Source organism: Sander lucioperca, chromosome 4 (genome assembly GCF_008315115.2).
Source record: "Sander lucioperca isolate FBNREF2018 chromosome 4, SLUC_FBN_1.2, whole genome shotgun sequence".
Classification (NCBI taxonomy): domain Eukaryota; kingdom Metazoa; phylum Chordata; class Actinopteri; order Perciformes; family Percidae; genus Sander; species Sander lucioperca.
The window spans coordinates 19,185,915-19,324,298 of NC_050176.1; the positions used below are offsets into that span (position 1 = coordinate 19,185,915).

Consider the following 138,384-nt stretch of genomic DNA (forward strand, 5'->3'; position numbering starts at 1 on the left):
CATAAGAATCTTGCCTACATCCAGTCTGCGAAGCAGCTCAATCCCCGTCAAGCCAGGTGGGCACTATTTTTCGGTAGATTCAATTTTTCCCTGTCCTACCGTCCTGGGTCCCGCAACGTCAAGCCTGACGCCCTGTCTCGTGTTCATTCTGCTGTTGATACTGGTAGTAACCCTGAAACCATCTTGCCTCCTACCTGCAGTATTGCTGCCATTACATGTGACATCGAAGGGATTGTTAGACAGGCTCAACATCTACAAGCTGACCCTGGGAGCGGCCCTCCTAACCGGTTGTTTGTCCCTGAGTCTGTTCGCTCCCAGGTACTTCAATGGGCTCACTCGTCTCCCCTTACCTGTCACCCTGGAGTTACTCGGACCCTTGACTTTTTGAGACGGAAGTTCTGGTGGCCCAGGATGGAGGCGGACACCCGAGCCTTCATTGCTGCTTGTACGGTATGTGCACGAAGTAAGAACTCCACCCAGGCCAGCGCTGGTCATCTACGACCCCTGCCTATACCTAGCCGTCCCTGGTCCCACATTGCTTTGGATTTTGTCACTGGACTTCCCCCCTCGTCTGGAAAGACTGTCATTCTGACTGTAATTGATCGTTTTTCTAAGTTTGCTCATTTTTTGGCCCTACCTAAACTGCCCACTGCCAGAGAAACTGCTGATATTTTGGTTAAATATGTGTTCCGCTCTCATGGTCTACCCACTGATATTGTCTCTGACAGGGGTCCCCAGTTTATCTCCCAGGTATGGAAAGCTTTCTGTAAAGCTTTGGGCATCACATCCAGCCTGTCCTCTGGATATCACCCCCAGACCAACGGGCTAGCCGAGAGAGCGAACCAGGAGATGGAGACAGCTCTCCGCTGTGTCACAGGGTCCAACCCTGGGTCATGGAGCTCCATGCTCCCCTGGGTGGAATATGCTCATAACACCTTGACTAACGCTTCCTCTGGTTTGTCTCCCTTTCTGTGTGCTCTGGGTTATCAACCTCCCCTGTTCCCTTCCCAAGAGAGGGAACTGGCGGTACCCTCGGTGCAGTCCCACATGCGCCGCTGCTTCAAGGTCTGGAGGAAGGCCAGGGTAGCTCTGTCCCGAGCTTCGTCGTACATGCAGAGGCAAGCCAACCGTCACCGGTCCCAGGCTCCCGGTTACTCTCCTGGGCAAGAGGTATGGCTTAAGTCACGTGATCTTCCATTAAAAGTGGAATCTAAGAAGATGGCGCCGCGTTTTATAGGACCGTTTAAGATACTGTCTATTGTTAACCCATGTGCGGTTAAACTACAGCTTCCTGCCTCTCTACGGGTTCATTCCACTTTTCATGTGTCCCAGATTAAGCCTGTGTCTATTAGCCCTCTGTGCCCGCCCTCTCGTCCCCCTCCTCCGCCCAGGGTCGTGGATGGGGGTCCTGTCTACACTGTCCGGCAACTTCTGGATGTTCGCCGCAGAGGCCGTGGTTTCCAGTACCTGGTGGATTGGGAGGGTTATGGTCCTGAGGAACGTTCCTGGGTTCCCAGGAGCTTCATTGTGGATCCTGCTCTGGTCCGTGACTTTCATCGGTTGCATCCTGATAAACCCTGTCGGCCGCCGGGTGGCGCCCGTAGAGGGGGGGGTACTGTTAGGCCTACTGCTGCTAGGTAGCTCTCTCTCTGCTCTTCCCCTTCCCTCTGTCTGTTCTTTATTGCAGGAGTGAAGTCTGGTGTGCGGGAGTCAGGGTTCCAGCTGCAGCTCATTCACCATAATCACCTCAGCCTTAAATACCGGGTCAACCTTGCCACTCATCGTCAGATCATAGCCAAGATTTCCACGTTAGTCTCGCTGCTGACTCAAACCTGCTTGTTTGCCTTTCGTGTTTTTGGCCTGTTCAATTTATATCTTCTCCTGTGCTACAGCTATTCGGAACCCGACTCCTGCCTCCGCTTCACTCCTGCCACCATCATCCTGCTTTCCACTACTGGGCGTCATTTGGATTCACCACGGACACTCGGACAGTACGGTACCACTCCTGCTCAGAACTCTGGAACTGTTTCCCACTCTGTAGACCTGGACCTGCTCTTCCCCTATTGTTGGAGACCTGAACAATTTAACTTTATAATAAACCTGTTAAACCTTCTCTGGCTCAGTGTTATGGTCTGCATTTGGGTTCAATTCAGTTTTAACCATGGTCCCACTTTGTCAAAAAAAATTAATTATAACTATCTCGTGGCCTCAAGATAGTAACTCGTGGCCTCAAGATAGCTATCTCGTGGCCTCAAGATAGTAACTCGTGGCCTCAAGATAAGTGTATATAAAAGGAGAATGCACAATGGAGCAGCTTTTCTCCCCAAAGCAGAGAGTGCATCAAGACATTTAAAGGAATATAAATAATAATAGAAGTTGGTAAATAAACAAGTATATACATGTAAAAAGTATAAATATAGGCTATAAAATATGAAGAAGAATTATAAAGAACTATGGATATGCAGTCTCACGGTAGTTCGTGTAAATGTCACGTTATTTTCTCGGGGAAAGGACGCCGGGAGACGGCTGGGAAATGGCCGAAAAATGATGCTCGGTAAGGTGGGAGGCGGCCGCAAGGCGGCCTGCTGGGGACGTGCCACAATAACGGGATGGCGGACGTTGGGTTTGGAGAAACATAACGGGGAAAGGGCGCCTTACGCGCCGGGAGATGGCCGCGGGGGACCCGCCACAATAACGGGATGGCGGAGGTTGGGTTTGGAGAAACATAACGGGGAAAGGGCGCCTTACGCGCCGGGAGACGGCCGCGGGGGACCCGCCACAATAACGGGATGGCGGAGGTTGGGTTTGGAGAAACATAACGGGGAAAGGGCGCCTTACGCGCCGGGAGACGGCCGTGGGGGACCCAACACAATAACGGGATGGCGGAGGTTGGGTTTTAGGAGAAACTCTCTGCACTCTCTGCTTTGGGGAGAAAAGCTGCTCCATTGTGCATTCTCCTTTTATATACACTTATCTTGAGGCCACGAGATACGTATCTCGAGGCCACGAGTTACTATCTTGAGGCCACGACATAGTTATAATTATTTTTTTTACAAAGTGGGACCATGGGTATGCCTTGGATAGGTACCTATCCATTGGAAGCTGTTCTTGAACCATTTGTTCTACATTATTTTTTTTTACAAAGTGGGACCATGGGTATGCCTTGGATAGGTACCAGTGTTGGGAGTAGCGCGTTACAAAAGTAACGCAATTACAGTAATGTATTCCTTTTTGCTGTAACGCAGTAATATAACGCATTACTAATTAAATTCCGGTAATATTATACTCGTTACAATCTCAGTAACGCGAGTTACAACGCATTTTAACGCAACATTTAGTGGTGCATTGTTTTTTTTAAGAATTCACCAACACCGCGACACATTTCTTCACAGGAAAAAAAAAAAAGCCGTATTATTTCCTGTCGCTGTATTCGATGGTTGAGATGACTGCAGAGACAGATACATTTGCGAGATGGATATTATTTTCAGGAGTTATTACGCTGCATTGAAGTGAGCTGTCCTGTTTCTGTTCCCGTGGTCAGAACCAGAACCAGAGACGGTACGGACAGCATGTATGTCCCAACAGGTGATGGTCCGTCAGCGGCTGACAGATATAAACATGTCGGGAATTAATGTTGAGGCTTGCTACACGTAAATATCATTGCATTTTATCAGCCGTGGAGAGTAACTATGCCTGTAGTGGAATGGCTTCGAATGACGACCAAAAACGCTTGTCTTTTACTGTGACCATTTACTGTTCAATATGTTGCAGTTTTACACACAAAAAAGTGAACAACTTGAGTCTGACGGACATGTTGCTTCTCAGTAAGCTAGCCAGAGTAGGCTACACAACAGACAACTTCCGTGTAGCATAATTCAAAATAAAAGCACTTCCTGTGACTATTCGCAGTAAAACTAAATTACTGTTAAATAAGGTTGTGTAGGCTACCTTTTCACAAATCAGCTGTAAATCAAGTACTGTAAATAATGTTAATAGTGAGTATTAATCACACTATAATTGAACATTTCCTTTATAAACAACAAACAACAAACTAAACAACATGAATTTCTTATTGAAGTGCTATAAACAAACATTTTACAACAATGCCGTACTTTTAATTGAGTATTTTCATTTTCTCCTACTTGCCTATTATACGTTTTACTTATCTATTTTTTATAGATTTAGTTACTTTGCATATTTATATTAATTATACAAAATATGAATAATCTATGATGTATTAAAGTGGATAAATAGGAGACTTTATTGATCCGGTGGTGAAATTCACAAGCTAGCTGCCAAATCAAACTTCCCCTGTTATTTTGGTGAAAGTAACTCAAGAGTAATGCAAAAGTAGTGTAACGCATTACAATTCAGAGACAGTAATATTGTAATATAACTAATTACTCTCAAATGACAGTAACTAGTAATCTATAATGTATTACATTTTGGAAGTAACTTGCCCAACACTGATAGGTACAGAGTACCTATCCAAGGCATACCCATAGTAAATTGGAAGCTGTTCTTGAACCATTTGTTCTACATGCATGTCTATGGTTTCTTTTGAAAGGTAACACTCTGAGCCTTCTTTTCCAACAGTTAGAATTACTGTAAGTGCTATTGGCTTTGAGTAATAGAAGTTTGAATATACTGGAAAATATTTTTTTTATGTCCGCCTGAATTCTTTTTTATAGAAAAATGCCTGTAGATGACTATTGCTGGGACCTATTAGCCTGAAAACACAATGGGGCTATAGCAAGACGTCTCACATAGTCCCAGTTGAAATTTCATATCAATATCTCATAAAATGAATATTTTACACCCGTTTTTGTATGGGTATATGTCTAGGTGTTTACGAAAATGGACATTTTGGTGACCCTAAAAAGGACCCTTGGTAACGATGGTCACATACCTAGACTAAAAAGACTGCTACCCATGAACACTTGACATTACAGTCATCATTCAGGGCTCTATTGAAAGGTTACATTAAGAGGTATCCTATCTAATATCCAGAATCACTATCAGTATTTCTGACACAGAGTAACAGAAGCATAAACAATAAATTGCAGTTTTGTAACTTTGTGTATAAAAAAAGTCAAAACAAGTGGTAAGGTGGAAAAGTAGTGTATAAAAGGTAACACATTATTTACAGCTATTAACATATCTAAATACACATAGTTACAATTATGTATGTACAGGTTTTCTGCTACATGCGACAAAGCACAAAGAACGTTTGAAGACCCAAAAAGGACCCTTTGGTAAAAAAGGGTAAAAAATGTCAAATAAGTGCTATGGTGAAAAAGTAGTGCAAAAAAAGCATTACTATATAACTATTTACACATCTAAATCCACATATATTTACAGGTTATTGGCAACATGCCAGACATTGTAAAAATCACAAAGGACATTTGAAGACCCATAAAGGAACTGTTGGTAAAAATGGTCAACAAAGTAAAACAAGTGCTATGCTGAAAAAGTATTGCAGGTACTATATAACTTTTTACCAGTCATTACCTGTCTCAGTATAGCCATCTAGCGGTAGGGGGTTTAAACACAACATTAATGTGAACCACTGTCTGACATGAATATTTTTGCAAGTAAACTACAAATGGGAAAAAAAAAAAAATCAATATTGCATTTTTGAAAATCGATACAGTATTGCTAAATTAAACAATTTTTTTCTTACACCCCTACATCCTCCACAGTGCTGTGGAGGGTTAAATTGTTTGACAATAGGAATAAGTTGGAGCAATGAGCTAGGGTCCAGTTTTGAATTTAATGGAAAGAGTGCTGATTTTGTTAAGTTTTATAACAGGACAGGGAACTGAATTCTGCAAAAGTGGCTTTGGCCATTTAAGGCCTACTACTGTACTTTAAAGTTTTGAACTGTTGTACAATGTTCACAGAATACAGTGACTTGGTCTCAAGTGAGTTAGATGTTTATTGAGAATACTCAGGGTTGGCTTATTCATAGTGTGAATTCAGGACACACTTGTATCCTTTATAAAAATGTATTTTTATATAAATATTTATTTTGTCATATTTTGCACTAGGGATGGGCATGATTACTCGACGATCGATAATTGATTATTAAGAATTTCGTCGATCACGTTAATTTGTCATTGATTAAACTAATGCCGGTTGCGTTGCGTAGTGTGAGTCTTGAAGCAATGAACTGAATTTCATAGTGTGGCAGCAATTAAACACTTTACCACTCGGGGGCAATATTTGACTCCATACTCAGTTACCTGGCTGCGAGTTAATGTATGGATTTCAAAAGTAATCAAGAGTACACGGCTAAGTGTGTCGTGGGACCATTTTGATTCAAAAAAACGACTTAGTTCACTGCAAACACTGAGATGCCGTGTATAAGTACAACACGGACACGACTCAAATGATGTAGCCTACCACTAAACAAAGTGTATCCGAGCCTGTTAATGTCGGTGGCGGCCGCGGTGCATCCTGCTCTCAGTCTCAACCTAGCATAAACTCGGCGTTAGCACGGAGGAGCTGCGATGCACAACGAGCAGAGAAAGTTACCCAAGGGACCTGCAAGTTCATTGACATGGATATTAGAACCAGCATATCACATTCCGTCACGACATACCATCAGCAGACTGGTAGAAACTCACTACGAAGAACGGAATAAGGTTCCCCGGGTTGGCCAAGTTAGCGCGGAGGTACCTGTGCATCCCGGCAACGCGGCTGTTTTCGGCAGCTGGACTGACGGTCACCAGGTAGCGGTCGCGTCTGACCCCAGATCATGTCAACATGCTTATCTTTCACAACAAAAATCAGTAGACTGGTGCAGAAGTTGTATCTGAGTTAGCCTACTGGTTATTTTGTTATTAGGCTGTGTCCGTGCCTTGGATAGTTTTGAGTTACATTTTGACAAAACCTGTCAGATCTAGTATTAATATGTTTTTGTTAAGTTATTATTTATTTATGATTCTTTTTATTTATTATTTTGGAACAAACGACGGTCTCTGTTTAAGAACGCCGGCACGCAGCTGCAGGTTCTGCTGCTTCCGAGCACCGCACCGCAGCTCATATATCTATAATCTATATCTATATCTATAACCTCCAGTTTAACTGCCACAAGTTGTTCTTCTTGTAATTAAGATCTCATCGAGGAACAACACGCTGTATTTTTGTATTTTCATTGCATTTTTAACTTATAAAAAGTTAAATAAATAATTAATTTTAATATCAAAATGTTAATGATTAATCGATCGTCGATCGTTAATTCTCCCGACGATCGACTAAGAAAATTTAATCGAATGCCCATCCCTATTTTGCACTCAGGTAAAGGTGCCCAATATCTGTGATTTCTGAAAATAAATCACAAAAGTAAAAAAGAAAATGCGTTTTGGAAAATAGTTCTTTATTTGATTATCATAAAAATGTGTTTTCTATACAGAGAGATCGACATCGGTAAATATCGGTATCGGCCATAACAGCAATATTAATATCGGTTATCGGTATCGGTCACAATTTTCACATCGGTGCATCACTAGACAAAAATAATCGTTAGGGACAGGCCCCTATCAGCATACAACAATATGACATGAGTGGAGTTATTAAAAGTGACGGGGGGTGATAGATACTAGTAGCCCTGTCGGCAATAGCGAGATATGGTTAAATTGGTTTATATTAGGGCTGTCAAAATTGTCCAAAAATGGCGTTTGAATATTCCTTAAAATAATAATAATAATTTGAATATCTTCTCTGTACACCTCGAGCTGAGAGCCTCTGACTGCCTTCAGATCTGCTCACGGTCTGTTACCGTAGCTTCTTGCAGATCAATGTGCAGGTACACACCTGTCCTGCGCTCTGGTCCTACACGGTGAGCCCTCAGCAACTTCATCTTCACGTCAGCAAGAGTAGGGAATGATTCAGGGAGTGTTTTTGGCAGAAAGTGCTTCTGTTTGCAGCTCACCAGAGTCCCACAACCTCAGCAGGCGTCATGGTGATTTATAGAAAGAGTCGTTACGCTAAACTACACAGGATTGATCGTAAGTCTCAGGGACAAGGTGGAGTTATGAGGGAAAGATAATCATACACACACACACATAAACACACACACATGCATCATCACTGTGAAGGCAATATGATATCTGAGCTGAGGGAAGGCGTCCAGAATGAATTTCAGTAAACACTTCTTTTTACTGGATGTAAAAGTGGTATGTTTGTGGCGCAGAGGACAGAATCAAATGCAAAAAAAAAACAACCGGAGGGATTTTTGCAGTTCCTAGAACATAACGTTCCTAGAACCCTTTTTTTCTCGTGTTCCGACTGGACAATTTGGGGATTTTTAAGTCCCTCTGGCCACAGTTCCTGTAACTCTTTCAGCTCCTACTCCAGGGCAGGGTCTTTTCTCTTTTCCCTTTTCAGCATATGAACCTAGGTCAACGAGGGTCGGGTTTCCGGTACAGACAGACCAACAATGGGACAATTTTAACAATTTTCACCATCTTATTCATCACTAATTTCACTTCTGACAACGTTTTAGGCGAGAAATTAACTGTTTAGATTTCGAATATAGGCAGTCTTGTGAAAATTGATGCTGAATTGACAATTTGCTTCAAAGTTTTCGGAGTTGAGAAGCTCCATGAAGTGAGGCGACAGCCAGCAGGCGCCTACCCAGCCGCTGGAAAAAACGGTTTTGGCAGAGAGTAATTAGTAGATCTGTTTAGAAGTGGATTTTTCCTATACGTTCCTGTAACTACTTGGTCGGAAAGTGGCTAATAACAAAAGGTCAGTTCCTATGGCCACTTGGCCAGTAAGAATGCAAATGGAAAACCGGTTTTGGGGGAGAGTAGTTAGTAGAACTGTTTAGAAGTGGACTGTTCCTATAACTACGTTCCTGTAACTACTTGTTCGGAAAGAGGCTAAATATTGGTTGACGAAATAACAGAAACACCTGATCATGTAACAAAATCCAAATCTTGAAGCTTATGTTTGTATGAATATTTGTGATGTTTTTGATTTGTGTTGATTTGATTCAGGGCTGCAGTCAGGATTCAAAATATACTGAGGTCATGGATCCTCCACCCCACCTGCCCCAGAGAGAACGTTTTCTAGACAGCCCCAGTTTAAAGCGATCCTATGTAACCTTTCCTGAACAGCGGTAACTGTGGCAACAAGTGGTTATTAAGGGATGTCAAATGCAAATATGCAGTTTAACAGTATATAACTGGGAAAAAAAAGTCACTGACTCAGTAGTATCCGTTACACAGCAACACCTTAAAAGGTACTCTGTGGAGTTTTTGACCTCTTGTAGTGTTAATCTCTTTTGGTGAGTAGGGCCGGCCACACACTGGCTGCGTGGCGTGAGTGTGTCAGCTGCGTGGCGTGTCCGTTTATATTTAACATGAAGTATACTACTGCTTGCGTGCAGTAAATCAATGGGAAACATACATGTGTACAGACAAGGCTAGCAGCAGCAGCGCCGCATCAGACACATTTCTGGTGTGTAAAGACAGAAAAATCCACGCAGCCGCCACGCAACTGACACGCAACAGAAACGCCACGCTCACGCGACGCAGCCAGTGTGTGGCCGGCCTAACACTACATTTAAATATAACATGTTTGTTTACAAGAAAACTCCACAGGGCACCTTACTTTAAGTTTGCGAACATGAACTAGCATTAGCCACCATAAGCTACTGGTCATACCAGACCAAGTAAGGCTGTAGAAGCGAAACCTGCGAGTGTCGAGTTAAGCAAGGGTGCGGTTATTACTTATAAATTCAACTATTAATTTGTAGGAGGAAGAATGTGTTATTTCTTTATTTCAAAATGTACATTATCTAGCTTTAAGGTCCATTTACATGCTTGTTCAGGAGCTTTCGACCATATCACACTTCCTCATCAGCAGAAAAAAAACAAAGGGGAAAAAAGGGGACATTTTTACTTTTCAATCACATTTTCTCCATAATGCCAGAAATAAAATCCTGTTTTTTTATTAATTTACTTTTGTCTTGGACAAGTAGTCAAATTTAAATATATTATAAAAAATGAATGGAATCTGCCCATAAAATATCCACCATTTGTTTGTGTGTAATTGTTGAATGAAAACTTCCCTCAGGCTGGTAAGAAATTTCCCAGAAAAAAAAAAATCCAGAAGACGTGCCTTCACTGTCCTCAAAGGTGGCTGCAGCTTTGATTGGATTGTAATAATGAAAGCGATCCTATTATTGTGTCCACCCCCTATGCATTTGGGATTACCGGTCACACAAACTGCACACTGTCACACAAAAACTGCCCCTCGTTGACATTCCCATGAGCCCCTGGGGCCTCATGTATACAGTTGCTGGGGGCTCTGGCAGCCCATTAGCTTCACTCCAGCACAATGAGAGTCACGTGACAAAGAGACTCTGTAGCCTCTCCTCTCTGGCTCCTCTGACATTGGGATTTATCCGTTGTAGCCATGCGCCCCTCAGATTGTTCTACCCGCGGGGGAATACACACTGAAGCTGCACTGCTCCACTTTGTTTCCGGATGGGAGAAAGAGCTGATGTTTGCAATCATTTTTCCAACCCTTTTACCCACCTAGCAGTGTCAGACAACCGCTGCAACCGATTGTGCATGTGTGTGTGTGTGTGTGTGTGTGTGTGTGTGTGTGTGTGTGTGTGTGTGTGTGTGTGTGTGTGTGTGTGTGTGTGTGTTTGTCGGTTGGGTCGGTTTATGTGTGTCTTTTTCTGTGCTTTGGAGTGTGAAGGTTAGAAAAGTGAGTGAGCCAAAGCAACAAGGATGTTGCGTTTGTAGATCTCTGACTGTGACGGAATTCCTTGACCAAATGAAAAACAGAGCTCTGTAGCATTTGCATGAATGAATCAGTGCCTTGTTATACATTATACATGAGGGGAGAATTAAGGGTTTGGGATGTGACTCAGTGTGTCAGCTGACTTTGCTGTAAGGTCAAGTTGCAACGTGCAAAACCTGCATTTATATTTTATGCCAGGAGAATATTACGTTTTCAGTTCAGTCTGCTTGTCCCTCTAGTCATCCATTTATTTATTTATTTGTTTATGACTTTCATTTTCCTTCCTCCTTTCCCCCAGAGAAAGAAAAAAACAAGAAGCACAGGCAGCGAGAAGAAGAGCTGATCCTGAAGATTCATAAACTGGTGCAGAAGAGGGATTTCCTGGTCGACGATGCTGAGGTGGAGAGATTAAGGTAGAGCGCTCCCACACAAGCACAGTCAATATCCGGGATCTGCGGGAGACGACTGATTGTTTACTCAGACATTATTGGGTTGAATCGCATCCACTGTTTGTTTCTTCACTTGATAGATATAGGATGGTCGAGGAACAGCGGGAAAGAGATCCATTAGATTAAATGTGAGCATCTGCCTGCTGTGTCTGTGTGTGTGTGTGTGTGTGTGTGTGTGTGTGTGTGTGTGTGTGTGACCGATTTTCTACTCCCTCCTCTGCTCCCACTGATAACCCACAGAGTGTGACAGAGATAACTTTCAGATAGACGTGATATTAAATAATGTAAAATCACAGGCTGGTTTTAGAACACTGGATGAGCAAAGTATTTCGGAGCAACTTCAAAGGTAATTTTTAAAAGTGGACTAGAGCTGGGCAATATATCGATATTATATCGATATCGTGATATGAGACTAGATATCGTCTTAGATTTTGGATATCGTAACATGGCAAAAGTGTTGTCTTTTCCTGATTTTAAAGGCTGCATTACAGTAAAGTGATGTCATTTTCTGAACTTACCAGACTGTTGTAACTGTTCTATTATTTGCCTTTACCCACTTAGTCATTATATCCACATTACTGATGATTATTTATCAAAAATCTCATTGTGTAAATATTTTGTGAAAGCACCAATAGTCAACACTACAATATCGTTGTGGTATCGAGTTATTTGGTCAAAAATATCGTGATATTTGATTTTCTCCATATCACCCAGCCCTAAAGTGGACTATCAAATATATCTATTATTCTATATTTTTATACAAAATAATACATCTTTTACATCTTGTGTTGTAAAAAATAAAAAATAAATAAAAAAAGATCAAGAAAATACCTACCAAATGGCTACCAAAAACACAGGTGTTACTAATAATATTAACGATGGCTCCACTCTATGAGTCATGACAGTCAGTCAGCATGAACAATTCCAGGATCCTGAAACCTGAACAGCTAAATGGTATTCAGCCAGCATTCGTTTTAGTACTTACACCTGTGCTTTTCCCACTGTGACATGCCAAAAAGACCCATAAAGAGGCACAAACTGCAGTTCAGGTAGCTTACTGTACATAAAGCTATTCAGTGACTTAAAACCCCGTTGTAGTGATTGCATTGTATTCAAACAGCCGACTGTGTGACTGTACCTTAACCCCAGGGAGCGAGAGGAGGACAAGGAGATGGCTGAGTACCTCAGACTGAAGCTGATGCCTCTGGAGAAGAAGCTCAAAGTCACACAAAGTGAGTGAAGAAAAAATGCACAAACACAAAGGCCCTCATTTATCGACCTAACGTAGAAACCAGCGCAGATATGAGCGCAGAAATCATCTTACGACAGGCTTCACGTGTGATTCATGAAACGTTCGTATCACACCAATCAGAGCGTTAACAATGGTCGTACATTGATAAATGCAGCGGCTGGAAACGATCGTAATTTAAATATCACGCCCCAATATATTCTCGGTTTTGAGGCCTCGCCCCTACAATTTACGACATGGCGAGACGTAAACCGGCTGAGAAGCGGCACTTTTCAGAGGTGGAGATTGAAACCCTGATATCTCAGGTTCATTTGCACTAACGTGTGTACTATTTGGCAGCCTGACAGCTGGTATTAAAGGCTGTAGATCAGGGGTGGCGAACCTGTGGCTCTTGAGCCATATGCGGCTCTTTGCCTGCTCCTTTGAGGCTCTTACTGTGTGGCTGGGGGCTGTGTTATTGGTGGATTTTTTTTTTTTTTTTACTTTTTGAAACATTTCAGATAAGTACAAAAAAAATGGAATGCACTTGCCAATACATTTGCCAATTATTTTAAAATAAAAAATAATGCAGCAGAGTTTTGAGGACAAATTCTGCAACCCGAGGAAAAAAAAGCTGCCACAGATCACCTTCCTCATTAACCCTTTCACTGCTGAATCAGATTGTTTGAAAGCCCCTCTAGTGACAAACGAGTGAAAGAGTCAACCGAGTTCTAGCAAGACCTGAAAAGGATTGTGGATAACAAAGACTGTAAGATTTCCCACTGAGTCAGTCTAAGTAAGAAAACAAAACTATGAAAACTGCTATGTATTATGACTGTCATCAGATCTGGAAGTCACTGTTGCTGTTGTAGTGTGGACGTGCATGTGTTGTGTGGCTTTTTGCTATGGTGCGGGTTTTTTTGTGGCTCTTTATGCTGAACTGGTTGGCCACCCCTGCTGTAGAAAGAATGGGGAATGGAAAGAGATCACTGATGCAGTGAACAGTGTTGCCTAGTAAATCGGACTCCAGCTGAAGTTTATTTAATGTACATCCTTGACATATGTATGCTATTGTCCTAATAGTAATAGGCTATACAAGCTTATATTGCACTCTCTTAGGCCTACATGGTGTACCTATATTTAAATAAACACACAGTAGCGGAGTTTATGCAGTGTCTTTTATTTTTCTCGTGTCTTTTTCATGAGTCAGAGCCAGGCAACAGCTGTGAGGCAGAGCGCGTCATGGACACTGCTCTCTGGGCATCGGGTCATCTGGCTCCATCACTACATTTATGGCACCCTGTTTTCCTGCGCGATGTTGTGCAGAACCCCACGGGCTAAAACTATGTTGCAGACTTTTTCTGCCGTGTTTGGGTGATATCGCTGATGCAAGACAGAGCCATCTGACCTTAATCAATCCGATGGAGCGCTCCACCGTGGCCCGTGCGCGTACGTGTGCACTGTTACTGGCGCATAGAGGTCCTCTATACGAGCCAGATCTGCTATAGTGATCAACTGATGACTTCTCCTTCTCCTGTTAAACTGATTATATGCTGCACCGCTCACTTTCAAATTGATAAATGCCTTGCTTTGCGTAGGAATCGGCGTACGCCCATCCTACGCCTGTTTTAGGTCGTACGCACGTTTCATAAATGAGGGCCAAAGTGAGAGAGGGGCAGGGGTATTGTTGACTTTCACATCCACTGTGTGATGATCTCCTTTACCTCTTTTTTTTTCTTTTTTAAATGGCAAGATCCTCCAAAGCTCAAGAGACAAATCCCAGAGCCGCCTCCCAACAAACCATCCATCACCAAGTCAGGAGTGGCCATCATTAAGGATTGCTGTGGGGCCACCCAGTGTGCCGTCATGTAACTGACACAGACCTCTTTAGACCTCAGACCCCCCGTTGAAAACAACACACCCACATTACATTGACACGCCATGCATCACTTCCTGTGACTCAGAGAACCTCGGTTAACTGCGTTTTGCCCTCGTAGCTGTTCAGGAATCCGGTTAGTAATTGAATCAATAGAGATAAAGTTTCAGCGACATAGTTTGAGTCCAGAGTTTGGGAGCTGATCCCTAATCAATGCTTGAGGGTAACCTCACAATAGGCTTCTGTTAAGTGTCCACAGTGTGTATGAAGTAAAGGGAAAGGGAATTGTAAATACAAATCTGATAAATGTCTTCAATTTGGATTAGAACGGGTCATTCCATCATGTAAAATTCCTTTAAGATGACAATATGGTCTATGATCAGGGTCGATAAACAGTGGAAGCATTTACAGAACTACAAGCACAATGTCAACAGAGTGAAGTATTAATGCTGGGGTTCTCCATCTGACAGGAAAAAAAAACCCATCCGCTATCGTCCCGACATGTTTGACAACAGGTATTTATTCTTCCATTTTAACCCTTTAACATCAACCAGTGAACCTTTTTCACTTTCCAGAGACCCCCAATCTCTGCGTTTTTAATCATTGTTCCCAAAGGGGCGAACACATGCAGCTCAGACAAACAGTATGGCTGCCAGTTAAGTCACATCCATTCTTACTCCATGCATTGGCTCGTACAGCAGTTTCATTTATAATCTGTGATCCAGTAATATCTGCTGTACTGGATTTTTAAGCTTTGGCAGAGGCAAAAAAATAAAATCACAAATTCACTGATGGTCATTGAAAGTTAACACAAACTCCACTGCAACGTTGCTACAAAGTCGGGTCGGTATTAGGTGTCCAAACGTTTGCATTTCACATAAATGCGAACATATGACTCACTTTTGTAGCAGTGTTTGCACTGGTTCACAACCCTCTCATTATTTTTGGTTAACCCCTGTATATGCAAACATAGTGGGGTGGTTTTTTTATTTTTTAAATTTTTTTAAACATTGTCCACTCATGTCCCCGAGTCACATCACTGGTCATACTAACGTCATCTCAGCTATCAGCTACTGGGAAATATTGACTGTGGTAGTATGAAATCATTCGTAGTTATTATGGCTATTGCTGACAAACAACTTGCATCCTCTGAATTTAATCTTGCATTTTTATGATAAACACCAGGAAATGAATAGATGGTGTATGTTTGAGTGTATTTTAGGACATTAGTGACTCCTGTCAAGCAAAAGTGTTGCTCTGTCACTTTACCTTCTTTATTCTGATAACGTGGTGTTCTGTAGTAGTAGTGGATTTATGAAGGTCCTTATGTTGAATATTGAACAAATATGCAGAAAATAAGATGAAACTATACCTGTACATACATGTTTAAATAAAGAGCATCTTTCAAGAACACACTGGGTGATATTGACTTATTTCAATCTTCCAAAACACTGCAAAAACATTGAGACGGAGGCAGAATTGATGCTTGTGAAATTTAATAACAGAAATCTTTTTTTTTTTGGTCCCTTCAACAACATTAAACTGTAACAGCAACTTCTGGTGCGGCGATGCATTAAAACGGTGTGACAGAGAGAGGGGGAGGGGGAGGTGAACACATAAGTGACTAAGTTGTAAACAAAAAATAAATCACAGTTTAATTAAAAGGACATTATTGAGTTAATTAAACCTTTTCTTTAACTGTAGAACCGTTGTGCAACATGAAACTGAATAAGCAAGATGAGGTCATGCTACAGTTAAACAGAAAGAGGTAGAGACACAAAAACAAGTTTCAACCCCCCCAGTTCACTACCGAATTTCACATTATTTCATGAACCAAAACTATGCAAAAGTGCATATTTTGACCGGTACAATAGCTTCTCACTGATGTAACCAAAACAGAGAGAGAAATATAGAGTAAAATATAGTCACGAGTTAGTTGCCACTGCAGTACTCTGAGGGAGAGCTAGGTTTTGCTCAAAGGAAAAGGTTATCCATCCTTACTGCCAAAGTTAAATCTAGATATTTCATCTGAGCATTTTTTAGCCCATTTTTAAATTAACTATTTTGAGGTGCTCATTCCTTAATCAAAGAGGTGTCCAGACAGTCAGTAAAACATTGCAGGAGAGACCTGAACCCTAACAGCCCTAATTAAAAACATTTTGATTGCCATTCAGACAGATTTTGGAGAGTTGGCAGGTGGAATCTCTCAGCCTCAAAGGCTTTTCATACCAAGACAAAACCAAGTCTGACAAAGAAAAAAAGTATCAACACTGGCTAAAGAGGTAAACACTGAAACTGATTAAATGGGCTTTTACCCATTCTTTGAACCTTTTCCCTGAAAACAAACAACCCTTAGACTTCAGCAGCGCCTCGGTCGTGCTTAACTTCCCGGCAGCCGACATTATTTGATGGCATTTCAGCAGCCAGCAATCCTGCAAACATTTGAGACAGAAGAAAACGGAGAAACCAACACACATCAGTAAGTAAAAACTCCTCTATGTAAGATGTGAGGGATGGGGAGATACGATGGCGATTCCTTTGGCACCGTGGCAAATACAAGCCATTGTAAAAGCCCGGCAGATTCCAGAGAGCCGCAGAGGGTCCTCTGTGTGTACGTCACAGTCTGTGCAGGAGGCTGCCCAGAGCCCCCATGGTGCTCCACAAACAGCCTACCCCCCCCCCCTCCCCCCGACACATCTCTTTCCCCTAAAAACTCAATCGCCTGGTCATTAAAAATCAAAAACTCAGGAGTGCTTACTGCTCCCCTCGAACGCTTCAAAACTCAGGCATTGGACATCACTACAGACACGGTGCTTACGAGCAACAAGGTTAACTCTAAAAACCCTGAGCATTTAATGTGGCAACTGCAAGGGTGACGCCAACTCTAAGACCCCTAAAACATGGTGGAAATAAAAGACCGACCTTAAAGAATGTCTGTTCCTGTCTGCTCCTCCTGGGCTTACACCATGCATAAACTCATTTATGCACACCATGCATATTTCACACCACCTACTCCAGTGTAAACCACACAGACAAAACACAGCTAAAAGAACACAACACACTGGCTGCTGGTGAAAGCCGAACAATTAAAGTACGGTATATCTTAGTTCCTGCTGCCTGAGCACACATCTGCCAAGAGTGTTAAAGAGCCACCCCTTTCAGGCCTTCATTAGTGGCCCTGGAGAGACGAGCCAAAATCTTTGCAATAAATTAAGTCAAAGTACAACAAGAATAAAAAATTCCTGAGAGCAGTGCTTGTCGCAACATCAATCAAAAGTTTGCCATTGATGCTTTAACTGTTCAAAGACCGTTAGCTTCCGTTAACAAAGCCACGATATGAAAAGTTAACACTAATATTAAGTCCCACCATTAAATTGCCATCAAATACACCACACATTTAGGCCAAACTCTTCCACGGACTACTAAATACTGTGCATAATATAAAAGGAACTGAAAATACTGTCCTGAGGCTACTAAACAGAGACAAAAGACAAGACTATACTTAAAAGAGAAGCTACCTCTTTAGAAATCCTAGTACTTTACCCATGAGAAGACAAAGAATCAAACAGGCTGGTGCTTAGCGGCCAGTTTGGTTGACGTGTCTATGGTTACCTACAAAGCAAATTTCCCCAAAATTTGAAAAGGAGCGTAGAAATGATTGAATGTAATAAATTAAATGCTCGGTTTTCAGGGATACAGCAAGGATGTATACGTTTAGGTTTCTCAATATTTACATCTCTATAAATCTTCTGTTATTTGGCAGTTGTATAATCTGAGAATGTGGGTAACTACATTTTAACACAGAAAACTTAAGTTACTCGTCCCTAGCATTTCTCCCATTACCCAATACATGTATACAGTGACAACTAACTCATCTTTAGACTCTGCATTCATTGTAAGCCAGCGAGTGCTCTTTGACACAACGTGGCTCTGAACTGAAGATGCACAGAAATATAACTTAACTTCTATGGAGATGAAATCAAACACACATTACAGTAGATGAATTTAGCAATTCAATTCAAAGAATTGCAGAAAATCTGCAAGAAGAAAATCACAGCTTGGTGAACATCGGAAGAACACACCGATTGTGAAATAAGCAAACAAAATGGCCGATGAGTGATCAAGAAGAAAAGCAACAGCCTGTTAAGGATGTAGAGGGGACAACGCCAATGCTTCTCTGGGGGTCACTTCTGTGTAGTGTGTTCAGTGTAGCCGCTCAACTCTTGTATTTAGAGTTACACTATGTGTGAACTAGTATTGCTTTGTGTGCGTGTATGTGTGGAAAGGGATCAGAGACCTGCTGTGAATGAGAAGTTGGCAGCTAGCTTAATTCTGCTGCGTGTGGCTCTTCTGCTGGGACTGTCCATGGACAAGGGGGTCTTCATGTCAGAGGGGGGCGGAGGCTTGGGGACTGCAGAGTCGTCTGTGCCGCCAGTTGGCCCAGGTGGATCAGGTGTGCTGTCAGCAACCGCTACAGCATCAGGTTCGTCACTCACTGAAATCACACACACAAGTACAGACTGAGCTTACACCTAATGAAAGACAGGAACGGTGTAAATGTAAGTGTGATGTACTCATTAAAATGTATTTTTGTTCTCCCTTGCTTTGCCCAATACTGTGTAATGTTTTGCTTTTATTTTTTTTAATTTTTTTTAAATCAGTCTGTGCCAAGGTCACATAATCCTCCAATTTTATACTGTAAATGTCTGTTACAAATAAAACTTTTAATTAAGCATCTAAACAGCCTCCAAATAGGTCATAGACCGGCTGACTGGTTTAACGCACACATAATCTCACCCCTCCCATTCCAAGTGTGTAGTAGGACCAATGGCAGGGCCAGTTTTGCCTCAACCCTCACCCGCAAAGCTCAGTACTGGAACCGACCCATTTCACGCAATTATCTCCAAGCCTAATCCAGACCCGGTCCATTAATTTAAGTCCTGGGACCCCGACACCCATGACCTTGTTGATGTCATGCAAAGATGACATCAAGAAGGTCACAAGATAACCGATTATGCAGTAATCATTTGTCCACATATCCAGTAAGTACATAACTGCCCTGTTGCTTTCAGACAGCTGCATCCTCAGCGCTGAAATTGTGTTTTGTTGATTGTCCTCTGCATATTTTGTCAGTCCGCGTGATACAGAAGCTGCTCAACGTCCACGCGGCCAGCTCAGGCACCGATGCCAATCAAGCCCTTGAGAATAATGCGCAGCATCATCATCATCATCATCATCTTCGTAATGCACGCATCATTTTCATTTCTGAAATCTCCAGATAAAACAAATATTGTTGTTCTCACCCACTGCCTGCCTGCATCATGTTCATTTTTATCTGTGCCTGTGAATTTATAGAAATATAATTTTTACCCATTACACAACTTTTTCACCGGTACCTGACCCAGTGCAGGACTCTAGAACCAGTGTCTGGTTTGTCCGTTCTGGGCAGTTCTAGTCCGTTCTAGTAACAGGGCAGCGCAACACGGCAGTCTGCGTGGAAGACGACCCACTCCCTATGTAGATATGAAGGGCTCATTGTAAGCTAATGAAAAACACTGATTGTTAGTTTTAGGGGATTTTACACTAATGAAAACAGTTATACATTTACATTTCTGCCAAAAGATCCCCGTAAATACAACAAATCTGGAAAATTGAAACTGACCCGTTGGAATTTTCTCCTCAAAGTGAATCAGGTCCGTCTCCTGGAGGGGAACAGGGTGGAGCTGAGGTGACGGTAGGCAGGATGGTACAGGACCACACAGTAGGTCTACTGCTGATGTCAGACACAGCAGCTCCGATTCTACCGCTGCATCGCCACCTAGCAGGTAAAAGAACATCTTCATTTCTCTTTTATCTGAGAAAGACTGAGCCATCTTTAGAAACATGCGTTCATTTTAAGTCAAAACAGTTCCAAGAGTTTTTTTATAATTTGAATAACTTCACTTTATTTATTTTTTTATTAACAAACAGCAGTCAATATAAATACTTGTGTGACCTATGTTACCTGGACTCTGGGTTCCAGATGTTGCGTTGCTAATCGGGCTGTCTCTCGGGCTCTCCGTGTTCTCTTCTGGCTGGGGGCTGTTGGGGATTGAAGGGCTTGCCCTTGCTAAACAAAACACAAACACCACCCCCCCCCCCATGTTATACAGCTTCCATACATTGTTGTAGGTGCCATCTCATGAAATTACTTCCCAAGTATTCCTAGGGAGCATCCAGAGATTAGACCATTGTCATAGAATCACTTCAGCCTGCAGCCATTATTTACAGTCTGTGTATATACACCAATGATTGCAACTGATGAAGCATGCTATGCCATCACCTTCACCTTTCATATCGTTCTTCAAAACGATAATCCTCTTGTGACCGTGCCCTTTGATCCAGACCACCTGATGACATGTCACAAAACAAAACTAAATATGCAGATGATGCAGTGTTATGTTAAAACTATGGGTTGTCCAGGACCTATACAAACAAATGAGAAAATTGATAACGATCTCTGAAAAGAATCAAGTATAAGATTCAAGTAACACTGGCAGATCTCACACTTCTAATGTATCTATGGACAGTTGATATGGACAATGACATTCTACTACAGTAAAAGTACCTAATTAAGTTAATTCCCACCTGTGGAATGGCGCTGAGCAGCTCATCAGTGCTGGTGTATCCGTAGGAACGTGGTTCAAGGCTGCAGCCTGTAAATTTGTTATAAGCCCCCTGGAACTCAGTCAGGAAGATCTGGTTGTAATGGTAGGTGTGGAGCAGGCCACGTACGTTACGGGCAAACTGGTAAAGCCTGGTCAGCCTCACCCACTCCTCATTGACACCATTGGCAGTGTTGCCAGCTTTGTTGTTGTCATCACTTTCTTCACTGTACAACTGTGAAAGAAGATGGCACACAAGTCAGTTCTGCCTCTGTGTAAACTATTCAATAAAAATGGAGACAGTGAGTAGAGAGTAAAAAAAAAACCTGACTGTAGGACAGGAAAATGTAGAAAGCTTGAAGGAGTTTTAAGAAGATAAAAAGACACACCTCCACAAGGTAGGGCAGGCTCTTGAGTAACTCGCTGAGGGACAGGAACCCATATTCACATGGGTTGAGAGGGGCTCCATGGACAGTCAGGTAATGCTGGCTCAGCTCATCCACTTTGAAACCCCTGGTGACGTGCTCCTCCTCTTGGGACATGAGCAGAGCCAGTAGCTGGGAGGTCAGTGAGCGCAAAGACTTCCTATTGATCAACTGCACTTCCCGACCCCCCGAGCCATCCACCACCTTGAAATTGAAAGAAAGCGGCTGCTTGTTTACTGGTATTTTTACTAGTGATTTTGAAGAAAATTGTCTTACCAAGTGAGGACAGTGCTATGATTAGTCACCATCAACAGCGAAGTAAAGTGTCTGTAAGTTGCTCTATGTCACTCATAAGAAAACAGTTTCCAGGATGTCAGTTGATTTAAACTAGGGCTGTCAAATGAAAAATTTTTCTTAATCGTGATTAATCGTTGAATTTCTATAGTTAATCGCGATTAACCGCATATTTTATCACATGATTAAAATTCTATTATTTTGCATTTCAGAACTGTTTTTAAGTACATATTAACAATGGAAAGCAATTCTTACCAGTGTATCTTGATTGGGAATCAAATTAATGCAAAGAAAGTTACTTTATGAACTTGATTTTAAGATTATTATTTGTTTATTATATATTTAATCTAGTCACATTTTGAATCTAGAGTCAATATTAGGGTTGGGTATTGTTTGGTTTGGATACCGGTGCTAAAGCGGTACTTTTTAAACGGTACCGGTGCCTTAACTGATACTTTTTAAGAAAGTTAAAAAAAGAAGGGTACTAAACAGTTGGTGACATTAAAGAATGGCTTGTTTATTGCTAAGGCCATATCATCAAAATTAAATGTTTAATAATAATGTAATCACTATAACAATAACTTATTTCACTAGTAAATAGTAATAGTAATAGCTGTTGAATGACAAAAACAACCACCAGATGGGAAAAGGGCATGTAACAACAACTTTCAATGCACCACGAAGCTGTAAATTACCAGTTTCATTGAACGCACTGTCTGTGTTTTTCCGACAGCTGCAGATTGTTACATCCCGGTGTTCAATCCTCTACAGTGAAATACAGACAAACTTTACACCGTTTATCGTTAGCTGTCAGCACTGTAACCGTGTTTAATCCAGCTACTAGCTAGCAGTAGGCTAACGTTAGCTGCTGTTGAGTGTAGTGTTAACTAGCGTCACGTGCAGCGATGTTGCCTGCAACTGTCTGTTTCAGAGCATCAGAGAGAAGTGCAGGCATATCAGTGGCACCAGAATGAGGCACCGAAATCCGCGTTGCTATTCCTGCAGCAGCAGGATGCGTTACGAGGAAGAACGGCAAAATAGTAGCCTGTTAGTAAACATATATAATAATAAATGAATAAATGGCGGCATGCGATTAAAAAAAAAAAATTAACGTATTATGCTCGGCCCTTAATCGCATTGCGATTAACGCGTTAATGCTGACAGCCCTAATTTAAACCCTAAATAATTTGTGATTATATGTGTGACCTGCAGCTCAATTATATGTTGATCATCAACTATAATCTACTGTGCTATAGTAAGACTTTCGTTTCTCTTTTTGGCTTTTATTCCTGGAACCAAAGAATAGCTGTGACATTGTTGTCTGGCAATTCTACAGGGTTCATACGCATTTTAATCAATACTTTTCCATGACTTTTTCGGCAAATTTCCATGACTATGTATTCCTGAAAATCTCAGTCGACATTATACAATAAGAATAAAAATCTGTGTTAAAGTTTACCCTCAGAGGTTTAACAATAAAATGAATTACAATTTATGTGGTTCATAGCGGGATTCGTAATATCGCGCCCCGAATAGAACGCTGAGGTTAGGACGACTATTATTATGCTGCGTTTCCAAAACTTTCTGGGTCTTTTTATGTTTCCAAAACCTTTCCAGGCCGGGAATTTGCATTTTTTAAATTCCATAACTTTTCCAGGTTTTTTCAAAACGTATGAACCCTGATTCTATGTCAAATTGTGGAAAAGTTTCCAAATGCAGAGTACTTCTCCTCAATGTGCATCGTCTTTAATAGATGGACAGGCTCATTAATCAGCTAGTTAGACTTGGCAAAGGAGCTGTAGAGTTGAGCGGCGCAATACAAGGAATATTTGTTTTACTGGATGCCAGATGAGACACATATCCCAAAAGCAGAGAATAGAATTTATAATGACACAAAGGCTCTTGTGACAACAAAAAGGATATCAACTCTATATGAAGTAGGGGTGACACGATTCTCCAAATTTACGATTAGACTTCTAAAACTTTTTTCAGCACTGACAGCTAGGCCAGTTAGACTTTCAAGTCTTGATTCATAAAGAACAGATAATTGGTTTTAAGCCCCGACAACTGTCATTTACATTTTGAAATTATTCTTTAAAAAGATAAGCTACATGGTGATATATTTGATATAACATCTTGTTGTTGTTTTTTTGTAATGGTCCACACCAAGGCCAAATGGGTCAAATTTAAATAATGCATTTAAAATGTAATAACAAAACTTATTTCAACAGTCAACTGGGAACAAACCGTTAAACACAAAAACTAAAAAGGATGAGCCACTAGATGGCAGAAAGGTACTTTACAACAACTTGAATTTCCTTACCTGCAAAAAGCCACCAGATCCTGGTGCTGTTATTGTAAAGTACCTTTCTGCCATCAAGTAGGCAGGGGTGGATACTAGGAAAATTGCCGATTCTGCTTTGATCGATTTAGCATTGAAACACAACTAATACTTAGGTGTCTTTACCTTGACAACATGGCAGAGTTTGGCCAGCAGAGCCGGCAGGGAGCTGGCATCATAGCCCTGCAGGCGTAGACCATAACCAAAGGTCTTGCTGTATTCTGTGAGCAGCTGGCAGACAGGAAGACTGGAGTTTTTCTGAGCCCGAAGCAGCTTGACCAGCTGAGCGGCCAGCGCCTTGATACGCTCCACTTCTGTCAGAGTCAGCACTTTCTCCTCACCACACTCCAACACCTGAAGAAAGGTACAGCAGGTAAACAAGTGTTCAGGTAGAGACAAAGGAAGAGCAAGCATGTATGCTTGATCAAAAGGTGGACTCAATAACCCAGTTCAATCCAAGCACATGACATACTGTATGGGTATAGCCAAGAAGAGCCAGATCTGACCCAGAAGGTATTCTGTGTAAATGACAGTAGGAGGAGTAAATACCATGGGCGCTGCCTAATGACGATCAGGTAGTAGCAGGTCATTTTGAATTAGCAGTTCAAAGAAGCAAATGGAAATGTATAACTGAGATACTTAGTAACCGTCACTGTCTTAAGATAATATCCTGATCATTGCTAGGATTTCTCTTGGCTGCACAACACAGAAGGACCATCATTGCACACCAGAAATACACTTTGATTCCTCCTAGTTGAGGGTTGGAGTACCAAGGACCACAAGTCTTCCTAACTCACCATCAGTATGTTGGGGATTGCCTCGAAGAGCTCCATGAGCTTGGTGAAGCCGTAGTAGCTGAGTTTGCACTGACGACCGAAGTGATGGTGGTAGGTGGGTATGAACTTACTGAAGGCCATTCGGCAGTGAGGCTGGTGACGAAGAAGGTCCACCACCTCCTTCCCAAACTGCCTAGTGCGCTCCATTTCCTCCACAGTACGCTCTGTGGGCAAATAAAGAGAGAATTCAGGGAAACTGCATCAATGACATTGTATGACATTCTAATTAGCAGTTTCTTCAGAGATTTGGAAACATCACTACACACGACTTCCAAATTCATCTTTTTATTAACGAGTTTAAACGGACCTCTCTTGGGAACTGAGATGACGGTGTCTGTGTCCTGATGTGTAATAGTGATGGTGGTGTCAGGGATCTCTGTCAGCAGGTCCATCAAGTCACATATGCCATAATCGATTACCCTCCAGTCTCTGGAGAAGCACCTGTAAGAATACATTACAAACATTCACGACACGGATGATATCCATACTTACATTTAACACTTTTCTCCGACTGTTAGGGGAATAAGGGGACTTCACAGACAAACCCACAGGCAAATTCTTAGCATTTATCTGGCAATGTAGAGACATCATATACTGCTCCAAGCAATGCTGACTGACCAATGGTACGCCTGCATGAAGTCCTTGATCGCCACTTGTTTGCTGGCTTGAAATTTAAGCAGTTTGAGCAGGTCTTGGGTGAAGCGCTTCACTTGAGCACGATGAGTCAGGGTCAGTAAACGCTTGGTACCCATACCCAAGATCTGTAGGTAAAGAAAGTTAGAATAAAAACACAATATGTAAAATACAAACAAAAAGTACAAGATCCTCGTTGACGTCAATACCTGCAGAACATGTGGCACGGCCTCCAGAAGCTCCAGCAGCTTGGAGTAGCCATAGTCAGAGACACGGCACTGCTTGGCAAAGTGATGGTGGTATGATGGTATGAACTTGTTCATTGGCATGATGCAAGAAGGCTGACTCTTCAACAGGTCAATAATCTCTCGGCTGAATTGGATGAGCTGTGGGTTGCCAACCGGACTCTTGCAGCGCTGAATCCACGTTTCTGCATGTAAAAGGTTGTATTATTTTTATCTGGCTGGTAACGACAGCACTATGTAGGTACAGCAATGCAGGAAGCTCAACAACCGCCATCAAAAAGGTTGAGATTTTGAATGTTCCTACCAGAGTTTGGTGCTGGTGGTTTGTTGTGGATCCACTTGATGACTTTGAAGCCATTCTGAGCTGTGACTATTGTGATACTGGGAACACATGTAATGAGATGCTCCAGAGGAATACCACCCTCCAGTGTCTCGTTGCCCAGCTGCAGGGGGCTGAATTTCGCTGCATAGCAGTCTGTAAAACTAAATGGAAAACATTCTACATTATTGACTTCATAATGTATGAAAACATGCTCGATTTGATAAAAAAAAAAAAAAAGTTAATACATGAACTAAAGAGCTGGTTTTCACCTGAGTAATGGAAGAGTCCCCTCATGTGACTGCAACAGACTGTGGACCTCAGATGCTAAGGCGCTCAGAGACATCACAACAAAAGGTATTTTATAGGAGTCAGGGTCAAAGTCAGCCTCACTGAAAAAGAAGATATAGAAGAGATAGATAGGACACACAATCAGTGATGGAAACAGTGGGGACAGTCAGCTGACGTACAATTCAGAGATCTGTGCTTGTGAGAATTAAAGTTGATGAAGACAGGTCAAGGTGCTCCAGAGGTGGCCAACAATACATGCCTACTATTAAACTTATGATGAAAAAAAACTGGGTTGATACCAGGTTTTAATACATAAATCAAATTGTTTTAAAAAAAAAAAAATTATCACAACAAAGCAAGTTTCATTAGAAGGTCAAATCAGTGCGTATTATTACATATTTTCATGATATAAGCATTTAATCAAAATTGTATATACACTACGGGCAAAAATTAACCTGAAGTCCTGCTGTGTGTAGTGCTCTCTGCAAACAGGTTCATGGTACTCCAGCTCCTCAAACACTACGGGGCTGCCGCTAGCAGAAGAGGAGCCCTCCTGGGACTGGGAAGATCCCAGTGGACTCTGACGTATTTGGCTGCTGGGCAGTAGGCACACAAGTCTTGAGCCTCCCTGTTCCCGCACTGCCACCACCTCTGATAGCCTGTACAGATCCCCAACAACAAGTTTACGCGAATATCTGGAGAGAGAGAAAAAAAGGAGCATATAGTTTTGCGGCAAGTACTTTGAAATGCATATATTATCATTTTGGAATTGCTATACTCCCAAGTACAAAAATATGTATAAGTAAGTTGATCACGTTTGAAAGCCATGAGTTGAGACCAAGCCACTTACTTCTTCTCATAGATCTCTGTAAACTTGAAGAGGGGAAGGCAATTTGCGGGCGCATCCTGAAGAATGCTGATGATCTCTGTGCTGTATAATGAAAAAAGCTGACATTTACCACCACAATCCAAACCAAAACAGTTCAAGAAAATATGTATCCGTATAATATTATCGGAAAGTTCCATGAACCCCCAACTCAACGACGCTTGACTGTACCTGAGCATGACAAGGGATTTGCTGCTACCACCAGTGATCAGAGACACCTGAATGCGCTTGCCTCCGATCTTATAGCGGTGCAGGCCACTGACAGCACTTATGGCCTGCTGCAGGGACAACATCTGGATTGTGGCCTTCAACTGATAGTCAGTGTGGGGGCTAAGCTCCACAGCTTTCACCTAGACAAAACAAGACACACAAGGAGATGTTTTGAGACGAGTGAATCTCGCTTCAAGTAGAAATCGGCAAGCAAACATTCCACCTTAAGAGACCGTTATTTTGGACTTATGTTGACGTTAAAGTGCTCATATTATGTTCATTTTCAGGTTCATAATTGTATTTAGTAGGTGTGAATCTTCACTGATCTCCCGATTATTATACGATTATCATGTCAGCGATTCGATATCTCGATGAGTCAAATACATTTTTCTATTAAAGCCATATAGGGTATTTAATTCATAGCTTTTCAAGCTTCAAAAACAAAACATTCTGCAGTGCTCTAATACTAAATAAATTGGATACATAAAACTACAGCACTGAGCACATGGCACTTCCTGAATGTGCAAAACATAACAGAATATGTAAACAGAAAGGTTGTTAGGCCCACATTAAATTGTAAACATAAATAATCGATTATGGCCCGGCCGATTATTGATGCAGCATCGCCCATGTCCACGATTCGATGAATCGATTATTTGATTAATTATAACACCTCTAGTATTTAGAGGTTATATCAGAATAGGTTTACATGGTTTAATTTTCAAAAAACACCATCTTTTTGTTGTACTGCACATTGCTGCAGCTCCTCTTTTCACCCTGTGTGTTGAGCTCTCTGTTTTAGCTACAGAGTGAGGCATCACACTTTCCATTTTTGTTGGGAGTCGCACATGCACAGTAGCTAAGTAAGGACTACTAGCCAGTCAGAAGCAGAGTATGAGGGCGTGCCATGCTAGCATCTAGGCGAGCATTATAACGTATGTTACAAAGTGATGCACGTTTGTCTCTGAAGTAAAGGCTGGACTACAAAAGAGCTGTTTGGAGCAGTTTGTGAACAGTGTTTTCTGTTGGAGATGGTAAGTCCCTTTGGGGTGGACTTTGGGCTTTTTCACTTCGTAAACCTATAAAGTGCACAAAAAAAGATATATAACACAATAAAGGAAAGGGAAAAAGCCAAAAAGCATAACATGAGCATTTTAAGAGGATACAGGTGTATTTGATCAATACATTTATCAGCACAATAACGTAACTGGGGTAGGCCTTACCCGCCCATAACGAGAGAAGGTGTCATGCAGTGTCTGCTGCAGATCCTTGCGGGACATTCTGTAGTCCAGATTGGCCACCTGGACCTCTGCCCCATCTGAGAAAGGCTCAGGAGGACCTTCCGGACACATGCTACGAGGGGCAGCCAGAAGGGGCGAGGACCGGCTGGACAGGCAGGGCGACACACTCCTGTTAGAGAGACGGGGAAAGACAACTTTAAAATAATAACTAACATAACATTTAATGTTATGACATTCTGGAGAATTTGTATGCATCATGAGCAGTATGTCACCTCCGTAATGCTATAGGTTAACTTATCAAATATTGACTTAAAAACCCAATATGTCACCTGGATGACCAGGAGCCCTGGGACAGGATGAGGGGACTGAAGCTCCTGTGCAGGTTCAACTTGCTGAAAGCTGAGGGAATGCTAATCTGGAACTCCCCTGAGCTCTTGTCCCCTTGTTCTACAGGGGATTCAGTCACACTGCGAGGGTAGGAGCCATCTCGTCTACATGGAAAGATGGAAAAAAGGAGACACATGTAAGGGCAACATCCTTTGCAGTGCAAGGCTTATAAATGTTTGTTTTCTTTTTGTTATTTAAGGAAAAGGATACAATTCTAGCAAACATATATGAACATATAAAATATATGGTGCTTGATTGTCTAGAAAATAAAACCAGAGATATATTGCCCCCACTAGCAGATATTTTAGAATAACGCTAGCACTTGAACACCTTTGGGAAAAACAGTTATCAAGGAGCTTTCATCTCGTTATTAAATGACATTCTTCTCAGTCTAATATCCCTTTTCCCTGTGTGTACCTCCTTCTGTACATAGATTCTCCAGTAAGGCCAGGCTTGGACAGCTGCTCCAGGGCTCCTGTCTCACCATTACTGTGAGGGGAAGAGGAAGCAGCACGGCCTTTCTCCAGGTGGTGGAAGCCCATTCTGGTCTTGCCCTCCAAACTACCCAGTTCCTGGATCAGACAGAGAGCAAATGTCAATACTGTAGATGTTGACTGGGTGGATACTGTTGATGTGTTCATGTAGATGTGTGCGTGTGTGTGTCTCAAGCTCAATGGAAAAAGTCAAGGAATGTCATAAACTGATTTCTGAAGTTGAACTACGGATGTGCACATAAAATGAACTAGCTTGACTCTAAAACACAGCAGTATTCACCAGCTGAATATTAGAATTTATTCAGGGAATCTTAGCCATGTAGATGATTTTGTAATTGACAAATACGTTGGACCCATAGTACACAGCTAATGATACAGCCATGAGAATGTGCTTTACATTTTTGATCATCATGAACCAGACCTATGATAAAAAGGTCACTACAGTTCTCCCATAGTGCCGTTTGGGTTATTAGACATTTGGACCTCTAAATTTCTCTTTACTGTCCCAACTCTGACAAAACTTGAAATGACCATCCCTAGTTGAAGTCTATACAGTAATCCATTCATGTGTCACTTTTCTCTTGTCTTCCACACTGGTCTGGTGGTTACAATCAAGAAAAAAAGACAAGCCAGTCATTCTAGCCACCAGGGGTCAGTTTTATCAGAGTGGAAAACTGCATGGGCCAAACCAAATGAATAGAGGCATGGCGCAGACTTTGGACAAAACACAAACATTGGCTACTCACATGAAGCAGTATATCAGCACTGATATACTGGACAAACAGTCAGAAAAAAAAACACAAAAGCTATAGGCTAATTCATGCATTAGTATGATGAATGACCAACGAACATGCAGGACAGGGGATACATGAAGCACTAACAACAACAACAACAACTAATACATGATAGCACAGGCAGGCAAATGAAGCTTAGCGAGCAGCTTAAAGCGGTTAGTCAAAGCAGCAATTAGAGGGACACTGGGGAAGGTGATTTACATAGCAGCCCAGACAAGGATAGAGGGCAACGGAGGTTAAGGGGAAGCAGGCACCGGCGAGTCTGCTGACCTGATGGGGCTTGGCTGGAGCACCACCGGGAGGCCCACTGCACCCTCTCCTGGGGCTGTAGGGCCTTTCGGGCACTGGGCCAGGGGCGTGGCACGGGCGGGTTGCTCGCCGTTGCCTCCTGGGTGACCTGGGCTTCTCCAGTTGCAGAAAGGAGGAGGATATGGATGGGGGAGAGCCGAACATTGAATCCTGGCTTTGATATGTGTGGGGCAGAGTCTGAGGCAAGTGATGGGACCGAGACTGAAGCTCAAGCTCAGGACTTGCATCGTCTCTGGGCCGTGGGGAGAAGGAAAGGCTGATTTGGTGGCCAAACACATCCTCATTCTCCATTCGCTTGCGGGCACGCGCAGCCGCCTCAGTGCTGCCAAAACGGAGGACTGCTGTGCCCTGGGCCATGCCCAGCACCTTGCCACCACAGTTGTCTGACAGGCGGCGCAGCCTGAGCTTCACAGCGTTCCGCAGGCTCTTGTCACAGTTGACAGGGAGGTTGTGCACATAGAGGAGGTTGAAACTGGGCTGAGGGAAGGAAGAGACAGCGCGCCTGTCTGGTTTGTATAATTTACACTTTAAAAAAATAAAGCAGTGGTCTTCCTTGTAGTTGAAAAACAATTTGAAGAATGGCTGTGAGTGGTATAGATTAGAAAAATATTATATAATATATATATCAAGACCCCTGAAAGAAAATTGCGTAAGTAAATAATTGTGACGATGATCTAATTTACATTGCAACTGCCTCTCTGCCCTCTTGGCAACCACAATTTCCTTGGTAACTTTTGCCAGCACCGACTTACCTCATTTAATACAGAGTAGATCAACAAAGTATTTTTTAAGTCCTAAAGAAGCATTTGTGAGGCCTACCTGTGCTTTGACAAGCATACGTGGTGGCAGATCAGCTGTGATCTCCTGGAAGGCCACATGGCGGTGGGCGTGCTGCAGTAGGGCTGAAGATGTATGGCTGCCATGGACCAGGATTACCTGGAAACCATGGCGATGGCGCAGGTCACTCAGCTCACTTGCAAAGTTCACATCCGCTATTAAAAATGAATAGATAACACGTGTTAGCCCTTGTGGAATCAAGGCTGTAGTTGATTATAGTGAATCTGAGCTGAACTCACAGGATACTAATACAACAGTCGCAGGTGCAGTGTGGGTCTCAGCAAAGCGTCGTAGGCTCTGGCGAAGCTTGTCATCTGCAGCATTCTTGGCTGTGGCGTTGATATGTGCAACAGTGACCTGATGAAGCAAAATTATGTATAGATAGCTTTAGTTTGTTTCCTATGTTGCTCAATTTTCTATGGCTGTCTTTTTTGGGGAATTACTTTGACATGTTCATGTCATTTTATGGAGGTTAATGTGGAAATACCTTTAACAATAACATGAAAGAGGCTATTTCATTGTATTTTTCTGAAGGCTCCATTGTGCAGTATCTGATTTGATTTAAATAGTATGAGAATGCCTCATGAAAGCTTAGTCTATCATTCAAGGTAAGTATAAGCCCTGTATTAATGGTACATTTACTCCCCGTTTTATCCCGACACGACCAACTCTCCTCATCATAAAACTGTAGCTCAATGGTATTCATTTAGGGTGTAAATGTCACTCATTTGTAATAGCGTAACCTTGAAAATGAAATGTGTTGGTACCTGGCAGTTGTTGAGCTCTTGGATGACAGCTTTACTCTCCTTGCTGATATCACAGACGCAAATGAACTCTGCCTCACGGTGGCCCTGAAAGAAATGGCTGCGAATACGCTGGACCACAGCTCCAGCAGAGCGACCGCTGGGCACGCTGCAGTTCTCAATGTCCCAGAAGACACCCACCGGAGGGATGTTCTCAGAACCACCATTCTCTGGCGAACCTAGCAGACAGTTAGCAAACAATCATTCTAAAACAGCTTTAAAGCATCTTAACAGCTTGATCTTAATCGTTGTATTGTTGTTGCAGTCAATTTGAATGAAAGAACATGTCCTATCCACTTCACTCAAATTCCAAAGAGGTTGCTATTTCAAAACAGTCCAATCAAGACCAATCGGACATAAAATTCCAATGACGGTATATATGCAGGAATTCAGTATTGTATAATAAGAGTCCACTAACCATACTTCTGGCTGGTCTTGCCAAGGCTGGCCGATGGCATGAGCATCATGCCATCAGAGGAGGTGCCACAGCCATTACAAATGGGGATAGGGATAGGAGCAGTCTGGGGAATAGGAACATTGGGCCACACCTTGTCCGACTCTGACGCCAGACCATTCGTGGGCTGCAAATAGGTACAAATCAATACAACTGTCAGGGAAAACCCAAATAAAACAGACAACAGCAAGCAATACTATACTAAATTGTGCAATTTTATAAACAATAAAAAAAAAAAAAAAAAAAAAAAAAAAAAAAAATCAGTCTGAGGTCACCCGTGCATATAAAATAAAATTACCTAGAGGGATCTCCATGGCACACACATACAAAAGACCAGAGTGATTGAAGTGAACTCGACCAACCTTCAACAGGCAATCCTGGCAGTAGTGTGCTCCCTTCACACAAACCGTGCGTTCTACATTTAGGTGCAAAGGATTAGAGCAGAATTGTGCTGAGGTGGTTGTAGTGGTGATAGTGGTGGTGGTTGGGTGATCACCAAGTGTGCTTCTCTGGGATCTTCTGGCTGATGGGCAGCAGTCCACACCACAGGTGTAGAAGCCAGAAGGGGCAAGGCAAGAGCCATGCAAGGGAGCAGGTAAAGAGGAAACACAGGGGAGGGAGGAAGCCAGAGGTGCCGAGGGAGGAAACAGGCTGGGTTGCCTGTATGGAAGAGGTACAGCTGGGTAGGTGTGGAGAAGCCCTGAGCAGCAGGAGAGGTAGGGGTGTGATGAAACAGGCTGAGAGGTAGCAACAGAAGAGGGCAGCTGGGGTTTGCTACCAATAGTGGGCAAAGGACCAAGAACTTCACCTCCACTTCCACAGCTCATGTGATGTTTATACTGATGAACAGATGAGGCTACAGAGCAGGCTACAGAGCAAGGGCCAGACCTACTAATACTGCTGCTGCTGATGGGTGCTCCCAGAGAGCCTGGGGCCATATAGAGTGAGACAACACCAGCGATGCTGCTACTGCTACCAACAACACCTCCACTACCCAATAACCCGTAGCCATCTGTGCTGCAATAGTCACAGTGCGTGTAAATGCTTACTTTGGGGCTAGTCCCCTCTTGTTGCTGCTGTGGTGGTGGCTGTTGTTGTTGGTGGGAGTCGTGTGTAAGCTGAGGAGGAGGCAAGCAGGGAGGAGGCATAGGGAGAGTGGCCAGAGAGAAGGGCTGGGATGATTGGGAAGAGGAAGTATGGAGTGGAGGAGGAGGAGGAGGAGGGACATCTTTCAGTTCCAACACGGCCTTTCTGCTGTCCATGTAATTGTTCTGGAACATAAAAGCACCAGCAGATTAGTTCACATTAAGCAACAATGTTTTGTGGATTATTATTTATTATGATCACTTGCTAACTATATGCAAAAGGAATACATTTCATCTAAATAACCTGAATTAGTGTGCAATGGTATTAACAGCACCCTTAAAGCAGGATATAACTGCACGGTTACTGACCAGTATCCATCTAGAAATTGCAGGAACAGACAGACTTGTCTGGGGGTGTTAGCGCTTTTGTCTCTTTTCCTGCTTCCAACGTTAGCTACATGATTGCTGGATATACACTACTAAGCAGAGGCAGAATATAAAGTAATCTCATAGATTATCCCTTCACAGCGCTGTGCAATGCGAGAAAATCTCAGAGCTGAACCGGGGAGACACAGCACTTTTCAGACTCACCCCGGGTTAATTAAGTATACTGCTAACTAATAACCCCGCGTATCAAATCTCCTACTTCACCGTTAACTGTCAAGCCACTAAACCTGTATGTAAATTAACACCTCTGCTGAAATGTTAAATTTGTTGACGATCATACGACACGAGACTCTCTGCAACGTTCTCTGTCAGGTAAATCAGTAAGTTAGTATAGGGTATACAGGGGAGTTGCACATGAAGTGGTTTGGGGTCCTTCTGTAATTTTGGGGTACAATTTGGTTTTGATGAATTCTACAAGCAGCAATACCACAGGCCAAGCAATTGGCCCATTCAAAAAAGGCACATTTTCAACGGGCACTGCACTAGTTTAACAAATTTCACATGGCTTGTCATGGCTAATAGAAAAAAGTATTGTAATATCTCTACCAACACTTAAAAGCGGTCAGATTTAACATCATACTTGCGGCCTCATATGCCACCCACACCGTTTAACTATGTTATCATGCATGTGAAGAGTGCAGAAAGCACCATTTTTAAAGACTCCGTGTTCAGCTTACAAATCATTTGGTAGCTCCAATGTAAAGTACAGTCACTGAGGTTCAGAATTTACCCTTTTCACTGCATTCCTGTTACTTTTAGATAGACAGTGTTATCTGAAGCATAATGATAAGTACATTTTTCAATGCTTTGTCACTGGTTGAGTTACAAATGCTGCAAGAGAGTTGCAATTCATTTTAAGGTAACGTAGATGTTAAATGTGAGATAAATTCCCTATGATTGTGGCCCAGACTGCTGCTGTGATAATGGGCCCGAATTGTCCTTTTAATTAAGAGTAATGCAAATTGTTTCAACTTCCTTCACTCTCCCCTACATGCCTGTGTACCGATACCTGAACTGTACACATATGAATACCTACTTTATCGGTGTGATGTGCGGAGGTTGTCTCATTGGTGGGGAAGCAGTCTTTAAGTTTCCATAGCAGGGTTGAGGCCTCTGTTTTTGGGTGACTAAGCCATGGGAAGGGTCTAGAGCTGCATATGGCTCTCTCCTTTTCCAGTCCATCCATTATACAACCCGGAGAGGACTTTCACCATACTTCATCTCTCTTCTCTCTCATGCTTTCCTGTGAAGAGAAAATGAAAGTTTAAAGTGCACACTAAAACCTTAGTGTTAAAGTCCTTACCGACTTATTTATGATAGCACAGGTCTGTTCGTGCATTTGACGCCACACATCTTGTTAACGACAGTTTAAAATCAAGAAAGGGGACATGTCTGTATATAACGTTTAACTCTGTTACACACTTATGGACGGTTTATCTGAAACTAAATAACGCAACCGTTGCGTTTCCCCAAAGCGAATCGTGTAGCTAAACCAACCGACGTTAAATTAGCGAGCTTTACAAGCTAGCTCACGTCAACGCCGTTTCTTTGAGTGTATTGACTGTTGTTTACGGTGGAATCAGCTAGCTAGACTGCTAGCTACCGTTAAATGTTTGCCTGGAGCTAGCATTGGACTCAAGCTAACAACAGGAACAATTTGTTAGCTTGTTTAACAGACACATAACGTTAGCTGTTCCCGCCCACATGCTACCGTTCATTGTCTTAACAATGTCAATCAATATTATTTGGTAACTTCATGGCGAGAAATGTCCTAATAGTTTGTTACTTAGATACCTGAGAAAACCGTCTTTCACATCCTCCTCAAAGGACTGTTGTTCCTCCGACCTGTCTTCAAACACCCGCACCTTTTTGTAACCTACTTTGGCCATAAAGCACGCACAGCTGTCGCAAATGTTGTTGTTATATCTGGCGATCAATACATGTGATTGTGATAATACACCGGGACTGGCACTTACAATTGTACGTCTAAGATACTTTTTTTGTTTAATTTAGCCCTAGTTGTAAGTCTAAACAAACATTTTTTTTTTTTTTTATTTTAAAATTTTAATTTAAATCTTGAAATAATTATTTTTGGGTGCATACATTTGGTACATTAAATTGGCAGTTTATATTGGGCAACAAAATGTGGAAGTAATAGAAGATCATGCATTTTATCAATAATGTAGCTATGCCAATATGTTTATTTAGCCTATAGACATATATTCCTAGAATATGATAAAACTGATTATTGGACCTTTCCTAGTATTTCATGTAGGCCTATTAAGTGAAGATGGACACTTACATTTACTTAAGTGTGTACTTCTCAGTCACTTTACTGAACGAGATTTAATTAAATCTATTGCATGTCATCATGTCTTGCATTTCTTTTGAAAAATAAAAATTAATAAAACCTCATGGTTGTAAAAAGTAGCATCACTTTTAGCCCCCAAATAAACAGTCTTGGGATTGAATAATTGCCTTCCCTTTTTCTGAACTGGATTTTTTGCCATTCCTTATTAAGTGATTATAGTAGTATTAATTTAAGTGAAGAGTAAGGACATTTACTCAAGTACTGTACTTAAATACAGTTTTGAGTATTTCCAATTAATGTTAGCTTATCGAATTCACTGCATTTCAGAGGGGAAAAAAAGAGGGACATTTTTTTTCTCTACTACATTTATTTGACAGCTATTGTTACTATACTTTACATATTGAGATTTGTTTACACAGAACATATGCATAAACGTAAAAAATAAGATTTTTCTTGTAGATTAAACCACCCACCAATGTCATTTAAAATCCTGTAGTAGCCTACTCTGAAGGGAGCCATTCTGCATACTTAAAGGTACTCATTATGCAGATAATTTAATTACTAAATTCCTTATAGACAAAGTCACTCAAAATTAAAGGCTATCATATAATTGTCTATAATTTAAGCAATAGTGTCCCACCATGGATGAGAGCAATGTAGCCTGGCAGGTACACTTTACGGCACAGTTGCGCCCTCTAGCGGCTGGCAGGCAGTCGGACAGCCCCTGTTGCCTCTGATGTCTCTGGGGCACAGTAACGGGACAGCAGGTTCAACCGTCTGCCCTAGTTGTATATGGAGATGGGTTAACAATAGCTGCTCAGTGTTTGATATAATATTCACATTTCTACACTGCGGGTGTTTTTTTTTTAAAAATTGATTCTAACCCCAGACGCAGTTAGTTTTTGGCTAATTGAATAGAGACTTGACTCTTCGGTCAATTAGACTACACCGGCTTTTTGTTCCAGGCTGTCATGGCGATTGCTCACGTAGCCACCGAGTACGTTTTTTCCGACTTTTTGTTGAAGGACCCCACGGAGGCCAAATACAAAGGGGTGCGTCTGGAGCTGGCGGTGGATAAAATAGTCACGTTTCTAGCGGTGGGACTGCCTTTGTTTCTCATCTCCCTCGCTTTTGCTCAAGAGGTGTCAGTTGGTGAGTTGTTGCATTTGTGAGCATCCTGTCAGAAGAAGCCTTCATCATCTAAGGTTATATTGCTTTCAATTCGTCATGTAGAATAATGCAGACAGTCTATCCAGTCGATGGAGATATCCTGGTGGAGCTTATAGTCTCTCACTCTGCCACACTGCTGTAGCACGTTTGTTTGAATTAACCAGATTTACAGGCAGTGGTGGATGAAGCTATGTGATATATGTATGTAGGGGGTTATATTCAGTAAATGCCCAGAAAAAGAGAGGTGTGAATACTGGAGAAGGTGTGGTTAAGTCTCCACCCTTCTGCTTATCTCACGCATAGACAGTGAGGCAGGCATACACTGCTGCTGATGATGCTAATGATGATGATGATGATGATGAAAACCTGGCACATAGGGTTGGCAGTTTATAAGTTGGTGCCTTATGGACTTGAGTTACTGTAAAGAGCTCACACAAATCAACAGAAGGTGATCTGCTTCTGTCTTTAGTGTAAACACAAACATATCTACAGCTCCATCAGCAGTTTAACAAATCAAAGTAATCTTCTTAGGTTATAATGCTGTTATAAACTACAGCCAGCCAGCACCAGATACTCAGACCTGATGAGTCTATTACACTGCAAGCATTGAGAGCACTTTAATTGTACTACTATGACTGAAAGACACAATTATTACGGGCAGCTGTTGTTATTACATATAGTGCTGAGAAAATGAATGCATAATGTAGCAGAAACCCCACATTGATTTTATCTATTAAATCCATACGACCACAAAGGGTGAGATGCAGAGAGAGAATGGACTTTTCAACATTAGACAAAATAGATGTAGATGTAGGCTTTTTTTTTTTTTTACATTGTAAAAGTGGCTGGAAATATATGTTGCATATGTGATGTGTCGAATAATTGAGCATTTGGTGTTGGACATTTTCACTTTTTCCATGCAAAACTTGTAAAAGTTAGGGAGCAGTTGACAGAATTAGCTGTCCTACCATTATGTGAAAGCCCAGTGCTTCATGCTCCAACCAAACACGTTGGCTTACTTTATATAACTGGTACTTATAGTACTTAATATATTAATTATGACTGATACTATCATTAATATAACTGGTACTTGGCAGACATGTCATAGATGGAAAAAAGAAAAAGAGAATACTGTAGTGAGAATGTGTGGCTTAGCAGTTTAAAGCACCATTCTGTTATATTAATGACAGCCTCTATGCTGCCAAAATATTACTGTCTGTTGACTATCTGGGTCGTTTGTTACTTGTACATGCCTGATTGAACTTTCCACTCACCATATAGAGGATGGCATAATTATTGACACAAAGTATGCTGAGAACAACCCACCAACAAATTAGGCCATGAGTGCAGAGGAGGGAGGGCTGACAATTGTTGTAGTGTTTGTTTATTTGCTAAATCACCAAAATGCATGACTATGTCTTCACTTTCCTCACTCAGGTACCCAGATCAGCTGCTTTGCTCCCACAAACTTCTCTTGGAAACAGGCGGCATATGTGGACTCATTTTGTTGGGCAGCAGTACAGCAACAAGGTGACAGCTCGCCGCTATGGCTGCACAAGGTACAGACGTCTCCTCAACATGCACTGCCAGTGACAATCATCACTGTTGACAGTGTGATGGTGTGGGTATTGGAATGTTTTCTATATTCTTCATACTGTTAAGTCATTACCAGTATTATTTAATCAAGGTATGGCCAAGCATATGTCCATAAATATACTAAATGAAGGCATCCAAAGTTCTGGGAAATTGCTGTTTTTCTTTTAAATGATCAGGAACTGCTTGTTATGTTTTTCATTTTATTAGCACCTTGACCAATAATACAGGCTTAAAACTGACACATTTCTCATACAGTTTAAAAAAGATAAATGCATACTTTCCAATGGTAACATATTACTAATAATGTCTTCAAAAAGTCTTCTTTTTCTAATGCAGTTTCATTTTTCTTCTGTTGTCTCCCTTTCTATGATTCCCTCAGTTCTTCCCATACATCCTGCTCTTACTGGCCATCCTCATGTATATCCCGGCCCTGTTCTGGCGTTTCACTGCAGCTCCCCACCTCTCCTCTGACCTAAACTTCATCATGGAGGAGCTGGACCGCTTTTATAATCGTGCCATCAGACTGGCCAAGAATTTAGCATCCTTAGATAGCAAAGGTGCATCTGAGGACACCCAGAGGTAAACACCTTGTTATTACTCACTGCTATGGCAATATGTGTACTCTTTAGCAGAAGATGTGATAATAACATACATTTGTTTTAAACATTTTTGCTTTCATTTCCAAAGAGTGTTGCAATGTTGAAATTGTTGGTCCACAAGGGAAAGACCTATGGCAGACCACATGTGTAAAAAAGTAATATGGGCCATCCTTTGATCACTAACTGCTAGGAAAAATTGGCAGGGTATAGTTTAAACCAGCAATACTTGATTTTTTGGCCACTTAGGGGAAACTCATCAACCTGTAAATATAACAGTGACATATTATTACCATATGAAGTTGTTATAGCTAACGTGTTAGCAAACAGTTGGCTATTGACACATCCAGCAGATATGAAGCGACAGTGGCATTCATTTGGAGTTGTGTTTCTGGCCATTTGACAACTATTAATCTCCTTCTAACTCTGTTTTGGTCTCCACCAACTCCTAAAAGAATCTGGCTAGCAGCTAAAGTGATAATCCTCAGTGGCTTTGTCTCTTTTCACATTAACTTAGTCATTTCACCTATTGTTTATATAAAAATATTAATTAGTGCAGCTTTAAAGTAACTATGTATACATAGAAAACAAGACATATATAACAGTTTTTACTGGTAATGCCAAATCTTTCTACAAAATCAGAATAATTTGAAAGATGCTATAATAACATCATAATAATTTGGAATATTGTTAGATCACTAAGGCCAGAGAATGTCAGTCTTATAAAATTTCATGAAAAAGCATTTCTGTTGTGTTGGTAGACATAAATGATATCAGATGGAGTTTATAGTAAAAGGGCATTGAATAAGCATAAAGGAATGTTTTTGTAAGGGGTAAGGAAGAAACAAAAAGGCTGTTTTCTAGTTATATTTCCTTCAGAATATCCTGTTGGCGTAGGGAACTGTATTTCTTGAAAACTGTTTAGGTATATACCATGGCATTTAGCATTTATCTAAGGTCATTTTAGGGTAAATGTATTTTTTCTGCTGCAGTGCTTTGGATCTGACTGAGGGTTGCTTCAAATACCCTTTAGTGGAGCAGTATCTGAAGACCAAGCGCTTCTCTCACGGCCTTGTGGTCAAGTACCTATTATGTCGGGGCCTGATTCTGCTGATCCTCCTGCTGGCCTGCATCTACCTAGGCTACTACATCCGACTGGCCTCTCTCACTGACGAGTTTCCCTGTGACCTGCGTACAGGGGTGCTGAAGAACAACAGCATGGTGCCGTCTGCTGTGCAGTGTAAGCTCGTGGCAGTGGGTGTCTTCAGGCTGCTCAGCTACATCAACTTGGGGGTGTATGTGCTCCTTGCTCCACTGGTAGTGTACGCTGCTCTTGGACCAGCTCGCCAGAGCTCCAGTTTCCTCCGGCCTTATGAGCTGCTGCCAGGGTTTGGTGCTTTGGGCGTGGTCACGCCCTTCTACAACGACCTGAGTATCTACCTGTTGTTCCTGCAGGAGAATCTGAGCGAACTCAAATCATTTAAGTGTCTGCAGGTAGGTCCCAGCACAGATACGGTAGGTCTAATACCGTTTCAGGCAGTTGAGAAGAAGTGCTTTCTGTAGGCTTTCTGTAGTGAATTGTGTTTTTTTGTACTTTATACATCTATTACACGCAGAAAAAAAAGTATATAACACACCAAAAGACGGTAAAACCCCCAAAAAGCATATATTGCATATATGTCACCTGTGTTTGCAGTTGCTTCTGCTTTGGAAAATAAGTCACTTGTCTTATTTACAGGTGCTTGAGTTGTTGCAAGAGGCTGGTGATGAGGGGTTTGACACCATGTGCCTGCTGCAAACTCTGGGTCAGGTGAAGACTGATGTGTTAGACAGTAAGAAGACGTGCTCACGCAAGAACAACAAAGAAACTAATAAAGCCGAGGAATGATTCCTCTGAGGTAAGAATGAATGTTTAGTCTTCCAACAGAGGCTGTGAAGTGAACTGACGATGTGGTGGATTTAGCCTTGAATGTGTTTTATCGTCCTTCAGATGTTTCTGAATAACTGGCCTGAAGCGGATAAGCCCTGCTGTGATGGAAAAGAAGAACTGTGAGAAAATCCTGTGCACTTACATATATCTGAATTTCTAGTAGTGTATTGACTGACAGCAGCGTTACCCAAATCAGAGAAGAGCTATTAACACAGTCTGTAGTTTGGCCAACAGACATTGTACCTCTCAGATGTCTTATTTTTAGTAAATGTGAATACTCCAAGGACAAGTGTCTCAGGTCTGGGGCAATCTGCTGCTGATCCTGACCTTGTTTTTTTCTGAAATGAAATTCCTATGTATCTTTTTCTATGCTACTTTTCTCAGGATTTTAAATGCCTTCCAATCATAATATTTAATATAAGCCATGTTCCTTGGACTGAAATCTATACATTCATTTTCCAGTTGCAAGAGCCCACTTCCTGCCCTTTATGTTAGAATGAGAGATGTTTCTGAACACAGGGTTTAGATGTATTTATAGTTGAGGCGAGGTAATAAGAAGATGTAGTGATTAATGAAAGTTAAACATCAATTGTTAGGTATTATAAGAACCACTGGAGCAGCATTGTCTGACTGTAAATCACGTGACTATTTTAGCCTAAATGTGCTGTTAACAACAGGTGGTGTACTGTATGTGCATGTTGTAAGTAAACAAAAAAAAGCTGAAAGATGAATAAATATGTGTTAGGGGAATAAAATGTCAATATCAATTGTTGTCAGAGGTAAAGCCTTTCAGGCTTCCTCTTATATAATTAAATAATGTTTTCAATTATATAATTATGTACCAAGTGCAAGTGAAATAAATTCCATTTCACTGCCCCATGTCAAATATACTGATTTCCTGAATACTTGATCAGAAAACTAAAAACATTTGTACATTACAATATAATGCAAATAACTGCCCTGCAATAAATATGATACATAAAAAGTAATTGTTTGTGTATTGATCTTAGTCTATGGTGCATTGAGGCTTTACTTAGAAACGACATACAAAATGAGTCTAAAAGTGAGTGAAAAACTTCCACAATCTTGCATGAAAACATCAGATGACTTACATTCATTGCTTCTTTGTTGTTATTGCACCATTGTAAGTCAACAGGGGGAGGTAGGGGGACCACTTTGCCAGCTCAGTATCTGAGGCTCCGCCTTCCACCGCTACAAGTTCGTTGAATAAATATGATTGGATAATATGTCCACAACGTCATATATATTGTCCAATGGCTTTCGAGAACCGAAGCTTGGTTTATATTTGGTTGGTGAGTTGAGCACCGTCTTAACGTAATGAGAGATTAACGTTAGTTTGTGCAATCACATTACTGTCTGTTACTTAACTTAGTCTTACCTCGAAATACATTCCCTTAGCTATAGCATGTTTTAATCGTTCCCTTATATGCGGGTGAGTCTGCCTGGTTTCTGTTTTTCACTGTGTTGGGATAAGACATTCTGGCTAGCTATTAGTCGCTTAGCTAGCCATATTAGCTTAGCCATCGTATATGCACTTTCCAACACCGTTGTTTGCTTTAAAAAGTAGCTAACACGTTCACTTCCCATCTTTACTTTTTCGTACTTAATAGAAGTTAATGTAAAAACATATTCTGGTAGTTTTTACTTGTCCCAGCCCAAGATGCGTAGCGCTGTAGACTAAAGCTAGCGAACATTGTTAGCATAAGCTAACCTTTAACAGTTGTGTTGTTTGAATGGTAAGGATGTCTGTGCTCTAATGGCAGATACAGACAGTATTAGAAGCTGTACTATGTTTTACTTTACAGTTAGGTCCCCCATGCCCCATTATCCTGATACGAAGAAGCAGACATGGTAGAGCCAGCAACACATAAGTTTGCATCCCTACAAGAGGAGCTGGGCTTCTGGAAGGAGCAGGCAGAGGCACATCAGCGAAGGTAACATTAATAGACAGTAACATTAGGAAAACACTACTCCTTAGAGATTATTTAATAGCTAGCTTATATAATGATCATGCGTTATATCTATACACGTTATACAACATGGCAAGTGAGTTATGTTTAATAGTAAACTAGTGTTTTGTCATCAGGGCTGATGAGGCTCAGGAGGAGCTGCAGGAGTTCCAGCAGATGAGCCGAGACTATGAAGCAGAACTGGAAACCGAGCTGAAGCAATGTGAGGGTCGAAACAAAGAGCTGCTTATAGACAACAATCGACTCCGTATGGAACTGGAAAGCATAAAGGTAGAGCACCTTTATTATAAATAGGCCATGGCCCCTACAGAGCTGCACGAGCTCTGGTGCTCCAGTTAGTGACAGTGATAAAGAGAAAAACAGAGACGCACCCACAGACAGCCTGTGGAGATAGGTCTGGCAATATCGTTGCCACCGAGTTGCTGCCTAGCTGCAGCTGACTGCTATTTTTGTCCAGTGTTCCATGGGGAAGAGAACATTAATGAGGGATTTGAATTCAGGATTGTTCTAAAAACCCCGGATGAAAATACACATCTCACAACTCTTATTAAATATATGCTGGCAGCTGCATTGATTAGTCTGTCTTGACACTGCAAAGCGGGCATAACCATTGTCTGTTATTTGATGTCTGTGTGCTGTTTGCAGGAGAAATTTGAGGCTCAGCATTCTGATGCTTTTAGGCACATCTCAACCCTGGAGGATGATCTGGCACAAACCACGGCAGTGAGAGATCACCTGCAGAAATACATCAGAGAGCTAGAGCAGTCCAATGACGACCTGGAGAGGACCAAAAGGTCAGTGTCTAAGTATAAGAGGGCAAATGTCATCTCACCAATGGGCATGTTCATCAAGTGACAAAGTAATTGCCTAACTCTGTCTTTATTACACATACATGCACAACGTTAATCTGTGGAACACAAAGCCAATATGCACAATAAGTCCAGTGTTAACTTTGATTGCTTGTCCCAGGGCTACCATCATGTCTCTGGAGGACTTTGAGCAGCGGATGAACCATGTCATTGAGAGGAATGCCTTTCTTGAAAGCGAGTTGGACGAGAAAGAGAACCTGCTTGAGTCTGTTCAGAGGCTGAAGGATGAAGCCAGAGGTACACACTCACACTCTCACACACTCACACTCTCACTGCAGCTTCTCAAGTTTACAAGAACCACATATTTCTCTACAAACTAAGACTTATGCCTAACTCAGTGAATGTTGATAGATGGATTAAATCTACAAATCCTGTGTATTTATGTCCTGTCTATTCTTCCGGTTTATACTGTATCTGATGTAATGTGTAGTTGTATTCTAATATGCATTTGTACTCACAAACCTCATTTAAGGGCTGCACATTTTTGTTTTCTTTTTTTTCATGTTTGCACTTGTATAATAAATAGTTTTTTCCACTCCTTCCAGACTGCCACTGTTTTCCATTTATTTTACAGTGGAATGAAAATGAACTTGCATACACTTGAAACTTGCTAAAGGGTGGTAATCCATCACAGTTCACATTACATGCTGATTAGAAATATGGACCAGTGCAGAATTTGCATGTCGGCATTCAGCTGACCATTGGCGGTACTGAAGTGAATCTTTAGCAGTACACTTGATCTCTGTCTATGCTAATCTGTGGTGTTGCCTTGGTGTTACAGGAGATAACACAGGTGGTGGAAATGCACTTTTGAGTTTCCATTAAGTATGCACTTGCTGTCATGACTTCATGGATTACCTATTTTAGGTAGTTTCAAGTTTCTGCAATTTCATTTTTGTACTTAAGCTGACCCGCAGTATGGCTGCTTGTCCTGTTTTGTGTCAGACCTTCGTCAGGAGCTGGCTGTACGTCAGAAGGAAAGACGGCCGTCCATCAGCCTCGGCAAAGACACAGATCGAGCAGATCTGCCATGCCCCTCAGCTGGTAACCCACCCATCCCCGTCACACCCTCCAAACCTATCAGCTCATTTGCAACGCCCCCTGCTTCCAGTATCCGACGGGGTAAATAGAAAAAACTTTTCTCACAGTATTAAGTACAGTGCAAGTGAATATACCAACTTCGTGTTAGCATATTATGTGTTCGCCTGCTCATATGTGGTCTGTTTTAGGTGACGGCCTAACTGGGACTCCGCTTACAACATCTGCTAGAATATCGGCACTCAACATTGTAGGGGAGCTGCTGAGAAAAGTTGGAGTAAGAGATTTACACAATAAAACCACTACAGTACCCAGTGAATACAAGCTGCACAGAACTGTGTTATCACTGAACAGAATCACTACAAGTAAGACCTGACTGACTATTTTTTTCTCTTCTTCATATTCCTGCCAGAATCTGGAGTCAAAGTTGGCGTCGTGTCGAGACTTTGTGTACGACACGTCTGTCAGCAGACCAGCACTTGCGCCGGGCCCTGGTAGTCCTTCTGGTTTAGAAAGAGGCCCTGAGGTCCAAGCTAGCAGCATGAGCCCCCCTCCTCAGTACGACAGGTGAGGAAAACAACAGCTGCACAGTTTAAAGTGCAACGACTGGAAATAATTGTTCTTGTGGTTCTTTCAGTTATTACATGGAAGTCCGTTTTTTTTTTTCCCGGTTAAGGAGTATCTACTTAAACATGTGCTGCACTGTTGTTGATTTCATGATGTAAACTACAAAATCAGCTTTGTCTCGAATTATTATAATTTTGTCTGTAAAGACAACAAATATTGGGAATAAGAAGTGTTTCCTTAGTTTTATCTGAGGTTTGCTCATGAGTGTATGTGCTTGCAGTTTAGTGAAGCGGTTAGAGTTTGGACCAGCTCCTCCAAGAGGCGTCTCCCAGGGTGCCCAGTCTCCGCAGGCAGGGGTCAAGATTCTGCTATGAGAGAGAGAGAGAGAAGGGGAAGCCTCCTTCCTCCTTCAATAACCTGACACCAACCCCCTTGTCCCCCTCTCCATCCTTCATAAACTACAGCACTGGGACTTTGAACTGAGCTGTTTTCCCTTGTCGCCACGTGCCCTGCTGAACTATTTTGAACAAGAAAGCCACTCTCCTTGCTCCATTCCCTTACATAATCAGTGCATGGGCTTCTGCTGCCTCAGGCTAGTATCACACCATATCTATGATAAGGAAGCAGCGCCACAGCTTGTGTAAAATCAAGGAACGGAGAACCTACTGCTCACACTATATCTTCTGCTGTATCTTTGACACTGTGGTGGGTAGCATCTAAAAAAAAGATCCCTCTGTGTCTACTGATTTGCTCTCCGTGGTGAATCAAAAGGGGCTGTCGAAACATTACTGCTCCCAGAAAACATGTTTAGGGTGGTTGTTGCACTTGTCAATTGATCATGAATGAGGGATCCGAATGAGAGCCAGTGGTATTAATAACATCCGCTGGATATGATCCCCGATAAAGGAACCAAGAACCTGGAGTGTTATTTATAAAAAGGTTGGATCGTACAAATATTGTTTATGACCATGTCCAAACCAAAGCTTTGATAAATGAAAAACTAATCAAAGAGAAAAGTAATGGGTTAGGTTTTTTTTTTTTTTTTTTCTCTCTCCTTGAATCTGATTTTAAAAAAAAAAAAAAAAAACATGGTAAAATTTAGTTAACAAAAACAAGCCTGTTTTTGTTTTTCATTCTTTAAACTACGGGCTCGAATAATGTAGCACTGAACAACACTGGCATTAATAAACGTCTGTTGCGGAGGGAGCTAGATGTTGACGGGTAAAAAGATGGTTTAATATGATTTTCCCAAGCAGAGCCCTGAATATTTGTTGTCTAGTAGAGACTCAATATTTTCCACCGCTACAAAACCCGTTACGGTCGCTGCCAGGAACTGGTATCAGCATTTTAGCCTTCGCTGCCTTCATCACTGTTATTACCTCTTCAGTTTGTAGGCCTTTGCTTTGCTGTGATCGTTCAAATAAAGGAAGTGGGTTGTCTACTCCTTGTGCTTCCAGGTGTCTAGGAATTGGATGATGTCACTTCCCTTCAGGCTAGTTTAATGTCACATGGTATTCAGTTTGACCCAGAATTCTTTCTATCACGTCCTTCCTGCCATTGCACAAACTTTTTTTGCTGACTCTGATTTGTTTTCTTTATTGCAAGGTCTATGAATGTGAAGTATAGGAATAGTTTTTCTGCCTCAGAGATGAGATGTTCAATTGTCATGCTGCAGATTTATGATCTAGCGGTACCAATAATTTTTATACTGATTTAAAGAGTGACTGTAGGAGATGGATCGGCACATGTTCACTACTGAATGTATAGATATAATTCCCTAATAGGTGTGAGACCTTGTGTCTGCCATCAAGAGTTATATGGTGGGCGATTGAGGAAAAATACCAAGCAATAATAGATTTTAACAGGTCAAAGATAAGCACAGTTCATAGTATATTTGTGTAGGTAGATAGAGCCTATATTGAATACCCTTTACCTGCCTTTTAGTAAGAGATATTGTAAATGAGGGAAAAAAAAGTAATTTAATGTAACATTTTTGCTTTTCCCTGAAATGTTTCTGGTTAATCTGGAGCTGTCACTACTGCCATCCAGCAGCTCATCAAGCAAATCTGACAGTACATACATATCTAAATATCATGGTCATCACTGTGTTTTGCAATGTAGCCTATGTGTAGAGTTAACTTGTGGTTAATACATATGAGAACAGGATTCCCTGCTCCCGTTTGCTGTTTAACTAACATGAGCTAACTGTAATTGTAATCCATGACCACTGTGTACTGGGTGTTTGTTTGTATACAGCACCCCTGCAACTGCTTCTGTATTTGGACTTTTAAACTGTACGTGCCTGAGGTACTATACCTAACTTTTATCCTGTTGGTTTGCAGTTGTTTTTCTATTGAACTGAACAGATGAGAAAAATGTTCTGATGATCTTTGAAGTTACTGACCAAGACTGAAACATTAAAAGGAGAAAATCAATGTTTTTTTCTTCTTCTTTATTTCTTGTGCAGGTGGTTCAACAGTTAATAGATATGATTGGTGTCCTGTAAACATCAGTTGATTACATATAACATGATCAAATGAGAATGAGTTGGTTTAGGGTGATCGGGGCTTATTGAACATGTACAGTAAATCAGGACTGAAGGGGGGGAAAAAAAGTTAAGATGCCAAATACTGAAATCTGGCTCATGATTTTATAGTTAAGGCAACCCTAAACCTTGTCCGACCTAAAACCTAAAAAGTAATCTAAACCTAAATTGGGCACAAGAAAGGTGCAAATAATATAAAACGGTGACTTTAGAAAATGTTTAACAGCTAAATATTTGTTCTCTGGGGTACAAACAGCAGCACTGACTGGATGCAGACAAAGTATAGAAATATCTTTCCACATATCCAATCCACTTCAGTGCTGCTCTGAAACACTTAACAGCAGTCACAGGCAACAGGACGACAGTCGCTGGTAATAGTTACAGATCCATAGATTTACATGACGTCTCTGCATTAAGTTGTGGTGACTTATTGTGGAGACCCGAGGCTTTGCTGGCAGCTTAGCGTGGTAATTAGAGGCACCTATGTTTGTGTAGAAAACCTTGCAAAGGAAGGAATCAGTCATTCAGTGCACTACAAAACAGTGTAACTTAAAAAATAAAAGGAACAGCAAATCACACATCAGCAGAGCCACCAAAACAACTCCTCTAGTTAATGTCAAGTCCTTCTGATTATTGTGTCAAGAAAAGGTGCTCTGAAACAAGACAATAGATCAGTACACTATTTGAAGTTGGAGAAAATATATATGTTGAAGTGATATGGAAGAACTTGATAGCATAACAGGCTTGGAAGTTATTCTCTGTTAAAGTGGCAGACTGTGCCCTGGTAGGTAATTCTGATTGACGTCCTCACTCTGCAGACTTGGTTCCGTTGAAGTCGCTTTGGGAGTCGGCCTCCTCCTCTGAGGCATCCTCGACCACCCTTCGGCCTCCGCCCATACGCCGAGTTGTGCTGCCAAAAGAGGGCTCATTTCCACGCCTAAAATGCCACAGAGGTAGACACGAGACAGAGATACAAACACAAAAACATACCCCCAGAGTGAGAGAAGTGTTTATGTGACAGTTTCCAAGCTGGTTAAGGTTTGTTTGAAACCAGTCGGGGTGCTGATGAAACACAGAAATGTAGGTTGTGCTTTGGTTACAGGGTAAGCACGCTGGTTATTTTTTTTTGTAACTCATTTGACTCCTGGCTCAGGAAAATGAGTTTGGTTTATGGCAATTAAACCAAGCACTGAGAAAAACATGGCCCCCAGTTAAGAATTGTTGTCATGGAAAGCTCCCCTTCTAGCCTAATATTTTAGTTTTTCTAAGGAAATTATGGTAGCTGATGAACCATATTTCTCTCAGTTAGGCTCAATGAAAGAAATGATAGCATTAAGAGTGTGCATGGGGGAATGAAAAGTTATGGTAAGTTAATAAGAAATGGTGACGATGGCGTAACTATTAGGTGCAGAGGTACCTGCTGTGTTACTCCTTGGGTTCAGGGTTGCCTCTGGAATAGAGATGAACACCATTGCTTTGCTTTTGCTCAGTAAGGCCACTAAACTAAACTCTAAATTCTACTAAAATTTGAATGCCTTAAATGTGTTTAGAACGATTTAAAGACAACAGTAGTGACAATGTGCTCTTTAGCACTTAAATGTAGCTGACCTGAAAACAGATAACTATTTGAGTCATACACAGACATATAAACAAACAGAAAAAAACTCTGCCAATTAAAGAAGAAAGAATGACAGACTCTGTCACTTTGTCCTACCTGAGTTTGCTCTTGAGAGTGTTGATCTCGCGGCTCATGGCGTCGCTGGCCTCGGTGGCTTCATCCAGCTCCCGCTGCAGCTTCCTGCGGGCAGCTGTAGCGCGCTGAGACTCCTCCTCCGACTCCTCTAGCTGCCGCTTCAGCTGCTTCATGCGGGTATTTGACTTTTCCGCCTGGTGAGCCAACAGAGGGAACATACAAACTTGGTACTCTTTTGATAGGCCATCCCAACTAACCATCCCTGTGCACTGGACTCCAAATATCCATCCACTCACAAATATGGACACACAAAACTGTACAGACTTGTGTTTAAGCATGTTAAGTGATCGTACCTGGTCTTTGTACTGCTCTGCCTGTTTCCTTTCGTCTTCCACCTGAATCACCAGGTCCTTGAGCTTCTTGTCCTTCTGGCGTATACTCTTCGCAGATGCCTGCTTCTCCCTGAGAGAGGACAAAGGAGTTCAGAGAGGAACACGAGTATAACTGAAATAAATGTAGATAAACTGCCTCAGGTGAAAAATATAAACGATAACTGTTATAATGGAACTGGAAAGCATTGTTTGTTCAAAGTGAACCATGAATATTCAAGTGTGTTTAGGACACAATAATCATCTCAGTTTAATGGATATGTCCTTTGGCCATGGTGTTATGTCATGAGTGTAATGAAAACCAATTAATAAAACAATTTCATCAGACATAATCTTGGCTCCCTCTCTGTCCCTGACCTGTTCTCCTGCTCCAGCTGCTCCTCCAGCATTGCCACTTTAGCCTCCAAGGCCGAGATGGAGGACTTGAACTTGGACTTGACCTGGTTTTCCATCTCCTGGAGCTTGGCCTTCAGTTCCTTATTCTGGCGCTCCATCTGCTGCCGAGCGCTTTCGTTCTTCTGGGAGGTGGTGCGCTCCGTCTGCAGCTCGCTGTTCAGCTGATCCGTCTGTGGAGGGAATGCATGCAAAGAGAAGGATGAGACTTCTGCATCTTTTTGAGCCCTTTAATGACTCAAGTAGCTGCTGCTGTCTGGCCACCTGCTGTGTGCTCTTCCTCAGCCTGTCGTTGAGGATCTCCATATTGCTCTGCTCTTCCTCCAGCTCCTCCTCTAGCTGGGAGATCTTAGCCTCCAGACGACGTTTCTCATCTGCCAAGGCTGACCTGCACACAAGGAGCGCAGCAGAAAACATATGTAACCATCACTTGTCTTCTGTGTTCATTCCACAGACAAAGCAACAGAGTGAAATCTCCACCCACTTTCCAGAGGAGTTGCTGGCCAGCTCGTCAGACAGCTCGTCTCTTTCGGCCTCCGCCTGCTTCCGTGCCCTTTCAGCTGCAGCCAGATCCTAGGAACATATTACAGATGACTTCTATATTTCAAGCCTCTGCCCTCAAACAATTTGCTGCCTTGTTTGGAATCTAATGTGTTACCTCCTGTAGCTGCATGAGCTCAGCCTCCAGACCCTTGGCCTTCTTCTCACTCTCCTTTGCGGTAGTCAGCACCTCCTCTCTGGCAGCGCGGGCGTCATCCAACTCCCTCTGGTAGTCCTTCATCTGGGCCTGGTGGGAGGAAGAGAAACAGCAATAAGATGAGAGCAATAAGATGAGCATCATAATGTGATTTATTTACCAGGTATTATTACAGTACAGTACTAGCCAGAGCGTTAATGCAATGCTCTATGTAAACATCACAATTTTTTTTTATTACATATATTATTTGAATTACTGTCTTTTTTAATGTTTTTTTGTGAGGTTATAATGTATTTTCATAATATTGTCCTGTGTGTTATTTGTATTATTTACCTGTATTAAATTAAATTTTAAAAAAATTCTCCAAATATTTCTCCTGTTGCATATTCTTTGGTTGTATTATTCCCATGTAAAAATGTAATTCTTATTCCAGCTTTAACCAGTTTGATGTACAGTAGTTACTACATATTTCCGACCAGAGCATTTAAACACAAAATAATCACATATTCACAAAAAGAGGAAAATGATAAATCTGTGCATCTAAAATCAGATTCAATAAAATCCTTAATCAAATTGCACAGTGTTAGACAACCTGCTGCTGCATTTCATCCATCCTTTCACTCTCACCTGGAGCTTGCGGAGCTGTTTGATGGCCTCATCCCGTCCCTTACTGGTCGTCTCGATCTGTCCCTCCATATCTTTCATGTCTGTCTCCAACTTCTTCTTGGCTGCTGCCGCCAGGGCCCTCTGCTTACGTTCATCCTCCAACTCTGTCTCCAACTCGCGGACCTGCAGTCAGAATGCATCGTTGCTTAGACTACTGATGCAGCCGCTGTGACATTCCTTGATGGTGGATCAGATCACATACTTTCATTTGGAGGACAAGATATTTTTCTCTACCTGCTTGACAAGCTGTCTCTTCTTTTCCTCTCCCATCTCATCTCGTCCCTGGATGTCCCTCTCGAACTGGGCCTTCAGGGCCTGCATGTTGACCTCCAGACGCAGCTTGGCATCCTCAGCTGCCTGCAGCTCGTCCTCCAGCTCCTCCAGCTGGGTCTTCATCTCTTCCACCTGGGCCTCCAGACCGCGTTTGGACTTCTCCAGCTCGTGGACCTGCCATCAATACATAGCTAAATTAACTACTATATTAAGGTGTAAATAGCATCAAGAAATGAGACCAGTCAAACCACGGGGCTGTCAGCCTAAAGATTTCACATTCAGTGATTGAGTGATGAGCACTAACGTTTTTCCCCACATCATCCTTGGAACTGATCAGGTCCTCCATCTCCATCCTCAGGGCCTTGTTGGCTCTCTCCAGCTCCTCTCTTGAACCCTGGGCCTCTTCCAGAGCTCTGGCCAGGGACAGAGCCTTGGTCTCCTTCTCTCTGGCCTCAGCTTCAGCTCGGTCTCTCTCATCAGCATATTTACTGGAGATACTCTTCTCCTCAGCCAGCATCTAGAGACCAGAGAAGACGGAAACCATCGATAATGTTCTACAGTGTAATGCTAAAGTAATGTAATTAATAGTGCCGCAGATTACTTTTTTAGGTAACAGTAGTCATAGTCATGTGAGTAGTATTGTTCCAGCAGTTATCTTAGTGTTACTGGTTTTATGATTTAACTGACCTGGTCAAACTTCTTCTGCTTCTTCTCCAGGTTGGACACATTCTGTCTCTGGTTGTCCAGGTCCATCAGCGTGTCCTCCAGTTCCTGCTGCAGACGGTTTTTGGTCTTCTCCAACTTGTCAAACGCAGAGGCCTTCTCCTCAAACTGGGTGTTCGCTGCCTCCAAGTCTCTCTGCAGACGCTTCTTACCTTCTTCCAGCAGCTCGATGTTTCCAGTCATTTCGTCTAGCTTCTTCTTTGAATCTGACAACTGTGGAGGGAAGAAGGCTGTGTTAAGGCACAAATTAAGACAATACAGTCTACCTCTTGTTTTGAGGGTTTGTTCATCCTCCAGTGTCCACACTAACCTCTTAAGACCTCCCACTTGCATCTCGCGTACAGTAAAACAACAGTGAAATCTCTAATTAATGTCTAACTTATTTTCTTTGCATGGTATTTTCTTTAGGATTTCACCTCCGAATTATAGATGAACCTGTGAATTAGCGACCCCTTGTTTGAACTCTGACCTGGATGTTGAGGGTGGACACGTGTCTCTCTATATTCCTCTTGGCCTCCATCTCCTCTTCAAGCTGCTCCTGCAAACTATTCTTGTCGTCTTCCGCTTGCCGCAGCTTTGTGGAGAACTGCAGTTTCTGACGTGTCTCCTCAGCCAGCAGTTCCTGTAGCAGCACACCAAGTCAAATATCAATGCTTTAATTGTGACCTATTGTCAGTAAGCATTATGTAGTGTATTTAATTGTCACAGTAAAGGCAACATGTAGATGTTGTTTCAGCTCAAACACTTCTGCTAAAAGTCCTGTTACCTGTGAGTCTTGCAGTTGGGAGGTAAGGCTGCAAACATCTTTGCTCAGTTTGATGTTCTTACCCTCTGCTTCATTCAGTAGGTTTGTCACACTCTCCAGTTCAACCTGTATGAAGACAAAGATGAGGTTTCTGGGACTTTACTTTTCAGCATATCAGTGTGGTAGCTTTTAAAAATGCACACTTTTTTATGTACAGTACTGATATAACTAGTGAAAGTCATTTACAGTGATCTTAGAGCAGCGCTCTCCCAGCTCGGCCTTCTGCTTCTCGCTGTCGGTGAAGCGTGACTGCAGATCTGTCACCTGACCTTCCAACTTCTTCCTCTTGTTCTCCCCATCTTGTTTGGCCTGGGTGAGCGAGCGCACCTCCATGGTTAGTTCCGATGTCTCTTTCTCCAGAGCTTGTTTAGCCTTGTCCAGGTTTGATTTCACCTGAGCAGAAGGGAGAAAATACAAGATCAATAACCTGTGTATTGTGTGTATATATATATATATATATATCAACATATATAAACAAGCTAAATGACACCTGACAAATGATGCAGGCCTACCCGTTTGGACTGCTCCAGCTGCTCTGTGAGCTCCTCCACAACCTGGGTGTTTTTCTGTCTCATCTCCTGTATCTGGGCCTCATGGGTCCGGTTCTCGTCATCGATGGCTTTCTTCAGCAGGTTCACCTCCTGCTCACGTTTGGCCCTGGATGGATGGATCATGCAGATGTTTGTTTATTTTACTAATATGAGCTATCACTTATGTCTTACACCTCTATTGTACCAAGCATTCTAAGAACAAGGCAATATTTAGATTCTTGCAGTGTTGGTCATCTATGTATTGTGCCTTACCCACACATTCTTAATGTGTAATAACTTTATATTGTTATATTTGTATATGTCAGTGTTGGTATGGCCAACCTTAGTTCCTGCTGTGTGGCAGTGGTGTCCAAGGTGTCCTCTAGCTCAGACTTGAGGGCCTCCAGCTCCTCCCCGAGGTCCCGTTTGATCTTCTCTGCTTTGTTTCTAGCCGCCCGCTCAGAGTCCAGGTCCTCTTGCAGGTCGGAGATGTGTCCCTCCAGCTCTCTGATCTTCTTCAGAGCGTTGTTCTTCTGAGCTGTCTCATCTTCTAACCTGAGAGGAAGAAGAGTGCATCGAGGGGGATATATGTAAGCATGATCGAAATGAAGCCTCTATGAAGTTAAAAGTTGATGTGGTATTAACGAGGGGCTACTCTGCCTCAGTCAGATGTATTGAGTTAATGGGCTTTGAAGATTTAGGTATATTGAAGATACGATCTGTAAATGGGTACTTCTCAGGACTTTACCTGGCCAAGGCGTTCTGTAACTCCTCCTCCTTTTTTGCGAGCTGGGCTTTGAGGTCAGCGATCTGGGCAAGCAGGTCGGCTATCTGCTCTTGCATGTCATTTGACTCTGCTTCCAACTTACGCTTAGCCTTATCCAGCTCCTGTCGACTCTTCTCTTCCTTTTTCAAGCGTACTATAAGTACAGCAGAGAGATAACAATAAGCAAAAATGTTTTTGTTGGCTCCGGTTGTGACATAATGGTTTTGAGGGTATTAATGCATGCCAATCCATAACAGATGATTACCCTCTAGTTCAGAGATCATGGACTCATGTTTATTTTTGAGCTTGGTGAGATTCTTTGACTTCTCCTCTTCCTCTGCCAGGTTGGAACTAAAGTCAGCAATCCTCTCCTCCATCAGCTTCCTCTCCTACGAAACACAGAGTAGGTTATCTATTTGCAGAAATCCACTTTCTCCTTTTGATGCGGTAACTCTATTAATGTGACTGACCGATACGAGGGTCTCTGATGAATGCTGTTTGTCCATACATACCTTCAGCAGCTTGTTGTTCTGGTCCTCCATCACTAAGATGTCGTCTTCCAGCTTTTTTACCTTCCCCTCACAGGTAACCTTCTCCAGCTGCAGCTTTTGACGGGCATCTTCCTCCTCCTCCAAATGTTCTTCCAATTCCTACAAAAAGTAATAGTAATACTCCAGCTTCAGTTTCTGCTGCTATTTCCTCACATTATCACATACATAGCTGAGCATGAAGCTCCTCATCTATACAACAGCTACAGAAAACAACTTATGAACAAGAAACAGATGTGTATACCTGCATCTGCTGTTGCATCTTCTTCTTATCCACTAACAGCGCCTGAGCACGTTCTTCCTCTTCATCCAGTCTCGCCTCCATCTCATGGAGGATCTCCTCCAACTCCTGCTTCTTCGCCGCCAGACGAACCCTCATCTCCTCAGCCTCGGCATACAGCTCTGTCTCAGCTTGAAGCTGCTCCTGCAGGGCGTTCCTCTCCTCCAAAACCTGAGGCAGACAGACCAGATAAAATGGGGTTTATTGTCAGTAGATTCCAAGCAGACCTTTACCGGGAGCTTATTCTAATTGGCTTGGTTTCACTCATGTATAAATGTAAACACTGAAAAAGTACATACAATTTGTATTTGACATATGGCTGTGACATATCCAGTGACAGCAAAAGAAAGTTTAGAGATGTGTTTGTGTCATTGGTGCAGATTTCATCCTTTACCGATGTATGCTTCAATGAGATTTCCTTCAGCTCAGATTCAAACTTTAAAGCAACTTCTTTGGCTCTCGTCAGCTCTTCCTCCTTCACACTCATCTCCTCCTCCTGTCGAGTCACTTGCAGCAGAGGCTTGACCTGTGGTTCAGAAAGATGGGCATCGTCACATTTAAAAAAGGGGAATGTAAGGCTAAGTTTGTAATTTACAAAAGTGCATGAAGAATTCATTCTACCACTTTATTAAAATTAAAATAGTTGTACTGTGATTGTGTTGCATTACAATGCAGAATGATGAACTGACCTTTGTGAAGAGTCTCCACCACTGCCAGTTCCTTAGTTTGAGGTAGGCAGCACAGTTCCTCTGGATCACTTTCATGGCTGTGAGTTGCTGTTGCCTCTTGGCAAATGCCCTTTAAAAATACATCAGTGAAACCAATATATCATGTATATTATAAAGCAACATGTTTCTAATTTACAGCGAAATACTACAAAAACGTTATGAAAGCCTCTTTCTACTGTTAATTAAAAAGTGCCTAAATACTGTCGAAAAGATAAAATATTATAAGATATACCTAACTTGTGAACAGCGTAACACAGACAGAACAATTTATTAGAGGGTGAAGTATGTGAGGGGAGGCTTGTGTATTCATACTTTCTGGCCAGGAAGCCTCTAGCCTGGGACTGGAAAGCGATGATGACCACAGTGATCTTCAGATCCCTCTCCTCCTCCAGCTGGGCCAGCACTCCTGTGCGGAAGAAGATCTTACTCTGTCCAATCCTGTACAGGTTGGGGTCCAAGTCCAGATGCTTGATCTACACAGACAGGAGATCAGTAAGAAAAAGGAGGCTCACACAAGGTATGAAACTTTCTGAATGAATGTAAATTTCAATAGATGGGAATTTTGATCTTATGTTTTTACCATGAGGCAGCAGGCTTGTTTGCCATCCATGAAACCTTTGGGGATAGCGTTAGCAGCCAGGATCTCATAACTATGAGACAGGAAAGAGACGATGAAAGAGAAATTCTATGTATGGCGAGAAAGGTTTACAGAAATATAATAAAGTCTTGTAACACTTGATAAGTCTGTGAGTCTCCTCGGATCCAACTAACCGCTGGCGGAACTCCTGGAAGACGATTCTGTTGGGAAATCCTTGTCGGCAGATTCTGATCCCCTCCAACACACCGTTACACCTCAGCTGCTCCAGGACCAGGTGAGCGTCCAGCTTCCCAGCCTGAGGAGAATAGGATTTTAATCTTATTACATTGGGTTTTATAAATGAAATACACATATACCACTCAATACTAAATGGTTACTGCATTATGTGGATATTTGTTTTTTTATGTTATACACTGTAGATGTAAAATAAACACAAATATCAGTTGGATTGTGCCATGAAGCAATAGAAGAAAGGGCTGGATTTTTATTTATTTTTATTTTAAAATATACATCCATATCTGAACTTGTTATCCTTTAGGGTTACAGGGAGCCAGAAAGTGCACCATGGACATATCACCAATCTACCACAGAGGCCAACACATTCAGACAGGTGACAGCTGCCCTCCTCTTCAACAATATGACTTGGCAAACAGACTTTTTCCTCACTGTGTAAAATAGACTGCATGCTTTGCAATAAGTTACTAGTGATATTGTCATTGTACTTTTCATTACCCTCTTCTCGTGGTTAGGAATGATGCATCTGACGAAGTTGGGCTGGGTGTTGTGCAGTGTGGTCATAAGTTTGGCCAGAGACTCCTTGTACAGCTGTCCCACCGTGCGGAACATTCCCTTCTTGGTCTTTGAGGCACTCGGCATGGAGCTGTCTGTCATTTTGGCTATTGTGTCAAGACCCACCACTCTGTCCGCTGAAATAGACAACACATCATTATGTTAATGTGAAAAATGGTTCAAGCGTGCTGGATTTAATAGGTTTGGTTTGTAATTTAAGCCTCTATGTGTATAATATCCGTGCAAATGTTTCAACTGAATGAGAGAATCCAGATTTAAGTACAGCTGCAGTGTTAATTATCCAAAATCCGAATTCATCAGTATCACTGCACTGAAATCTTTAATTCTTTAATTTAGTATGTTAACATGCTATACTGTATATATCTATAAGTCAACAGTTTTGATTGGTAAGCTATGTTTGGCTAAAAGCAGCAAAGCCAGACATCTCACCATCTTTCCACAGGTCTTGCACAAACTGGCTGGAGGAGTTGTTGAGCAGCGCTGTGACGTTGTCATTTAGAGGGTCCATGTTCTTTGTCAACCAGGCTGTGGCGTTATAGTCCACCTGAAACATGTTTTGTTTTTTTTTGGTTTTTTTTACAACATACCAGAAAGCATCAAAGCAAAATTGTTTTCAATCATGTTACCCAAATTATAACTCAACAACAGAGTATGAGAAATGTATGCCCTCTACAGGGGGCAACCATATCATGCTTTTATCGTATTATACACCTCCCCCATACTCACCCTCCCAGCATAATGGAAAAGAGAAAACTCTGTCTTGTCTTTGAGCTGTTTAGGTTTGGCAAATTTCACATGGTTCCCTTGTGTGTTCATGAGTTTCTCCACAAAGGAGACATCTGTGGCTTTGGGGAACCAGCACTCTTCGTCCAGCAGGGCCAGGACGCCTGGAGGGTTGTTCTGCAGACAATATGCAGTGATTAGGATTAAGTTTGATGAATATTTCAATTAAAAAACATCATATTAAATCACAAAATATCTGCGCCAGACAGGAGAATGAGATGAATTAAGTGGATTTAAATAACAGCGTGCTTTTATTGTCTCAAGGCCACTCACCGGCCTCTCGATGAGCTCAATGCAGGGCTGCAGGTCGAGGCCGAAGTCAATGAAGTTCCACTCGATGCCCTCCCTCTGGTACTCCTCCTGCTCCAGGATGAACATGGTGTGGTTGAAGAGCTGCTGCAGCTTCTCATTGGTGTAGTTGATGCACAGCTGCTCAAAGGAGTTGTCCTGCAACAACCAAAAAATGGGACTGAAGAAACATATAATACATGAAAATGTCTGTGTGTTTTTATAAGCTACACAACAGCTCATTTGTTCCATGTCCATACCTCAAAGATCTCAAAGCCGGCGATGTCGAGGATTCCCAGGAAGGAGGCTCCCTGGCGTTTGGTCTTGTCCAGGGCCTTGTTGACTCGGCCCAGGATCCAGCGGAACAGTCGCTCAAACACAGCTTTAGCCAGGGCTTCAACAGCAAAGTCAGCCTAACAAATACACATAAAGAGAAAATATCCATATGACAGGGTTGGGAAGTGATCATTAAATGTGGTATTTGTTTTATTGCTCGTTTGGTTCTTATGGCACTTATGTTCACTCCCTGTAGTACCTGCTCTTTGGTCTGTGCCTTCTGCACCACCTCTCTGCCCACTTTGATTCGAGGGGTGAGGATGGCACGGGTAAAGTCTGTCACATTGATGCCCTGCAGGTGACATACCTTCTGGGCCGCTAAAGAAGAAATATGTAGGTACACTTAACACAATAATGCTTTTTTTGTACTGTTATTTTCTTTCACTGCTGTAAATAAAAATAACTTCATGTGAATTTTATACTGTAGTTTGTGAAATTGGTAAAAGTTGATACCACATGATAACACGTTTCTAATAGAGAAAAGTTGTTGTGTCTGACCTGTGTTGTCTGGCATAGTGGCCTGCTCCTGATTCCTCTCTTTCTTGAACTCAATGTTTCCCAGCTGCATGACTGTGGAGCACACCTTCAAGATATCTGAAACATGGAAACATGACAGTTAGCATCAAAGAGAAACAGCAGTGGCACCTCCAAACAGTCTATCCTACTCTTGCCAAGTTAAGATCAGAGTTATCGCTGATACCGGTTCTCTCCTCTTCGGTGAGGCCCATGATGCTCATGGCCTCCATGGTCTCTTCATACATCTCATCGTCTGATGAGCCGGGAAGCTGAACGTGACCCGAACTCAGGAAGCGGTAATTACTGAAGGGCTCCAGAAGAAGCTCCTCTGAAAAAAAAAACACACACACACAACGTTAAGCAGTTTGTGAATGACTAATTAACCTTCTGTGAATTTGACAGTGATGATGTACCTCATTTGGCCAATTAATCTGCAGTAACTGTTCAGCAGGATGTAATATTACTGAGTTTATGGAACATAGAAAAGCAGTATGTTTTGACTCACCACGCAGTTTGCCCTGGGCACCAGCAATCATGTAGTAGAAGATGTGAAAAGCTCTTTCTGTCTTTGCTTGTCTGATACAACGAGACTTCTCCAGCAGGTCTGAGAGTTTCAGCTGTTAAAGAATAAATTCGGCACTGTGGAGAGTTTAGCAAATAAACCTGTGTTTAGCCCCGATGTTAGGAACCGTGTAATGCCATTTTTTTGTCTAATAATAGAATAATACGATAAAAAAGACAGATATCGAATAATAATCTAAATTTAAATGTGTTATGTTAACAACTTTGAATAACATATCTAAATTACATATCTTAAAACACATTTTACAAGGGCCTTAGATAGTATTGTAAATGTCAAACAAAATTTCAGTAAGTAAAGTTGAAGAAAATGTTTAGAAGCAAATATAAATCACATCTTGGATTAGAAGTAATACTGAATGATCCTAAATGTGAGATAGCCTTCTTAAGACATTTGAATTGAACAAATGTGCATTTGCCCTAACAAAATCTGTTTTCCCAGAGCAAGAAAAACAGACAGGATACAAGTCTCAATGTTGGCTCCAACGATGTAGCCGGTCACATCAAAGTTAATACGGATGAATTTACCCTGTGAGTGAGATAAGAAAGGAAGACGTTACAGGATGAAATGCTGTGATTGACAAAACATGCTCTAAAGAATTACATCAGAAACAAAACATAAAAACTGCTTCTGAAAATAGCAAACTCACAAATCGGGACGAGTTGTCATTTTTGATGGTCTTGGCATTTCCGAAGGCCTCCAGGATGGGATTGGCCTGCAGGAGCTGCTTCTCCAGCTCCCCCTAGTGACAACAGTGGTATACAGAAACATCACTATTATACACTGATTGGTTGCTGGAGGTGGGGTGTAGTAGGTGGTGATTGGTGGGGATGAAATGGTTCAGGGTGGATATGGGTTGGGGAAGGATTATCAGAGTATTATCACTGATGTGTTAATGACAAGATGAAGGACTTGATTGGCTCAAAAAATAACTCAACTCCTTAGCGATCAATGAAATTGCTGTAAATCTGTAAGTAGCTGTAATATGCAGCGATGTACAGTAGTGAAGTAGAACTACTTCACTACTGTACTTAAGTATTAAAAGGCTGTATCTGTACTCTACTGGAGTATTATTTTTTTTTCTCCTACTTCCACTTTTACTTCAGTACATATTTTCGATGATTTTAATACTTTTACTCCGATACATTTTTTATATGCTGCATCGTTACTCGTTACAATTATAAAAATGTTACGAATCATTCCAAACCCACATTATCACTGCCAGAGCGGTAGATGGCTCTGTCACCAGGTTTGATGAAGCTGGCTCATCATTGAGCGAATCAAGTGATCAAGCTGTCTTATAAGTCTTTGTTAGTTTGTTTCAAGATGGAAGAACCAGAAACACCACCTTCAACTTCAAGTGATTGTGGCGGTGAGGATGAGGAAGGAGACCACCCCTGTTCCTACTTAGAGTCCATGTTTTCATTTGTCAGAGTGAAAGACAATTCATATAGAATAAAGTGCCTACTCTGCCTCCTGAAATATTGTGAAATAATGGCCTTCAAAAATTCACCGTCGAATTTGAAGAAACACATCAAGGTAAGTTACAAATATAATACACAAATGGCACACCAGCTTGAGCTTTCAGTAAGCGCTAACTAGCTACCCACGGTTCATGACATGCTGCGGTGTTGTATATTCATGTCCTTGTACTGCTGCTACAGCCACAGGAATTGTGAGTGTCCTTTAGGCTAAACATTTGAAATTATATAAACAATATGATATTCAAACTTTTGACTGCTTTCTTTAATAACTACATAACACAATACTTGTACTTTTACTTTCAGTACTTGAGTAGTCAATTTTAAAATAAACTACTTGCAATACTTAAGTACAAAAAATGTTGAATACTTGAGTACTTCCACTTAAGTGTGGTGCTTAAAGATCACTTCAACTTCTACTCAAGTCACTTTTTTGATAGAGCACTTGTACTTTTACTCAAGTCTGGGTGTCTAGTACTTTATACATGTCTGGTAATATGACAATATAATTCCACACGAATCCTCTTTGACTTTATTCAGTACATTCTGTTACACAGAGACATGGCCTAAACACATCTCCATCAGTTTTGAGAGAAAGGGTTAAAATGAGTAGAAGCTGCTGTTGCTGATGTGGAAACAGAGAGAGAGATGGAAGAGTGAGATATGATGGGTCAGACCAGGCATCTGAATAATGTTAACATTACAAAACCTTTGATGAATCCTGCCAAAGTATTTGCATTCAATGTGTCAAAAAACTAAAATGCTTCGTATTCACAAACAGCCTTCTGGAGATGCGATTTGCTTCCAGCGTGACTGCAGAGCCTGCGGACTGGTGTGTTGGGCTGGGTGATGGTCAGTAAATGAGGCAGTCACCCCGTCACTCTGCATCCAGCTAATCCACCTGATCAAAGGGGTCCGTGTCGGCCTAGCATCCAGGTCAGGTGCTGTAGATCTCTACCTTAAATATTCTCGCTTAAAAACACCCCTTCAGCTACCCTGTAAATGAGCTAAAGCCATGAAGAGGAGAGGAGCATGACTTGTGTTAATATTGTGATGAAAAAATGGCGACGGTGAGATGAGAACAATGAAGCTTAATGATGACCATGTTCAGACCTTTGCTAACTTCACTGAGTTTGATTCTGAGTTCTTACACTAGATGGTACATTTAAAAACAAGGCAGTCATTTCTCAAAAAAGTAGAGTCAATAAAAGTCAATCTTTTTTAAATGTTTAAGGAAAAACAGGAAAGATACAGACCAGCTGAAGAGGTGCAGTTCAGAGTTGGCAGAGCAGAGAGGAGGGTCTTGTTCATTTAAGTCACTGGAGAAAAGAAAGGAACGAAAAGAGAAATAGAGCAAAGCAAGATGGCAAGAAAGCAAAAGAGAGCTGATGGGAAGGATTGTTCTTAAGACAGTGTTTAAATAAAACGCTCAAGCACATAGCTAAGAGCAGTTGGCTGAGTCAAAATAGTGCCTGAGGAAGAGAAAAGGTGAGAGCAGAGAAAAGAGATAGACCCAACGCTATTTCTGTTTGCGCTTGGTCGCTAGGTCGCTAGGTTGCTAGGAGTCTTAAAGTCCTACTGAGGACAGCGTACTGTACAGCGTTTCCTCTGGGGCAGAGACACTGAGGCTGAGTGGGGTCAGTGGCGAAAGGAAAACATTACTTTGTCCCACAAATGAATCCTTCCGATACCCACATCAACGCCAGAGCAACACCACAAACCATCAATGTCTAGCCAGGAGCCTTGGACGCCATCTTACTCTTCCTGAACAACCAACGGCGCACCGCAGGTCAAATGGCAGGTGAGAGGACAAGGAGGAGGGGAGGGAACGGAGAGGAAGGGTGGGGAAGTCGGTGCTTAATAGATCAGAACAGGACATGCTCACACTGTGCTCGTTGATCTGTGAGAGACCCTGTCACTGCCAGGGAGGCTCCAATCTCATCTCCACTGGCAGTGAAAGGGTGCTCATAAGAAAATGGATGACACAAAATTCACCATGATGAACCAGTTCAGGAGTACGAAACACTACACGTCCTTCACTGAACATTCGGCAGATTTGAAAAGTGACTGCGAGACAGTACTATGATTATGGTCATGCAGTCTAAATCAACTGTTGTCGGGTAAGATACAGAAATGACGAATGTTAGGGTAAACACCTTCTAACTCAAGAACAGTAAGATTTGGGATCTTGACCCTTGGTGTAATAACAATCCATACAAACAGACAACAATAGTTTTGGGTAACTCAGTGACACTTTCTTCATGCACTTTTCTACCCTAAAGAAGGAACACACACAAACAATACACACAAAACACACTCCAGGCATTCCCCTTTACTCACGTAGGCAAACTGTGATCCTGATTGTTGCTATTTGGAGGAAATGGCGATATACAGGATTAAACTGGACAGTTTCCTACATGTTGAAGAGTGAGGGAACTGGCTGACAGATCCTAAATTTTAGTACAACATGATCTCTTTTCACACAGATACTTACAGCACTGCTGTCCTTCTTGCCTTTATGTGAGGAGGCCACGACAGCCAGATATTGGATGACCTTCTTGGTGTTCTCCGTCTTCCCAGCACCAGACTCTCCACTAGAGAGAAAAAAGTGAGGAGGGGATTAAAAGATGCAGAGGGGAGATAGTGAGAGGGAATGAGAGAGAATTAGAAGATAAGCAGCACTGACAGGTACTCTTTTCACAGTTCAATAACCCAGTTTAATTGAATGGAAATCATGTGCGGCAGAGATAACCGCATGTCTGAGTCTGACTCAAAGCATAATGTTATTGTTCAGACTGCCTACTACACACTGATCCCTGTGTGCCCAGATCCTTACCAACTATCACGTTCATATCCATACCGATTTAATGAAAATTGTTTTTATTTTTTTTAAACTAACTCTTTTCACTTATTTTAGAGCTTTAAAGAAATAGTTCCTACCAAGGGGAAAAACAGCAAGCCTGGCTGTTTTTTAAAGAATATTTCTCTTGGCATTTCTGCCTTTATTTGATAGCAAACAGTGTAGAGATAGATAGGAATCTTGGCGAGGGAGAGGGGTGTATGATGTGCAACAAAAGTGGTATGCAGCTTTAACTGTCAGGCTAAAGCCAGGGGCTAGGTTTCCAGTCTTTATGTTAAGCAAAGCTATCAGGCTGCTCTTCTCATCTAACTCTCTGCAAGAAAGTGAATAAGTGTATCTCACAAAATGCTGATTTATTCCTTGAAAATGGAATGGCTGCTCGTAAGCAGCACCGAACTAATGGCCTGAAAAATTCATGACAACAAAATCAGTGTATATATAGCTTTAAGAAACCTCTTATTTACAACAATTGACAGTTATATGATGGATACCCTCAAACTAGTCAGAAACCTAACAGTTAAAATGTACTATGTTGTAAAAGACATGTTATAACTTGAACCTTTTCAAACAGAAGCAATAACACATTCTTTCCAGAAAATGATCCAGGATACTTAGAAAGACCAAGTTGAATGATACCAGAGCCACCAGCCAGCAGTCCAACAAACAGACACATCCTGAGCCATGGGGCCATAAAAGGCATGAGATGCTCCCTGTGTTAGGGCTTGGCAGCCCTTAGGAGAATCCAATTACTCTGTCCTGTTCAGGTTTGGTAAGGATATACGACATCCAGCCTCCTAATGTAGGCAGCTGTTAGTACAGAATAAATTGTGATGGGAGTTTTTCCTCCAGATGGTCTATCAAACTGCACCTCCAGCTTACCATCAGTACAGGTTTCACTGACAATCATTTGATTATTTGAAAGGATTGAATGGATTACATCATACTTCAACAGAGGTACCATATTTCTAATATTGAGATGTGTTATTATGATTTTGTAAAATTTCAGCTTTTCCACTTGTAAAATATTGAATATTTAAAGAATGAATAAAAAAAAATGAAAAGATGAGGAGCGTTCTATGGTTAACTGTCTACAACTCTTGAGTGTGCAACCTGTGACGGGATCTGCAGAGGCAATACTTTATGTTAAAGGGTTACACACAAGTTTGAGAACAATAGTTGTAGACAGCACAAACACTTATCCTCTCAGACTTCTGAGGATAGGAAATCCCCACAGTGTAGCTACATTAAGGGGAGCCCTCCATTATTGATATGATGCATTCAAGCCATCAGCAGGGTCAGAAAAGGCACACACAGACACACACACACACACACACACACACACACACACACACACACACACACACACACACACACACACACACACACACACACACACACACACACACACACACACACACACACACACACACACACACACACACACTGAATGAATTTTAGGCCAAGGAAATTGGTGACCCTGCTCAGATGAAATGTCAACATCTCAAGAATGGATTTAGCAGGCTCTCAGCTATTTCCCATGACAAATTCTTGCTCCTAGTGTTAAGGAATCTGAGGAATACAATCTCTGCTAGAATTTCCAGAATACACACTGTATGCATGATACATTAAGGAGTTAAAATAGTTTCAAGGAACAAATTGAGTTCACACGTACGCAGCAAACTTCTCAGAAATCTTATCAGATAATTAAGTCTTTAGGAGAAGGTTGTTATAACAGTTTGAAAGTGTATGTTGCTGTTACAATGCCAAAAATGTGCCCTACTCTGCATTTCTTACATTATTTCCCACCTATAATGTACAATGATCATTATAACAGCATTTTCGCCATCTTAACCACCCTGCATTTCTGATCGTCTTGATCTGAGAAAGTGTTGAATTGTCCCTATCAATACAGAAGCAAGTCGTCCTTAAAAGAAAAGTCCCTAAAATTAAATGTACACAGGTCTCCCATGACAACATATTAACAAATACTTCATGCTAGGCTTGTATGATGGATTGTTGTAAAAAAACAATATTGAGAAAGAACATACAGTGTGATTAAACACATGTGTAAACACACATGCAGGAGAAGAATGCCATACGTGACATTCCATGTATCGGACCAGAAACATTTTTCCCATATATGGCTCCTGAGGCCTGCTGAGGCTAAGACCAGCTGTAGCTCAAACTGAAATCTTGAAGTGACTGTTTGGACCTGACTAATGTTCCACAGAGAAGGCAGAGTTTGTATTTCAGCTTTATTGTATCATATCACTTCCAGTATATCACTTTACAACTGTTTAAAATAGTGCTTCATGTTAGTTTTCTCACGTAAGCATAACCATGTTCATGTTCACCAGAACTGTAAACAATGATAGTCCTTCCTTGCACACAGACAGGGATAAATACTACCAAACTTTTCCAAAGTTTCCCTCTGATAAAGAAAGCTTGATAGTTGAGGAAATGGGTTGATGAGATCAAAGAATTTGCAGCATCCTGGCATCTATAAATTTAGAGTAGAGAGAGCCTAGAGGGGGCAGAGCCCTTCCTTTCATTTCCTTTAATGGGACCTCTGGATGCTGAGCAGCAAAGGTGCTACTGTTTACTCAAAACTAATCCGGGAAATACAGCAATTTGTATGTTAACCTGTACCAGCTACTAATCAGTCAATTAAAATGACTCAAGAACACAATACACTGTAAGTCCATTAAGGGTTCACTATCTCTACTTATTTGATTTAGTCCATAAAAGCCGTCCCTCTCCTTCTGATGACGTAAGCATGCAGTACATTTTTAGTGGAAGTGGACAGAGATAAACATAGAACGCAAGCCAGTGGGATGTACAGTATGTGAGAGTGGAAAGTTAGTTCTTAGAGATCAACCTAAGTGGCAATAGTTCCTAGAAAAAGTAGGGAATACACAAATTCATGACCTGGGCACACATTTATACAAAATGCAAAGCCTATTAGGCCACTAAAACAGGGAAAGGAAAAACAAACTAATTGGTTAATTAACTTTTTTTCCTATGAATTGAAAGTCAAATTTAGGCCAATCCAAAGATTAAGGTTGTTTGTCCCTGAATGTCCGATGGATGTCAAAGTTCTCAATAATTATTTGAAAAAATAAACAAACAAAAAGGAGCCCAAACATTTGCAAAGCTAATCTGGTTCTCCCATCAGCACGCAGGGCAAACATCCTGACCGAGGGTCTGAGAGGAGAGCGAGGCCACAGCCCTCCGGGACGCATTAACGCTCTTCCAGTTTGGCTCCATTTGAATAAAACACAATTCACTGAAACATTATCTAGCAAACTAAATCAGTCTGCATCCAGCCAACAACATCTTCAAAAATATCAGTTATATTATGAATGACTTCTTGCTGGTTGAGACCAGAGAGCTAGCTCATTTGTTTAACTCTGTGTTTACACAAGCATTATGTTAATTTTTCTTCCACATATACACACAGATACACAAGCAGCCTTTCTTCTAGCATCTATGTGACGTCTAGGAAAAAGTTTAAGGAAAGACGACAAAGTTGAGTTTGGAGGTGACAGATTTTTACTTACGTGCAGAGAATGGACTGGTCCTCACGATCTGTAGAGACAAAGAAAGTTTATAGTGTTAGACAAGTTTCATGACAATTCATTCACAAATATACAGTAAGTGTCCAGATCACTTCTAAAGGCATATGTCATTTTTTTTACTATGTACAAGCATGAGGACTGTTCTCTTCTTCCAGTATGTTTGGCCCGAGGATATTTTTACAGTCATGCACAATAGCTCAGTAAACTATCACATGTGAAACCACAAGCCTTTCTCCAGGAATAAAGATCAATCTAGTGTTAAACTTAAGACACTGGCTGGGACTCAGTTCAAGGCTTAAAGGAGGCTGTGTAATTTGCGAAGGCTCCCCGTGCCTAAAGAAACATGTAACTCTCACAAATACTTAGATTTTTAACCATGAAAATCAATTCTGAATGTGCTGAACATTAAGTCATTATACCGTCTCCAAAAATACTCCTAGGAGAAATACAGTCCATGTAAGGCTATTCTGTAACTGTATCCTTCGATACAAACCACTCCTGTGGGAGTACAGGGAGTACTGCTGAGAGAAAAGATAACTTTGCTGGCAGTAATCGACATGAAACATATTAGTAAATGACACCTGAGAGCTTTACTGCACAAATGATCCGATGTGGTAAAAAGACACAATACAGAGCATTCGCCAACAATTCCGCATCTTTATACAGTGAAGAGCATCATTCATGTGCAGCGTCATTATTTTCATACTGTGATTTATCACTGTGTATTACAGTGCACAGCATGCCCTGAACTGTAAACTAGCACAGATGCTGTTTCTCCGTTTTGACTCGACTTTGGCTGCTGTTCAATGGTTCCATTCCTTACACACGCATGCACGCACGCACTCACGCACGCACTCACGCATGCATGCACAAAATGCAGCCTGCACTTCCTAATTAAGGCAGATAGAGAGAGAGAGAGAGAGAGAGAGAGAGAGAGAGAGAGAGAGAGAAAGCGAGAGAGGGAGAGGTGGCCAGAGTTGTGAGCTTTTGAAAAACATCCAAAAACAACCTCAGTCCTGGCGAGAGACTCAAGGAGTAGAGACATTGCAAAAATATTAAGAATATTTTTGTGACAATGATTTGTTTAGGTTAAGTAAAACTTCAAATCTGACTTCATGAGAGTGTCAATGTCTTCGCACCTGTCTGTCAAACACAAATACACTGGGAGCACAGAGGAGCAGCACATCAGTCATCTGCTGCAGTGAAACATTTAAGGGGACAGCAAACTCCCTGCGAGAATTTCACATTTTTATCTCCTGGACATCAAAGACCGAGGCACAATTTCGGAAGAATGGGATCTCAGCCAAGATTGCAAGAAGAAAGCTTATGCGAGTTATCTGGATTTGCTGTAGTTATGCACCACTTCCACATTAACATGGGGACTGCTCAGACTATAGCACTCAGTGTAGACATCCTGCATCATTATTCACTACTTCATGGGTAATCCCACTAATACATAAACAATAACAACTCCCTGCCAGCCACAGTGTTTTTTAAATAAAGGCTCAAAAAGGATTCATAGATGTGTTGATTTAGTCTTAACCTTTTGATCGTTGAGGATTCTTCTGTGCAAAGGCTTATTAAAAGCATTTATACTAAGACCATCCTGAGGCTTTACAGTTCTTACATTCTACTATTCTTCCGTATACTCAAAAGCAAGCTTCCCTGTTAAAAACAGTTTGGATTCAATATTAAGCTCCTAAAGATTCAAACTTATTTTTATTGATTATCATAATATGAGACCAAGACATCCAAATTTGCAGCTAATTATTCTTCAAAACCTGGCAAAAGAGTGACAGTAACTGAGCACATCTGAGTCCTCAGACAGTACCTTCTGCCTGTGACTATGATTGAAAACAAGAGGGAATTTTTCAGGTATCCCAGGCTTTAAAATAACTTGTCTAAAGAGGTTAGGTTAAAATATCAGGCATATATAAATTCACATCTTAATTTTAATCTTAAGTTATGTTTAAAGAATGACTTTTCTGTGATAGTTTTTTTATAAAGTGTTTATAACCTCATTTTATTGTTTTCCTTTATCTTTTCTTTTGCATTTATTAACTGACAATGTACATTTTAAAACTGAATGGGTGGTCCACGATCTGAAACACCAATTGTCATTTCATATATCATGAGCCGAAGCAAACATCTGATTTGTTAAGTCTGAAATAAATGCAGCAAATCAAAACACACTCTTTTTCATGTGCACATGGTTTTCTGAGTGGTAGAAAGTGTGGGATTCTCCCATAGTCTGAAACTGGTCTGGTCAGTTGCAGCTTTATGGATTCTTCTGCAGGGATGAGCTGAAGAAGTGTAATCCAAACACCCACACAAACACCAATCAATCCTCCCCCTTCTTGTTTACTTGTGACATTGTGTTTACACACTTTAGCTAAATGTTATAATTTCCTGTGTGGAACTCGTACACATATCAGTGACCGTTGCATTCTTAAAGTAAGAGAATGCATTAAGCATTAATCCACAAGATCAAAGATCCAAAACAGATTTAGGATATTTATAATGACAATGCCAAAAGAATTTAGCAATTTGAACCCAATCGTAAAATTCAATCTGGTATGATGATGGTAGTGGTGCATAGTTACGAAAAAGGACAAGTTTGTGAATGGGCAACACAGAGTTTTATAATGAACAAGTATAAATGTTACACACTGGGGCTTTAAAGTATATCTAGCCACAGATTAGAGCTGGATATTGTTGCAGCTGTGTTTCTTAGGCTTCTTCTTTTTACACAATCACTCATTTCTAGGAACTTCCAAACTAATTTTAGCACCATTTAATCAATTCCCTTAAAATACAGAGACATTAAGTTAAAGAGACCACCTAAGAAATAGAACTTGAAGCTTAAAAGTTAGTTTTCACACTGTAACTGAATGCACTTGCTTAGCTTCTGTCTGTTGTAGCTAAAATGCTTGACGTCAGTAGTGCAACAATATATACCAATGTATTAGATTGATGATCAGTGTAGAGTGCATATTAATGTATTTTTCTCAAACTGGTAACGTACATTCAAAATGCTAATGGAAACTGGGCTGTCTGTATCATGAAGTTATATTGATACAGTATATTGAAAAATACTGCTTTTTTCCTGGGTCAAATCCTCCATGTCATCCTGACTGAGTGACTAAGTGAGCAGTTATATGAGTTTCTCTCTTTGCAGCCTTGCTTGAATGGTATGGTTTTGGAAGATTCCAGATAATCCCACTTTCTTTGGAGCTCCACAAACAATTATCTCCTGACTTTACTGTAAGTCCTGTCCAAACATCCTGTTTCATTGGGAAACTCATCAAACCAAAGCAGAAAAGTATGATCTCAAACCCATTCAATGGGGACTTTACACTCTCCTTTTTCACACAAGAAGAAAAACCTCAGTATTCACACTGACCAAAAGAGAGAGACAAATACAGTTAGATTTGAGTGAGGAAGGGGGAGGCTGCTGAAACAGGAAATGTTTACTGCCCTCCACCCATCTCTCAATCCAGATGTCAACTCCTCTGAGAGAACATCCTCACGTCAACATGAAGTCCAGTGGGCACGACCCCCTGGAATCACAAGAAACAGATTCTATGGGAAACCAGCTGCTCTAAAATCTGCAGGAAGACCAAGAGCCATTTACTGTAAGCACGACACTGCCAAGGCCACCTATCGTCACCTCTACAAGACACTGACTCTCAAATAGGCCATAAAATACCCATTTAGACTAGATTATTTTTTTCTCCATCTGTAACCAACTTACTTTGAAATGAACTTACAGCAGATAGGTGGAGCTATGAGGTTGCTTTTGGACTGTGCACAATGATAAACACAGTTCTGCATTTAAAACTATCAGCCTGACAGCGTTGGCCTGTTTGTGGTTTTTATTAACAGCTTGGTCAACATGACAGAGCTAAATGCTGCCAGCTGTCATCGCTCAGACAAAACTAGACTTTTGACAGGTCAGCTGATACCACAGCTCACCCACACTATGCTCTACCAGCAACACTTCAATTTGACAGAAAACATATGAGGCCAGCAGCTTGCAAGTGCTAACAGTTTGCTTGGTTATGTGTGAGAGCTGTCAATGAGTTACACCAGCTCTTATAGTGCTTTGTCATGCATGCATTTCATTTGATCAGTTTAAGTTATTGGATGATGCAGCCAATAACAGGAAGTACTTGGAGAAAGTAACTCTGGACAGGTTATAAGCTCATCACAACGCTTATACAGCTGAAAACACATAACTCTGGGGATTATTTTATGTTTCCAGTTTAGGTGATTTGCATGTTTATGCAATGTGGGAGTAACATACATTACAAACACTGGGATAACAAGAAAACTGCAAAAAAATAAAGGACCAGAAGGTAGATATCCCAAAGAGATAGGAGCAATGGAAACATCCTACCTTGCATCATGTTCCTGTAGGCATTATCAGCGATGGAGTAGATATGAGGGGGGACTTCATGTCGTTTCTTCCCTTTGTACATGTCAATGATCTTCTCTGAGTAAATGGGCAGCATTTTATAGGGGTTCACCACCACGCAGAACAGGCCGGAGTACGTCTAAAAGAAAGAACCACAAGGAAAATTAGTATGTGTGACAACTGTTTGTACACATTTGTTCTTGTATTTCTATAATTGTGAGGACTTTAACAAAAAGCACTAATAATAAAAATTTAAATACTGTAAGAATCCACGAACATGACGACATTTGGCTGTGCCTCAAGGCTTATTTAGGGTCAGTATTTGCATAAACATTTGGCTTAATATTAGGTTTTGGTTGAAATTAGGATAAAAGGGAATCAATAAATTCATCAGAAAATCCTCAAAGATATATAGATACAAACATCTGTGTGTAGTTACACATTGTTAGGGTGTGAGTGAATGATTGTGGGAGGATTCACATGTTTTTACTGTATACTTACATAAATAAGGCCAGAGAAGTACCGCTCGCGGATGTTGTGCAACACGGAGGCTTCGTTCAGGCAGGTGAGCTCAGCCATGTCCTCCACCTTGCTGAACTTGGGCGGGTTCATCTTCTGGATGTCATCCTTGTTGACTGTCACCTTCTTGCCATTGTCAGCCAGCACCACCAGCACCTCGTCGCCGTGCTCCTCCTTGATACTGGCCGCCTCAAAGCCATGTTTCTCCGATGGGATCCACACCAGCTTCTTGGCCGCCCAGTCAGCCTGAGCCATGGGGCTGTTCAGGAAGTCTTTGTCAACAAAGAGGAACTTCTCGTCCTCGGTTGGGGCCTTTGTGGACATCTTGGAGTGAGGTGGAGGACCAACTGTTGGAGTGAAGCAATAAATTAGACGTTAGATAAGAGTGAAACGGAAGACGGAAGAGAGGTGGAAAGTGAGTAAGTATTGGAAGGAAGGAAGTAACTAACGTAGGAAAGAACACAGGCAAGAGGGAACAAAGCAAACAGGAAGGAAAAAGATGACGAATGAGGCTTCAACACAACACTAAGATTTTACAGGACATCTTATTGCAGTGATGCATTAATTATAATTACAGAATTTTAGTGAAACATTTCACAACTCAAACTTTATAATACGCATCATAGATAAATACAAACCCTTCAGCTAGTATTCTTTTTTTCTCTCTGGGTTAAAAGACAACTGTTTGTGCACATGGTTAACTCTACACTGCAGTAAGCGATGAGTCTCTTGGTATGGGAGACATGCTACTAAGTAACTTCCTGCCTGTGATTGTAACTCAAACGGATAACATGTTTCATCCATCGGGGAGTTCCAGAGTTCAGTCACTCTCACAGACCTCCACCCCCTCTCGTCCCTACACTTTCACATATGCCACAAGGGAGACACACAAACAACTCTCCTCCCCAATTTAAATAGAAAGATTGAGGCTGGGAAATTGATTTGAATTAACTTGGTAACAAAGACCAGTACATTTTCTCAGCAGCTTTATCTGAAATATCCCTGAAACGTTAATGCTCACTGGCATTTACTCATACTCAATCATTAATTCAGTGCTTAATTGACAACATCCCATGTTTTCCGTGTCTTTACCCCTCCATCTCTCTCTCTCTTTCCCTGTCTCTCTGCTGGGAGTTTTCAGTCTTGTGCTGTGATGACCATATATGGGCCCCTTCTCTGGAACAGGACTCTTTTTTTTTTCTGCGGACCTAAACAGCAAGGCAAGTGAACTCCCAAACAAAGCCCATATAGGGAATAGTATGTCTCTTACTGGCCTTGTCGTTTACTTCAAAATGATAACAACGAGGCAGAAAGCCTGAGGGGGGGCTGGGGCTTTAACAATCATGCTTCATATGGGCCCCTAGCGGCATTCATTTTTAAATGCAACAGGCGGTGGCTAAATTATGAACAAGTGTCTGGGAGAGGTACCCGCAGTGAAAATTTAGTAAGAAAATATAAGTAAGAAATACAGCTTGGTTGCAAATATTTCAAGTATATCACCATGTTTCCTTCACTATACTGTTTATCCGAATCTGCGATTAAATACAATTGGTCCAGTGAGTCTAATACTATATTTAAACAATATTATGATCTGAGCTACTGAGTAGAAAACTTAGTGGTACCTGGATTACAGACAATGAGTCACTCATGTCCACAGGCTGTTATTTCACCCCCTCTCCAACCCTCTGTACATTGAGACTGGCACACAATTTAATTGAGTGGGAACTATGTAAAAAAAAAACAGTGAGCCTCCTGAGAAAGCCTATAAATGTACCCCAGGGACCAGCCAAACCAAATCACACAGAAACTACTAAAAGATATAGCATAAACATTAACTGGAAACACAGACAGACATTTCCTATCTGTCAAAAACTGCAGAGCAGGTGGATAAGTCCAGTGAGCTGAGAAAACAAGGAAGAGACCAGCTAATGCTTTGACGATCATCTATTTCTGCAGATAAAAGTAAACAGACTTTTCCTGACACTCCCACTGTGCTAAAGTATGTGCAACCAATCAAAGCCTTCCTCCTAAAGCCCTTTAACTTTCCTCACCACTGTGGCTTAATACCTTTGTAAAGTCTCCTCTCTTTCACTCTCTCTTTTGCTCTCTCTGTTGTGTCAACACAGCTTTGTACTCAGCCAGTGTCTTGAAGACATCTTTCTGAAGTTCAGGTGGATACAGACTGACTGTAAAGTATGACAAGGGCTCACCGCCATCACAAGGCTTTGGTTGTCACCATTAGAGATGTTCCGATACGATACTGCCTAAAATGCTGGTATCGGTATCGGGAAGTACTGGAGTTTATGCACCGATCCGATACCATGTAATAATGCCGTAAAGAAAATCTACGTTAAAGTAGTTTATTTATGTTCTTTTTCTGTTATAACTGACTGCCAAACTGCATAATAAAAGAAAGTTCTGTGGCATTCATGTTTCACAAAGAGTTTAACCTGAGCCAGACTGACAACAAAGATAGAAATAATATCACATCCATACAGGGATAGTAGTATACAGTTGTTAAAACATATATGACATAAATGTTATAAAATATATGACACACTGGTATCGGATCAGTACTCGGTATCGGCCGATATGCAAGTTCAGGTATCAGAATCGGTATCGGGAAGCAAAAAATGGTATCGGGCCATCTCTAGTCACCATATGCATAATTTGCCATGAGACTAAACTACTCATACTCCATTATAGCTAATGTGTTCACAGTAATAAATTACTAAAAAGTTCATATCAATTTAACTCACAACAACACAAGAACTTTAACACACAATCTCACTGACCTACTTAGTTCAGAGCAAACCATCAACTCAAAGCATTATCACATTTCTGTTGAGATTAGCTAAATCTTTACTGTCATTAGATTTTGGCCAAGATTTTTTTAAATGATTAAACACATCACACCAAGGCTGAGAAGAAAAAAAACTAATACAAATCTTAATTTTTTAATCTCTATTTAAAATGACAATAAACAAGTGGAAATGTCACCCAGGAGACTATGTGACCTATTTCTATTTGTGGGTGAAAGAGAGTGACCTGCAGGGCCTGTGAATAATTGTACTCATATCCTCTCTTGGCTGTTTCACAAACACTCTTCCTGTTATCATCTTCCTAATAATGCCTGTGTATGATGATTAGGATTACAGCAGGAAAATAATTAAATCATAAAGCGACTGAAGAACTGTCCATTTAAATACAAATATTGCAACCAAATAAACTGTCAACACATAACTTCCTGCTCTTTCCGAGATGCATTGAAATGATAAGTGCAAAATGTTAAGTCATAGGTTACAGCACACACATTCCTTGTCTTCATGTTGGCACACTGTGCACATCTGTGCCTGAAACAGCTTATCATGTGCAACCCTGGAAGTCTGCTTTCTAGGTAGTAGAAGTCCTTGTCAGTGAGGGTAATGCTTGTGTTTCTTTGAGCTGATGAACATTTCATATGTAGACTGTCAAAGGTAGTTGAATGTGCATATCACTGAACAAGTCATCAATGTGCATAATTATAGAGAAAACCAACTAACATTAAATGAAACCAGACTATCATTAAATGTTAAATAAACTCCAAAACCATCACTGATAGGTTTCATTGGTGGCGTGTGAAAACTGTCAGGAGGACTTAGTTCTCACTATAGTGTCTGCATCTTCAGCCACAACAGTTTCCACAGTTTGACTGACAGGCAGCTTTATACAACCATATTTGGAAAACATGAAACTCCATGGTTAGCGTCGTGCCAATTACATTTAGACTTAACTTCCCTTTACTTCCTCCTTATTGTATACTGCAGCCTGCTGTTATGAATGCTGCATGATTATTACAGTACAAACAGTCCACCGTCTAATACATTTGATTAAATACACAAATGTAGCTCTGTCCGAATGAAAAGTATTAATATCTCAATGCATAATGTAGGCTACTGTAGACCTGAGCACATGTCTGGGAGACAAATGGTCTAATTTTCTTCAATGAGTAAGTTAGCTTCAAAGAAGTGATGCAAATTGCAAACGAAGACAATTGTCAAAAACATTTAACTAAGCTAATAAGCTAAAGCTAATCATTTTCTAAATACCGTTTTATACCAGTATAGGAATGGTAAATTCCTATTAAATAAAGTTTTCTACCACCATGTTCAGAGTTTTAATTTTTCATTTGAACACATACAGGAAACACCCCCGCACCTTCTTCCTAAAACGAAGTTGAAGTTAACTTAAGCAAGTTGTGAGAGGGATGACAAGTGCACTACCACAGCATCAACACTCATAAAACGACACTCTACAGAAAATGATATACTTACATAATGTGAAAAAATGTGTGTTCAGGGGAGCTTTGGGTTTGGATAGTAAGGGTCTGGAGCAGCCGGCGTTGACGAGGTACTCCAAAAACGAACAGTCCAAATGACCCCCGTCAAATTAAGAGCCTTACCATTTAAACTGCGCACTGTAGCGCGAGGGTGGGGCTGCACGAGCTGAACCTCCTCCTCCAGCATCGTCCAGCGACAGGCAGCATCCACTAGCGGGGCAGGAGGCAGAGGACATGCGCACTGCGGACACCGGCAGCTTTGACGAGTCACAGTAAGGGATGATGTGAATGAGGAGGTGCTGAATGGAGTGGAGAGTCATGCTGCTGGTAAAATGTTGATACAAATTACAAAGTCAATATAACTAATATGTTTTAAAAAATGTTTAAACATTTGAAATGATTTCTTCTTACTGCTCTAAGTAAACTTGCACTTGCACAAGGACATTATGTTTGACTGTGTGTTTATATGTAAGGTATTCACACTTTATTTTCCATTTAATTCTACTGTACTACATCTTCTAGCTAAAGTTTTACTTTCCAGATTGCGATTTGGCTTGCAAAGTGTATCATAAACTACGACATTTAAATTAAATGAGCACTCAATTAATAAAACATATGGTAATATAGCCTACCACAGCAGGGTTCACTGTGCTGTCTAATGGGTACTTTTGGTACTTTAAGTACATTTAGCTGATAATACTTTTGTACTTTAACTTTTTAAACGTATACTTTTACTTGTAATTAGTTATAGTGGGAGAACCACAGGTGTTACTAATAACATTAACGATGGCTCAGTTCTTTTCAAGTGGCAGTGAGCCATGACAGTGTATTTACACCTGTGTATTTACTACTGTCTTCTTGAAAAAAGCCTAATGAGTATTTTCTTTCCTCATAGATGGGGTTGTTCATTTTACCCTGTTGAGTTGAAAGTTTTGTAACCCTTAAGGAACTGTGTGAATCACGGCGCATACTGTATTTTAGGTTTTAGCATCTATAGTCCTTTTTGCTGTGCTCAGAATCATACAATACAGGTTAAAAAAATGCATCACAATCATATACTGGAGACACAGCAACTAAAACACAGTGGCCGCAAGTTCCTCTCCCACACGCTGGAGGGTTTATAGGTTATGCAATCTGCTCCATGCACTCCTCATAAGGCAAGCTGTCCCCAGCACAGGAACCCCCCTTTACTGTAACCGCTCCAGAGAGATTCCCCCCCTAGACATAACTCAGAATTCACAAGATGACTGTGTGTGTACATCCCACACGTCTTCTATCGCAACGCACATCGCATTCCACTATCACAAACAGTCCAACCCCCCTCCATCCCTCTCCTGCTGCATCCCTCCTGTTTCCAGTGTCTTTCCAATGGAACTTCCTATATAAGGACACCGATCTATTTGCTCTAATAAATCAAGCTGCAGGTTGATAGCCGGGACATGTTTTGTGCCAGAGACGCACAGCACTGTGCTGGTGTGTGTGTGTGTGTGTGTGTGTGTGTGTGTGTGTGAGAAACCTGATGACAGACCAAAGAAGCAACATGGAGGAGGACCTCTGGGCTCCCCCTGGCCAACATCAAGGAGGTGGGGTGGCGTCAACGAAAGAGAAATGATGGTCAAAAACCTCAGGGAAAGACAGGGTGAGAGACAAGGCAGAGGGAGGGATGAAGAACGAGATGAGGAGGAGAAGGAGGAGGAGAAACAAAGCTACAGATACACTGAACAGAGAGGGTGCAGTGTGTGCCATATAAGGACATTGGGGTCTGCATGGAATCTCGGCAGCTTTCTGTGTTACTTTCAAAGTCTAGCACAGGCAAGCACCCCGAGCCCCAGTGACTAAATATGGTCCAGCAGCAACAGCATTGTTCAAACAAACAAAGTTGTTTCTTTACCTGTAAATTAGCTGTGACACACAAATGGTTTATGGCTTCCAAAATAAAGTACACCAAGGCAACAAGGGAACATGCTTTCAGAACCAGTATAGATTTTTTTTGTCGTAGAATGAAAGATGTTTAAGTATAAAAGATGCAATTTCAGTTTCCTGCTCTTGATCTGATTAAATACAGACTGTCAGATGATTTTTTGCATTGCAGTAAAGTGCTTTGCTCTCTAATCCCAACAGGTATATCACAGGACCATTATGACTGCTGTATATTTCTCTTTAATGTGATGTACGGCGATCACTGTGCGAAGGAAGAACAGGAATCTAAAAAAAACCTTGAAGGGTTCAAGTGGAAGTATGGGGGCACTGTGTGCTGACTAAATGAGTCTGTCCTAAACTTTGGCCAGAACATTTTCCTCCCCCAGTTGTCTGAGACGGAGAATAATCTAATAAAAATAGTAAAGTGTCAAAAGTGAGTCGACAGTGACATAAAAAGGAGCTGAGGCGGTGGGAGTGAACATGGATAAATAGTTTGGGAGAAGGATGGTTAAATCAATAGTAGTCAGTGAATAAAAAAATACAGTAGCTATACTGAATACACCAGTGGTTCTCAAACTTTTTTCAATAATGTAGCCCCTTTGAAATATTTTTTAGCCAAGTACCCCCTGACGAGCGCAAAGCACTTTTTGTAGAAAAAAAGGCTATATAAAGAGGTACACTGGAATGACCTAAATACAATCTTAATCGTATATGTTATATTAAAATATGATGCAACTTACTTGATGCAAGTAAATTTACACAACAAATGACTGAAGTTGCATGAATCACGTTCTCGCAGTTAACAGCGTATATGTGGGGACAGTCACATGTAGGCTACGCATTAGAATTCAACAACATTAACTCTAATGCAGAGACATATACAATTTCAAATTTGTTTATTAGGATAAACCCCTTGAGATGTAGGCCTATCATCTCATTTTCGAGGGGGTCCCAACATATAACACAATAATTACATAACAACAGAGAAGTGAAAAATCTAAACAAAACAAAAACAAACAACACCACCTGCATATGTTCATCAATACATTACAACCACCAAAAGGCCAAGATGGCCATTAATAAGTAAATAAGTAAACAGTAGAGTATGAGTGAATTTCTAACTACAGTCAAATATAAACATTAGGTATGGACAGTAGATATAAGGATTGCATGCATCTTTAATAACAGAGGCAGTTTATCTTAAAGTGAGCAGACAGGGCATGCTTAAACAAACCAAGTAAAGAAATTGATCTTATTTCCACAGATAGATTATTCCAATCTGCTGGAGCCTTAAACTTAAAAATACATAAACACTTAAACACACATGCACACATAAATACTAAAACATATAGTATGTTTAATGTTTTTCTTCACTTTCATGTCCTTAGATGGCCATCTATTGGAGAGAAAATATGTTTATGGATATGTTTGACACTCGTGGAATGCAATTGCTTTCTAATTTGAGCCCAGGAGCAAACATCAGTTCCCTCTGCTGCAGTCTAAAGACCACTACATTCAATACTATTTATACAGCTGTCTCTTTTACACACAACTAATTTATACAGTGCAAGAGAAATATTACCTCTTAGAGGGCAGGCTGCCAATCGAACAATCATGTGCCATTGTTCAACTTCCTCCATTTATATAGCCATTTTCAAGAGAACACTCATATCTGACTGGTGCCAATAAACTAGGCGCCTCAGGGCCACAGCCTTTAAGGGCAAATAATGTTTGCTCCAAGGAAGCAATGTAAAATGTCAAATGTCCCAGATGAGGCTCACCGTGACTCTATTTTCAGCATGCATAGGCACGCAACAACACATTATGGTTTCTAATGGGACTGAGAAGGGACATTAGGACATTGTATACATACAGTTAGGTGTACATTACATGATGTTGCACTGGCTGTGCTGATGGTAAATGGTTACATTTCATCTTTACAGGTACTCGCTCCATCAGAGGCACGGGTGAATTCAGCAAAATACACTGTGTGCTGCACATTACAACCTCATTCTTTCAATGAGCTAATTTGAGAGCTATGACCTCATCTATCAAAGTCTCTACAATCAAGAATAAGAGATGCAGATATGGTAGAGGAGACAGGATAAGTCAACTTCTAAAACCTAAAAATTATTTAGACATAGGTTATGTTCAACTAATGCGTCAGTAATAAAGCTGAGAAATAAATGGCTGGCCAATCAGTTACAGAAACTCAGGGCTTTAAGTCGTGTGAGATAAGAACGTCAAGATCCCTTAAATGGTGAGAGAGGAAGTGAGATGGAGAGAGTATTGGCTTGTTGCAGTAGATGTTTATGTGTCCAGCACGGAGAACTATGGTAGTTGTTCTTTGTATGTCTTGTTTCTTTATTGTATATGTATTTTTGTTGATGTATCTTTTATGAGTTGCTGAAATCAAAAGGAAGGACAAGGACCCTCTTTCCTTTTCGGAACAGTTCATATCACTTTAGTGTCGCTAACATTGCTGTTATGGAGGTCATAAAAACTTCACATCCCGGGTTCATAAGCTGCAGACAACACAGCAAGAAGTGAACAAGCAGGAGAGTTGCCACATAAAAATATCTGGCCAATGCCCCATTTCATTTAGCATAAAACGTGGATTATCAGCTATATGAGACCAAGATAAAACATCTTATTAATCAAGAGGTATCTAACTAGTACAGACAAACAGGGGTCAAGAATAGCAATGGGGCAGGGGCAACATGCGTGGGCTTGGCTGCACAAACCAACACAATGAGTGTCAAAATGTTAAGACAATCACAGGAAAGTAACTGAATGTGACTGTGGCAACCTTTCAGGTGCAGGTTATTCAGCACTATTTAAACTGTACTGTGATGATCTGCATTGCATAAAGCAAATGTTCAAAAGTACCAACTGTACTTGCAAATACAGTTCTGATTACAAACAATACACTTTCAAGTAAAATAAAGTTAACTCCTCATATATTTATACAGTTGAACAGACGTAAGTAGTAAGATCATTTTAACCACGGTATTAAGAGTACCCTGTTTTTATGCACAATGCCACATTCTAGATGTCTTCACCAAGTCACAACCAACAAAGTGTCACTCCTCAACCCTCTGTCAATAGCAGTCTTCAGCCGTTTCTTTGGTGAGGCTGCCACCATGTGGTAGCCAATAAAATAGCATTGTCACACGTTATTGATTCAATGACGTGAATACATAAATATAAACATTTATTTTTGAACAACTAAAAGACAATATAAAAGTATCAAACATATGTAAATTAAAATAGAGCAAGGACATCAAGGAATGTTATTTTAACATTTTGCCTGAATTAATGAGAGAACGAGCAATATGGATTAATGCAAGCAGTACCAACCGACTGATACTAAACCCATTGTAAAGTCAGATATTTAAACCTAAACAAAAAAGGCCATCTGGTATCATTGGCAACTTACAGAATAAAGCAATAGAAATGACTTGTGCATTCGTATCAGTAGTAATTCATATAGTCCATGCTGTAATGCCTGTGAACATTTAGTTGAAAACGCAGTAAAAACTATAGAAGGTTATTAGGTCACTTAAATCTCCCCAAAAAGTGTGTAAAGGCATCTTTTCAGTCCATCCTGTACCATTACTTGAGTGCATCAACTTTTAGGCATCAGGTCCAGATACTGTGTTGCTGGCAGTTGTACCAGCTGGCAGAGAGGCACCCCGCAGAAACACCTTTCCACCACTATCACTGCTGTTCACAAAGTGGCACACCAAGCCATAGAGCAGAGGTCTGCAAAGTAAAATGTGGAAAAAAAATGTAATTAAAATGTCTTTTAAGCAAAAGCTGAGTGAGAGAAAATGGGTTGGCTGATAAGGTCCTGGGCCAGAATCAAACCCAGGTCAATATGGTTACATTGGTACACACTATCATATTTTTCCAAAGCAGTAGTGGAGACAAGCTGAAATGATTGAAAATCTCTAGGTAGTTTAATATGGAGCTATGAAGACTGTGATGATTCAGAGAGCTTATGAAATGATTATCCTGTAAGTAACTGACCAAACTCCCAGAGAGTTTAGTAAATCTTTGAACAATGTGTTGGACAGCAGACTGTACTGCACTTACACAGACTTGGAGCTTGTATCCTCTGTGACTTTCAGCTCATTTGCCAGGAACTGTCTGTCCAAGGGAACTTCAGGTTGGCCTGACTCTGAGAAAACAAACACAGCTGAGTTTAGTAGTGCACTTTACTCTCCAATAGTGAGAGTGAGTTAAGTTTCAAAAACAGCAGCTGGAATCATAAATCATACTAAGAGTGTACTGTATTGTCTTTAAGTATAATACTCTATCTTTTGCATGAACACATGTCTCTACTTTAAACAACTTATTGTTTTTACTCCTTGACTATAAAGTGCTCAGCTCATATGCCCTTCTAAAAACACTTCCCCCAAAAAAACGCAATATTTTCGACACATAGGCTACCAGGTGAGTTTTATCTCTTCACCCACCTGCTGTCAGGACTGACGCAGTGTATCTGTACTTGTTGAACTCCAGGTACTCCCGGATGAGCTCGTTGATCAGCAGGTTTTCGTGGGACAGCGGCGGACGAGGTTCACGTTGGTCATCCAGGGCGCTGAATACCTCTGCCCGGATACGAGCCTTCAGCTGGCCCATCACACCACGGGACTCCAGGGTTTCCCTTACGGCTAAAATATTCAGGTTTTATTGTATTATTGGATTAATACGTAGTCAGGTATTAGATTAGGTGTGTTAAATGACAGTCAGTAAAAATGACTAGGAGCTTGGTTGCGTTCTGGTAGGTTAATATCTAGCTACAGTATTCAGCTAGATTACCGTAAACGTTTGGGGCGGTTCTTATTATATTTGCCTTACTCCACTCATTAATTTGCTATTTTAATGTTCTCCACTAGTTATTGCCGAAAGTAAATACCTCTTCAAATATGACTCAATATCGTATCCGAATCATTAGGAACCACTCTTCATTTCGGAATAACGTTAACGTAAATGTAACGTTACTTTATGTACAACCATCTTGGGCTAAAAGTAACCTAACGTTAACTTAATAGTTAGCTAGCTAGCTACCGCTAACCTCGCTAGCTGGCTGCAGTCCACTAAACTGGCGAGCAGTGTTGTTAAATCCACAAAAAAATAGAATTATGTGGCATATAAGTTGTATTTATGAAGGCCGAATTGAAATGTAGATTTTTAGCATTAGATACAACCTCGGGTCACTATAAGGCGTCAACTTGGTGACAACTAGGTTCACTTAGCTATCACAATTGTCGGATTTTTGAATGGAGACCCATACAAACGAGGGCGTCGTGTTGTTGTGGTTAAGCTAAAGTAAACTTAGCTAACTAACGTTAGAGTTACCAGCAATTTAACTAACGTGTGCAGTATAATGGTCCGTCGATTATATATTCCAGTTTGATTTAGGAATGGCATAAGTGGACTAAATTACGAAAGATAGTGAGCACTTACCACACTTCAGTTCAGTGATGGTCGCCATTGCAACAAATGTAAACAAACGACTGCCTGTCTGCCACAGTTCAACTCTACTCTACTCTACTCTACTCTACTTCTACCAGAGAATACTACCATAGACTTCTGCCATCTAGTGACGGAAGTGTGTAACTACAACTAACTGGTTGATCAGACCCCAAACCAAACATCACATCTTCACATTCCTTATCATGCATATTCCTAGGTCAATGTAATGTGTATTATTATTTAAAAATGTACGTCCCTTAAAAATGATCGTCAATACTGTTTTTTTTTTTTTTTTATTGTTTATGATTATTAGAAGACAATCAAGCTGAATGTATGTGGATTCAGAGTCAATCACTCGCATCCCTGTTTAAATGCATGAAAATATGGTCATTCATAATTTTTATTTAAACGTGTTTTTAAAGCACTGGAAGCATTTGAGTTAACAAGCTTGTCCTCACACTCATTTACAAAGACATGATTTCAAGCATGACCATATTGTAGATTCAAATACATTTTATTATTCAGCATGATCTATGGAACAAGACAGTACATTAACAGTAAAAGTGAAAAAAAATGAACAAGCTTGTTATAAAAAAAGTATAAATATCATACAATCCTCAGAATCTTAAGGACACTTAATACATTTTGTCATACGACATAAATAAACTATAGGGTTTCTCTTACAATATATTGTCTAAACCAGTAAGACAAAAACAGTAAATGGCTCTTCTCTTTGAAAAGTTCATAGAGTTCTTTCTTTGAAGAGAGTAAAGGGCAATGTGGACTATTTACAGTCTGTCATGTCAGCACCATAAGAACAATCCTGATTTTATTCTTCTCTGCATATGGCCTGAGTTGTGTGGTGGAGGCCGAGACACAATCACACAGAGATATATCACCATTGTTTTGAAGAGGCATTCTCTTCATTCATGGTGGTTTTCACTACCAGCGTCAGGTTAAATCGGACCAGCAAGGTCTCTATTGACTTTTTTTATGTGTTTACTTTGACAGAAATAAACAACAGCCGCAACATAGTTGGACGATTGCTAATGTCTTGGCTCACTTCAATGTTTTCCTTTTTTCCCCTGACGTATAAAACTCCACATTGGCTGCTTCTAGCTCAGATTTTGAAGGCAGTGAAAACCTCACTTCTCCTGCATTTGCCAGGGTGAACCTTTTGAAGGTTAGTGTGTCAGAGTATTTCCTGTCCCAGTTTCTGGGACAAGGAGACAAAATAAACTTCTTCTTTACAATTACAAAATTGCCTCTTTTTTGGTATACAAGGCTAAAAAAGTAAGTAAACATCAACATTTAAGCCTGAGACAACATGAAAAAATATATCATGTGCTTTATAACACTTACAAAAACTACAAAAATAATATAGCCTCCCATTCAAAAAGAGAATGAAAATCCTTAAGATCTGTGATACTCTTGGCTTTATCCTTTCCTCGGAATAAACTGACTCCACTACTCTATATACAATATTAATAGTTTGGATGGAGACTCAACAATCCACTGTAGCTTTCCTTTGAATGTTCATCATCTGAGGTTAACAATGTCTTTAAGACAGCATGTCTGTGTGTGATAAAAAAACCAACAAATAGGGACTGCGTCAGCAGCTGCTCTTGGGATTCATTGACAATGCCCTCATGGAGAGGCGCTTTGAGCTGCCACAAAGGAATGGCCCAATTTAACGTGTGCTGGAGAGCCACACAAGTAAGGTGCCACATCTATACAGCTGGACACCAGCTCCATGCTACGAAGCCCAATGAAGACCTAGATCAGCCCAGATTCCCGGCACATTCGGTAGAACTGTCCCCGCTGTGCGATGAGGTTGGCTGGAGAGTCCATCTCAGAAATGTGGCCTCTGTCCATGACGATCACTCTGTGAAGCAGAAAAAAAGGAGGAAGACAGGCTTTAGATCCAGCATTTTTTCTTACACCTGATCTAACATATATGTGTGTGGAAAAAGGCTGTCGATTTTGAGGTGTCCAGGCCTATAACTGGGCAAGTGATTAACGTTTGATTAAATGTGGTTAGGTGATTGTAGGGTTGCAACTAAGACTAATACTTCTTTACAAAATAATAGAATTTGTACTAATTGTTTTGTCTATAAAATGCCAAACATAAAGACAAATGCTCATTCCAGGTTCCCAGAGTCAAAGTAATGCCTTTCCATGGCTTATTTTGTCTGACCGACAGTAAAACAGTCCAAAGGTATTTAGGTTACAGTGGTATGAAACAGATAAAAGCAGCAAATCCTGTAACTGTAACCACCAAATATTTAGTATTTTACTTGATAAATTACTTAAATGTATAATTGATAATCCAAATGATCATTAATCCGTTTTGTCAGTCCACTTAATAACACCAAATATTGACTACTACGACTGTAATGCACCTTGTGTAGTCCATGATAGTGTTCAGGCGGTGAGCGACGGTCAGGACGGTGCAGTCTTCAAACTGTGTGCGGATTGTTGACTGGATGAGTGTGTCTGTCTCCAGATCCACAGCAGCTGTCGCCTCATCCAAAACCAGGATCTTGGTTTTCCTTAGCAAGGCCCTGGCCAGGCACACTAGCTGGCGCTGACCCAGACTACACAGACAGGAGAGGGGTAGAATCACATATATTAGATTTTATCTGAAGCTTTGTGATGATATCCCTATGATAATATATTGATGACTGACTAAGCAAAACAAATGGATACTTGTTTTGCTATCTACATTGCAATCAGTCCTATCTGTATACCTGAGGTTTTCTCCTCCCTCTGAGCATTCATGGTTGAGTTTATCAGGCAGATTAGAGATAAAGTTTTTGAGGTGAGCGAGCTCCAGTGATCTCCACACCTCCTCATCTGTGTAGGTGTCAAAGGGGTCGAGATTCATCCGGAGGGAGCCTGAGAACAGCACAGGGTCCTGGCAGAGAGGATAGCAGATGTTATTCATCACCGAACGGTCCAAAGTGGTAAGAGTATTATTACAGTTTAGAATGGCTTATTGAATACGGATTGTAGCTATTGCAAACAGTTTATATGATGAAAGCCAGGCCTCAGCTTCTGTTATTACTACTTTCACACCTGAGGAATGATAGTAATGCGTGATCTGAGGTCATGGAGTCCAATGTCGGCGATGTTGACTCCATCTATAAAGATCTTTCCCTTTGCTGCCTCTAAGATCCTGAAGATTCCCAGGGCAAGTGAAGACTTCCCCGCTCCTGTCCGACCCACAATTCCAACCTAGGGAAAAAAAGTTTTTTTGTCAGGATTTAAGTAGGACATAAATTCTGCAATTCAAGCGATTTCAGTCATCCAGGATTAAAACTGTTTTAAATTGCAAGCTGTTTTTATCATACAAGATGACTCACCCTCTCTCTTTCATGAATTTGCAAGGTAATGCCCTTTAGAGCCAACTCAAGGCCTTTACGGTACTGCAGCCCATAGTCTTGGAACTCGATAGTACCTCTCTGGGGCCAGGCCAGGGGCAAGGAGCTGCCTTCAATACTCCAACTCGCCTGAATTGGAGAACAAGAAAGTGTGAGTAGAGATAAAAAAAAAAAGCCTTCTTATTGTACAGTGTTGGATTAAATGTCCTGAGCAGTGATTTGTTTATGTGTATGTGCGGCGGGAACGCTGACCTCTTTAGCAGTTTCAGCATACTCATTGACTCTCTCCACAGACACAATGTTGTTTTCCACATCAGTCCAGGATCTTACAATCCAACTCAAGATTCCAGTCACCTGCAATATCCAACGCAATGAGGTTTACTTTGACTCATTTTCTTTCCTGCACTGAAAATGCATTTGCTGATTTAGCAAAGCAATGCATTTATATTCCACTGTTTCCAGTTTGACCTGTAATTGCCACATGCAGCATGCAACTGGAGTGAAGTCCCACAATACTGTGCGTTGTATGAAATTAGCTGTCTTTGTAAGTTTGGTATTGGCACAAGTCCAGAACTACTGTGTGAGAATGTGTGGCTGTGGGCAGAGCCTCTTACCTGTAGGGAGTGTGACACAGCCAAACCAACTATGCCTGGGCTCAGGGTGCCTTTTCCCATCACAGAGAGAATGGCAGCAGCTAAGACCACACCATTACCAACAAACTCCAGATTGACTGCCAGCCACCTGTGGATGTGACATTGATTTAGCTGTGGGCAGGCAAGAACCAAAATGTGTCCTCTTTACTTAAGCCAGAAGTCATTTTTATGTAACCACGTAACATAAAGCAACCAGAGCAACTCTTGGTGCTATGAATCACCACCATCCCTCCTGAACTATAACTGAGCAAAATGGATGTATAAATGAAATGAAAGCATATTATAATCACATATTATCTCACCGGGTGGCCACAAATCGGGGGAAGTAGGAGGTCTGATTGAAGTCGACCCTCTCATTAGCCTGCAGAATGAACCTGGACTGCTCGCCAAAGGCCCGGATGACGCTGGCGCCCTGCACCGTCTCGTTGAAGTGGGTGTAGATGGGCGAGCGGCTCACAGCTTCCAGCCTCCGCAGCTGACAGGATGTGGCGACATAGAAGCTCTGTAGCCCACAGTGGAAAAGTAAAACACCGGCTTTAATGAGTGAAATCAGGAGGGAGCGCTGAGGGCTTTTCCCATAATTCATAGTGAATGTGTGTAACATCTACAGTATGTCAGCACATGGGTAACAAAATACAAGTGAATGGCAAAATCAGCAGGGTTGGTTTTGGAGCCCGGAGCTTTCCAATAACACACCATAACGGGACCCAGCTTTTGCTGAGCCACCTTGAACACAAAACTCTCAAAGACAAAATAAAGATCAAAGTCATTGGTGGTGAGTTGAAACATTGGGGTATGTACCTGGACAAAGGCGTAAAGGAAAGCGAGAGGCAGGAGCACCACGGCTGCAAAGGGCGTCGCCATCAGCACAATGATGCAAACCTCCATGAGTTTAAAGACGTAGTTTAGCATCATCTTCAAGCCGTCGGGGACCATGCAGTCGATGGCATCGATCTCTTTGGCAAAGCGGTTGAGTAGGTTGCCGCTGGGCGTGCACTCAAAGAAAGACATCGGAGAGCGCAGCACGTTGATCAGCAGGTCCGTGTGCAATTTGCGAGAGGCGATGATGCCGCAGATGGAAATGGCAACAGTCGTACCAAAGATGGCGATACCTGAAGAGAAGGGGAAAGATGTTGGATCAAATCAAAGTCGAACATTAACCAAACAATGTTGTCTGTTCATTTGTAGAGTTTGAGCCACCAGAAAACATAAAACTAACTAACTGACCTTGCACAAAGCCCAGTGCTCCAAACACGGTCAGTTTCAGGTCTGTATCGCTCTGGGTGCCGTTAACAATTGGATCATCAGCCCACACACTCAGCCAGTAGTTATAGGCCAATGAGGCGCCCTGCTGAAAAGCATACAGGAAGACGATGGGAATGATGATGGCCAAGCCGATGGTCTTGAAGTACTTCTTGTACATCGCCAACGCCACCTGTTGTAGAACAACACAAAATGTAGCAGTCAATCTCAAGGAATTCGATAACTTGGTTTGTATCAGCAATTTTATGTTTTATGGTCATTAAACCTGCAATAACTGATTTTTGGGCCACTGATGCCCAATTTCACACCATTAGAGTTGAGGGAAAAACTATTTTCACTTACCCTTCCAGTGCGGGCCTTGTCAGCCTCAGTTAGCTTGCCCAAGTCCTCTGGTACCTGTTCCTGGTCTGTTTCAGACACAGGCTCCATATTCTGCAGGTTGGTATTCGTGGTGTCACCCCTGGAGGATATGGAAAGGCCAGAGGTCAGTTTCGTAAAAAAGATGCTTGGGATGCCAAACATATTTATGAGTTTGTTTACATACCCAATGAGCTGCTCCTGTGACAGGTCTCTGGAGAATGGCATGAAGTCGACCATGCTGAGACGAGCATTGGACCTCCTGGAACCAGCTACAAGAAAAGGATTTGTTTTTGGTTTTTAATTGTGATTATTCATTCGTTTGTTACATATTAGTCCTCCCTTCTGCACGCACTGAAGTTTATTTGTATGGTACATTTTTTAAGTGAATGTTTCTTACCTCTCTGTATGGCGCTCTCTTTTCGCTCTGTGCTGGCGAAGGTGTGAATGAAGTCAGCAAAGGCGCCATGGCGGCTGAGGAGCTCCTGGTAGGAGCCGCTCTCTGTGATTTCTCCATCTCCCAGAACAAGGATGAGGTCAGCCTGTGGCAGGAAGCTCATCCCATGGGTCACTAGGATGCGGGTCTTTATAGCAAGCCGCAGAAAGTCAGAAAAATAGTATGTAAGCACAATCCAATACTAAATTGAGGCTTTCTTCAAAACAAAAGTGTCAGCAAATTGGAGGTTTCCATATTATGATAACAACAGCGCATGCCACATGCTTGTAGGTGGTTTAGGCATTGTAAAACCATGTTTTGGCTCTTTGCAGCTGGATTGGCTTTGTTACATGTATTACCTTGTCTCTAAGGACTCCTTTTGGTCCAATGACTTTGTCAAAGATGTGCTGACCCACATGCGCATCAACAGCAGACAGCGGATCATCCATGAGGTATACATCGGCCTTTCTGTAGACAGCCCTGGCCAGGCTTACCCTCTGCTTCTGCCCACCTGAGAGGTTCAGTCCCTGCATAGACATAATCATTTGACATTTTAGATATAATCAGATTGAAGAAAAACCATATAATTTCCACATCTCCATTTCCATACCTTCTCTCCAATTTCTGTAGCATCTCCAGCAGGCAGGATGTCCAGGTCGGGCAGCAGTGCACAGGCCTCCAGCACCCGGTGGTACCATGTCTTCAGTTTCTCACGGCCAAATATGATGTTGTCTTGGACTGTGTCGTTCTGTATCCAGGCCTGCTGGGGCACATACGCCACAGAGCCCTGTGGAGACCGATGTGAAAAGAGTCAGTATTTATTAAATGAAACCCACAACTAAGAATAGAACTTTGCACGTGGAACATCAGCTCAGTACCTTAATAGTGACACGGCCGCTTCTTTTCTCTGTTTCACCAAGCATGGCGGACAACAAAGAGGACTTTCCACTGCCCACATGTCCGACCACAGCGACGAGAGCACCTCGTGGCACATGGATACTGATCCTGTCAACAAAGAAAGAAAGTGTCCTGTAAGTTTCTCTTTGTTTTTAACTGTAGATGTAGTCATTTCTTTTCTTTATATAACTCATACCTTTTAAGACATGGAGGACCCTCTGCAGACCAGCTGAAAGTGCCGTTTTCTATCACCACGTCTTCCCCATCTAAACAAGAAAGAAAGGTTGACTAAAATAGACAAAACCTGCAATAAACACTGAAGACAGGACACGTTCTTTCAACCTGGGCCGCAAACAAAACTTTCAAAACAAAATTCCCCCTTGAAGTTACTCGTCAGAGTGCAGCCTGGGCGTAATTACAAGTGAATTTGCTTAATCACACAAATTACAGAGCTGTTGCCTTTTCACAAGCTGTCTTAGGAAGTGTTGACAGATTACAGACAGAGAACTGCAGTATTTTCCTTTTTTATTTCTCTATGAATCATATGTCTGAATTCATGCTTTGATTTACGTTCAACCACTAAATGGGAACATCCTATAATTACCCTGTCTACCAGTCAGCCAGGGACCCAGGAAGTGACAGTGCATATGATCCATACAAGGCTGTGGTACTCCACACATAAACAACAAAATCTTGCGGTCTGCTTATATTGATTATGACAGCCTATGAGTTTAGCAGTATGGGGAACAAATTGTAGAAATTAAACAGTGCAGAATAGTACTTTAATTTAATGTTAACGTTTATAAATGGGTGGGGTTCCTACCAGAACTCAATGGAGCCTTTGAGACATTGTCCACTTTCAGTTCCTCTGAGCACAGGTACTTTCCCAGACGTCTCAGTGAAACCATAGCCTGAAACAGAGTCAGTGGTTAGTTAACTGACCTATATCTATCACATGGGAGCATGAACATATACCATCAGGCACCTAAGATTAAAAAAACAACATCTCAGAGCAATCGCACGTATTCAATTAAAACGTCACCGACCTGCATGGTTGTGCTTATAGCAAATGGAAGCTGGCTGAGTGGGGTCTTCAGGATGTTGATCAGCGCCATTGAGACAAAAACTTTTCGTGCATCCAGGACGTTCCTGTCATCGAGTGTCACGTAGACTCCAAACATGGCGAAGGCAATCTTGAAGGGGAAAAAAAGATGTGAAATGTTAACTTTACTGGAAAGAACTTGTGTGATGGATGATCTTTAGATACACAATTTAAAGGATAAGGCTGGGGTTATTCTAAATGTCTCTAATTGTCAGTAATATATCTCAAGAAAAGACCAAAACCAACAACAATGCCTTAGTCTGTCTCTTAGTTCTCTCTGACTTCCCCGCCCTGTCTGTGGCACTCAGCTCCAAGCCCATTTGTTCCTATTGAAGATATGAATCTTTAAAAAGAGGTCACAAATATATACTTTCATGTTTTGTTTCATTTGTTACCAAGCTACTATTCTAACCGCCCTTGTACAAAGCTCAGTGAACCAAACACTGTCAGTTTGAGGTCTGTATGCAGCCTTTTCATTAGTAGCTCTTTCAGTTTAGAGCTCTTACCAGGAAAGAAGAGGAGTTGAAGGATGCGATGGAGATGGAATAAAGGATCTGAGACTTCTTCAGGGCTTTGAGCTCTTTTTCTCTATGGCCCAAAACCTGCTCCAGGAAGGCCTTTTCCCAGGCATAGAACTTCAAGATTTTTATTCCATTCAAGATCTCATTCATCAGTCTGATGCGGCCGTCCATGAACTTCATTTGGATCTCCTGTTGGCCAGACAGAGAGGTTTAATTATCAAAAAATAAGCTGCGGCACAGTGGAAAGACAATTACCAGACCAAAGCAAATACACGCATTTGTGAACATGGGTTTGTCCGCTCTTATTACAGCTGTAGTAGTTTTCCTGAACATCATAGAACTTGTTTAAGTCAGAAAGAATTTATAGCTTGTTACATTTTAGTGATTTTTATGACAAGGAAACAACAAAGGGCCAGGAATGCGGTCACTGCATTCAAGACTAAGTTCGATTAAATTGGCATCCAAATTTACAGAACCGTCTGTTGCTTTTCCAAAGAAATTAAAAATTATGTCTTCCTACTGCCCACCCTTTCCTTTCATTGTTTTTCAAACACATTATATGGGGCAGACATCAAAAGGACAAGAGAGAATGTACCATCCAGGCCAAACACCCACACGGCTCTTCAGGCACTATCTAAACCAGCTGTGGCATCCCTGACCTAACATGCCAGATGTGTCAGGGCTACTGAAGCAAAAGTGTCAAGGATTCCTGTAACTGTTTTTACCTGTAGCTTGCTTCTTTTCTTTGCTATGAATCCGTTGAGTGGAAAAATGAGAATGACAGTGGCAATTCCTGCCAATGCCGATGGGCCAAGATGCTAAATAAAACAAAGAATGAAATGGTGTTAAGGGCCTTTCAGTTAAAATGAAGCTGTGCACGAATGAGCGTCATTGTGAAAAAATATCGGACATACCTGCCAGAGAAAGAATAGACATAGAGCAATTTCAATAGGAGCCAGCCAGACAGCGTTGAAGTACACCACAAAGTCCATGAGCTTCTGAGTGTCTGCCGAAACCAGATTCACAATCTCGCCCACAGTGCAAGTCCTCCTGGAGGCACTGTTTATCACCAAAGACTGGATTGACAACAAAAGAGACAGAGACATTTTAGCACTCAGTTGTCCAGTATAAATTTACACCCTCGTAAAGATTTCAGACGATCATTCATCTGAGGTAAAAGCTGGTAATCATACACTGTTTTCCTGTCTGGAAGGAGAGACAGCTTTTGTGTTTGCCATTTAAAACACAGTTTAGGTTAGCGGCTACACATCCATGAATACAGATTTACCCACCTTCCTGTAAACCAAGCCCATGACAGCTGTCTTCACTCTCATTCCCACTGTGAAGCAGGTGTACATGTACTGATGGTTGAAGAGGGACTGGAGACAGGACAGCAGGAACATTAGAGTGGCGTAGAAGTAGCCTTTCCACAGCGGAGCGTCTTCGTCTCTCATGAAATCCAGAAGAAGACTGTGGAGGAAGAGATTAATACTTAATCAAGATGTTCAGTAGTTTGAACATACCTCAGTTTTTGTGTGCATGTAAGAGTCATGGCTATACTGTATGACAACCCTATTTCTATGTATGGTTTTCCCTGGAGAGTAATGAATGAAACAAATCAAAGCAGACACAGACAGGTTTTCACCCTGTCAACATGATTTTTTTTACGGTGTTTTTTATGACTTTCATTGTGTGCCTTAAACCAATGGCCGTGAGCACTGCTGTGGCTGCTGGCTTGCTGGTTAGCACAAAGTAGCTCGGGTTGCACAACAGTGCGCAGCTTGTGGCCGGGCTGCCCTCACACTTGGCCAGCGGCTCCCTTATTGTGGTCCGACAGCATTGCTGCCATTTAGAGCCTCCTCTCCCTCTCCGCCTGTCCTCCTTACTGCAGCACAGAGGCCTGTGGTCTCGTCTACTTTTCCTGCTCACAGCTCCATGACCGTAATTAACACTTCCACTGATTCTGTGCTGTGCAACAACAACATTCCAGTCTGGCTAGTGGGATTGTGTGGCGGGTGGCTGGTCAGCCATGACCTGTTTTCATTGCTGCCAGCTTCTGTTGTTGTTTGATTATCTGAGTCACGAATCATTGAAAATAGAACAATGAAGGTGATATCTGAGGGGATAAACAAAGAGTTGTTTACACAGTTACATATTCTATCTATCTATTTCCCACAATTAGCTAAACTCATGTTTCTTTAAATTATAGCAGGAAAATATAAGCTATTTCACTTAAATCTCTGAATTAATTTGGACAGTTCACCACCCAAAAACCACAATAAAACCCATGGACTGCAGTCCATCCAGGTAATTTAATTCTGAGCTGTGGTTTGGAAATATTGGCTGCAAATTTCCTTTAATACAGTGCACGCAATGCCATTTGGTCTGTGGGACGCGGAGCAATGAAAAAGTTATATTTGAAAAACTCAACAACATTTCTTTCCAAATATAATGACAAGGTTACATGCGATAGCAACCTTCTAATAAGCAGTTTTATTGAGAACTTCTGTTTTTTTTATCAAGCACAGCAGCCTGATTTCTATCTTCATGCAGAACGAACAAACATTTGTGAATGATCTTGCCATGTTGGGTGCTGTCTGCACCACAAACAAGACACCCCTGAGTTCCATGGTACTGGGTTGAGGTACACACTAATATCATTCAACATTGGCAAATCACACCACAGCTTTTTATTGCCAGATGGTGAGAGCAGATTTAGGTGTTGGTGCACTCTTCCTGTAAGTCTTACCTAAGCACCTGGGGGATGGCGAACATGAAGGCATCGTGGAATATGATACACAGGGTACCAGTCAGGAAGTATGGACCAAACTTGCGTGCCAGCGCCCTCAGTAGGAAGAAGCCAGAGCTCTGCTCCTTCTGCAGCTTCCTGAGGAGCTGAGCCTGGTCTGGTAGTCTGCTCCCCAGCGCCACACCCGATGCTAAGTCCTTCTCCTGCCTGCCAGAGGTAGAGAACGCACGCAGTTACAGACTACACATCTGTGTCAGAGATGCCCCAACATGATGCTGGTGCCTTTCAAGTCGTTAATGTAAAACAGACTGTAAAAAAACAACCTCTGTTGCTACTTGTACCATCACTGGTGTACTCAAGAATTCGCCAGCAGTAAAAAGGCATTATTCACTGACATAATTATTGGAGTCAATGAGGGATCTTCAAAGCGCTGGGTCATGTTAACAAGCTTCGACACAGGGCTCTTGTCTTGACATTATGGTACTGTATGTCCTCAAGGGACCTCTTTGGACCTATTCTGAGCCCAGTCCCGGATTTCAATTTGCCGCAATCATGGCTAAGTCATGCTCTGCTCAGGTCATTAATTCAGCCAGCGCCATGCTGACGTTTGACCACATTGCAATAAAATGGAATTTATTCTTTGGCTGTTAATCTTTGACAATAGCCAGACACTAAATTGTGGATTACAGGCCTATGTCAAAATAGTAATATAAGCCAGAGAAATATGAAAGCCAATGTGTGCATTGTGCACATGTCTTTTATTTGTGAATATTTGTCTTCTGCTGCACGTTTTTTCATGCTACAACTATTTGCTGATAAACATAGAGGATTAAGCAGCCAATCACAGGGCTCATTAAAGGGGCAGATTGTATGCTAAAAATCTATTTAGTAGATAGATAGTAGATGTCATTAGGGTTAAGATGTCATCAGGATTATTGGAGACTAAAACTTCCTAACAAAGTTTGTGTTACAAGGAGTTTGATGGAGTTTGATTGACAGAGTGTTAATCAGGCAGAGATGGTCAAACTAAAATAATGCTATTGGTTGCATTATGTGAAATGTAATGTTTTTTGGAACTTGATTTTATGACCAAATACCTGCAAAAATATTAACATTCCCATCAGCCTCAGCTGTACTTTGTGTTTTGTGCTAATTAGGAAATGTCAGCATGCTAATATGCTAAACTAAGCATGTTAGCATTGTCACTGTGAGCATGTTAGCATTTAGCTCAAAGCACAACAGAACCTGAGTACAGCCGCACAGAGCAGTTTCAATGGTTGTAGACTCGTAGTCTTGTTTAATCTCTTAAATTTAGACTTTAATCTAGTCTTTTATTAGTCTAGTAAACACCAATTCGCTGGGGTATGTTAAACAAACAGACATCAATCATCAAGTGTTCTCACTTTTGAAGTTTGGCACATTCATCTGTCCAGTCCTCTTCCAGCTCAGAGATGATCTTGTGCGACGTGTCTTCCTCCCTCAGGGTCCACAGATCCTCTGCTACCAGCGGGGTGCGATATCCTTTCACAACAAGCCTGAGGAGGATGATTCATACATATAATCGTCAACAAAACACATATTATTGTAAACAAGTACAAACTGTTGCTGTAGTGAGTCAGCCGAAAGGCAAAAAATTAGGGTTTTTTAAAGAACCATCTTACCCAGTGAACCACCAGAAGAGAATCTTTGACAGGAAAGAGGCATCTTTTACAGGACAGGGATTCTGCAACAAATTAGAGACCAGACTTAGTGTTGTTTTCGCAGTGAATCTCTCACCACTTTTCGCTTTCGAGACATACACAGCTTCGCAGAGGCCGTTGGTTGATGGTTGAATGGTGCACTTGTGAGGAGTGTGTTTAATGATGCTAATGTGTGTATAGTCAGGTGGTCCATTGTGGGGAGTAGAGGCCATGAACTCCCACACGACACGATAAATAGAGTTCAGTGTTAGCGCATGGGGAAGATGACGTTTTGAGGTCTAGTGCAGACAGAGCGGAAATGTGTCATCACAAATTGTCCAACAAGTGGATAGACACAAACATATGCAGACACACAGAAAGTTTGTCCTCTCACGCATTCCTTATGGCATCTCTCCACCCTGCCACCCCCTCACCAGAGTGTTTGTTCTGTTCATTACTAGCGCTCTCGCTCTTCGTCCCCTCACTTCCTCTCTTCCTGTGAGTAACTCTAACCAGAGCTTGGGGCGGGGAGGAGGAGGAGGTGGAGGAAGACGAGGAGGACACACCAAGGACCGACCAATGGGTGTGTCCACCACGCCAGACTGCGGCTTCTGCACCCTCAGCCTCCTCACCACCGGCCAAGAGGTTCTTAGGGACTTTTCCAGCTATTTTGATTGTTTATCACCGGGGAAATATGTGACGTCACACGTCTGTTTGATTGATTAGAAGCTCATTTTCATTCACCTGTCAGCTGTACTGAATCGACTTGCTATTTCAAGCTTACCAAAGGGTCGTCAAGCTAATGTTTGATGACATAGTGAGATCTGTATTAAGTAACGGATGTACTGTTGTGTGGTCACGGACTCAGCAGCAGCGGTCATGATGTTGTCCAACGCTGAAGTGAGTGAGTTGGCGTTGATGGTATGCAGGAGAACAACGGCACATACACACACACACACACACACACACACACACACACACACATATTCACACTCCCATCATAGGAAGCCAAAAAAGTGAAGTGAGAGTGGAAGGAGGGAGGGAGGTGAATCACATCATTTCCTCCAAAAGGGAAAAATGTCTTGACAACAAAAGTTGAAAACCACAAGATAGTTGCTCAGGCTTTTTCTTCCCTGCGTATTGGATCGGGGTGTTTTTGACGGAAGTGGGATACATTCTCCTCTGCCTACCTTTTCCAAGATGGGTTTTCCCTCTGGAGGCTGGTCAGCAAAACAGCACAAGAAGAGCTGGGCCAGTTGGATTGTGAAGTAGGAGAAGAAGGCGAGGTATCGTACAATGTCCGAGGCAATGCCCTGTGGAATAAGAAAGCACAGATTAAGGAGGCTGCTAAAGGACTGAAAAATACCAGTCTTTAGCAAGAGATCCTTCCGTTTATTTATTTTGAGCTATTCCAGACAAGTTTCGTAAGTTAGACTCTTATTTTGAGCTAGGGACACAATAAATTGCCTTTGTGGCCGTGCACATGCCACAGAAAAATAACAGTGTTCTTAAATCAAGACATAAGGTTTTCAACAGGATCAAAATGTGTTTTGGTTGTTTCGTCACTTTCAACATTACTTAACAAATCACACAACATCCTGTGGCATACAGCGTCATTTTACTTCACTGTGGCTTTGTGTGCAGTTTCACAACAACATGAAAATTCATTACATGGCTTTTCCCATGCTTACACAATGTATAGCAGAGGATATGGTTTATACACCAAGATCACAAACACAATAAAGCTTATTTTGGACCTTAAAACTAAATCAGTGAAAACCCCAAAGTCTTTAATGGCGTACTTTATATAAATAAAGCCATAGTTAAAGCTGCCTCTCCTTCTCGCCAAGAGCCTGTATCTGTAAATAGGGAGATTGTGGTTTTACAAACCAGCACCCTTACATTCAATCAAGCGTGCAGCTGCGATATTAACTACTCAGAGACTTTTGAGAAATGTAGGACTCGCATGTTATTCTTGACGTACAGAAATTGGGGTTTGGCAGGGGCATTGTTTACCACTGGGTCAGGGCCGCTGCCACAGCCAGTCTGTTGTGCAGCAGAATGGGTTTGCATGAAAGTCAGAGCCATAGTAAACAGTATAACGACTTTCTCTGAATATGTTATGCTGTGCCCAGAAAGGAGATATGAAGGGGCCAAATGGATCCGGCCACACTATGAAAAACAGGGTCATGGTCGGAGAGTGGGTGGGAAAAATGTAGGTCAAGCGACTATGAATGGCCAATGTTCCACAAACATGAACTCAGTCAACTTGCAATGCTGCAACATGAATTAGACACTTTCTTTATATATATTTACAAAATGTGTCAGTACAGGAGCTGTGCTCTAACACTTTTACAGCACAGCTGTAAAAGTGTGCTGTACCAGCTCAACCAGCCTTGAGCTCTGGCTGGTTGAGGTAAAACCTATCCTTCCGCCAGTGCGGTAATGTCGCCACAAACACCAGACACAACAGCGCAGTAGTCTAGCTATATGTATAAGGACTTGAATGTAACGGATGGTCATTCATATGTAGAAGTCCCACACTCCAGCTTTAAGCTAATTAGCTTATTTAGCTAGCGGTATTTTCATATTTACCGTACAGACGGGAGAGCAGTAGAATTCTTCTCATCTAACTCTTCAAGAATGAGAATGAGCATTTTTCTTCCAAATGTCTAACTAACCTATTCCTTCAACAGGAGTTATCAGCTTTAACTTAAATCAATGAGAACTTTCTTTTGTTTTATTGGTTTTAGGGTGCAGTGAACTCCAGACCTTTTTTTTGTGTAGTTGTCTTCATAATCTCCAGTCCAACTTTGACTGCATCTTCTGCAAATCCGACACTGCAGCATACCATTTCATGTCAGTCTACCTAATTTATAATTGTACTGTTCACTCCCATGACCAAACAAAAGACGCTAGATGGTAATAAACAACAACCCATATGAATTTGGTTAATCAAGATCTGGATATACGATATGGTCGAGAAATATATGTGTGGTCACCTATCCTATGTGCACGTGTGTGGTTGAATGAAATGAAAACATCTGTGTCTAAATTCTAAATGGCCTCGCATTATGTGCGGATGCATAGATTTCCATCTGGCTGTGTTTACAGCAGTGTAGGCCCATAAACACAGCGCTGACGTTCCTCTGGTCTGACCCTGGGCTGCCATGTCTCACCAGCATTTATCCCAGGGCCATCATTACTCTCCCCCAAGCAGTGTGGGAATGTCACACTGAGGACGATAAAACAGAAATATGGATGTGTGTGTTTGTGTTTTTTTATTTAGAAATGCAAATGCGACTGCCCCATGGCTGCGTGCGCTTAAATAGAAACCTACCCCATACAACAATGATTGCAGTGTCTGACACGACACGCAGGAAGAAAAGAAAAACTTAAACACACACGGGCTTGACCAGAATTGGCAGTGTCATCCTCCAACACTTGGTTAACCTTCGGTTACCTTGGTTGAAATTGGGGGATGAAACAGAAACTCTTGCTGACACAGGGTATATCTCAAGCTGTGCTGCTGGAGTCTTGCCTCTAGACTATGGGTAGGAGTGGACCTGATTAGATATCCCTGCATCTTGTTTTTACACTGAAAGTTCACTGAGTTCAACCCTGACAAACACATTCACTTTGGTTCCGAATTCTTCCTTTATTTTCAATCGAGAGAGTTTTTGGATGCTTGGAACATACAGCATCACGTGTTAATGTATACAGTAGGACACAGTGATCATAGTTCTAATATATGGCATGATATAGTGTTCAAATTCCATATTCATTAATCAGCTAAAGACATACCTCATCCATGGCCAGCTGGATCTTCGCTCTGAGAGGCACCAGGGAACAGACAACAGCCAAGACCCAGAACAGGAAGAGGAATACAGAGGAACGACAGCCTCTTATTCTTTCCAACTGGATGATGCATAAGGCCAAGATCTAGAGACAGTGAGAGACAGAAATACTTAATTTAAGAGTTCACAGGCAGGCTTCTTATAGCACAGAGGAAACAACTCTATCCCTGAGCCAGAAAGCACTCAATTCTGTGATGCCACGTTTTAGAACAACCTGGAGCGACTCAACAACGACACAACTAGGACAGGAAAACGTGATTTCCATGTATGAATTGCCTTTTTGGAACTAAATGAAATCTTGTTGACATACCAATGAGCGTTTTATGATAGTTACTATCAGTTCTAAACTTCGACCCAAGCTATTTTTCTTTTTGTGGTGAATTTTTAGTAAAGATGGAACTGCTCTGTTGCTCTGGGAAATACTTAATTCCAAATGCTATTCAGTGCTACTTCAGTCAAAGAAAAATGAAGCACCATTTCTCCTGCATTAGATGCCGACATTTCTTAACAGAGCAAAGAGGGTATAATCAGATTTATTCTGATCTAATGCAGCCAATGGTGGTTTTGAGAAAGAACTTGGGTTTCTGGGATTTTCCTGGCCACAGGCGCAGATGTGATCTGGCTGACTTCCGCCAATAAAGAAACTACACATGTATGGTATGCCGGATGCCCAATACACATTGCCTAAACTTATTATATACTTTCCGTAAAAAAAAAAGATGTTTTTTCTAAAATAGGCCTGATTCAGTGTTTGAATGTGGCTGTCTATACTCAGAGGAGTCATGCATCTGCCGTTGAACCACGATATAATTGGTCCTTCTCTGAGTGGTTGGCCAAGTGAGACGTCACTTTGTCATGCCAGCTCATCACCAAGTGGGGAGAAAGCGGGTTTAAGTTTCATAAGGAGTACCACATTGGTTACTTTGAGCCACAGTACTGTCCTGTTATAAACCATAGTGCCTGGTCATTATATACGTTTTTCACATAAACAACCTTATACATTTTATGGGGGGAGATGTGTACAGATCTCTGTGTGGTGGCCAAGAGGGTAAACATGTTTATGTGGTCCCGTGGATATACAGTAAACAACATACATGGTTCACGCTTACTTGCTGTGGTGACACACTGATTATTTGTTCTTTTGTTCATTTATTTTTCCTACACACTTGACATTTGCCAGTCTATTGAAGGATGAATACAGACAGAAAGGCACTTACAATCATACCTATGGGGAATTTAGAGTCTCCAGTCCACCTGACTGGATGTTGGAGCCAAAAGCACACCTATAGAGGGGATGCGAACACAGTGACACCATGCCAACTCAAAGCTTGTGAACGTTCAAGAATATGATGTGCTTTAGAGGTGAAGAAGTCCTAATTACAAGTACTCGACGTACTAGTAACTGAATGGCTTTTTACTTACACTATTTTACATGACTAGTTTTCAACCCAAGCCTCATTCATGGATTTTGGCCACATGCAACAAGCTGTAAATAATAAATTACTATCACCTTATAGTTTATATTGCAAACATGTTGGCAAACAGTCGCTTTTTTACACATCCAGCCAATATAAAGCAATATAAGCATTATTTTGGAGTCATGCCCTTGTCCACCCAGATGTGAGTCAAATATTCACTCTTCTTTTAGCTCTAATTTGGTCTCTACAAACTCCTGAAGGAAATACGTGGCTTGGCATGTAGCGTACAGTGGATTTTTTCAGAGGTTTTTAAAAAGGAGCTGTCTCAGTGTCTGGAAACGAGGTTGAGGCTCTAAAACCAACGCAAAGAGTCGAAAAGATGCTATAAAAAAAAATAATCCTGTAGAGCTGATGGGAACTGCAGAGTCAGTGATAATTCTCTGTGTTTTCATCACTATGAGCGATACATTTTACATTACACATAGTCATTTGATCCATTGTTGATTTAAAAATATAGATAACTGCAGCTTTAAGTAGTATTTAAATAAATCAACAACACTTGATAATTACCAAAAAACACTGTTTTTAAAAGCTAAAAAGGTTCCAATACTGCACATTGATTTTATATCCTAGTTTTGATCAATAGACTCTTCTATAGGAGTCAGCAGCACCAAGCCCATGGTAAGAACTTAATGTACTCGACTGCTGGTACTTTATGTCCTGAACTGATGATGAGGTTGAGGCTGCATCCGCCCCTACCAAGCCTTAACATAAGTGAAGGGTTTGTAAAGCTGACCCTGGGTCAGCATCTGAGGGCAAGGACCCTCCTATTCCTAGTCTTCCGCTCTGACTTGCCATATTGCTGCAAACCATCAGCCCATCTGTTTGTAGAAGTCAGTGGGTGGAACTAAGTCCATCACTCAGCCTTGAATCAAACCCCTACCTTATAATTACATGGGAAGTGTGCAGTGCTGGGGAAGGAATAGGACGTTTGCGTCATGGTATTGCTGATTATAGTCAGTGTCATGAGAGTACTTTTCATCAATAGTGACCATGATTCGTTCGTGGCCTGAAAACTGTTCCCATACATTAACTTGAGTTGAAGGGCAACAAAACAAGTTAGTCAGAGCAACAAGAGCACAGTGTTCCAGGCCTGCACCCAGGGAACGGGTAGTGGTGGTGGTTGTGGGTGGCTACAATCAGCATCAAGAAAATTATATCCTTTAATAAAGAGAGGTCTGGCAAGTAGATTTAAAGATCAGTGACACGATCTTAATCGGATTTAGTAGATGTTTGTTGTCTGTCCCCTTGGTCTGATAAATGATATCCTCAAAATAAATGACCTATTTTTGAAATATATCCCTTGATACAAGGGACGTCTTAGTGTATTTTTACCTAAACGTGCTGCTATTTACTCAGGAGTCTGAAAAGACCACAGTTGGGCAAGGCTGTCTGACTTGAGACTGTGCAGCACCTGTATAAGGCTGCAGAGAGAGGAAGCTTTGTGGGTAAAGCTATACAGCTCACTGGGCTACAGCAACCCTTCCTATCCAGGTACTGCATTGTAATTCTTATATCACTCCTGCTCAGGATAAACAGCATTTTAAACTTGCCATGCCACCCATGTTGTCAGCTGCACCCCTTTTTCTGTTTGCTCTTACTCATCAGTTAAACATCATTTAAAATCTGCAGAAAATGAGTGGGATTGATGTTCTGAGAAACATTCAGGGTTGTTTCCATCAACACAAGCCACTGAAAACATTTCTCTGATTGCACACTAGCCCTTATCTTCTATAAATAATGTTCTGTAGCCCACTATACATGCTACTCTAAACCCAAGATGTTTGGAGGGAGAAGAGACAAACAACATTTGTAAAGATTAAAGATCTAGACTGCTTAAATCTGCACAGGTCTGATTTGGATCTAAACATTTGAGTTGTGTGAGCTGTTTTTTCCTCAGACTTGAGCAAATCAATGTGCACACTATGGATTTTGGGTATGGTTTTGTTTATTTAAAACATAAGGTTCTTATTCCAAGGTGAATTTGATGAATGTTTTGTCCTTTATCTCTTCTTCCTTTCTGCATTGCAATTAAACACGTTGCACCTTAAATACAGTTTTGGTCAGAACAATGGCGCTCAAAGAAGGAACTGGCTTCAAAACTTCCAGTCCAACAGCACACCTGTAGCCTATATAAAGACCAAACCTTTCTATGTAATTAGGTTTAACAGAGGCTACAATTGTGTTTGTCACCTTTGGTGGTTTTGTGTGTTTGTTTTTTTAAGATGCACAAAAAGTTTGGAAGCGATTCAAATGAGCTTGATTTAAAACACACGATTAGTCAAGGCACTGCCACTACTGAACAACTCATTTGCATGCAACTAAATGATTGGATAAGCATCAATGAAAAACTTGATTCAATAAACTTCACTGGGCAAGCACTGTCTATCCCCCTATAGTTCATGAGTGAGTCATGCTCACAGTTTAATTGGCCTGCAGTGGCAATGATGTGGGGAAAACAACATAATATACTTTGGAAAAGTAACAACATCTGAAATATTTTTGGTTTATATACTGTCTTTTTTTATTATATATGGTCTCCCACTTGCACAGCACCTACCCATAACATTTTTCATTGTATTTAAACTTTGCACGTATGTACGTACACCGAGTCCACATCAAACAGTAGCTGATGTCACTACACATGTACTCTGCAGCCTGATGAGTGGTGGTCAAATACTGGCGGCATTTACAGGACGGTGTAATATTTGCATTGCCTGCAGCACTATAAATCTATCCCTGGATATGCATCTTTGCACCTCAGTGTCAGGCCAACATACGGTACATAGACTATATATTCTTTCATTTTTCTGCACATTGACATGTGAGCCAGCAGGACACGGGCTGAAATATTCCCAAACTTCTCTGTTACCCAGAGCAACGTAGGAGCGATGTCAGATGTGCGATTTGAGCTACAATTCAGTTGCATGGCTCAGTAGTTAAAGCTTTTTCCATACACACACCATGGATGCACTGGGACTCTGTAAAACTTACTAACCCTACTCACAAAAAAACAATTGCATGACTCTTTGGAATTCACTGTGTGTTGTCCTTCTGCCCGCTCATTTTATTACCTCTTAAAACGTGATCAGGGACAAATGACAGGGCACATTCCGTTTGCTTATCTCTAGAAACTTGTGAAATTACTTTAAAGTAACGAGCTACACACACACACACACACACACACACACACACACACACACACACAGTACATGGACTAGTTGTTTCAAGTGGATGAGTTTACAAACTGACTTAAGCCAATATCCATGTTGAAGATGGACGTTGATCTATAGATTCATCACTTTGCAGGATGCTGCTCATCCACCCTTGATGCACTAATGCAGGTGTCACAAAAGGTTAGAAGCTTTTACAGCTAAAAATATTCATGAAATTGAAATGACAGATATGGGTAAGAAGATCAAAATCAGGAAAGAGTCACAGTATTTACCACAGTCATGCTGCGTATGATGGGGCTGAGTAGGAAGACCATATGCTGCTGGATCTCCTGGCTCCTCTCCAGCAGGATGTAGAAGAACTCCACAAAGCCAAAAGAGGCCAGCAGGAAACCCAACACCTGAGTGGGACAGGAGAGCAATGGAAGACTGAATAGAGAACCTTTACGGTCACATTTGCCAATGTATTTCTTTTCTGTTAAACAATAAACTGAAGAGTGGCCAAAGTCTGTGTCAAGTCTCACCATCTTGGCGGTGCAGAGGCAGGACATTCGAATGCGTCCGCAGTCATGGCAGTAGAGGTGAAGGCAGTAGAAAGGGGCCAGCAACCACAGATAGATACAGGGGACCCACACCAGTACTGTGTTCTGGAAACACTGGGTCAGGTCTGGGTTGGCTGTGTACCACGTACGGTTCCAGTCCTACAACAAAGATAAAGTCAGAAGTTTAGATCAAGAGAATATGCCTGAGAGTCAAGGTGTGACTTTATATCCATCATCTGACAGACAAGAGCATGGGAGAGCCAAGTCCAGAGAATTCAGACTTGGTGCGGATCCTATTTTTCATCCATCAAAGCAGCGGAGAGTGAAAACCACAGCAAGTCAACAGAAAATGTGTCTGTGCCCAAACCGACAGAGTGTGAGTTGGAAGAGGCCTCCTTTTGCTAAAAAGCTGAGTCAGTTTTTTTTTTTTTTCCACGTCTTTGACTTGTTTTACTAATTTGAGTAGGACAATGTAAGCTGTCAACACATTAAAATGTGAGGTCAAGGATTATACTAATAATGAAGCCTATAAACAATAAAAGTCCCTGCAGACGAGGTGTGTTGGGCAAATGCTGGCAAACGTTTGTGATTATGTAACAGCAGCAGAGGCAGGATAGGTTGCCTTTAAAAAAAAATTAAAAAACACACACACCAGGGGCTAAGTGGCTTGTTGTTGTCTTGCTTCCCTTGTTTATCACCTCAGTAGCCTAATGAGGGGCAGGGTGTCTGGCTGTGCTAACAAGGCTGCCCTGCGGAGTCACCACAGGAAGTGGTTTTTTATAGCTTCTAGCATGGCGGAGTAGTCTGGCCCTGCTGGTAGAGTCCCAACTGGGATAAGGGACAGAGGCCACAATTGGTGGCAGCTGCAGGATCATTATGTAACGCAGCTCTGCCGGTAAACCACATCAGGTGAGACTCTTGTGGGCAGTATGTCTCAGCATGAGTAGTGATTAATTCACATTTAGCAATCACTACTGTTTCCAACCTCTGGAGCCACAAGGGTCTGAATCATGGTCTGACTGTAGGCTACCTTTTTGAATCACACAGGGTCACAAAACCTAACTCTTTAAAATATAGGTGGTTTAGGTTATGTAAAGAACACGCCATTTTGCACATTCGTTATACTAGTGGTCTCTGTGAGCACTGATGTACCAAAATCCATTAAAGTGATGAATCTCTTGAGAGGCAGTGAGTGGGAGGCTACTTTCGCAGACCCTTCTGACTCCTGCGGTCAGTGGCAGACGGATGAACAGAACACTTTTATGTAAGAAATCCAACTTGTCAAACCGCCTCCAAGCACTTTCTTGTGCATTTTGCTCAGTACTTATGCTGTTTCTCACCCTTGGCTGAAGTGGTTGCAGTAAACTAGTAGATGCCAAAAGCTGGGGTACTGCAAGGTGTCTATTTTTACCTGACAAACACAGCGATGTGAAAAGTGGGAGAGACTTTTTTACTGTGCTACAAATCTGCTAGAGATCCAGAGCAATTCAGTGGCTCATAACGAGTTAATGAAATCTTACACAGCATTATGCTAATGTGAGTATGTGACATGTATGAACTAAGAACACTGTAATTTCAGAAGGCATTGATCACTTTCCTGACAGTTTCCCCTTGACTTTGACCGGTTTGTTTTTTTCAAATTACAGGATGGCTCGATTTAAGAGGAAAGTACACTGCTAGCTCCTAACTTGGCCCCTTTCAAATTTGTCCACCCTAAAAAGCTTGCATGCACAGGTGGATCAAACCTCTACTGCTGAGCTGCAAGTTCAGTATTAAAGCCATATAAATCAACATCTCTACCCTAGGGCTGTGCGAACGATGCTGTTCCAAAAGTACGTGAAAGTATGTGAAAGGTTGATTACTACAGTTAATAACTGAAAGCACTTTGCAGCTAGCTGTTACATAAAACATCCTTTTTGTGATGAATGTAATATGGCTGAGAACCTCACATCTGCACTTCTGAACCTTTGTGGCAAAGAGACCTGCACGAGATAACAGTTTACTTTCACTTTCTCTCAACTAAGTTTGATAGCCATTGTTTTGAGCTTTTGCAGGAGCAAAAACTGAGAAAGAAAGAGGCGAGTTGAGAGCGAGTGCATTTAATCATTTTGGCATTCTAGCTGGATCGCGGCCATCCTTTGAGCCGGGATTTAGAATGTGGAGGTTTGCTCATATACAAGACTAAAAAGCCTTTCCAACAACAGCTCACTTAGTGTGATGCATCTCCACCTCTCAGCATGTCATTGTGCTGAATCACAGAGCAGAGTGACGGTAAACACAACTCTGACACACATCAAAGGTAAAATCTCCCATTCAGACTTGCTTTAGATTAGATTTCTAATGCACTCGCATGCGTACAGGCTGCAAACTGAGAAGGTCAGCGACGCTTATGCTATGGTGATTTTCTTCCTGTACTGCTTAGTGCTGCCAACATTTTAGCTTAACCCACTCTCCCCCCACTTCCTCTTCTACACACAAGCTTATTATTTTTCATTCTATTGTTAGTAATATACAGTAAAAACCTGTTGAATGCTAATGAGCAGCATAGTTGATGGACAAGGACACAAGAACTGCATTCTAATGTGGCCAATGCTAATTGCATTAACCCCTAAATCAATCAGTGCTTCACGATTAAACAAGTTAACAGGAGTAAGTTAGCAAAAGCTATCAAAATTATCTCAATGTGTCATGCATTTAACAACCGTGGGTGCTCATAATGCAGGCTCAGAAAGACAAAAACAAACTTTTGCATGACCATTTACCAATTAATATTGGCTTATATCAAATGAGCATGCATTTTGTGACAATAAAAACTTGCCTGAGGCACCCAAAATATCAAACTCTTTATAACTGAACTAGATATGGTTCTACATGATCTGTTCTTGGCGAAGATACGCAAACACACACAGGAAATAGTCCAGGGTCAGTGAACACATAACAAACTCACCCATAGAGGGTCCAGGCCACTAAGTCTGCAAAAGGCATCCATCCACTCGCTTGCTCCTTCCTCCCTGATGCTCCACTTGTTGGGATCGATCAGCCCTGCTCCTCACACTGGATAGCACACACTTAGCACCAGTACGTGTTTGTGTGTGAGATGTGGGGAGAAAGAGTTTAGTATGTGTGTCCTTATTAGACTTTTTCTCTCTAGCTAATGGTAGTAAATCTTGGCTTTAGCTGGTTCCTGCCCGTCTGTCTGGGTGGCACGCTCTATGTTTATTAGTGTGTGTGTCTACGTATGTGTGTGAGGACTTTTCCTCCCCTTTAATAAAACATCTTCTCTCAATGAAACTCTGTCTTCTGTCTGCCTCGCTGTTTGAACTGCTGCTGCCCTAAGATCCTGTGTCTTTCTGACTCTCACTCTGTCTGTCTGCTGTTTATGAGTGTGTCTCCTTGTTGGGTGGGTGGAAATATCTCTCTCTCTCCCTCTCTCTCCCTCTCTCTCTCTCTTCTCCCACATCTGCTGGATTTCGATCAAAACACCACAGCTACTCCCCTCAATGGGATGACAGTCCCACACCCAGACACACTCCTCCCACTTTCACTCACTGCCCCTTACCTCCTTTCTCACTCCTTCTTCCCCCCTTTTCCCCACATCCCAAACCATCGTCTCACCATACAGTGTCTGTTTGTGCAAATACATACCTTTCAAACTGAGACCAGCAACATTTAGACAAATGCCATGGTTTTAAAAACCTTCACTAAACTCAAATCCAGGATAATAGCAACCCTTAGTCACTGTTGTGTGACAGCTATTCATACTGTATGTGTCACCAGCATGGTGCAAAATTTAACATATTTGCATGTATGTGTGGAAGCCCTTTGCAAGTGGACACTAGCACCAATTTACAACATACTGCGTGAGTCACAAAATTATGTTTTTCAGTCCAGAGTTTCAGTGGAAAATGTGGAGCCACATCAGTGGCACAAAGCATCACATGCACTTCCCATGTATTGCAAAACTACTTGCTGATATAGGAAAAGAACACATTTGGTTAATAGGTAATGGTATTAGACTGAAACTTGCACTGTAATCGGAAAATGTGAAATCATCATGCAACTTTGTCACAAAGTGTCATGTTGAATTAAAGAGGGGTTAAAGGGGAAGTACGCCCATTTTCAAAATTCATACATGGTATTCCTATGGTCTAAGACAGTCTAAGAAGTCTAAAAACTGACTTTCAGATCGGAGAATACGATAATAGAATAAAGATCATTTGGGTATAAAAAAGAAAACAAATCCACAATCAGTATCCCATTCATTGTCTATGGAGCAGACTTTATACTTGATGACATTACAATTACTTCGAGAGAGAGAGAGAGAGAGAGAGTAGCTCATGTTCACAAATACTGATTGAACTTTAGGCCATATAAAAACATATTGGAATTTTTAATTTAGGTAGTGTTCCCCTTTAAATTCTAAACTCTGTGGCCATTTTGTCAGCATAGAAACAGTAAATGACATAAGAGGATTGTGCAAGTCTGATGTATATAGAAATGCAGGGATTTACAGAAACAAACTTGCATTATTGAATAATAAAATACAGCAAAATCCACCTTTAGACACATCCACGCAAGCGTGATGATGGCCACTCTGGTCAAGACACAGGGGAAAACTTCAGCACAGCAGCTGCGCAGGAAAGTATGACAACGTCTCCACTGGGACTAACACCAGCACGGCACCGCAGAGAAGAAACATGGAAAGTTCGGCAGAGAGGCAGACCACCACCAGGCCCTGTGTCTCGCCATGTGCAAATACGAAATTATTATTCTTTTAAAAGTTAGTCATCACTTTATGTTTCTCCTCCAGGCTAGCATGTGTTTTTTATTCAGCACTTCAACTAGCTCCAAATGAAGAGAATTATGTAATGTGGACTCATTTGTATGTGACATGTGTAAAATATTCTTTTAAAAGTTGGATTTGAATGTGTTGTTTTATGGTATAGTTGGAGGTGACATTAGGACAGGACACTGGAACTATAATTGTGGTAAAAAATATTGGTCAGAAATAAATATTTTGAAATGATGTGTGTTGGGTGTGCTTTGTTATGAGGTGTGGTCGGAAGGTCAGAAAGTTCAAAATGACCTTTTGCTCTCCCCAACGTTTATCCTGCTGGCTTCAACATTAACCAATGGAGGGTTAAGAGAACATGAATTAGTGTGACAAAGTCTAATGTAGCTGTCAGACAGATGTAAACAAAAAAGATATCCATTGTCTAACCGACTGTTGTGTTATGTCTCAGTCCCACAGCATGTGTGGAGTGTTGCTACCACCAAGAAATGGTCCGAAACACCTCAGGCAGTGTACCACAAGCAGTGGGTTGGGCAGTGTGTGTGTGTGTGTGTGTGTGTGTATGTGTGTGTGTGTGTGTGTGTGTGTGTGTGTGTGTGTGTGTGTGTGTGTGTGTGTGTGTGTGTGTGTGTGTGTGTGTGTGTGTGTCTGTGTGACTGTAGCACAGGCTGAACTGCAGTGTTTACGGTACACCTTTTTGTCCCAAATAACACCTTGGGTCCAAACACTGAGAGACTTAGTCTTCCCTTTCTGTTTTAACTCCCATAGCTGACATGCTTAAATGTCTGTGGTCGTGTGTGTTTGTGTTTTCCAATCAACAGTAGACAGATGACAACATCTGGTTCTTGGCTACAGGAGGACATTTTTAGGGGTGTGTGAGAACCTTTCTCGAAAGGGGCCCTGTGCACTGTGGTCTCCCCGTTAGTAAATGAGCATATATATTCTATGGGTTTTCTGTTTGGAGGAGAGATAGTACAATATCTCCCCTGCTGAGTCCAGAACAAACTTATATGCAGCAGCCAAGACTCCTCAGCTGATTGGTCCCAGACAGCAGCTTGAGGATGGGGGTGTTGCAATATATGGAGAAGAAGTAGCACAAAAACAACATACGCGTACAAGCACGTACGAGTCATGCATATGCAATAAAAAGCAAAAGCTGTGCAAACGGCTGGTACAGGCCCACATAACATACACAAACATACACATATATGTCTTGCAAATACGACCAAAATGAGCTCCGTGTCAGCCGATGGCCAGATGGTAGACTGTTTACACCAGTGGGGAGAGAGAAAGAACCCTAGCATGGACCCGATGAGAGGCTGGGACTGGAGCAAAGCCACTTAGTGGTCATGGCGTGTAGTAGTAGTAATGTGGACCTGGCAGGTGGTGGATGCAAAGGGTGGCTGCGGGGGTGGCAGTGCCCCAGCCAACTCGTGGTGAAGCGGTGGTTAACCAGTCTAGGTCACCTACACTTCCTCCGGCCTCTTTCCCTGGGAGGAAAAACAGTCTAGTCAAAATAATGGTGTCATTTAGGCTTTTTAAGTTTGAGCAAGGGGAGACAAATTTAGCAACAGCAAAGCAAAGGGAGGGGTCTAAAACAGATTAAGAAACAAGTGAACAAAATATCTGCTCTATATTTTTTCTCTCTCTCTTAGCTCTTAAATAAGCAGTCTTAAATGAGTGGCATAGCGCCAGTGCAGCCTGTAAATTCTGTTGTGTCAGCCTACGCAAGCAATTATAACTGGGCTCTGTCTTCCGCTTCTCTCCCTCCGGCTTTTACCCACAGTGCCATCTTAATCGGTGCTCACTGCTTCGCTGTGTTGTTGAAACTGACCTTTGACTCTGACGTGCTTCCTGTCTGTCAGCGGGATTGCTGTGCTTTGCTTGATATGATGGTGAGGAAGATACTGTGTGTAATTGTGTGTGTCAGACCTTTCCTCAGTGTGTAGACACCAGACCCGTCTCACATGCCTCTGTGCGTGATTTGAGCCTCCAAGCATTTATCACCTTACTGCCTTGGCACCTGCTGAGGAGTCATTCATAAGAAGTCCAAATACTCACAGCTTGATTATTCACATTCTGCTAAAGAAATAGTTAAACACACACACACGCACACACACACACACACACGCACAAACACACACACACACACACACACACACACACACACACACACGCAAATACGCACAATAAAGTTTTGGGAAATATGCTTTTTTTAGATTTAGATGAGAACATTACAACAAATGAAGCTTAGCATAAGTTCAACCAGGAAGACTATCTTACTTCACAAACCTGTCCAACGGTAAGAAACATCTGCCTCCAGCACATCTAAAGCTGAGGCAAATTTTAGAGGAGAAACGATTGCATATAAAGCCAATGGAAAGATGCAAGTCGGCACTAAATGCACCCAGAAACTGAGGCAAAGACATGTCTGTATGAGTAGATAGTGTTTTAATTTGAGTGAAAAATCATAAATCTGCTTTTTTATTGTTTATTTTATTTATTAGGGACCATGTACAATTTTAAACATAAATGTTACCATTTGATGCATTGTACCAGAGTTAGCCTTAGGCTAATTTACTTCTGCAGTCCCCAATTTACATCTGAATAAACATAGACAAGATGAGAGGAAATTCATTCAAAAAGAGCTTGCTAGCTAGCTGTTTTCCTCTTTTTCCAGTCTTAATGCTAAGCTATGCTAACAGGCTGCTCGTATATTTACCGGACAGATGTGAAAGCAGTCTTGATCTTCTCATCCAACTTCCCACCAAAGAGCAAATAAGCATGCTTTCAAAATGTTGAACTACTGCTTTAACGCCACATGGAAAACCAAGCTCACCAGAAAAGCTCTGAATCCGACCTTCACCATCTTCGTCTGTGGGGAATTTATATTTACTCCAAATTTTAGTCGCCTTGCACAACATTCAGAGATGCTACGGTTGCATAACCAATTTAGAATTGGTGGGCCCCAGTTTTTTTCTAATCTCTGGCCGGCATCACCAAACCTCAGACACAGTAAAGATGCTCTTTTTCTTCTCAGACAGCATATGGCTTGCTATCATTTTCTTAACTGCCCTGGAACCAGAAGGTGTCTGAATGAGACTGTGTTGTGTTTACCCTTCAGAGGAAGGAAAACCACGCGGGATGACAGTCAGCCAAAGGAGAGGCAGAAGTGGCCAAGGATTGGTACGGAGCACTCAGACAAACAATGTAAATAAACACATCAATGTTAGTCACTCTTGCCATTTATTGTGCTTGCTAATATATATATATATATTATACTTACTGTGTTGGCTGCTTGGTTATACTGTAAGTTCAATGACTTTTATAACATTATCACTGAAAAAAGAGGAAATGCAAATAAACAGTCATCACTGAAATTATGAATGTTACCCAAAAATAATGTTTGTTTTCCACTTCCTCTCGAATTTCATCACAGATTCCCAGACTGACAGACTTGTTTGGCAATGCATCGGCCATTCAGAGTACATAATGTGCCATGTGTTTATTTAAGTTTGATTTTAGGAAATCGAGTTCATTCAGTTTTTGCAGTTATAAAGTTCCTATCTATTTCCTGTTAAAGACAGTGATTGGAAGTGTTGGTTTTGCTTACAAAGGTGTATGATGATGATGATGATGATGAGAGACTAAACAAAGTCTAAAATTGTTTTTCTATATTAACCAAATGTAAAGTTACTTGTTTTGTCAGTATAATGGCTCTGCTAGTTGATAAATTGAATAAATCAACTGAAGCATCCCAAAATAAGGTTTATTTCTCTATGTAAAGAGTAATCGTCTCTATGAGTTTGGCAAGCCCCCCAAATAACATATTTACTGTGCAAGAATGTGACATATTGCTTGATTGTGACAATTGTTTTATTGTTTAAAAAATTACCAAATTAATATGGTTTGTCATCAGTAGCCATCATCATTTACTCTGTGAATAGAATAAAAATGGATAAAGTCTCAAAACTTTCTCACTCTTTTACAATAATTTGGACGGCCTATTTTTTTAAGACTAAATTCATGCCAGGCACAACGTTGCGTATTTGTGCTTCATATGTCAGCCAGTGGTGAGTTTTGGTTGGGTCTGACCTGGCTGTGCCTCACAGCTGACCCAGCCACAGTCCAACCAAGTTCAGACAGCTTCTAAACAAAGTAGGAGGCACTGGATGTGAGCCAGGAGGCCACAGCATGGCTGGACTCTTTGCAGCTGCAGGCAAAGTCAACTCTCCTTCATCTCTGGTGCAATTCTGGGACTACAGATGAAAAATCTATCTATCCAATCCGTTAATCCATTTATCCATCTATCCATGCATCCATTCACCCACCAATACATCTATCCTTCTTTGATTAATCTATCATTCATCTATCATCCATATCTTTATCCATCCATCCATCCATCTATGTATTGTTACGGCACATTCGTTTCCTATTGGCCGCCAGGCTGAGGGAGGTGTGGCTTACCTGCATCACAGAGCTTACAAAGCAGAAGTGAAGAAGACTATGTGGGAGTCAGTAGAGAGTGTTTCGGAATGCCATAATGAATCGTCTTTGTCCCCCATCAAGTTGTTTTTATGTTTTGTCCGCGTCTTAAATATCTACAAATAAACTGTGAACGAAGCACAGACTAATGAGTGCCGAAGAACGGAAAGGGCTGATCGGCTGTCGAGGCTGAAGAAACGCTGAGCCAAATGACAGCAGGTGAGCCCACTCATTCTACCTGCGGCCTGGCAAACCGAGTATAACCAAGGGCTCCTAGACATAACGATAGGATTAGGTTTTTCCCAGGGTTGTGGTTATGCCGTGACAGTAGCTATTATCCATCCATCCATGCATGCATTTAGCCTACTGAATCCATCCATCCAAAAATACATCTATCCCTCTATCATCCATCCGTCTATCCACCCAATCCATCCATTAGTCTGTCCATCTATCCAATTCATCTATCCATCCATCCATCCCCTATATATTTATCCATCCATCTATGCATCTATCATCTATCCATTCATGCATTCGTTCACAGAATCCATCCAGTCCATCCATCTATCCACCAATCCATCTATCATCCATCCACCCATTCATTCAATCCACCCATTCCATCCATCTTTATCTATCATCAATCAATCCATCCAGCTATCCATCCATGCATCTATTTATCCATCTACCCATCTATCCAATCTTTCATCCATTTATTATTCATCCATCCAATTTGTTTTGCATAGACTCAGATACAGAGACTCAGGAGACTTTGTTTTACCAGGCAGGCTCTCTGAGCAAACACAAAAAACAAACCCAATTACTTTAACAATGCTTAATAGGATATTGTGGCTTCTCTCTAAACTCAAAACAGACCTGCTGCTACCCAAAAATAGCAGCGAGTGGAAATCCACGGGACGGTCCCCCGTCACTAGTTGCCCAATAACCTGGGTGACTGGCTCCCCCCTTAATAGAGCCCGGAGCCTGACTCCCACTCACTTTGGCCTCTCGTGACGTATGGAGGCACCAGCTCATCACGAGTCACCACACTGAAGTGGTAAGACGAGCATCAACAAAAACAATTCCTTGCCTTTTCACTTGCGGATTGTAGACCAAACCCTTCTAAAAATATCCCAAAGAAAAAGTGAGGGGGAGGCCTGGATTGTGGTTGTGACATTTATTAGGGAATCATCCACTCCCGGCGCGCTATAAAAACATTGTCTTTTTCAGAGTGGAAAACAAATGGGACGAGTACAATGTGGTCAAATCATGACCAGCAGATTTTCTACCACTGGCTGCTGTTGTTATAATATCATATTTCTATGTTCTGACTACCACATAATTCAGCCACAGCCTTAATTCTGGTCTGTTCTGTTGTTGTCTTTTATGTCCAGCTGTTTAGCACTGATTTAAGTGCTGGCAGTTTCACAATAACAGCAACAAAGAAAGTTAACATGTGCTCACTAGTCACCATCTCAGCAGAAGAAATTAGCAAAATGGCCCTGAAATATACTAATTGTTTTCATCTTTATGCTTGAACTTGGACTCCATCTGCACTAGTTAACAATGTGCTTATACATTCAGAAAGTCATGCCATTATTTCCATGCGTTCATACTATCTGTCACTTTTTCCTCCATTTAAATTTAGCCATAGATATGCTAGGAAAATTAGCACCATGCACTATAGTAAATCATGTATCTGCCCACATGGCAGCAAAATTCAACAGTAGCACTCATCATTCAACTTCCTGTTGCAAGGCAATTTATACAGTACAGTATGCACTCGTACACTGGTAACCCACAGTTTGCACTCTGTAAATCAGAGAGTACAAACACGACTTCCGGAAAACCATATAGGAGAGCAAAGGCAAGGCAAAGAGAGCCACATCCTGTGGCCAACAGGAAATGCTGGTTAAATGAAAGGTTTGCACAAATGAAGGGCTGCTTGGTTTGCCATCACACCCTTTAAATGGATTGTTTCCCTGTGTATGAAAATCTGTGTATATGTTAAAACGGTGATGCCTTCTATGATCCTAAGCTACAAGAGATATATGATAGACATTTGCAATGACTCTTTTAGTAAATCACATTTCTTGGTTAGGTCTCATACTGAGGCCTGAGCACACCTTCTTTATATAAATAAGCTATGCCTGAGCTTGCCATTGGTACATCTAATTTCTGTTGACAAAGCTGTACTTTTGACTCATTTTCCCAAGCTTGTTTATATGCTTCCTTCTTGTCAGTCTTGACAGTCTTGTCCCAGGTGGCCATGAATGTGTTTTCTGGCTTACTATATCTGAAATAGCAGTTATTATCCAACTGGTTCATTCAGAAATCTCTGAAAAAAAAGTGTCTTTACGAGGATTGCCTGAACATGCATGAGTTTTCAATTCCCCCACAATAAGGAACAGATTTAAACATTATCTCCCATCTCTTTGGTGTAAAAAAAAATAACCAAAAGAATAGTGCCAGACAGACAAGGGCCATTTAACTTGTACCAGACGAAGCTAAATACACTCTCCAGCGTCCATGAAAACAGGCGGTTTCGAGTATGATTTAACTAGGTCTGTACGGTGCACAAGATAGATTTTCGAGTGTAAACAATTCAATAATGGAAGAGAAATCACTTTCCTCTGGTTTCAATCTTGTACAGCCATCTATAAAAAGGCTTAGGTGGTGGCTTTTTAGGAGCCTTGGTGAATTCAAATCAGAAAATGAATGTCTTTTTTGTTCTATTTTATGAGACATCTTGCCTTTTCCAGAGGGATACCACCAAACCATAAAATGGTTGGCTTTTTTAAACAATGTTGCATAAATTTAATTTGGTAACAATTTGGGTTGAATAACTGTTGTTTTCAAGGGAAATACCATGCAGTTAAAGAATTTATATTTTCAAGAGCAGCCTAACCCATATTTGTGAGTATCAACAACGCTCCTCCAAGGTCATAAATAAAAGTGACATGCAACCCGAACTCCGCAGGCCATCTAAGGGGACTTTCTTTTTTTCTTTTTTTTTAAAGATTATTTTTTTTTGGGCTTTTCTGCTTTTAATGGACAGGACAGGTGAGAAAAGGGAGAAGTCATGCAGGAAATTGTCACAGGTCGGAGTTGAATCCTGGACCTCTGTGTCGAGGCATAAACCTCTAAACATATGTGCGCCTGGTCTATCCACTGAACCAACCCGGCCACTAAGGGGACCTTCTAAGGGGTCAAAATCAAAAGCAAATTTACAAGGAAACTTATAAAGAGTGCATCAGAATCAATAATTCTGACACACCAGAATGAACAAAATCCATGCAGAAAGGACTAGTAATTAAACGCAGATGAAAGTGCTACTGAGCCACCATATCTACATGTTCTTCCCGTGTTCTTGCACATTTCCTCTGAGTGCCCCAGTTTCTACTCACAGTCTTAAAACACATAGGTTTGGTGAACCGAAGCCTTTACTTAGGTGTGACAATGAACATTTTACGTCCTGAGATACAGGCCAACCCCCAACTGTGACCCTGAATTTAAATAGGAGGATGTAGAATATTTATGAATTGAGGAATTGAACTGCACTCATAGACAGGTCTGGCCCATTGCATAAATGAACCATTTACCAGACAGGGAGGGTCTCATGAAAGATGCTATAAAGTTGCATCATGGGAAATGTATGATCCAGCATTTTTGGAGCTTGCCCCCATACTAGGGACCAAAAGTCAGGATTTCTTAGCCCAAGCTCCTTCAAATTTGAACACTCTTGTCATTCTCTTGTGGCAGTGCAATGCTAAATCATTGGAGTACCCCTTTAAATCACATGGGCCTTTTAAAACAATTTTAGCCATCATGACATTTAAAATTGGCATTGCTTTATTCGCTGTAGGGCTTTACATAACTGTGTGAGAAAAATGTTCCCCAATACACACACACACACAGGGCCAATTCCACAAAGTTTCCAGTTTGAGGTGATGGAGATGCTGAACCCAAAGAAAAATATCATCAGGGCTCAAAAAGGGCGAAGACTGGACCTGTTTAAAAAGCTTTTAACCAAATCCATTCTATTCTTTAATTTAATTTGAGGAGAGGGTTGTCAAGAATAATATTACGTGTGTAAGCGCAGACACTGACGCATGTTGCTGTCATATATTCTACATCTGGGTAAATAACGCATTTTTATTTAAAATCATGCACACCACACACACACACACACACACACAAGCTTTGGGTGTCCCACCACACCAGTCAAGGACCAAACGAGACAAGACCTATCATGTCTCCGCTCAGTGAGAGTAGACATTGTTGACTCACTGTAGTCTAGAGGCGCTGAGCCTGCGTCCCACCACAGCTATGCACTGTCTGACCAGAGCCTCGGAGCAAGGGTGTGCAGACTCATACACGTTTATGGATGCATGCAAACATTACACAAACACAGTCAGAAACACATACATACAGGTACATGCACTCACACTTTCTCCAGCTCTGCGGTTTGCTCTTTAATCCAGTCACAACACACTCAGGAGCAAGAAAACATTCTTTTGGTCTTTCAGTCCTTCAATATCGCAACCAAAGTTAAGACCTAACTGTTGATTACTTCATATATCCGTTATACAGTAATCTGAGTGGGAGTGTTTGCTGTTTGGGGATGGACGTTACACCTGTCAGACACTTTTGCAAAGCCTTCCTGAAAACCACTTGACTTGAAAGACTCAGTTTTCTCTCCACAAATCCTCCAACTGTGTGCCTCGAGTGTGCCAGACACACTACGGTCTATCCACAGACATCAAGCCCCAGTCTCAAACTACACATAAAGGCCCATTAGACCTGACAACCTATCTAATCAAGTGAGGTTCAGTTATGTATCCCCTGACTTCTCACACCCATGACTGGATTAATCTGTTAGGCAAAATTCTGCTGTTAGGCCCCTATAACCCCCACACTCCTTTGTGCACTGTGAAGGTACATTTTTGTCTCCAAAGAGTACGTGCACACAGCAGACGCAGATTCATAATAAGCCAAGAGACCCAGAAAACAACTACTATTCCTGTTCTGGAGTATTACTTACTGGCCTCAGGTTTTCTGAGTGAAAATTCAAGATCATTTGATTAAACACCATTTTATATAGGAATGTGCACCATAAGAAACAAGTGAAGGAGTTCAAGTACCTTGGAGTCTTGTTCGCGAGTGAGGGAACAATGGAGCGGGAGATTGGTCGGAGAATCGGCGCAGCGGGTGCGGTATTACATTCAATTTATCGCACCGTTGTGACGAAAAGAGAGCTGAGCCAGAAGGCAAAGCTCTCGATCTACCGGTCAGTTTTCGTTCCTACCCTCACCTATGGTCGTGAAGGCTGGGTCATGACCGAAAGAACGAGATCCAGGGTACAAGCGGCCGAAATGGGTTTCCTCAGGAGGGTGGCTGGTGTCTACCTTAGAGATAGGGTGAGAAGCTCAGTCATCCGTGAGGAGCTCGGAGTAGAGCCGCTGCTCCTATGCGTCGAAAGGAGCCAGTTGAGGTGGTTTGGGCATCTGGTAAGGATGCCCCCTGGGCGCCTCCCTAGGGAGGTGTTCCAGGCACGTCCAGCTGGGAGGAGGCCTCGGGGAAGACCCAGGACTAGGTGGAGGGATTATATCTCCAACCTGGCCTGGGAACGCCTTGGGATCCCCCAGTCGGAGCTGGTTAATGTGGCTCGGGAAAGGGAAGTTTGGGGTCCCCTGCTGGAGCCGCTACCCCCGCGACCCGAGACCGGATAAGCGGACGAAGATGGATGGATGGATGGATGGACCATAAGAAACAAGAAACTGCACCACCTACTATAACTTCACACAAAGTCTCAAGGCCTGGCTCTTGGATACTCAGACTTGCGAACATTTTTAATCTCCTAGTATCTTTTATATTATTGTTATTATTACTGCTGACCTGCTGCTAACATGTTTGATGTTTTGATATCTTGCCCGGTATCAAATTTAGCTCGCCCTGCATTTCTTGGATATGTATGAATAAGTGTATTATTAACCTGTGCTATATTAACGCATCCCTCACGAGTGATGTAGCCTATCTCATCTTTTCATTAGTGCTTGTTACTGCTTTGCATGTTGCTTGGCTGTGTTCTGATGCTTGCATGGCTTCTTATACTGAATGTGGATACTGTTTGATGTGTAACTGTGCTAATGTCTTGCTGCTTCCTGTAGCTCTGCATGGCTAACTGAGAAAGCTTATCTGCTTATCTGGTGTCTTGTTGACTTCTGTGTGTATAGTTTAACCTGTACTAATGTCTTGCTGCTTCCTGCTGCTCTGGTCTAAAATCACCTGGTCAAAGGACTACAGTTGAAAATTAGCCGGCTGGCTAACACCGGCACATTTACAGAAATGTTGATTAATGTGTGTTGTCCTTTTATAAATAAATAATAAGAATATGAGCACAATATAAAGTAAAAAGTTTATCAAGGTCTTATAGGTCCCTAGTGTAATAAGTGAGATTTCCATGTCTTTTATGTATTTATTTTATTATAAAGCAGGTCGAGCTGCTATATTAATACTGTGAAAGTATCAAAACTCTCAATCTACTACGGAGAAATGCACACAGCCCGTATTCATAAACGGTGCCTTTAAACGAGCCAGGACTTCCGTACGGTTGTGATGTCACAAATAGGTGCTGCTACAGTGCCGTTACAGTAATTCCCCGGCTGCAATGGCGGAACAGAGACGCCAGGTGCTAAAGCGTTTCAGACAGAGGGTGAACACAGTTATATTCAGACAGAGAGTTTGAGAAAAATAATGTGTTTTTTTTTAAACATTAAAGCATGTCAACATGTTTTAGCAGAAATCTCAGATACAAAGTATGAACCTGAAAATTAGCGTCATATGGGTTAAAGATCTTCTGCAGCATTTATGTGCTGCCCTTCCACAAAGTTGGGAGGTTTATAAAAGACACATTAAATTAATGTATCAAATTGTGAAAATGAGTTACTTCTAGTGATGAACCTAAAGAGGATCTGCAGCTCCTCTCAATTTTTTACTTAATTTTCAGCCGCAGCAGGCAGCTATATAAAAACACTGTACACGCTCAGAAACAAATGGCAGACAGACACAGGGACGTCGGACTGGGGGGAAAAAGGGGACTGAGTACCCAGGGCCCTCATGTGAGGAGGGCCCAAAACGATGCTAGAATGAATAGCTGTGGATGCGGGGAGGGGCCCATAGAAAATGCCTTTCTACAGGGCCCAGAATTTTGTGCTATACCCCTAGACAGACACCTGGGGCTTTTGGGGCCCCTGGGGGATTGGGTCCCTGGGGAAGTTTCCCACCTTAACACCCTGTTGTTAATCCAGCCTTTTCCCCACCTTTGACCTAGACACACACTCACTCAGAGTGGACAAATGCAATCCACATGTACCGATGTGCAGTAACCACACATACAAAGCCACCCACAGTCAGACAGACAGATAAGGCAACACTTAACCGGTGTCTCACCACAAACACACACAGACAACACCGACACACCCCGCCATTCACTGTCCTGGCCTTGTTTACTCATGACCATCACAGCTCTGCAGCACTCAACCCCATCATTCCACAGATTCCTGCATCCTAGCACTATTTGTGTGCTTTGCAGAAAGACCTGTGCTTTTTCGAAGACAGGAGTCATACAGGCATTACTAAATAATGATGACTAAATATAATCAAAGTGAATAGTGACATATAATGCGGAGACTCAGAGTAAACTCATCCAATATTTTGATATAAGGCTGACATTTTTATAAATTTTGGGAGGCTTTTAGGCATTTAATCTGTGCAACACTGCCATCTGTAGCCCACCAACAACGACTGATTGCTCAACACACTCTTTCTTTGCTTAATTGCCTTATTGTCAGGTTTGGTCTTACATAACAAAAATAAACAAAAAAATGCACTCGTGATTTGTTTGACAAAGGAAAGCAGAGTGTCTGGCCAAAAGGTAATTTTCAGTATTTACTTTATTCTTTTAAATGCTTGGTTTCCTCCCACAGGCCAAAGATATATAAGCCAGGTGAACTATGTGAATCCAAAATTGCCTACTAAGTGTGGATTTGTTGTGTTATAGCCCAGTGGCAGACTATGACCTGTCCAGGATGCTGACCCTGTGACCCTGCACAGCAACAAACATTTATATAATTATATAATTAAAAGAAAACAAAAAAAACACTTTGAGTTACAAAATATGAGGTCAAATGAATCCCTATTTTACTTTACTTACTGAGCCCATACCTTTTAAAATATATCTTAGTGAGTTAGTGTCTCGGTTTAACTTAACCTTGAATAATAAATGTAAGCATACATTTTGCACGCACAAAGAACTACATGAGCATATCTCAAGTCAGGCTGAACATTAAAGAAACATAATGCCATCTAGTGACAAACCCTGGAGCTGCACAGGCTGGTAAAATGTGAAAAAATAAATCAACTGCCAAAGTATGACAGCAAATGTGGTGATTTTACTAGAATATAGGAACATAGATAATGCACAAGACGTGTCACCTTTTACCTTGTAACTTTGTCTTTAATTGCTCTTGTATAGTTAATTTCTCTTTTACTTCAACTCATATACTAGTTGTATATACAGTACCTCCTATTTTATTTACTCTATTTTCTATTTTATCTTTACTTCTAGTTATCTGTACTTATGTATGTCTTGTTCTGCTGCAATACCTGAATTTTCCCTCTGGGGATCAATAAAGGACTCTCTTATCTTTATTTATTCACACATGACACAATTGGATGTAACATCTAAAAATAAAACAAAACAAAACATCCAGAAAAGTCAATACACTTTTTTAAATAAATTCTTTATTTAGAATTAAATTTACAGTCGGTCATCTCAGTGCATGACCATACATTATATACACACAAATAAGATTGACATAGGATTTAAAAAGTAAATGATAAAGTGACAGACTTTTTTTCTCTTTTTTAAGGTGGGGACAGCAGGTGTTCCTTAAATGAATAGTTTGTATAGATATTATTTATGAAATGCCTTTCTTATACGTTTAAGAGACTCAAAGTACAATTTCAATTAGGAATAATGAAAACACGGGGTTGATTTAGAGCATTTAGTTAGTTCACTTTGTGAATATGTAATATGTAATCAAATAAAAATGTTTACAATAGTACACACGTTTCTATCTTCTATCTACATTCGAAGTAGGTAATGACATTTTTGTATGCCCCTCAAACAAGAACAACAAACATGCATGAAGCATGGATGTATTAATGAAGGGGACAGTGTTGTGCAAGTCGTAAGGTCGTAACGCGGTTACGTCATACGTCTGCGCCACGTCAAGCTTCTGTTTTCAATGACAGTTTGCACTCTGTCTGCACACTTCTTTTAGCTTTATTTTGATAACACGAGTAGGCTAAGTAGTTAAATCATAAAGTGACTACCATGCACAGAGCCGCGCACACAGCTTTGTATGACTGGTCTAATATTCTCGGGCCAGCGATGATTCGCCAGTGTTTGAATTGCAGAGGTAAGCTCAACTGTAACGTTGGTCTGTTGTTTGCTTCATGAGCGACAGAGTGCTGCAAATGCTAAAACTAGTCATTATATGTAGCTAACGTCATAAGGTTAGCTATGTTGTGTATTTCTTTTTCACTTTACTGTTCTTTTCGTTATTATTGTAGTGTTATAAGTCATCGTGGTCACAGGGTAACATGGGCGTTACTATGTTTCATAATTCACTTGTTAGCTAGAAAGTTGACCTGAGGCCTGTACTACGAATCAAGATCAACATGTCCTGGATTTCTTTCAGTGATCCGGCTTCACCTAACCTAACAACCGTGGTCCCGCATAACCTGTATCACGACGCTGGTTATCAACTAGTTCAGTCAACCCAGGTTTTTCCAATCTAGAGACGTGCGCGTTCACATAAAAGAGGCGGTGTTTGCGCCCCACGACCAATCGCAAACATCTACCAGAGCTGCTATCTTTTAAACAAGAAGAACAAACTATAATTCTACATAAATATGAAGAACACAGACACGGTTTAACAGGCAAAACGCAGGAAAGAAAGCTGGCAAAAAAGCCGACGCTGTTATGCGTAAATCACAACGCTTAGCTTATCAATATCCAATGGTGTAGTCTACGTGATAGTAAGCTCCAGAATTTCCATATACTCACTTAAAAATGCCCAATGACACGTAACAACATACTTTCCATTATATGTTTGATATATTTTGAATTGCCATCTGTGCTTTTTTCTTCACATAGGCTCAATGGAGGTATTTCACCATAAATTGGTGCATAAAAGTGTATCGGAATGCAGGAAATGAAGTCGTTGATGCTTAAAACTTCCCTGGGGGAGGGCACCCAGACCCCCCACTATGATATGCCCCCCTCCTCCCCCAAAGGCAGATTCTGGCCAATATACAGTACAGTACACCCACTACAATACATTAGACTAAACTGTTCACTTCCCCATCAGTCAGGCACAAGATCTGACCATATATAATTACACTTTTGCTTTCCATAAACTGTCGTTGCTTTAGGCTTTTATTTCAGTTGCAACCCCAGCAGTGGTGCGCGATCGTGAGAGAAAAAAAAAACCATAAAAACATAATTTAAACCGATGTGCGCATTGGCAACACACGGCTAAAGAAGGCAACAAATAGCCTATAAGTAATTCCCTCCGCTGAAAATCTATATCTTTCATAAAAATACCCATCAGGGAATGTTAACGGGGTTGTCGGTCTCTAAATGTTTTAACTTTTATGAGCGCACCTCTCTCTCTCTCTCCGCGAACCGAGCTCCAGCTGATCTTCTAAGAACGGTGACGCCGTTATTAGTCGAGTATTGATTGGTCAGTGGGCGGTGCTTTTACACCGGTTGATCTCTAATCTCCAACATAACCTGCTCCCGACCAGGTTAGGCGTTCAGCATAAGTTACCACGGCGATTGAACCCGATCACAAGTGATCCACCTTCGTAGTACAGAAAACCCTGGGTTGAGCCTGAAGTTAGCTCGTTAACGCCAAATCTCGCTTCTTGTTTGTTGTATTTAAATATCTTCCTTAACGTAGGAAAACGGAAGTCACCAGCCATGTTGCTATAGTAGCCTACATTTCCATCTATATGACATGCAACCAATTCTCACAACACTTACAGTGAGGAAAATAAGTATTTGAACACCCTGCTATTTTGCAAGTTCTCCCACTTAGAAATCATGGAGGGGTCTGAAATTGTCATCGTAGGTGCATGTCCACTGTGAGAGACATAATCTATCCAGAAATCACAATGTATGATTTTTTAACTATTTATTTGTATGATACAGCTGCAAATAAGTATTTGAACACCTGAGAAAATCAATGTTAATATTTGGTACAGTAGCCTTTGTTTGCAATTACAGAGGTCAAACGTTTCCTGTAGTTTTTCACCAGGTTTGCACACACTGCAGGAGGGATTTTGGCCCACTCCTCCACACAGATCTTCTCTAGATCAGTCAGGTTTCTGGGCTGTCGCTGAGAAACACGGAGTTTGAGCTCCCTCCAAAGATTCTCTATTGGGTTTAGGTCTGGAGACTGGCTAGGCCACGCCAGAACCTTGATATGCTTCTTACAGAGCCACTCCTTGGTTATCCTGGCTGTGTGCTTCGGGTCATTGTCATGTTGGAAGACCCAGCCTCGACCCATCTTCAATACTCTAACAGAGGGAAGGAGGTTGTTCCCCAAAATCTCGTAATACATGGCCCCGGTCATCCTCTCCTTAATACAGTGCAGTCGCCCTGTCCCATGTGCAGAAAAACACCCCCAAAGCATGATGCTACCACCCCCATGCTTCACAGTAGGGATGGTGTTCTTGGGATGGTACTCATCATTCTTCTTCCTCCAAACACAGTTAGTGGAATTATGACCAAAAAGTTCTATTTTGGTCTCATCTGACCACATGACTTTCTCCCATGACTCCTCTGGATCATCCAAATGGTCATTGGCAAACTTAAGACGGGCCTTGACATGTGCTGGTTTAAGCAGGGGAACCTTCCGTGCCATGCATGATTTCAAACCATGACGTCTTAGTGTATTACCAACAGTAACCTTGGAAACGGTGGTCCCAGCTCTTTTCGGGTCATTGACCGGCTCCTCCCGTGTAGTTCTGGGCTGATTTCTCACCTTTCTTAGGATCATTGAGACCCCACGAGGTGAGATCTTGCATGGAGCCCCAGTCCGAGGGAGATTGACAGTCATGTTTAGCTTCTTCCATTTTCTAATGATTGCTCCAACAGTGGACCTTTTTACACCAAGCTGCTTGGCAATTTCCCCGTAGCCCTTTCCAGCCTTGTGGAGGTGTACAATTTTGTCTCTAGTGTCTTTGGACAGCTCTTTGGTCTTGGCCATGTTAGTAGTTGGATTCTTACTGATTGTATGGGGTGGACAGGTGTCTTTATGCAGCTAAAGACACCTGAAAAAGGTGCATCTAATTTAGGATAATAAATGGAGTGGAGGTGGACATTTTAAAGGCAGACTAACAGGTCTTTGAGGGTCAGAATTCTAGCTGATAGAAAGGTGTTCAAATACTTATTTGCAGCTGTATCATACAAATAAATAATTAAAAAATCATATATTGTGATTTCTGGATTTTTTTTTTTAGATTATGTCTCTCACAGTGGACATGCACCTACGATGACAATTTCAGACCCCTCCATGATTTCTAAGTGGGAGAACTTGCAACATAGCAGGGTGTTCAAATACTTATTTTCCTCACTGTATAGCAAAAGGCATGATCAAAGCTTAAAATGAACACACAGTAAAGTTCGCTTATCTTATAATGTTACAAGGTTGTAACTAAATGTTTGAGCTCGCAATGCGGACATACGTAAGCCCTGACGTTCTTAAAAAGAAAAGCAAAATGATTCCTTTATGGCCCCTGTGTCGTTGTTTGTTATTGTGTTGTAACCATATACTGTATATAATAGTGCCCCCGCAGCTGAGCTCACGTGCCTACAGTGTGGTCCCGACCCCATGCGACAGTGAGGAGAAGGAGATGTTGGACCGAATGCTGCGCGTGGACCACGCGGGTGAATACGGGGCCAACCGCATCTACGCCGGCCAGATGGCAGTGTTGGGGCGAACTAGTACCGGACCTCTCATCCAGGTAAATGGACAGAGTGCGACACATCAGAGTGCGACACATGGCTTTGAAGTAGAGCAAAAGTCTGCACTGGCAACAATGTTTACTTGATTTTCAAAATGCATCATCGTTGATATTGATGGCTCCAAATGTCAAAATATTGTTCAATGTCAAGAAATCATGTGTCAGAACAATATTACCACCAGTGTGACTGGTTTAGGATGCTTTCTACTATAGGATAGTACAAATATCAAATTCACTCTTAACTTTGATTTAACACTGATAAATGTTTAGTTATGACTAGTGCTGTCAAACAATTAAAATATTTAATTGCGATTAATCGCATTAATGTCATAGTTAACTCGCAATTAATTGCACATTTTTATCTATTCTAAATGTCCCTGGATTTCTTTTTGTCCAATTATTTTTTCTCATTTAATGCTCTTATCAACATGGAAAAGTGGATCGGCTTGCTTTGTGCTTTTGTCGCCTGGCTTTGACGAGGGGGCGGAGAATTCACATCAGCTGTGTGCTTGGCCATCAAGTGGTATTTCAGACTGGACGTGCTGCGATGATAGCTCAGTTCATAACGATAAAACACACAGATCACTTTGGTCTTGTCAATGGAACCATTTGGCAACTTTTTAAAGTAAACTTTCCATTCAGAATCTTATTGGGCATCTCGTAACGTTAGCCTACTACTCTTTGGAAAAGACAGTAGCTCTTTGGCCGGCTCCAAGCCCAAACAAGTGTGTGTGGCGTGCCTGTTGTTTTGTTTCCGGTCTAGCTAGATCCAGTGTGGTGTTGTAGTTTTTCTAACGTTACTAGTTGTTGCAACAGCATTTGAAAAAAACTACAAAGTTTGCTATGCCAAAAAGAACGTTAATCTCGCGATAAAAAAATTGACGCTGTTAAAATGGGTTTGCGTTAACGCCATTAATAACGCGTTTAACTGACAGCAGTAGTTATGACACTAGAATTTGATTTGGGTAATAGGGTGAAACTGGAAAGTTGTAGTGTATTTTCACTTACAAATCTTGCCTAGTAACCTTTTTAGGCACCAACCGAATTGCCTCTAAAGTATTGAGTATCGAAAAATGCCTCGTCATTCAATACCTAAGGGGTAAATCTCATCATCGCCAGTGAGCCAATAAACATGCAGCATGCTTCTACCCAGATCTAATAATGCTGGTGATTGGCTGTCTAACGTTACACGTCGTAGAGGCACGCAGGAAAAACTCTACGTTACGCACAGAGACTGGTATTAGTAGCTGAGAAATAAATACTAAGATTTGTGCTGTAATGTGTAATGTTGTAATTTCTTTTTATTTTGTAAAATTGGTACCAAAAAAAGTATTGTTTAGGAACCAGTATCAAAGTCACGGTATTGGTATCGGTACCGGTATTGAACATTTTTGAACGATACCCAGCCCTACTAGTGTGGCTTAAATGTTTAATTCAAAATTATCAGTATTGGACATAGAGAAACTGTACCTTGTTTGCCTGCTTTGTTGGGATCCACAAAAAGAAAAAAAATGATTTGTGCGTTCAGCATGAGAGTAACTGCATCATATTTGACACTCCATGTTCATGTTTGTTTCTCTTTAGGAAATGTGGGATCAAGAAAAGCTCCACCTTTCAAAATTTAATGAAATTCTGGCAGAGAACAGAGTTCGACCCACAGCGCTGTTACCCCTCTGGAACATCGCTGGTTTTCTGTTAGGTTGGTACAGCCCATAAGCATACAGCAGAGTTATAAAATAACTTACTTTGACAACAAATGCCACAGTTTTGCTGCCTTTGTCTTGCATTTGTCCACCCACATATTAGAACTTGATGTTGACAGTATTTACAAGTGTATAAACACGTTATTTCAGGTTGGTGAGCTTGAACACTATTTCAATAATCCGCTGTAGTTGTTAGGCAATATGTAGTCAGTTGTTGCTTTATTATTAAATCCTAAATGTGTATTTCTTTTGTTTTTTAAATCTACTCCAGGTGCATCCAGTGCACTACTGGGAAAAGAGGGGGCCATGGCCTGCACTGTGGCGGTGGAGGAGAGTATTTCAGAGCACTACAATAGCCAGATAAGAGCTCTGATGGAGAGGGACCCCGAGAGATACACTGAACTGTTACAAGTGAGTCAATGGAACTCTGCCACTGCCATTGGCAAAGGCCTTTCTGTGATGGTTCATTAAGGATGTGAAGGAATGTTAGTGTGGATTTTGTTTTACTCATGGTTAAGTATTACACAGAAACAAAGAAGCATCTGAACAAATTGAAGCATAAATGCCAAACATACTTGTTATACAGGGGATCAAGAATCAAATAACAAAATGAAATGAAAGTCGTGTTAGTCAAAGTATGGCTAAGTGATTATTGAGATTGTATATTCAAAGGGACAACCTGTCCTGAAGGCTGGAAGTGTTCTCCAGAGCAATTCCTGATTGCCGTGTTTGCACAGTCAGAACAATGAGGCTATGTCCATAAAGAACCATGCACCATAGATAGATTTGATTGTTGCCGTTCGTGCACACTGGCCAGCACAATCTGTCGCCTTTTAAACAGAGGGTTAAAAGGTAGGTTGCATATTTTCATGGAGCTGGTCCAGGTTTTAGTATAACTGGTATCTCCCAGGTTAAACAGTAGGATTTCTGACATTTGGTCTTTAGTGTGTTTGCCTTCACTTACATCACCAGGTGGCAATTGACATTTCTTACTGGGCTGATTGGTTGAGTCATGCAGATAATATGAATGGAACTAGGAAAAATAGCTTCAGTTTAACCAGTGGTTTGGAACAACATTCACATGTGAACCATGTTAATAAAACAATTAAAAAAAAGAACATCATAAACTTGTTAGAATAGCTTGGCACATTAGTCTAGTTAAAGCAGAGCAATGATGCAAAGACATCTGAATAAGTGTAATTACTTAATGAATGGTCTTGGGGCGTATTTTAATAGGTTATAAAGGAATTCAGAGATGATGAGCTGGAGCATCATGACACAGGATTGGAGCATGATGCTGAAAAAGTAAGTATATATCACTTCTCTTTTACTGCAACATCTGCATACAGTAAATACTGTGATTTCACAAAACCTTGATCAAAGGACGCCTTGTGTCAAAGTACACTAAAATAAGTACACAACACATAAATATCAGTAGTCATGTATACTAGTATTTAGCTGTCTTTGCAATTTTTAATGAATGCCATTTAATGCACCGCAATCTAAGAATGTTTGATCTGTGTTTTTCTTTTAGATCCCTGGATACTGGCTAATAAAAAATGCAATACAGCTTGGCTGCAAAGCTGCAATATATGTTTCTCAACGTGTCTAATATTGTATGTAGAATAATTGAAACATTTCACCAATGTTTGTTTGATGTGTTGACTCAGCTTGTATAAATGGTTTGAATTTGAATGACAGTTTGATTTCTGCTCCATTGTAAATGAAGCACTTTCTTGTACTATTGCAAGATTAAACATATTGTATACAAACATGCACAGTTACCTACTTGAACAACAATTTTACTGCTTTGTACATTGTATAATACGTGGACTGTTTAGGTAGGTAGAGGTAACCGTTTCTAAATTAAATAGCAGCTCTACACTGTTGTGTGTAAATCCTGTCTCACTTTTTTGTCACAATGCTACGCCTGCCTGATAAGTGATGTTGAAAATAGGTGGAATAAACCCTTTTGCATTAAGATCACTTTGATGATCCAATAAATTAATTAATGGGAGGTTACAGATAAATACTCCAAAAAGCTAATATAAGATCTTATTAATGTTTGTTTTCTTCCTTAAGATATTCTTGTATCTGCCAGTGCAGCAGTGGACAAAAGACAAAGATTGTACACCTGCCGTTCACCAAAACATAAATACCTAAAATACATGTAATGAGGACATATTGTTACAAGCATACACAGCCATCATACTCTTCAACAAACTCTCCTGTTTCACATGTAATAGTTCATATATCAAGCTGAGCAATGACTTGTCATCCTGGCCTAACTGCTAAGCGCCCTCACACAGCTGTTGTGGGTGCATTAGATCACTGAGAAAGAGAGATTGACAAGGGACTTTGTCCATGGCCCCCCTAATCTATTAGGCTACTAGCAAGTCAAGTAAAGAGTTCTAGTCAATATCAGTTTTGTACATTGGGTTCTGACCCAAAGCCTTGTTACCCATGGTTTGGTCTTTTTTATGCACTGGGGACAATATGATGCAATGATTTATGGCCAGTGGCTGTGGATGATAGTACTCAAATGAAATCTTTTGATGGTAATTTGACTCTTGGCTCTAGCAGGCAGTAAGGGTGGTTAAATTGAAAACGTCATCCTATACAATATATATGAACACAGACGGGTGACAAATTAAAGAAAAACCAACATAATGTATCAATTGGTTGGGCCGCAAGATAAGCCTCAATCTACCAGTCTGTGGAAATCTGGAGGGATGAAAACACGCTTCTTCCAAAACATTTGATGATAGTGAAGAGCCCTGTCTGACATGCTGGTTCAAAAGGTATTCAATGCAGACTGCGAAGGCCATAGCATATGATTCACTTTTCATACTCATCAATGTACAGCTGAAACAATAAGTTGAAACAATCGACTGATAAGTCGATGAATAGTTTAAGTTTTAGCCATACTAGCGACTTTGCTCTAGGGAGGGCAATATTGGCCAAATGGTCGGTTGGTCGGTCATTAGAATTAAAGTAGGCCGAAAACAGAATGAAATATGATATCTTAACAACCATTGGATGGATTGCCATGTCATTTTGTTTATGATCCCCAGAGGATGAATCCTGATGACTTTGTTGACCCTGATGAGTTTTGCTCTAGCGCCATTATGAGGTTCACATTTATGTGTTTTTTTTTAAAGATTATTTAAGGAGCCTTTATTATTTGATAGAGCAGCTGGAGAATGACAGAAAAGGGGGAAGAGAGAGTGAAGATGACTCTATGGAGCACACGGTCTACTGGGTGATCATTTTTGGGTTTTAAGTGAAATATCTCAACAACTATTGGACGGATTGTCATTTAATCAGACGAATTGTACTGACTGGTGATCCCCTGACCTTTCAAATAATGCCATCACCTGATCAACATTTCAATTTGTCCAATACTTACTGATTAAGAAAATAATCATTAGATCAACTGATTTATTCAGGGTCTTTCCTTTAATTCATCACCTGTCTGTATATCAATGTCTGTACTAGAAGTGTCTCACGGAGGTGAGATGTTACCCAGGTTCACAGGCTCTGATCTATTTTGCCCAGCATGAAGTCAGAGGAGTTATTTTAGCTGGGGTGGGTTTGCATAACAGACCTAATGTGCCGTATGGCCTCCATTCCTTAAAAATAGGTTTTTCCTGCTTGTTTTTACTGCCCTCAGCCCAAGTAAAAGCTGAAGTTAAACAACCCCAAACCCGCCATGTTTGTTACGATGGTGGACATTATGAGACGATTGTTTAGTGCAAACCTTGAAATAAAATGCCGTGTATTGCAAGTCTAGTTGAGTGATCATAGGCTTCTCGCATCTAGTAATTCCTAAAGCCCTTTTAATTGTACTAATCATTTCTCTATTCTATTAATTAATTAATTGGTTAGTTTTGCTCATCGCAATGAGTCCCTGTTATGGTCCCTGTGTGTTGCAGTGATTGTTTCTATATTTTCTAAGCTATAAAAGCTGTCTCACTATTACCTGCACAACCTGATGTTCTTGCTTGATGACGAGAACAAAAAGGCACAAATGTCACTTCAAAAGTCAGAAGAGGTCACCCCACTATGCATAAGCAATATGAGACAGTGGGCAGCTCTGCAAATCAAAGGTAGAGCATCATACATTCTCTCTGCCCCAGATTAATAGTGCTGACAGTTTTATAGCAAGGTGCAACTGTTTAAATAAAGCATCAAAAGTACAGCTCCATCTGTAGCACCATTTTGGGTGACGAAATTACCGGTCAGTGAAAACAGGAGTGATGACTCGGTCAACATGCAGGTGTTAATAACCACAAACCATCAACTCTACATCTACATTAACTGTGATTTTGTTTTAACTATAGACATTATTCTTTTTTATATCACTTTTAATTTCACTGAATCAGAAACATATTTTCTGCGTCCGTCTATGGCCATCAGGAGTTCACGTGAACTGTTTAGGTTCTTTTCTCAGAATCACTCAAAGGAATCTGCTGAAACACTGATGGAGAAATTGGCAACAATAATTTGAAAAGGGCAGTAAAACTAAACTGAACTGGAACTGTCTTGCTACCCATGAATAATTGCGGTTGTAAATTCTGAGCAGCACGAATAATACAAATCCTTATAAGTCATAAAAGCTTTCGGATACAGATTGTATTGCTTCTTGGCTTGGGTATATGCAGACTGTCAGTCAGCAGGCCTTTCTGGGGTTTATGGTAACTAATACATAGCATAGGGTCCATAACGTCTGTAGCGTTTCACTTTAGAATCACCGTAAAATAGTATTGACTTTGTAAATACACAATGGTGGAATATACAGAATAATCATCGAACAAACTCGAATCTCCTGTTCATTGATAAGATATAAGAGTGCCTTTTGGGAAGTCAGATTGGAAGAAAAAAACAGCACACAGGGAAACGGTGAAGGCCCAGTGACACAAGACCCAGTATTGTTCCCTTTCTCCTTGAGGACATGTTGTAACCATCTTTGGTATTAGCATTGTATTTCAATGTGAGTGCTTATATTTCTATTTAAAAAATATTCCAGCCAGAGTGTCCTCTGCAACGTAAACCGCTTTCTCAATGTTCAACCATAATGTAAAATCATGTGTAAAGCTGTGGTCCACTCTGGCAGGATTTAAAAGAATAGTTCGACCATAGAAATAGAATGAGAAGTAGAATGGACATTGAATTGTTTGCTGTTGTCATTTGACTAGTTCAAGAGAAAATGGTGATTGTTGTTAGTTGTTATAGTGACAACACACGTAGAGTGTTTTCTTGATGACTTACCAATAGAAATATTGAAGCAATTAAATACAACAATCCTCAATTCCTCTCTAGTAGAAAGGCAACAGCAATGAAGAGGGAAAGTCCCTCCCCTTTCGGTGTCCACCATGGGACCTTATTCTGGAAAGAATATGTACGTAGTCAGTGGTAAGAGACAAAACATTTTTTGATCCCGTTTGAATTGGGCCATGAATTGTTTGTCAATTTAAAAGAAAGTCTTTCTAAATACATATTTTCTCAGTCTTATACAACAGTTTTACGTCAAACTGCGACATTCATGACTTGCAAAAACTATCTTTTAAACTGACAAACATTTTATGTGTAGTTCATGGCACAATCCAAACGGGATCAAAAAATAATTTGTCTCTCGCCATTCCCTACCATACATATTTTTTCATGATTTATTTATACTATTTATGCGGAAGTAGCCCACCACAACGGTCACAGTTCTTTGCAATGGCAATGGTACGCATAAAAATGGCCGCCGCTCTGACCATCCTGCTGTGTTGATTTGAATAGGAATGTCCATTCTACTGTCATTCTTTTGCTATGGGTTTGACATTTTGGGAACTACACTTATTTGCTTTCTTGCCGAGAGTTAGATGAGAACTCTCGGCAAGAAAGCAAGCAAGCGCAGTCCCCAAGATGTCTTACTATTGCTTTTCGGTACTGATACTACATCTGCTAGCATATCACAAATACAGAGAATAATTATCTTATATATATATATATATATATATATATATATATATATATATATATATATATACAATTATCTAGTATATAACTATACTAATAAGCATCCACATTCACTTTCTCTATTTGTTCTGCCAGGGATTTCATTACTTTAAGCCCACTATGCTGCAAAGTCTGTCAACCTTGGGAAAGACTAACTTTGTATCCTGACATGATATGACTAAGCATGGACATCATGATATTAGGTTTTATCTGATGAGCTCAGCCCAGTTGACTGCCTGGGGTGATAAAGCTAACACAGATGTCACCATAAATTGGATGCATAAATCATGTGCATACTTAAGAGTATGCGTTGCCTTGACCCTTTAACA

General features: G+C 41.3%; 8 protein-coding genes across 15 annotated transcripts; 4 read left to right on the top strand and 4 right to left on the bottom strand.

Annotated features, from left to right (window-relative positions):
* Positions 1-11,061: 11,061 nt before the first annotated feature.
* On the top strand, positions 11,062-15,633 carry LOC118492931 (bMERB domain-containing protein 1-like; the record flags this gene model as incomplete). Its single annotated transcript, XM_036000932.1, has 3 exons — positions 11,062-11,177; positions 12,363-12,445; positions 14,195-15,633. Coding segments are annotated over 3 exons (318 nt in total), but the record flags the coding sequence as incomplete, so codon positions are not given.
* A 163-nt stretch (positions 15,634-15,796) lies between these two features.
* LOC116057204 (meiosis regulator and mRNA stability factor 1) lies at positions 15,797-36,205 on the bottom strand. Of its 4 annotated transcripts, none has more exons than XM_036000924.1 (27): positions 36,087-36,205; positions 35,329-35,535; positions 33,810-34,031; positions 32,725-32,887; positions 32,271-32,485; positions 31,743-31,860; positions 31,486-31,658; positions 30,628-31,143; positions 29,487-29,641; positions 29,012-29,173; positions 28,665-28,851; positions 27,403-27,581; positions 27,196-27,276; positions 26,801-27,040; positions 26,327-26,446; positions 26,040-26,218; positions 25,700-25,920; positions 25,476-25,618; positions 25,165-25,298; positions 24,819-25,021; positions 24,148-24,375; positions 21,351-21,590; positions 20,945-21,196; positions 20,640-20,706; positions 20,322-20,426; positions 19,980-20,135; positions 15,797-18,812 (listed from the first exon to the last, which is right to left on the bottom strand). In XM_036000924.1, exons 2-27 carry the CDS (start codon positions 35,476-35,478, stop codon positions 18,607-18,609), a joined length of 4,815 nt encoding a protein of 1,604 aa, XP_035856817.1. In that variant the 5' UTR covers positions 35,479-35,535; positions 36,087-36,205; the 3' UTR covers positions 15,797-18,606. The 4 variants fall into 4 exon arrangements, with proteins under 4 accessions (XP_035856817.1, XP_031165453.2, XP_031165452.2 ...); XM_031309593.2 differs by having other exon boundaries at positions 20,646-20,706; positions 33,123-34,031; XM_031309592.2 differs by having other exon boundaries at positions 33,123-34,031.
* Positions 36,206-37,318: 1,113 nt separating this feature from the next.
* LOC116057242 (pannexin-1-like) lies at positions 37,319-42,783 on the top strand. Its single transcript, XM_031309633.2, has 6 exons — positions 37,319-37,755; positions 39,211-39,332; positions 39,749-39,948; positions 40,958-41,459; positions 41,704-41,863; positions 41,956-42,783. The coding sequence occupies exons 1-5, from the start codon at positions 37,575-37,577 to the stop codon at positions 41,851-41,853; spliced, it is 1,155 nt and encodes a 384-aa protein (XP_031165493.1). The 5' UTR covers positions 37,319-37,574; the 3' UTR covers positions 41,854-41,863; positions 41,956-42,783.
* A 357-nt stretch (positions 42,784-43,140) lies between these two features.
* Positions 43,141-47,426, top strand: LOC116057243 (nuclear distribution protein nudE homolog 1). Of its 3 annotated transcripts, none has more exons than XM_031309635.2 (9): positions 43,141-43,208; positions 43,722-43,850; positions 44,003-44,156; positions 44,532-44,680; positions 44,856-44,992; positions 45,701-45,877; positions 45,985-46,070; positions 46,206-46,360; positions 46,641-47,426. In XM_031309635.2, exons 2-9 carry the CDS (start codon positions 43,765-43,767, stop codon positions 46,732-46,734), a joined length of 1,038 nt encoding a protein of 345 aa, XP_031165495.1. In that variant the 5' UTR covers positions 43,141-43,208; positions 43,722-43,764; the 3' UTR covers positions 46,735-47,426. The 3 variants fall into 3 exon arrangements, with proteins under 3 accessions (XP_031165495.1, XP_031165494.1, XP_031165496.1); XM_031309634.2 differs by having other exon boundaries at positions 43,175-43,348; XM_031309636.2 differs by lacking the exon at positions 43,141-43,208 and adding an exon at positions 43,220-43,274.
* Positions 47,427-48,793: 1,367 nt separating this feature from the next.
* On the bottom strand, positions 48,794-78,682 carry myh11a (myosin, heavy chain 11a, smooth muscle). The gene is given in 43 exon segments (XM_031309632.2): positions 48,794-49,842; positions 50,620-50,792; positions 50,952-51,060; positions 51,345-51,553; positions 51,645-51,768; positions 51,865-51,953; positions 52,039-52,167; positions 52,705-52,866; positions 52,978-53,190; positions 53,321-53,533; positions 53,704-53,952; positions 54,209-54,361; positions 54,506-54,610; positions 54,731-54,937; positions 55,057-55,201; positions 55,417-55,629; positions 55,823-55,994; positions 56,106-56,229; positions 56,353-56,490; positions 56,633-56,839; positions 57,063-57,194; positions 57,358-57,466; positions 57,709-57,869; positions 57,977-58,046; positions 58,168-58,289; positions 58,727-58,920; positions 59,234-59,348; positions 59,531-59,704; positions 59,861-60,034; positions 60,136-60,288; positions 60,411-60,529; positions 60,710-60,805; positions 60,912-61,055; positions 61,233-61,331; positions 61,772-61,835; positions 61,957-62,049; positions 65,129-65,155; positions 65,283-65,382; positions 69,209-69,236; positions 73,626-73,782; positions 74,145-74,509; positions 78,476-78,523; positions 78,526-78,682. Coding segments are annotated over 43 exon segments (6,150 nt in total). The 5' UTR covers positions 78,668-78,682; the 3' UTR covers positions 48,794-49,712.
* Positions 78,683-82,846: 4,164 nt separating this feature from the next.
* cep20 (centrosomal protein 20) lies at positions 82,847-85,971 on the bottom strand. 2 transcript variants are annotated; one of them, XR_004897206.1, is made up of 5 exons: positions 85,876-85,971; positions 84,882-85,079; positions 84,499-84,583; positions 83,973-84,165; positions 82,847-83,922 (listed from the first exon to the last, which is right to left on the bottom strand). XR_004897206.1 is itself a non-coding variant. In XM_031309627.2 (4 exons), exons 1-4 carry the CDS (start codon positions 85,901-85,903, stop codon positions 84,036-84,038), a joined length of 441 nt encoding a protein of 146 aa, XP_031165487.1. In that variant the 5' UTR covers positions 85,904-85,971; the 3' UTR covers positions 82,847-84,035. The 2 variants fall into 2 exon arrangements, 1 of the variants encoding a protein (XP_031165487.1); XM_031309627.2 differs by having other exon boundaries at positions 82,847-84,165.
* A 408-nt stretch (positions 85,972-86,379) lies between these two features.
* abcc6a (ATP-binding cassette, sub-family C (CFTR/MRP), member 6a) lies at positions 86,380-111,494 on the bottom strand. The gene is made up of 31 exons (XM_031309625.2): positions 110,922-111,494; positions 107,957-108,133; positions 107,708-107,833; positions 102,729-102,866; positions 100,115-100,237; positions 98,907-98,968; positions 98,649-98,780; positions 97,246-97,452; positions 95,789-95,966; positions 95,411-95,572; positions 95,222-95,314; positions 94,482-94,685; positions 93,920-94,066; positions 93,697-93,784; positions 93,070-93,139; positions 92,855-92,981; positions 92,587-92,763; positions 92,336-92,503; positions 91,941-92,124; positions 91,728-91,812; positions 91,526-91,643; positions 91,148-91,355; positions 90,722-91,032; positions 90,223-90,422; positions 89,882-90,008; positions 89,520-89,621; positions 89,250-89,396; positions 88,963-89,121; positions 88,635-88,801; positions 88,287-88,481; positions 86,380-87,769 (listed from the first exon to the last, which is right to left on the bottom strand). The coding sequence occupies exons 1-31, from the start codon at positions 110,961-110,963 to the stop codon at positions 87,661-87,663; spliced, it is 4,533 nt and encodes a 1,510-aa protein (XP_031165485.1). The 5' UTR covers positions 110,964-111,494; the 3' UTR covers positions 86,380-87,660.
* Positions 111,495-126,496: 15,002 nt separating this feature from the next.
* Positions 126,497-134,032, top strand: coq7 (coenzyme Q7 homolog, ubiquinone (yeast)). 2 transcript variants are annotated; one of them, XM_036000933.1, is made up of 7 exons: positions 126,497-126,730; positions 130,168-130,346; positions 131,931-132,045; positions 132,321-132,460; positions 133,286-133,354; positions 133,584-133,700; positions 133,782-134,032. In XM_036000933.1, exons 1-6 carry the CDS (start codon positions 126,646-126,648, stop codon positions 133,659-133,661), a joined length of 666 nt encoding a protein of 221 aa, XP_035856826.1. In that variant the 5' UTR covers positions 126,497-126,645; the 3' UTR covers positions 133,662-133,700; positions 133,782-134,032. The 2 variants fall into 2 exon arrangements, with proteins under 2 accessions (XP_035856826.1, XP_031165488.1); XM_031309628.2 differs by having other exon boundaries at positions 133,584-134,032.
* The last annotated feature ends 4,352 nt before the right edge of the window (positions 134,033-138,384 follow it).

What these genes read in the sequence shown, in the direction of transcription:
- LOC116057204 (XM_031309592.2), bottom strand. Translation starts at nt 35,478, where the DNA reads ATGGATGGACTGGAAAAGGAGAGAGCCATATGCAGCTCTAGACCCTTC. An exon ending in CAAGACCAGCCAGAAGTATG is followed by an intron (nt 32,486 to 32,724) that starts GTTAGTGGACTC and finishes ACTGTCTGCTAG; the next exon opens with GTTCGCCAGAGAATGGTGGT. An exon ending in TGAGGAGAAAATTCCAACGG is followed by an intron (nt 18,813 to 19,979) that starts GTCAGTTTCAAT and finishes GTGTGATTTCAG; the next exon opens with TGAGTGACGAACCTGATGCT.
- LOC116057242 (XM_031309633.2), top strand. Translation starts at nt 37,575, where the DNA reads ATGGCGATTGCTCACGTAGCCACCGAGTACGTTTTTTCCGACTTTTTG. An exon ending in CGCCGCTATGGCTGCACAAG is followed by an intron (nt 39,333 to 39,748) that starts GTACAGACGTCT and finishes TGATTCCCTCAG; the next exon opens with TTCTTCCCATACATCCTGCT. An exon ending in GCATCTGAGGACACCCAGAG is followed by an intron (nt 39,949 to 40,957) that starts GTAAACACCTTG and finishes TTTCTGCTGCAG; the next exon opens with TGCTTTGGATCTGACTGAGG.
- LOC116057243 (XM_031309635.2), top strand. Translation starts at nt 43,765, where the DNA reads ATGGTAGAGCCAGCAACACATAAGTTTGCATCCCTACAAGAGGAGCTG. An exon ending in TGGAACTGGAAAGCATAAAG is followed by an intron (nt 44,157 to 44,531) that starts GTAGAGCACCTT and finishes TGCTGTTTGCAG; the next exon opens with GAGAAATTTGAGGCTCAGCA. An exon ending in TGCTTCCAGTATCCGACGGG is followed by an intron (nt 45,878 to 45,984) that starts GTAAATAGAAAA and finishes GGTCTGTTTTAG; the next exon opens with GTGACGGCCTAACTGGGACT.
- cep20 (XM_031309627.2), bottom strand. Translation starts at nt 85,903, where the DNA reads ATGGCGACCATCACTGAACTGAAGTGTG. An exon ending in CATCACTGAACTGAAGTGTG is followed by an intron (nt 85,080 to 85,875) that starts GTAAGTGCTCAC and finishes TGAATATTTTAG; the next exon opens with CCGTAAGGGAAACCCTGGAG. An exon ending in GATACAAGCTCCAAGTCTGT is followed by an intron (nt 84,166 to 84,498) that starts GTAAGTGCAGTA and finishes TTTACTTTGCAG; the next exon opens with ACCTCTGCTCTATGGCTTGG.
- abcc6a (XM_031309625.2), bottom strand. Translation starts at nt 110,963, where the DNA reads ATGGATGCCTTTTGCAGACTTAGTGGCCTGGACCCTCTATGG. An exon ending in GCCATCCCCCAGGTGCTTAG is followed by an intron (nt 95,967 to 97,245) that starts GTAAGACTTACA and finishes CTTCCTCCACAG; the next exon opens with TCTTCTTCTGGATTTCATGA. An exon ending in GTCTATTCTTTCTCTGGCAG is followed by an intron (nt 95,315 to 95,410) that starts GTATGTCCGATA and finishes TGTTTTATTTAG; the next exon opens with CATCTTGGCCCATCGGCATT.
- coq7 (XM_031309628.2), top strand. Translation starts at nt 126,646, where the DNA reads ATGCACAGAGCCGCGCACACAGCTTTGTATGACTGGTCTAATATTCTC. An exon ending in CCAGTGTTTGAATTGCAGAG is followed by an intron (nt 126,731 to 130,167) that starts GTAAGCTCAACT and finishes TGTATATAATAG; the next exon opens with TGCCCCCGCAGCTGAGCTCA. An exon ending in CATCGCTGGTTTTCTGTTAG is followed by an intron (nt 132,046 to 132,320) that starts GTTGGTACAGCC and finishes AATCTACTCCAG; the next exon opens with GTGCATCCAGTGCACTACTG.